Source organism: Amphibalanus amphitrite, unplaced genomic scaffold (assembly GCF_019059575.1).
Source record: "Amphibalanus amphitrite isolate SeventyFive unplaced genomic scaffold, NRLGWU_Aamphi_draft 000991F_arrow, whole genome shotgun sequence".
NCBI classification, from domain to species: domain Eukaryota; kingdom Metazoa; phylum Arthropoda; class Thecostraca; order Balanomorpha; family Balanidae; genus Amphibalanus; species Amphibalanus amphitrite.
This window is the reverse complement of record NW_024882485.1, coordinates 11,456-137,722: the sequence shown is the minus strand read 5'-3', so window position 1 is coordinate 137,722 and position 126,267 is coordinate 11,456. Positions and strand designations below refer to the sequence as shown.

Here is a 126,267-nt window from a genome sequence, read left to right as displayed (position 1 = left end):
GAGTTTGAAACATTTAGCCAAGTGCCTCTTCGTTGTCCCGGTTGAATTCAAATATTTATTCTGGGAAGAAGCAGACGGTGCAAATCTGACGAGGTCTGACGTCAAAAGGCTCATTCTGTTGTTTATGTATTTTAAGTCGCTAAAAATACATACATTTGTGCCTACTGCCACCAATTTTATAACCTATTTTGCTAATGCCCTACAGCTACTCAGCAAGTACAACAGTGCTGACTAGGTGCACCTCGCTCCTCAGATTAAATTGATTAATGTAAAGGTTTGGTAAAGGTTTCCTTTTTCCCGCTCCGTTTTCCAAAATACTATAGCTTGCTCCAACAGTGTGCTGAATGTATTGTATTGACAAAGGCAGACAACTCCACATGGGCGTGGCTATTCTGTGTCTCTAGTCACAGAGAGTTAAAAAGAAAACATACATCAGGGTAAAATGGGAATAAAATTTACCGTCAGAAATCACACACCCACGCACACACCAGGCACTCAATGCACACGTCATACGCAATCACATCACCGACAATAACAGCCTCTCGGAACCCCATCAGAAGTGCGCCTTTACTGCTTTCTTAAAACTGTCCGGGTCGAGATCTAAAAGGGCAGCGGGCAGCTGGTTTAAAAGCGCGGTCGCTTGGTGTGAAAAGGCCCGCTGCCCAGCCGCAGTGCGCGAAACCGGTGGCCGTAGGCGACGGTCATTCCGGGTGGAGCGGTCACCACTGGCCCGCGACCCCGCGTTCGTGGCGAACAGTGAGGCGAGGACGGTCGGTTCACCGCGCACAATCACACCGCGCGCGACAGTCACCGCTGCGACCCGGTACATGTCACTGGCCGATTTGAGGCGCAGGTCATCCCGCGCGCGAGATACGTGATCGTACTTTTTGAGGCCGGTAATAACTCTTGTAGCGAAGTTAACCCGCGCCCCACTGGGGTCTGCGTATAACACGCCCTACTGGGGGGGGGGGGGGGGGGGGGCTATTCATAGCCCCCCCTCCTAACTCCGAAACTACTGGGCCGATCGTCAAAATTCAAACGGCGTCTGATAGTCCCGGAAAAACTGTCGAGCGAAACCTAATTTCATTGACCTCGAGGTCACCGATGACGTCACAGGTCAGGTCAAAGTAAAAATTATTAGCATTTTGGCTTCTTCACGTTTTGGGCTCTGGCCGCCGTCTTACAAGTCAGATCAGGCTCATTTTTGGTTCACACACTCGTGAACAGATGCTCTAGATACTCTGGGGGTACCAAACTTGTACTTTAATTTTCAGGTCAAGGTCAGGTCATCACAGGTCACGAAAATATTATGTCATCCGTCGGTCACGTGACACATGTTTTATGGTCCATTCAGGCCAAACATTTCGAATTTGATGTCGTCTGTGTCATTCGAGGTCATTTTGAGTCAAATTTAGCTTAGGTCAGGTCACTTTCAGGTCAAAAAAGGTCAAATTTTGAAGTTGAAATTTTTCAACAAAAAAGGTGTCTATTGGATGCAGTGTGAGCTCAGAAACACGATGGTGCTATTTATATTGGCGTAAGACGTCGAATTCGTGCTGAAAAATTGATTTGAAAAATTAATAATTGTTAATTTTTTGCAATAATGCGTATAACTTGGTCATTTTTGAAGATATTTGGCTAAAACTTGCTAGAGTTAGTCATAATAATGCGTTCTATCACATATATTCCGGTTTTATCGAAAAGTCAAAACGTTTTTGAAAAAAAATATGTAAAAATATAAATTTTGAATAATATTATATAAAATTTTCGAAATTTTCATAATTTCGAAAATCCGAGATAGCAGTTTGATAGCGCAGTCTATTCTGAGTCCTCTCATGCAAAGAAATTGGATCTAGCTTAAAAACTGAGCTCTTGGGAGCGATTGCCGTGGTTCAATGTTTTGCGTCGAAATCGGCCGAACATGACGTCACTCTGACGTCATTTCCGGCCGACCTATGGTAGGTACGAAGTTCAAATTTTGACACAAGGTGTCAAATTGATGCAGCCGAAGGTACTGAAAGTTTGGCGTCGATACGTCAAACGGTTTGGAAGTTATTGCAGAAAAACGGGAGGGGGGCTATAAATAGCCCCCCCCCCCCCCCAGTGGGGCGCGGGTTAATAATTTTGAGAAGTCTGGCACAGTTATCGGCAGAACAGTTTCCGTAAACAGATATGCAGTATCTCACGCGCGAGATGACCAACCCCTCAACAATAGTTTTCAGTACGTGCTGCGGGAGGAAATGCCTCAGGTGGCGGAGACCGATCAGGAGGCCGGTACAGTGGCGAATGCTGATGACCTGAATAAAAACAACAGTTTATTGTTGGTAATATGTCGAGTATTTATTTCACAAGAACTGGCGATCATCACATAGGCGCGATTCATCTGGTACGGAAATAAATGCTCACCCTGTCGATTATATGCGATATAGACAGATATTGATGTACGACTTGAAACACATCTGTTCATCAAAATGGCATCGGTGCAGACAGTTGACACACATAAATACAACATATATCTCTCTGACAACAGACAACTCACTCACTCAGAGCCAGAATGACACGCTGACACAATATGTCTGACACCTGACACAATCTACTGCAAGAGGCGCGGATGACTGTGATGAGAGATGACATTAAAAAGGAAAAAACATTCGCACACAATAAATTATACCATTCTGAGCACCTCTGTGAGTCATCTGCACTGGAAAGATCCGTGGTCATTCCTCTGACAGATTATCTTTCTTGGAATGTTCAACCTTGCTGCCAGAAAAAGTGATAACTTTTACTAAACGTAATTTTATAGCTGATTTAATTTTATGACGTCATTAGAAACTGGACGGGGCCAGGTAGCTGTTACGCGGAGGAGACCGGCTGGGAGCACCCTGGGGCTGCTGGAAACCGTTTCCGTTACCCGCAGCGGCTCCCTGCTGGTAGCCGTTTCCATTACCGTTTCCACCAGCCTGCTGGTAGCCGTTTCCGTTTCCAGCGGCGGGTCCCTGCTGGAATCCGTTGCCGTTTCCACCCTGCTGGTAGGCGTTGCCGTTGCCGTTTCCAACACCTCCCTGCTGGAAGCCGTTACCATTGCCTCCCTGCTGGTAACCGTTACCATTTCCATTCGCTCCCTGCTGGAATCCATTACCATTGTCTCCCGCGGCCGCCTGTCCATTTCCAGCTCCATCGCCTCCAGTGACGTCATCAAACTGAGCCTCGCCCTCGTACTCAATCTCCACCACATAACCAGAGTCGCCCTCCACGTAGTAAGTCACCGTCTGGATGCGGCTATCGGGCAGCAGGACGCGGTACTGTCCATCCACGCGCCGTCCGTCCGAACGCTCCTCGTGGCTGTAGTCGTTACCACTCTCCGGATCCAGGACGGCCCACTGGAACTCGTACGGCATCGGCTCGCCCTCTCCCAGGCGAGGGTACTGGTCCGAGCCTGATCCCGGAGAGCCGGCAGGGAGAGCGCCGGGCGCGGGGCCGCTGGCAGCGCCCGAGAAACCACCAGCATTGCTGGAGAAACCATTGGCTCCGGTAGCTCCGTTAGCTCCTCCGAAACCAGCACCGGTTCCGACGCCGTTACCTCCAGCGAAGGCGCTCGACACGGCTCCAGGAGAGCCTCCAGCGGCGGCGGAGAAGCCCGAGGGTCCGGCGGCGGCTGAAGAGAAGGCAGAAGAGGGGCCGGGGCCTCCGGCAGCGCCTCCAGCAGCAGCAGAAGACACAGTTGAGAGACCGCCACGAGCGGGGGCAGCGCCGAAAGCAGCAGGGGCAGCAGCGGGCGCCGGAGCTCCGTACTGAGCGTTGGCGCGGTTTCCGTTACCGTTGGCGCGGATTCCATTGGCGCGGTTTCCGTTACCATTGCCGCGAATTCCGTTGCCGCTGGCGCGGTTTCCGTTGCCATTGCCGCGGTTGCCGTTGGCGCGGTTGCCATTGGCGGGAGCACCGTACTGAGCCTGAGGCCGTGCGGCTGCCGCACCGCGCTGAGAGCCGCCGTTCTGAGAGTAGCTGGGGTACGCCTGGTTGCCGTTGCCGTTTCCATTGCCGTTGTCATTTCCGTTGCGGTTGCCGTTTCCGCGGCTGATCTGGGCACGCCGGTTGCCACCGTTTACGCCACGACTGGGCTGGCTGGCACCGTTGTTGTAGCTGGGGTAGTCCTGGCGACCACCGTTTCCATTGCCGTTGCCGTTACCGTTACCATTACCGTTTCCATTTCCATTGCCACGGCTGGCACCATTGTTGTAGCTAGGGTAGTTCTGGCGACCACCGTTCCCATTACCGTTACCATTGCCGTTTCCACCATTTCCGAAACCGTTGCCATTGCCGTTTCCGTTTCCATTGCCAGCCTGAGTACTGTATCCGGGGTAGTCCTGACGTCCACCGTTGCCGTTTCCGTTGGCACCGTTACCATTTCCATTGGCACCGTTTCCGTTTCCGTTGCCAGCCTGGGTGCTGTATCCAGGGTAATCCTGGCGTCCGTTTCCATTGCTCGTCTGGCCGAAGGCACCCTGGCCCTGCAGGCTGCTACCGAACACGGAGGTGGCGCCACCGTCGGGTGGTGAGAGGGCGCCACCGGCACCTGCAGAGATGGCGCTGGCGTCGCCGGTGAAGGTGCTGTAGTCGCCACGACGGACCCGCACGTTACCGGCGGCGCACGCCAGAACGGCGGTGAGGGTAAGAAGCAGCTGTGGGGAGGAGAAGAACGGTATAGATTGCGGGTACAGGGAGCGGTACTGGTGGCGGTACGGGTAGCAGTGTGGCACAGATATGGCACGCGATACCACCGTGCCTGGTAACGACCTCTGGTACAGAAAGACCGGTACTGAATCGGGCATCATATCGCCTATCTTAGCAGAGCTTTACCATGCTTTAACTTTACTTAGAGGGGACCAGCTATAGCCTACTAGGGTTAAGGCCACAGGACATTAGTGACCAGTATGCTACGGTCCAATGACACAAAGTTACGGATGAATTACGAATAAATCAGTGCAAAACAGGCGCCAGGAAATGGGCTATGTCGAGATGAATTATTTTACAATAATTTTTTGAAATTTGACGGGTTCTGTTTGAAATGTCGCTATGAAATGTTCAATCGGAAATATGGATCGACCATGGATCCAAGGTGTCTAGCACTTGGCTCAACAGTCAACCGTGCATAATAATGGTCAATGGAACTCAAGCATTTTTGCAATTTCATCTGTCGCTAGCAATATCGAATTGCTCGGACATTAAAATAAAGTATGGAAATGTGACTGGTCAGATAATGAACCGATGTTATTTTTGCTGGTCTGGGTTCAACTGGTCTTCGGTCTGACGGTCTTTAGGCACTTGGGCTTAAAAAGAGAATTTAGGTCCTACGGTTAAATTGCGAATTTTCGCAACTTGAAGAAAAAATCGGGGACGTTTAGTTACCTACTAAAAATATTTTGAAAGTAAAATTGCATCTAAATTGACTATAGATCAGAAAGTTGATGGATTCGGTTATTTTCTAGAACGAGAGACTCGATATCATCAAAGAACTAGAGAAAGTGTAGCATCAGAACCTATGAGTGACTTTCAGCCATTCCTATTTCTTTCGCCGATCTCCGCACCATCCAAACGTTGTACCCACCTTCATCTCCGCTGCGAGTGGCTGCCTGTATCTGTGACCGCTGCCACAGGGACTGTGCTCCAGTGCTGCTCCCCAGCACTTTTATACAGCGCCCGGCCGCCCCGCCCCCCATGTCAAGGATGCTCCCTTCCACGACGCCAGCCGTCCGCCCTGGGTCGGCTCAGGGGGGGGGGGGGGCTGAGGGGGCTCATCAGAGTAGTCATGAACGGGCAGTCAGGCCGGCGAGAGAGGGGGCTCCGAGAGCTATTGGGGAGAGGGGTGAGCCGAACGGCTCGATTGAGGAAGTGGGTCGTGTTGAGATGACGTGTAGGGCGCTCAGGGATCAGGGTTGCAGAGGAGGCTAGGTCACATGCGTACGCAGGTTGTCGTGATTTGTCTGAGTTCTGACGAATTGGGAGAGCTTCGTGACGATCCAATAATTGTTAAACGTTGTTATGACATGAGAGAGTGGACATAATTGATCGTCAATCGCGCATCGAGGGCTTTCAATCACGACCATTTCCGCAATTTTGCCTAATTGGATAACGTTTAAACGTTACGTTTCATAGCTGCCACAGCGATTGAAATTAACCTTCAATAAAATGCGTAATGCCGACAGTGAAGTATGTGCTTGTCGTTCAGATCAGTCGATAATTCGCACGTAACAGTCCCGCGCCGTGCTGGGGGGGGGGGCGTTTTTACGCCCCCCCCCTCAGGTTTTTCGCGTTTATCTCAAAAACGGCGGCGCGCAGCGCCGCCGTTTTTGGTACACGTGTTCCTACATCATTTCCGCACATGTTGTGAAAATTTCAGACCTAGGCCGTTCAAGGTCAGGTCACCAGGTCACGTCAAGTGACCTTACCTCAGAAAAAGTTCAAAGGCTCGCTATAGCTACACCGACTGAACGATCACTTTGAAACTTTCAGCGATTGATATGAGTAACAGTATGTATAAAATGTATATCTCGGATTTTTGATATCTGTGACCTAAGGTCAGGTCAATTTTGCGACCTCTCCATTATAAGTCAATGGGAGAAAATTGAAATGCGCCTCTTTTGGACGAATATCGTTCAAAACGCTCTCAAACATCGGTTCATAGGTAAACATGACACACTGAATAGGAAAAATGCACCTGTGACCCCTCTGTGTGCCCCTGAGGTCATCTCAGGTCATGAACGGTCGCCAGCAGTTTTTTGGCTATAACTTTTGATAGAGACGTGCTAGAGCGGTGAAAACACGTCAGATGTGTTCAGCTCGACGATACGGATCGACTGATATGCAACATGACCCTTTTCGGTCAGGTCATGACCTTGACCTGAGGTCAAATTTTCAAAATGACCTTTCAAGGTCAACAAATAGTTCATTCGACGCGTCTCGACGAGAGGAACACGATGCTGGCAAAAGTAATGTCATGGCGCTTATGAGTCAAAAGTTATTGACGAAAAAACGTTTTTCGTAAAAACGGCTATTTTTGGAGTTTTTGCCCTCTGGAGGCTAAACCGTTGACCTGAGGTCAAATCTGAGAACATTACTCAGAAAGGTCTGTAAAAGTGCTATCGAATGCGCTTTCCCGCGGCGCTGTAGCTCTATCGGTTCCCGAGATAGCCGTCGGCAGTTTCCAAAATGTTGAAATAGTCAACATTTTACCTTTGGTGACCTCTGGTGACCTGACCTTTGACCTGACCCAAAAAATGACCGAAGTGTTTTCGTCCTTATTTTTGACGCTCTTTCGATTGCCGCTTACCGCGTGTCGCTACGTGGCCCAGGAGCCGAGTTAGACGGGGGGGCGTGAAAACGCCCCCCCCCCCCCCCAGCACTCGGCGGAAAGTTCAGGCCACCAGCACGGCGCGGGTTAAAGGGACAGTATCATCGAAAAAAATCAATCTATGGAGCTGCTTTTTTTACTAGCATTTCTTATTTTTCTGAATCAGAAAAACATAGTTTGAGGACCGAACTCGGTGAAAAATATTTTTTCATGGGCGAGTCATTTTCATGAGCGAACCACCACTACAAGCATGGCCGCCACTTTGGAAGCCTGCGAAATTACTACAGAACTGGCGCAGATAATACATTATTGACGCTACGCTTACGCGGCCGCTCTTCTGATTGAGTTGTCGTTAGGGAAAGGCAGCATTAGGTATTGCCCAGAAGATATCACGTGATACATCACGTGTCACGTGATAAAATAAAATAAAATAAATCACGTGATACATCACGTGATCACGTGTCATACATTGGAGGGAGATTGTGATTCAAGCTGTAGGAATTCCTTTGTTGAGCCGCTAGAATCCGAAGGAAACAGCGGAAATTGCCTACGACTATTTAATGAATTTAACGGTGATGAATAAGTGCGAAAAACGTTTTGGCTTTATGATTCAAAGTGTAGTACACCTTTCGTACTTTGAGCGGCGATAGCGGGATAACGGTGTGGAGCTTCGAGGATCCGTCTTCAGTTCCCGGACCAGAAAGGTGGGGCCTATGCAATGTCAAATTTCATCAAAATGGTGATACTGTCCCTTTAAGCAAGTTTGCGTGAGAACTGAGAACCCACGTATGATCTGGGATCAGTTATGTGATTAGCCCAGGGATGACTGTTTTTTCTTTCTTAATCAATATTCACTTGCAAACTGCTCTTGAATAGACGTGTGCAAGAACGAGTGACGTCATCGGCCACAGTTCATGAGCAAACAGCGAACAGTTCGTGAACGTTCATTTATTGTTCGCGGATACAAATGTTCGCGAATCCCCGCGTTTTTTTACTCATAACCGAGCTAGAGCTTCGCAAAAAAACGAACGTATTTGCCGTTACAAGACGCAGCAACTGGTACCAAAGTTGGGGGTCTCCGGTCAGTCGGTGACCTCTGACGTCAAGTCCATATTTTTATAAATATATTTGTCAGAACTGTCCGTAGAACCGTGCTTTTAGCAACATCATATTAATCATCATCTGGGACGTCGAATTATCTGCTTTGTTTGGAAAAGTCAACTAAGGGTGCTGAACCGAGGTCAACGACAGGTCAAAGCCGCTCAGGTCACGAAGCTATCGAAGAAAAACATATTACATGCAATTCGATTCCGCCGGTCTTTTTTAGTTCATTCTTGGCTTTCCCGGCTCGCTAGCTCAACTCGATCAGGAGTTGTTGATCATTTTCGGTGCCAATATAACAGTTTCTATAATTCCTCGACCTGACCTGACCTGACCAGGTCACGTGGTCTGGTTACGTGACCGACCTGACCTGACCCCAGGTCGCCCTTACGAACAATCCAAAATATAGAAGTTATGGGCACATGCAGAAGATCTTTGCTCCCTGTAACTTTAACCTTCCAGGCATTTTTTGCCCCCCTTTAGTTTTTTCGATATATCTCCAGAACCGCTGCGCCGATCGTCACCAAACTTTCAGTACCTACCCTCCCGGGAGTAGCTAGCGCACATGGTGACCAAAATTTTTCCAAAGGTTATGATAGGTTGGCCGCTAATGACGTCAGAGTGACGTCATTTCTGCCATTTTCGACCCCAAAAGAGGTTTCGCGGAAGGAGCTGTCAGGCCTACAGCTTTAGAGATACAGAAAAATGTTTCGGACATAAAAGGTGTAGAATCAAATGGGCTACAGCCTACAACACTGCTATCTCGGATTTTAGAAATTTTTGGATTTTGACCCCCCAAAATAAAAAAAAAATATTTTTTTTTAAATATAATAGCCAAAAAATACAAAACGTTTTTTTGAATTTCGAAAAAAACGGAATAAATGTGATAGTCCCTACCGCCTTCTATCTACATACCAAATTTGAGATCCATACCTCTTTTTTGGCCAAGTTGTAGCGAAAAAACTGTTCAAAATTGATGACGTCAAATTTTCAAACTCAATTTTTAGCAATTCATAGCGCAAAACAAAGACCACCATTAGACTCCCCGTGACGAGCTGCATCGAATCAATACCCATTTTATGCAAAACTATCAACTTTGAAATTTGACCTTTTTTTTACCTGACCTTGACCTGACCTCCACCAGAAAGTGACCTAAACCGTACCTGATGGTCTTATAACCAACACCATTGAGTTGGAAATGAAAAATTGGCCATGAAACATGCATCGCACAACCTTAGTAAAGTTGGGTTCATGTGGTGACCCTTGGTGACCTGACCTGTGACCTGACCTGGTATGACCAGTGACCTCTAATAGCAACATATGTACTACACAACTGACGCCCTATCGCTGATTTTTGACAAAATGCGTTTTACTCGGTGTTATAGCGCTTTCCCTAGAAGACCCGTGAACGGTGAAACATTTTATCTTTGACCTGACCTGTGACGTCATCGGTGACCCCGAGGTCAATGGAATTTGGTTTCCCACAACAAATTTGACAGGGCTATCGAGTGCCGTTTGAATTTTCCGGAACCGTCCAGCAATTTTGGAGATACGGGGGGAGGGGCATAAAAATGCCCCCCCCCCCCCCCCCCACCGCGCGGAAGGTGGCCGGGAGGCCCACCGCCTGCCAGGTTAAGTTTCCTGTACAAAAAAGCCGGGGGATCGCTAATAGTTTCGAAGCAATTGTCCATCAGATGTCGGTGTAGCTAGGGAAAACATTTATTTATATAATTATGAACAATAAAGGTACTTTTTATCAGACATGTGCATGGATCCGAATGATGGATCTATGATCTCAGTGGATCTCGAAGCAAACTGCAGGCTAGGATCTATGATCCTACCGGATCTGGCGTGAAAAAATCATATCTGGATCTATGATCTCATAGGATCTGACGATATTCCAAGAACATGAATCTATGGTCCGAATGGATCCCACCATGCACAACATTTGAAATCAGGTTTCCAAGTGTTTCAACGTCAATAAGCGCCACAAAACTGTGGGTAATGACGTGCAATCACATAAAATCACTAAAACAGAACGTTTGTGAGTTGCAACGAGTGATTTTCGGGGATTTCTGAGTTGACAAAAAAGTAAATGGGGTCTATGATCTCACTGGATCTCAAGTAAAAATTTAGACTCGGATCTATAATCCCTACGGATCTCTCGATAACTTTGAGATGGATCTATGATCCCTACGGATCCGAGATCCGGATCCGTGGGATCAGATCCCGGATCCATTTTCTCGAACACATGCACATGTCTGCTTTTTATTCAAGTGAAGTCACTTGTCGTGTTAAAATGATGTACACTTTGATAATTTGGGGCTGAAAGGCCTGCAACATATGCGGAAACGCGGAAATGTATATGGGATGACATCCCATTCATCTACAGCCGAGTTCCATTTTATCAAAACTGACAAGTCATGCATACACGCAGTCTATGCGCCACCAAACACCGAATATGTCCTGGATTGGCGCTCCATCTATACCTTCTATCAAAATATTGCATCTACGTGTAAAAGGCAAATAATACCACCAGAGGTCATTCCCTGACCCTGGCTTATTATGTGTATTCTAAGTTTGATAAGCAATCAGGAATTGCAACTGCAAGACTGACACAATCAGAGCATGACATTTTTCACATCATCACAGAAGATGTATTGCTTGATATCATTCACACAATTTTCTTCATACCCACTCCTACCTAAGCGACCGCCACCGTTGTCAGTTCTGTCGTTCCGACGTCTTGTCATTGCAGATTCCTATGATGATTATGATAAATTGCAAGTTGCCGACCTAGATACGCAGTCGGTAAATTACCCGTTATCAGGGGCATCAAAGGTGGTGCCAACATGTCAAACAGAGTGGGAATCGCGGGGTGGTAAGCGATGGCGGCGGTCACACATCACACGCAGACAGCAGCTCGCATGCTTTGGGTCTGCAGTGGCGTGCAATGACCTTTAGAACAGCTGAAAGTGTTTTCGTTTGCGTATTGGATAATTGGTAGCATGAGCATGAGCAACTGCATAACAGTGGACAATGGCAATGCCCTATATTTACATGAAAAAAAACTGTCATTCGCCGTACGGCTTTTGTCCGAATAAGCCAAAGCACCATTGAATTGGACACTTATGTATATCGATACAGGTGGGTTATTGAAAGTTTTGATTGTCAGCTGAAGTCTACATAAGTCATCAGTTATGTTCAGTTTACGGTCTTCATTTGGAACTTATGAAAATGCCGGGGAAACGTGATCTACATAACGCAGACTAAGCTCTTCAGTCCTTTCCCGTGCATAACTTGCGCAGGCCATTCAACCCAAAGGCAAGCTCAATCTCGACCAGATTCTGGTCGTCTAGTCAATTCATCAAAAGTCTGGAATCTTCCTTCAAAATCAACACATCCATCTCCAATTCACGGTGCGCTTCCAAACAAACCCCCGTGTACAACGCATGGTCGGCAGCGGGGACCATCAGGGCGGGGCAGATCCCACTGTCTTATACACAGAGACCCATTGTGAGGGCCGAACAGGTACGTCACGCTTACGTCAAAAGGAAAGACAGACGCAGACGCAACAAAGCTGCTTAATTGCCAGGGAGAAGGTCAGCTGTTGATTGATTGCGTTTGTTGGAGTTGCGTCATATTTCAAAATTTGGTGCAATGAGTGATGTCAGTTTCCGAGTGTAGTAGACAAAAACGACGCATTGCTTGTGAGCAATGCTTTTTAAAGGAATCGTCGAGCGAAAATCGTTCGTATCGTGGGTCATTTTGCATATGTTTTCATGCAAATTTCCGTTTCGATACCTACATACAACCGCCTGTAAAATGCAGGTTTCGTGCGTTCTTTCCTTGCTCTCATCATTCATCGGCATTGTTAACCCGCGCCCCACTGGGGGGGGCTATTTATAGCCCCCCCTCCCGTTTTTCTGCAATAACTTCCAAACTGCCTGACGTATCGACGCCAAAATGTCAGTACCTTCGGCTGCATCAATTTGACACCTTGTGTCAAAATTTGAACTTCGTAGCTAACATAGGTAGGCGGGAAATGACGTCACTCTGACGTCATGTTCGGCCGATTTCGACGCAAAACATTGAACCACGGCAATCGCTCCCAAGGGCTCAGTTTTTAAGCTAGATCCAATTTCTTTGCATGAGAGGACTCAGAATAGACTGCGCTATCAAACTGCTATCTCGGATTTTCGACATTTTGAAAATTTTGAAAATTTTACATAATAAAGTTCAAAATTTACAATTTTACATTTTTTTCAAAAAGTTTTCGACTTTTCGAAAAAACGGAATATATGTCATAGAACGCGTTATTACCAGTATAACGCCTTTTGGGGCGACTAACGGAGCGAGCGAGAGGGTGAGCCTTGCACGTGCGAAATTGCGAGGGGTTACCTCCAGCTGACTTGTGCACGGCACCCTACTAACCGGTCTCTAGCGATGTGCCAAATTTGAGCACAATCGGCCCAGTCGTTCTCGAGATCTGGAATCGGCACCCTGCACGTGCGCACGTGCAAAATGGGTCCCAACTAACTTTTGCACGGCACCCTACTTACCGGCCCCTAACCATGTGCCAAATTTGAGCGCCATCGGTCCAGCCGTTCTCGAGATTTGGAATCGACCCCTGCACGTGCGCACGTGCAGCAGCACCCCAACTCTGGCACATGGATATGCATTGCCTAGTGGGTGCCTACCTACATGCCAACTTTCAGCGCAATCGGCCAAGTAGTTACCGAGATAGTGCAACAATTACAAAAGTGACACCTCTTCGTTTTGCACGTGGCACGTGCATAAGGGGTCACCAACATGCATCGGCAATAGTCCAATACTTGGTAGAAGGAATGAAGCTACCCTACAAAAATTACCGCGTGTAAATCGGTCAAGTGGTTGCTGAGATATAAGCCTCGCAAAAGCGTGACCACAGCCGGCCGGCCGGCCGGCCGGCCGGCCGCTCATACTCAGAAATTTCCGTTAATCTAAGGAAAGACTACGCTCGCTTCGCTCGCTCCGTAATGACTAACTCTAGCAAGTTTTAGCTAAATATCTTCAAAAATGGCCAAGTTATACGCATTATTGCAAAAAATTCACAATTATTAATTTTTCAAATCAATTTTTCACCACGTATTTGACATCGTACGCCAATATAAATAGCACCATCATGTTCCTGAGCTCAAACTGCATCCAATAGACACCTTTTCTGTTGAAAAATTATAACTTCAAAATTTGACCTTTTTTGACCTGAAAGTGACCTGACCTAAGCTAAATTCGACTCAAAATGACCTCGAATGACACAGACGACATCAAATACGAAATCTTTGGCCTAAATGGACCATAAAACATGTGTCACGTGACCGATGCATGATATAATATTTTCGTGACCTGTGATGACCTGACCTTGACCTGAAAATCAAAGTACAAGTTTAATACCCTCAGGGTATCTAGAGCATCTGTTCACGAGTGTGTGAACAAAAAAATGAGCCTGATCTGACTTGTAAGACGGCGGCCAGAGCCCAAAACGTGAACAAGCCAAAATGCTAATAATTTTTGGACGCCATTTAATTGCGTCCCAGAAAAGCTATTTCTGGCACCTAAAAGCTGACTCGCCCCAAAATTGGTCCTCAGCACCTATTTGGTGGATACCAGCACCAATCATGGAAAATGACCTTAATTAGCTGTTTCTGGCACCTATTCATCGGTACGCCTTACTCTTTTTTCTGAATCTGGCACCTAAATGCTGAGCGTAGCACCAATCTAGTAGAAAAATGAGCTACTGGCTGGTAGAATCATGTTGTTCTGGTATAATGACCCCTGGAGTCTAGCCTAAAGGTTGCCAGTGCAGCTACACTCTAAGACAGCCCCGTAGTGATCTCAGCATTGTATATGACGTTTAAGTAAGCAAATAATATTAATTTGTTTGAAAAAACAATGTCATTTAAATATTTAAAAGTATTTATTTGTAATGCTTAAAGGGAAACATTTTTGTGAGTAATTGTCTCGATTTTGACCATTAAAACGGGTATTGTATTTTTTGACGTCATCAAATAGCTCCAAAAAAGAAATGTAATGTTTTCATTCCGTTCAAGGCCGCTGAAGAAACGCGGGATCTTGCGTGGGACATTGTCCGTTGTTTGCCGCGCAGAGTTGTGCCGTGGTTGTGCCTTTTTCATCCGTTTCTTACGTATGGCATATGTGTGCGCATGAAGCTTTGATTTTGTTTTTGGTTATTGTGTGGCCGGTGAGTCAAACGCCCCTGTAGAAACCGGATGCTGCCTTTGATCGAGATGGAGTCAGACGATGATTGCAGAAAGCTAATAATATTGAAAAGAGGGCCGGTTGCGTGGCATGTCTGTTCAGAGTTGACATTTTGCTTTACTCCAGTTTATGACCTGGGAGCCTGGCTGGGAGTGACGGATCCAAACTTTTCACGTTAAAATGGCTGAGGGTGCAATAATCTCTTAGTCTCTACATAGCGGGCTGGTATAGGAGCGTCTTGCTACGCTGCACCATAGCTGGCTAGTGATTCTCTTTTGGCTAGAAATGGCATTAATCATTATCTCCACTGGCGAAAATGGCACTTGACATCACCGAATGCAACGTTCATGTTGTTAGGATACATAAAATCAGGAAGATTACGCGAATTAGGTAGGCAAACGTGGAATAAAATAGGTGCTGGATGTTTTGGTTTTGGTGCTGAATCAGCAAACAGCAAATACGGAGTTCAACTAGACGATCTGGCAACTTTAGGCTGTGTGGAAGCAATTAGGTGCCAGATTCAGATATTAGGGTCGAATAAGCATTTTGGGGCTGATCAGCAATTAGGTGCCAGAAACAGCTTTTTAGGGACCAGAAACAAATATTCCCCATAATTTTTACTTTGACCTGACCTGTGACGTCATCGGTGACCTCGAGGTCAATGAAATTAGGTTTCGCTCGACAGTCTTTCCGGGGCTATCAGACGCCGTTTGAATTTTGACGATCGGCCCAGTAGTTTCGGAGTTAGCCCCCCCCCCCCAGTAGGGCGTGTTATACGCAGACCCCAGTGGGGCGCGGGTTAATAAAGACGATGCTGGTAATAATGGTTCTTGTTCTCAAATATGCTGTCGTTGTGCTTCATTACCAGTAACACCATATATGACATTTAACATTGTCAGCTGCCCATCGGTTATGCACTTGTAAATCGCGTTTAAAAACAACACATCAAACAGCAAATAGTAAAGCGTTAGCCCTGCACTAGCCCTGTTTATCGGTCCACAAATGAGAAGAGTGTTTTCCAGCAGTCACGAAGTACCTAAAGCCTGTACTTTCTAAAAGCTTCTCGTTCTCGGATTTCGTTTGCTTATGCGCCACGGTTGTCACTTAAACGAGTTCAGTGTTTCTATATGTGTGATTAAGTTGTAAATTTCATCAAACGCTGCGGATGAAGGGGGAGGAGTCTGTATTCAAATTTCCTTTCTAAATTCTAAATATCTAAGCGTTTATCCTGTCCTCGGAAATAACTCTTCCATTTTTTCTGTTTTCCGTAAGACGACTCAATAATTTCATAGGGTTGTCAATTCACTCAATAACCCATTCCCTCACAAAATACGCAGTCGTCCCAAATGAGCACGTACCATTCAACAGAGTTACACCATCTCAGAGTATCTCTTCACGTCGAATTTAGCCATCACCTAGATTACCCGTCTCTCTCGCGTCGGGTCTGACTCTGACGTTGATCGCAGCTCTCTGCGGGTGGCCCGACGTCTCCCTGAGGCATTAGTGCGTTACGGATGCTTCTCCAGCCGACAGCTAGGGTCGGGACGGTCCGAGGGTTTCAGACATTTGCCTGTAATTGGATAGGAGAGGTCACCTGACTGAGACCTTTTGTTCATAGCCGTGCGGCGTTAACTCGGTTGCGGTGAGAGGAGAGGAGCTTTGAAGGTGCCTGCCTCAAAACAGTGGCGGGGGAGGGAGGTAGGATGAATGGTTGAGGAAATGTGGAGGAAACCGGCTGACGCAAGGTTCAGATTGTTTAGAAATTATGATCGTCCGAGAATAGCAGCAGATTGTTTGTGGGGACCTTCATGGGGAAGGCGTAGATGTTTACGATGGCAATTTTGGGACATAAATTCAAAACTTCCCAAAACTGATTGCGGAGCGCATTATGTTAACCAATTGTCGTACCTACGTGGATTTACTTGGGCAGAACGTCAATGCCGTGAGTGGGTCTCATAATTCTTCTGCGTGTGAAAAATAAACAATCGGGCTTGTCTAAGAATCATTTAATGGCTGTTGCTTCGCGCGATGGTGGTTCCTTAGTGGAGCAGAGGTGACTGCGTCTTTTGTCTAGGTGCCCATCTTGAGCTCAATGAAGCCTAAGCGTTAAGATGGAGAAAGACAAGATCTTTTGAAATCACAATAAATTAAACAATAGTATAAACAAAGAACTGACTTCGGCCTGGTGCTCGACTTCTTGCAGTCCGTGCGCCATTATAGGTACTTGGTGCCTAAATTGAGGCAATGAAATGAAATCATTCCATGTGTAGGCAGGCATGTGTCTTCGATTTTTTTCCTGTTTCGGTGCTTACTGATTAGAAAATAAAATCTAGGTATCTATGACAGCCTTGAACTCATCTCAGGTTCAATTCTATCTAACTCATCAATAATAAATAAATAACCAAATGCTCACAAATTCATTCAAACACCTACGCTCATCAAGCACCTTATCAGTTTGACCTCAAATAGAATCGTGATTTACCCAAGACCTCGCGTAGAAGCTCTGCCAGCATTGGTGCACACTGCACATTTGACCGCTTCTCTTACACTACCTCTGCCATGAAACGCGTTAGGCTCACCAGCTCATTCCTGGCGATTGAACGGAGCCGGTTCGTGACCTGAAGCTCGCAAATTAACCTTGCGAAGCTCGCTGTTTCGGCTAACAAAGCGCGTTAAACGGGCCGTTGCTCGGCTTATAGCAATCCGTCACGACCGCAGTACGTCGTATGGACGTGAGGCGATCAAACGAGCTCGTCTGAGACCAACGCGATACGTGAGATACTGAGAAATTCTTAATCATTTCACGACAAACTGGTGTGTCGTATTCATATGACCGGCGCGCATTACAGCTGTATTCTTTTGCTTATTTATCCAACATCTCAGGGATAATCTGTCCGCAATACCAAATGCGCGGGACATTTCCAAGCCCCCTCCCCAACCCTTTTGATTTTTGGACTAGGTAACCACCAACGGTGATGGTAAAAATAATTATTTACGTTACATCCACTCGAAATATAAATTATAATTAACCCTCGCCCCGTTGGGGGGGGCCATTTTGCCCCCCCCCCTGTGGTTTTTCCTGAATAGCAAGAAAACGGCGGCGCGCAGCGCCGCCAAATTTTCAGTACCTTCCCGGGCATCAATTTGACACCTTCACACCAAATTTCAAGTCTTAGGTCACCTTAGGTCAGGAGTTATTGAGGTCAAACTGAGGTCATGTTCGAGCAAAAATGAGCAAAAAACATGCAATCTTGAAACGCTCACCAAATCTACAGTTATCAAGCAATTTCAAAGTTCTTTATATGGTCTAGTAGACAAAAAGCGGCGCTACAAAACTGCTATCTCGGATTTTCAAAATTTTTGGTTTTTGACCAAAAAAATTCAAAAAATTGATTTTTTTAGAAAAACTTTGAAAAAATCCAAAATTTTTCTGAATTTCGAAAAAAAAACGGAATATATGTGATAGTCCCAGCGCTCTTCTATATACATACCAAATTTCAGATCGATATCTCGCTTTTTGGCCAAGTTATAGCGAAAAAACTGTTCAAAAATGATGACGTCAAATTTTTGAACTCAATTTTTAGCAATTCTAGACCACGTACGGCAAAACAAAGACCACCATTGAACTCCCCGTGACGAGCTGCATCGATTCAATACCCATTTTATGCAAAAATATTAACTTTGAAATTTGACCTAATTTGACCTGACCTTGACCTGACCTTGACCTGACCTTGACCAAAACGTGATCTAAGCTGGCCCCAAAGGCTGCCTGACCCATATAATCGCATTTGTCATGTAAAATGGACCATAAAACATGTATCACACGACACTTTCATATTGTGACCCCCCCGTGACCTGACCTCTGTGACCTGACCTGGTATCAGTGACCTCAAATAGCAAAATATGTGTTTGAAGAACATTTCCCCATCGATGATTTTCAATGAAATGCATTTTACTCGATTTTACAACTCATTTCTTGAAGTGCCTGTAAACGGTGAAAATTGGACCTTTGACCTGACCTGTGACGTCATCGGTTTGACCTAGGTCAAAAAAATTGGGTCACAAGGTAGTTCCCCGTTGGGGCTATCCAACGCCGTTTACCGCTTGTCGCTATGTTGCGTGGTTCTCGAGATCTTAGGGGGGGCCAAAATGGCCCCCCCCCCCCCCAACCGGGCGCGTTGCTCGGCAGAGCCCAACGGGGCGCGGGTTAAGTGAGGTCGACAGCGTTTTTTATGTCACAGGTATAAAAATAAGATACTTGTAAATGGTCAAGATGTCTGCAAGCACATTTTTTGTGAAAAAAAAAAAAACTTCTACAGCAAGCATAACTTGACACATATTCCGCTCCCATGACATTAATTTATCGATCAGACGTGTCAGGTGCCAGGAGAAGACCCCATACAATCGCCTGCGGCTGACGGATTGTGACGCGGGAGTGGGAAGGGGGTCCTAGAGGGGCCAGAGTGGCAGCAGCTGAGCCTGGTGACGGGAGGTAAATATTGTAAATAATCAGCGGTGCCATGTCGACATCGCTCAGGCTCAGACGCTCTCAGACTGAATGATTGGAGGGGTGATGTGTGGGAGAAGGATGGGCTATAGGACGGGTCGTTTGATGCCGAACAGTGGCGGAGTTAGTATGGGAGTGAGGGGAGGCGCAGAGTTAGTTATGGAAATTGGAGTAGGTACTGAAGTTTGTCATAAATATTCAAAACTCAGTCAAGTGCTCAGTTTACTAACGGATGTTTCCTTTCGAAGTTGAGGTCCGTAAATTATTTCTATTTGATTAAATGCAAGTTTTTAAATAGGTGTTAGTCATTTATATGCGAAAAACATTTCCCATTTCATGGAGCAAGAAGAAAATCACGCAAAAAAGAAGCAACGAAGTGGGAGCCATTATGTACATCCGTTCAAATAGCTACAACGCGTCAGAAGACGCATCCTCCCTCATTTTCCCTGTATCCGCCGCTGGCCAACTTCCTCCCTCCCGTCTCGGGTTAATTGATTAGCATTTCGACAGCTTAATTGAGCGATACACTAGACGTATGGGCGGGTTAAATCATCACATCGACCGACGGATTACCCCACCGAAGACCGGGCGGCACCAGGCTAGGCGTTCCATTTTTTCCTTCCGAGGTCTAATGGATGCGTCGGCGGTTTAGTGATTCAGTACAGAACCAATCGAGGGTCGTTCCGGCGGTAAGAACGATTATGTGTAGTGTTGAGACGGGCGATTTAGACAGACGAAATATGCGATGGCATGTGTGAAATGCGGTCGCAAAATTGCAATTGTCACAGGAGTTTCCCGCGGTGTAAATGGTATGGAGGTGAGTGCTGTGACCATAAGTACGCATTTGTGAACGATTTGTGACGCTGGTTGACGGTGACGTGTGTGTGGAATGGTGTGAGTAACGTCTTGGATGTTAGCATCGTATCATCTGTGACGACATGATGTTTTCGACATGATTGCAACCCCGTAAAACAACAAAGAGCTTTTCACAACGGTGTTAAGACGGCTTTTCATTACACTGTTGGTTTTGTATTGCTTGTTTCGTGTTTGTATTTCTTACGCGAATATGTATTTCAGACTACGGGTTGTGTGAAGTATGACATGGATCAATGGATGGAAGCTAACGCTTGCAATGTCATTTTTTTAAAGATGGTCATTTATATGCCTATACAAGTTTGAAGTTCGTGTATTTGGCATCCAGTATAAGGGACCTCAGTTTGTACTTCACAAAGAAACTGTTGCACCTACACAAATAAATAGCTATTGATTAATATTATCAAATGTCAAAAATTAGACACTACCCAGCGTTGAGATCATTTTGCTGCCTATAGGCCTACTTCCAAGTCACGCTTCGTGTCACTGGATAACTAGGAGAACATTACATAACTAGTGGAATATAACTAGGGGACTAATCTTATTAGACCCAAATTAGTCCGCCTCAGGTTGAAACCTGGAACTTCATCCATTCATCCATTCATAGCTCGTTCACGTTGGGATGTAAGTGGAGTGTAAAGTAGATTATTGACCTAACCTTAGTGAACCTATTTCATAGAACCTCCATAGAAACAGCTTCTAGGTCGGCCGTCTAGTTCAAGCCAAATCCCCCAAGCAGTTGACTTGATTCACTGTTGCACCACATGTCAATGTTTTACATGCAGCGCAGGTGAAGCTTCTGAGCTGCGTTCGCCGGCGGTCAAAAGCTGTGCAATACCTCGACGGGTTGCCCACAGCCTCGGGCAAATTTCTCACGAGAACTGCCGGCTGTCACGAAACACGGTCCATCACGGTTTGATGCAGCTAACGGGCCGTGGAGCGTCCGTGATTGCATGTTACTATGACCACTAATATATCCGAATCAACAGTATCTATTGGCGGAATATAAAGTCAGTTCATCTGCAAATAATTTGACTGACACTATTTTCGGACACATTGGTATGGCGTGTGATGCAATCGGCAAGCGATGCCGGCGTTGTGTTCAATTTGCTGCTGATGATGCGCAATGGCCTCTGATGAGCGCCAATGGAGTTCGACAGCAATCAAATGCAAGTTGTTCGTTATGAAGTGCTGGTACAAATGCGATGATGCGCCATGCTTGCGGCTGGTGGTCTCACGACACGAGGCATCGTGAATGTGCTTCGTCCTTACATGCGATTGTAAAATAAGAGCGGCTGTCTTTTGAAGAAAGAAAATGCGAGTAAGTCAGCCTTCATCGGACAGAAATGAAAGGAAAATGCAATCGAGTCCCCACAAAGCACAGCCGGCGGAAAAAAATAAATGAACACAATAATCACTTTTGTTGAGATTGGCTCTGAGGAATTCAGCGCGCAGCCACCTGACCGTGACACACTGGGGAAAGAAAACAGACCTTTCCATTCTCATCACCTCTTGCCCGAGGCAGTCCCAACTGCATCAGATGCGACACTAACGGAATCGATTGTTAACCGAATCTTCGTCCCGGGGGCAGTCATGACAAGTGGGTCACCATCTCAAATGCGATCAACAGGACCGGCCCCCTCGTCTTCCACTCGACGTCCCACTTGACTGTCAACTTGAGCGCCCTCTTGAACGTCTTCTTGAGCGCGGCTTCGTTCCACTGGAGCCGATTTGACCCATCACGAACGACTCTATTGTGAAGCAGGGCACCCATCGGCCTCGTGTTATTGTTTCACAAGTTGTTTTGTTTCGGGAGACGCGGAGGTCGATGCAGAAGATGCTTTGTTTCTCGCGAGGGCAAGGTTTAGAGTCATGACGCGTCCCGATAGAGAAATGCAGACATAATGAGAAACTGATACAAGCTGTGATGGATGACCCCTGCATTGTATTTCTACACATGCTTATCATACTCTCCTGTCATTTCTGGCCGAGAGGATGAATGGAATGTAGGTGTATGGCACAATCCCAAAACAAATGCTCGTTAAGACCACCCAATACGGAGGAATGCCTTTCGAGGCATGACAAAAATAGCGTCACCTTAAATCAGCTGATTTTTTTCTTTGGATCGTCAATCCCTACCCGAGTCAATTCGCATCAGTTACAGGATTACCGAAATTTAATATACCTACACTTTCATCGTGTGAGGGACAACTTTTTCGCTTTGCCTACCTATGGGTCGCATGTTGAAACCAGCGAACATTTATTAATATTTTTATTCACATTAAAATTAAGCTAACAACTAACTGATTTTGAAATAGCGATTAGCATAACCGCGTGTCGATTCGAACAGTTCAGAGTCAAGGCCTTTTTCACTCTGCACATTCATCGCATACCATGCATCTCGTGGTTAGCGAAATCTCACACCAGCACATACCAGCGAACTGGCGGCGGGGGTGGCAGCGGCGGGGGCGGCTGCGGCGGGGGCGGCTGCGGCGGGGGCGGCAGATGCAGATGCAGATGCAGATGCAGATGAGTCTTCGGGGGAATAGCCTTTGCATCGGCTCCCCCATAGATGCCCTATTTGGTTATAGGGGTACTGGGAAAAGGATGAGGATGGAGGCTGCATGTCTTTCTACATTTGCTCATGTTCCTTCCAGACGCTTTTGACGGATTCTCCATAGACAGTGCAGCTTCTCCTTCCTCTCTTCCGCATCCTCTTCCCGTTCGTCATTGAAGAGAAAGTCTCTCATGATCTCCTGAGTGTCTTCTATGTGAGGTCGTTGTAGGGACTCGATATTACTTCTAACATCCATGAGTCTGTTACATTTCAATAGAAAGTGCTCCATGTCTTCATTCTCCTCTCCACATAGTTGGCATAATGTGTCTTCATCGGTGTGTCGTCTTCTTTCTTGTAGGGGTAGCGAATTCGTTCTAGCTCGAAAGAGAGTGACCGCTGCTGGGGTGTTGTCATAGATAGTCTCTTCTCTTATACGTTGTTTGCTTGCTTTGTATAGCTGTAGGCTTACTTTGCTTCCTATTTCTTCCATCCATTGTTTTGCATCCCATTTGTTTATTTCTTTGTCTATATCCTTTTTGCTTTTATCTTTTAGGGCATGTAATCTTATTTGCAGTGATGACAGGTACTTCTCGGTTGTCTTCGCCCATTTGCTTTCTTTCCTTTCAAGCTCTATTTCCATTACTTTCTTTAGTAGTTCATTTCGTCCTTGCAGTGTCGTTCTTATATATTGAAGGTGACTTTTCATTATTCTTGTCTTCATTAGTGATGAACCGATTTCTCCTCTTAATGTGCAATTTGGTGCATATTTCGGTGCTCCTAGAATCTTCCTGTAGACCCCGTTTTCAATAGTCTGTAGTTGCTTGATTTCTGTTTCTGTAAGTGTCATAACATTGACTCCATATAGGATTGCTGGTAGGGCAATGCTTTTCCAATAGGTTTTCCCAATCATAATCTTATTACAACTTTTACTTATGATGCTATATGTCATATTTGACAGCTTATGGGCTTTCTTGATCATTAGGTTCTTCTGTTCCTTGAATACATCCTTCTTGTTGAGAATCGTCACTCCCAAGTATTTGACTTCTGTTGTAACAGGTATCCCTCCGATTTCTGTAATGTTCTCACTGTTTTCGCAAGTTTCATTTACGATCAATATCTCACTTTTTCTTTTGTTTACTTTCATTCCGTATTCTTCACTTGATGCTACAAGTACCTCAAGCATTAGCTCTGTTTCCTTCTTTGAATGAGACAGCATCAAACCATCATCTGCAAACAGAAGTAAGGGGAGATAGATATTCCTATCATTGTATCCCATTCTTGTGGCCATCAGCTTCCTTGCAATTTCATACGTGATCAGCTTGAACAGCGTGGTGCTACCAGTGCAGCCCTGTCTTATACCACTGGTTACTTTGAGTTTTTCTTCTGTAGCACTACTGAGCCTAATCGTTGTGAAGTCGCCGTGATATATACTTGCTACCGATGAGATGATATCGGGATGGATCTTATATCTTTGCATGACTTTGATCATTGGGCCTCTCTTGACTGAATCAAAGGCTTTTTCAAAATCAATGGCTGTCACATATAGCGGTCTCTTTCTTTTATAACTTTGTTCGACGCAGTAGCTTAGAAGAAAGAGATTGTCCTCAACACGTCCTCCAGCAGTAAAGCCTGCTTGAGTTTCCATTAAGGCTCCGTTCACCAGTAGATGTTCTTCGATTTCGTTTTTGATCATGCTCATATATATCTTATATGATGCGTTGGTCAGTGCTATTGGTCGTAGTTGCCGTGCTGTTGGTTTGCTTGTTTTAGGTATCATCTTTGTATGTGATCCTTTCCATGAATCCGGCTTCGTGTCAGATGTCAGTTCGTTTTGCATACATGTTGTTAGCACTTTAAGGCCTTTGTCGCTTTTGATTAACTCTTTGTACAGCTCGTTCTTCAACCCGTCTGGCCCAGGAGTGGTTTTTGTTTTCGTTTTATTTATTATAGCCCTCACCTGCGCTCCATCAGGCTGAGGATCTTCCATTGGTTCAACGACATTGTTGATGTACATGGCCATGTCCATATGTTCGCATAGATGCCTAGGAAAGCATTTGTTCCGTGCCTGTTCTTTCATTTCCTCAGTATAACTTCGTCTTTCTTCTTCATTCCAATGCTCGTCAATATCGTTATTATGCTGCTGGTATATGCTGGTCCAGTAGCTGATAAGTTTTTCTTTCTCCTCAAGGTGGTCGAGAATTTTGGCATTTTCGTCATATAGACGTACTTCTTCTTTAATACGCTCTTTCTTCCTGAGTTTGTCTATATTTTCCCATAGCGATTTACTTTTGTTTTCACTGCTTCGAATTTCCTTTGTTATCTTTTTTTCTGTCACTGTTATTGCTTCTTTAATCAGGCGCTGTGTCTTCTGTTTTTGCTCTTTGTACTTTTGTTCAAGGGTGACTTTTTTAGCATCATCTATTGCATTTCTTTTCATGCGGTTCAGGTCCTTTCTTTTCTTTATTGCTTCTCTGATAGCTTCCGTAATCCATGGTGGCTCTTTCCTTGAATATTGTCTACTCAATCTCCTTTTGTAGACAGCTACAAGTAGAGTCTCTGCCACCTCTTTCATCATGCTGTTAAGCACTTCAAATTTTTGGACTTCTGTTGTCCTCAGCCTTCTATTCATCTCTTCTCCGAATTTCTGCATGGACTTTTGGTCCGTTTTCATGTAGCTCTCTCTGATTACTTTATCCTTTTTGAAGTTGTTGTCAACATGTGGTAGCATAAAACTAGTTGTAACCACATTATGGTCGGATACATCAGTTATTTCCTTTCCCTCATCCACTTGCATCCCTTGAAAGTATCTATAGCATTCTTTGTTTGAAAGGACATAGTCGATAACACTTTTTTGATCTTGTCTCGACCATGTAAACATACCTTGACATGCTCTGTCCAGATTTAATAGGGTCATGTTAAGGTTATCAATCCAATTCAGTATGATGCGTCCATTTTCATCTTCTTTCTGATATCCCAAGAGGTCAATATGTCCATTGAAGTCTCCAAGTACGATGGCTGCTTCACTTTTTTCCTGAACTCCTTCCAGAATTCCTTCGATTTCCTTTTTCATTTCTTGGTTGCGTATCTTGTCATCCATTGTTTTTATGATTGAAAAGTACACCAGAATCAGGTGAATCTTGAGGCTGTTTGCCTTAATCTTCCCGTACAGGATATCCACATTTTTCGTCTCCATCTTCTCTACCTCAAACCAGGAGTCTTTCCTGTATATCATTAGTAGACCACCCCCTTTTTTGTCTTGCTGATTTCTCATTTTTTCGATCTTTTCTATGCCATCTGGCCACATTAGCTTGTCATGCCTAAGTTGAGTCTCTGTCAAACACAACAGGTTTGCCTTTTGACTGACCATATCTATAATTTCTATCTGCTTAGCTCTGGTTAGCCCTTGGATGTTCAAAAGTTGGATGACAAGTATACTACCTTTAGCAGTCCTTTCTTCAAGTTCACTCTGCTTCTTTTTCTTCCTTACTTCACAGACTTGTTTCCCTTCCGTTCTACCACCTTACCATGGTAGATTACGTGGGTTTCTCTGCCTTTCTTGTTCCATTCTTCCCGTAGTTTTCTTTGTTTTTCCCGTTGTTCTGGGTCGAGGTCTCTCGATATGTATGTGTTTTCGATTCCCTTTCTTTTCAAATCAAATCTTCTTTTGTATAGGACTTCAGCTTCTTCTTTTGTGCCTAGTTTCAGCAGCATGATTCTGGGTTTATTTTGTTTGTTTTCCCGAGATTCCGTTTGGTCTGATCCTCTCGCCGCTGTGTCTGACTTTCTTGGGTGTCTTCTGAGTCTTAGGATACTTTTTATGCTTATGTTTGCTACTCCTAGTGCTTCTGTGATGTTCTTGACCTTCTTCAGGTCATCTTCTCTTTGTTGTTCACTGTTCTCAGATCGACTTTCGGGCACGTTATGGATGAGTATGTTGGTTGCTCTGTCTTCCGTATCCTTTGTTTTCATCACTTTCTTGATATCTTCTACTATCTTGTCAACTTTTGGTATGACATCAAGTCTTGCGCTGAGTGTGCTCACTACCTTTTCTACATGTTTTTCACATGTTTGTTTAGCCGCATCAGCATACGTCTTCTCTGAATCTCTTACTTCTCCGATGCTGCTCACTGCCAGGCTTTCAACCTTGTTGATGATTGTTTCATTTTGTTCATGTAGAGTATTCAGGTTCCTTCCTTGCAGCTCACCTAGCTGTACAAGGACTTGTTCATGATCATCCGCAGTTTTTTTGATGACTCTCATTTGATCTTTGATGGTGTCTGTAAGAGCATCTATTTTTTCCTCCAGTTTCTTCATTTCTTTTTCTTTGTTTTTGTCTAGTCTTATCTTGACCTTGCATTCTTTGCAGATCCATGCTAGCATATCTTGGTGCTCCTGCAGTGCTTCATATGCCTCAGATGTCACCCCCTGACATGTTCCGTGATACCATCTGTGACACAAGTCACATGCAACACCCTCATCATCATCTCCAACCGGTAAACCACATGTCACACCCGGTGCTCCTTTACATGTTTCCTCCTTACTGAGATCTACCGATGACCTGTGTCCTGGCTCGAATGGTTCATATGCACTCAAGTCCAACCTGCCTATCTGTTTTTCTTTTGGAGTCAGACTTTTAGTCTCTACTGATCTTTGCACTTTACCCCTGGGTTCGCCTTTCGGGTGACCTTTGTCGGCTTTGTTCATTTCCCTTTTATTCTTTGGTCTCAGAGTTGTTTGTTTCAGCATAGGGGTTTTCTTTGAGTTTGTTGGCGAGACGCCCATATCAATATTAGAATGAACTCTTACAACTCACACACAGATCTCAACTTAATATAGGTCGGTACAGTGCAAGTGCGGATCATACAGTCATACAGTCAGTGAAAGGCTTGCCTTCACGATCCCAATTCATGCAAGTGCACCAGCATTCAGCAGACAGCACCAAGGCGACAGCACCAGCAAGCACTTTAAGCTTTCATATACAGCCTTGCTTTTACTTCTTGTGTAGGTTCTGCAGCGTGCAACCAGCAACATGCGCCACGGCGGCGGCGGCGGCGGTGCCGACATATTCGCCGCTACCTGTGCACTGTGCAACGTGCATTTCAACCGCGGCCCGTCCGCACCAATTAATCCGTGCACGACCGCCGCTCCGAGGCGTGCAGACTTGGTCGCGGAGGGCACGATTTCGGCAAACTATCCACTCGAGTTGACTGATGCTGCTCAACAGTGACCTCTGCTGACCTCAGCGGGTGACCTCCGCTGGCCCCATCACTGCCCTCGGCTGACCCTACGCCAGCTCGCAGACTGATTCCGACACCTCGCTGGCGATCCGCCAGTGACCTGGGACGATGACCCGACCCCCCCTCCCCCATACCTCACCCACTGACCTGACCTGACCCGCCCTCGGTGTCAAGTTTTCAAATACACCGCCGGCGAGCCCGCCGACCTTGCAGTTTGCGAATGCAGCGAGGAGCGTCGTCTCGCTCGGCTCATTTCGTCCATGAGAGATGGGTAGAGATGGAGTCATTTATTCGCAGTCGAGATAGTACTCCAATCTAATGAGTCATTAGTAAGCAATGAAGGCGCCGTGCACTCACGCCTCTGACTATATAAGCGGGGCGACTGATGGGTCATCTCGGGCGCCGTTATGGACATATCGTGCGTGGCGGTTTGCCGAAAACCGGCAAAATCACTGTCTTGCCCTTGGCCTCGTATGCCCATCGTTTACATACATCTTCCTTCACATGAGAGCCAACCACTGACAACTGCCATCACACATGGACTAGAGTCTTTCCGCCCTGCATCTGGGCTTCAATAGACAATCCTCAAGTGGCCATCAGGGAAGCAATCGTGAGTAATAACACATCTTACTCGTCGGGGTAGCCATAACCGGGCCACGCAGCACGGAAGTGAACTCCAACTCAACCGCTGGGTTCGGTTTCCCATACGGACGTCTAGAGGACGCGCCAGCTGATGACGTGGCCTGAACGGGGTCAGGTGCGTGCCGTCCGCACGTGACCCCGTGACCTCTGATCAGTCAAGGTCAGTATCGTGCACTGGCGGGTCGCCGCTGGCAATTGGAAGATTGGTAGCGTCGACAGTGGTGATGTGGGGGAAGATGGAATCGAGATCGGTCTCAGGGACAGGGTAGATCGACTGCTGCCGCGTTGGACTGGCTGCTTTATTGCAGACGGCACAGCCAATCGGTCTTCCACATGAGCTTGTACTTTGTAGCATAGTTTATGTGGGCGAGAATTGGGTATTTGCACCAGTTTACACCATTTTCACTGTATTTTCTCTCCCGTTCTCTCTGTCTCTGTCTCTGTTTCTCTCTCTCTCTCTCTCTCTCTCTCTCTCTCTCTCTCTCTCTCTCTCTCTCTCTCTCTCTCTCTCTCTCCATCTCTCTCCTTCATTCCTCATTTCTTTCCAAATATGTTTCTCTATCTCCTTTTCAAGCATTCTCTCGCTCTTTCCCGTTCTCTATTTTTTTATACCTACTTTGTTTACTTACCCATTCACATATCTCTTATTGTTTACTCTTCGCGTCAACAATGTGAATTTGACGGTCTACTTTATCTTACCCAGTGTCACTGGCAATCTTGTAGGTAATCTGCTCTTGCTATAACTTACATCTGCATTCTAGCTCCGTTCGTTATAATGTCGTCTGTTATAAAACCCGATATTATCGTTATGTGAAATTTTCGCTCTTTGAGCAAACATCTCATGCACCAGCGCCCCAATAAATTTAACAAACAACCCTATGGTCATTATTCAAATGAGCTGGTTTCGTTACCTGACATCAGCGCCTGTAATCGACTGACCGTGTCGATCACTCCCCATTCACTGACAATAAAGTCAGCTGTGTCATCAGCCGTGGTCTTGCAGCAGAGACCGTGCACTGTCACTGGTGCTGCGGTCCCGCCACGCGCGATTAAATAGCTCTGATACGAATTTGATTGCGGCGTCTCCGCCCGTGTCTCATCACGAATAGGTATCACTCGAGGGGTGGGATGCCATGGGGACATCTGAGGTCTAGTGCTTAATTACGACCGACCTACCTCACATAAGAATCCGCACAAAATTACGACCCCAGACAGCGTAGTATCAAATCACGCCGACGTAGAATTACGTCTGTCCGTCCATGACGCAACATTTGCTGTAGCGCTCCAGGGAAGATTCGTGAACCCTTTGGCAATTAGATGACAAAATGGCCACATAAGTCATATACGGGGCCAGCGCTGCAGGCAGAAGACGCCCAGACCATCCGAAGGTGGGTCGCCCGGTCTTATAATGGGATGGTGGCTGGAGAGACGTAATTTGTCGTTCGTGTTGTGCATATCGGTCTTGTGTGCCGTGTGGAAAGGGAGGGGGAGAGAGAGAGAGAGAGAGAGAGAGAGAGAGAGAGAGAGAGAGAGAGAGAGAGAGAGAGAGAGAGAGAGAGAGAGAGAGAGAGAGAGGAGAGAGAGAGAGAGAGAGAGAGAGAGAGAGAGAGAGAGAGAGAGAGGGAGAGAGAGAGAGAGAGAGAGAGAGAGAGAGAGAGAGGGGGGGGAGAGGGAGAGGGAGAGAGAGGACATAAACAGATAGGCAAGTTTCGTGTAACCTGAATAAACCGCTTAATTCATTGCTCTGGGGGTGACAGGAAACAGGTGACCAAACGGCGCGGATAATTTTATTGGCTACGGAGACCACATATCCAGAGCGTTTTATCCTCAAAAGTGCAGCCTAGTTCATGCTTTCTAATTGCGACTACCGACTGGTGCCGTTGCAGTGGATCATTTAAACGGGTTGTCTTGCTTACGTCATACATGGGTGCAATTCATTAGGAAATCTTGATTTCGAAGAGAAATGAGTACCTAGGTGATGACCGGAAGAAAGGGCGACCTACCTTTTTGTTCACAAACATTTGCATTTTTACCCAGCAGAAAGCTTTGTTATTGGGGCAGTTGACGGATATTGGGTAAAAATGCGATGATGAATGATGAAAAATGTTGACGGAAAAAGCAGTTTGCCAACGGGAAGCTTTTAAATTATCATGTTGCCCTCGAATATCACGTCGCTTAGTAATCATTCCGGGATCCGGCACATGTGCTTATGGTTACATTTGCAAATGTTGGTTAGAACCTACCAATTCTTTTTCTAAGCTAGCCTTAGCACGCCCCATCTAGCACCTCATTTTCACGAGACAAGTAACCTTCCTGAGAAACATTATTGAAATCACGTCTCAACCACGCGATGTGAAAAATGACCCAGAACCATTACCGGTCACGACATCTGCCGCTGATCTCTCCCCAATCTGGCACTGATGATCTCTTCTGCTCTCCGTCCTTCCCTGCCCACCTTTTGGGGTCATCGGTAAGCGTCGCGACCTTGCTCCTATTGTCTGACTGTCCGCCCGCCAGCCGCCGCATCGTTCACTCTCATCTCTGCCCCGAGGCTATGGAACGCTAGACACCGCCCGAGGCGATACAGTCAGCTGGCGAGAACGTACGCTCAGCTGGCGAGAACCACTGCCGGACGCAAATGAGCGCGGAGACGAACAAAAGAGGGCGGGGCGGTGGCTTTCAGTTGAGATGGGCATCGGGTGTGTTTGAGACGGAGCGCCGCGGTCGGCGATGGGTGTAATGGCCGCTAATTGGGAGCGTTTAGCCCGAGAGGGCAGGGTGTGGGTGGTGTTTGGATTGCTGCGGGGCGGCGGGAGGTGTTCAGAGGTCGCCATATTGCTCGGTGCGTGGTGGTGCGCGGTGACCTGCTGAGAGCATGTTGGTCACACTCGGCGGAGATGGAATGGTGTGTGTTGTCAGTGAGGTCGAAGTTGGGGCTGATGTTTAAGTCGAGTAGAATTTACCGAGGCGTGATCGTGAATGTGGTCGAATCAACGTCTGGTTGTAGTATGACTATGAATCGACAAACTTTCAAATTTGCCAGAATATGAAAAAGAATGTAAAGGATACCTACAAACTATTGATCCGAATCCTGAGCTGAGCTAGACATCTGATAACTTATTTTGTTGCGTACTCGGTACTAGTGCGGGGTAGGATTCGTCTTCCTTATAAGCGCAGTTGGCAGTCGATTCATTCTCCGTATTATTTTATCATAACTCCACAATTTTACATCGAAGCACGCCCGCATTTTCCGTATGAGCACTGACCAGGCAGGGCATCATCCATCGGGTCCCTATGCCACCGCATTCCATCTGTAGCCATCCCCCGCTGGTTGTTCCCATCAATGTACCGAGTCGTGAATCGTGATCCACAGACACCGCGCCACATGACGCCTCCTGCGCCACTCCAGGCCACAGTGCGCCACTTCACGTCTCACGCCGCCTCACGCCGCACTGATAAATAGCACCGGGGGTAGCTCGCGATAGCGCGAAGCCTTGCGCCAGTTTCGGCTTAGTTTCCGCTATGGCATCAAGTTCCCCCAAGCGGTGAGATATTTATGAGTAAGACGGTGGGTGGTTTTCGCACGGAAGACACGGTAGAGGGGCTGGGTAAGTGAACACAGGTGGTTTGGGGAGTCAGTGCTGCTCCAGTGATGCTGAGAGTGACGATGAGCTGGATGATTGATGTGAAGACGCTCCGCAGGGGGTACACAAAGCTGCTGCAATGTTGCATTATCGAATGGGAACCAGAGCAACTGATCGTGACCTTGACTGTTTCACCTGATGAGTTTTAGATTAATCATGTGATTTAGAGTGTGAGCCGAGAGGTGTCAAGCATTTCCAAAAGGAAAAGCTTCAGTTTTCACTTTAGATAGGTCAGCTCTGTTGTACGAAGACAGTGTAACCAAACAACAATGTAACCATTTTGCGATATTTTTAACACCGTTCACCGTTGAGCGCTACGGAACACAAAAACTCATTTAGCTGGAATAAGGGGGTAAAAGCACCCCTTGCCACTCGGTGGTCAGACTCCTTCCCGAGCCGACTTGTAACTTCAAACTAGAGTTCCAGCGATTCTGCGCTCGCCAATAGGACGGGAACTGGTATATCACCGACACCACAACACGTCCCAACCACTAACCCCCGCATCAGCTGTGTGAGAAGAGGCCGAACAGCCGCCATTATTATCACGTCGCCACAGAGGCGAACTTCGTCGGGTTCGCAGCCATTCTACTGTCGCTTTCCATTCGAAGCTGAATGGGAACATGGCCTGCGGCGTCAACGGCGCTGTGCTAGAATATCGTCGATGATGAACACCGACACCGTGTTGAAACACAAATGAACTACGCGTTTTGAAATAAAAAGAAAGAAAGAATCTGCGGTGCCTCGTATTCTGTTGCACACCGATGAGCCGTGGATCTTTAAAAGTTTGCTTTGAGTTATAGTCGTTTCTTACATTTACACAATTATCAGATTTTATACGACTCTTTGTCTGTTAAATAAATAAAATGCCGCCTAATTCATAGCACTCTAACGAACATAATAACTGAACGCAGGACAGGGAAATTATTCGATGAATCTGGACCCATAACACACACGACCCTCTGAATCAATCGACTGAGTGATTGCGAGTCTATATATTATCAGCGCACATAACAGACATTACCACGACTGCATAGCTATGGCGTACATACGACGCTTCGCATATACTGTTTGAGCTAGCAGGCCAAACTAAACACCGAAAGCTCACATCTCGTATGGAAGGATCACCAAATAACACGATACAGACTTGACATTATTTGCGCACACAGGATAACATTCACCTTCCAGCGATGCTGTAATGAACAGGGACATCGGCGAAAATAAAAGAGACTGGTTGAGTTTTTGCGTGCCGAACAAATAACACAAAACAGCAGTGAAGGTTTGTATAATGGAACCAAAGAATGCCAAAATGTGCGATCTGTGACAATAGCGATCTTTCATAAATGCAATTAAAATATGGAAGAAAGAGATCATTTGATAACAAAATAACTCAAAACCAGTCATCTACGCAAATATCAGTTTTGATTTGTGTCTTATAAGTTGCTCTTTTCCCTTATAATCGGCTCAGTCTGCCGTTTACAAAGATAGCCAAAGATGTGCCTAACTTTCTCAGAAGTCTGCACAATAAACATCGATGTCTAGGGAGTGCCACCGACACCTATGGAGATACTGATAATAAATATGCCCATATGCTAGGGAATGTGCATTGTTTCATATGTATACAGTGGTGGAGACATAGCGATAAAACTTATAGAGTTTCGACACAATATCAGAAAACACAGATGCACGATTAAGTAACGAGCTCAGTCTGTCATTTTATGCGGCATGTTCAGTTCAAGAAGCCAATGTAACAACGCTTCACAAACACAAACAATCGAACAGAATATCTCCAATTCAGAGTACAATGTTCCAGAGGCGAGAGAGCAGCACTACACACGACTAGAGCGCCACCTGTTTATACAACGGCACAAAGTGTCGCATTCTGGTAAAATAGAGACCTTACGCGAGGTTCGCGAACGTTTGCGGAGGTACGCCGCACGTGCTGATAGACAAAATAGAGACTACACGCGATTTTCGCCGCCCGCCGGATCACTACAAAGGCATGAAGGCTGTGTTCGAATCTACCCGCAGTGTTACATTGATGCGCACAAGACGACTATAGCGACAGGTTGGTGCAGAGAACACGCTCAGATTAGGCCAAGTACGAATGCACCGACAAGTGGCCAGTGGAGGTCTTACACAGTCGCGGCCGATAGACAGGCGAGGATGCAAGTCACAATCGGTACCGAGATCGGCCGTAGCACCGCCCCTAGCGGTCGCTGTTGGGACTCAATAGAACTATTTGGCCACCGGTGGCGCCACTTGCATCTGTTCCTACCACACAAATAACACAACAGGGTGAGCACCATACTCAACTCCATGTGGTCTTACTTTTCCATTTAGCAGCACATATATCTACTGATTGGCAAAAGGTGCGTGTGCGCCCATGGGGATTACAACAAACTACCAAACCGTTGTGTGCGGGGATATTGTTCAATGTTCAAAATGTCACAATTCTCTCCACAAATAGTGCCCTTTTATCATAGCTGCATTTAGATTGGAAGATTCCTCGCCGTAGACAAAAACTAATAAAAAATTGATCCACGAAGCAGCAATACCCAGAAACGTACAAGCAAGTGATGAGAGAGCAAAACACATTTCTAGAACCACTGTGCGAGTAAACGGTTGTCAACAGCTGAGGCTTACATATAGTGATGTCCTACGACAGATAGCATAGGTATGCACGGAAGATCTTGTGTTGCAACGCGTAAAAACTCAGAAACTCTCAACCTCGCTGACATATTGATGCACGCATGCAAGCCCCGATTTTCGACTTCTGAGCAGTGAGACAAATAATTAAGCCTTCAGAAATCACTTCACCGTTCGCAACCGTTTCATAATAAATCGATTCAACAGCAATTTCTGAAGAGGCTGCATTTAGTTCTGAACTCTGAACGCGATGCGATGATAGCCATACAATCAGGAACGGAGGCTGGGCAGTTAATAGAAACTGGACTGGCTTTATCGCCATTATTTCGAGTCATCTGCATAGCGAATTTCTTGAATTATTCATGAGAGAGCCACATGTCTAGAGTCCACACATCTTGAGCGAACGGGACCCGAACCTCATTAGAGCCTTTTCGTTAAACTACAGCGGTAACCAAACGCGGCGATTCAGGCCAGAGAAGACGCCTGCAAGACTCCTTGAGCGATTTTGGCGATGATTGGTCATCGCACCTTTGGAAGCGTAACTGGCCTTGCTTCGGTACAGATCCTCTTTGCATATCCACAAGTGACTTCTTGACAATAACGACAATTAATCGCAGGTCCGGTTTCTTGGATCACATGCCTTTCACGTTATATCAGCGTCACGTGCATCATGCATCTTGCGGTCCTATGCTTTTCCACATTTCTGAATCGTCACGTTGACGTATAATCTCCATCCTGGCTTACAGCATCGTCACCCGTGTCTTTGATCCTGCTATCCTCTGCCGCAGCACATCACTCATCTCCAGCTTGCGCGGCCCAGAGGGCGTGCTGGCCGCGGATCCTAGCCTCTGCACCCCTCGAGCCAGACGGGAGAACCCTACCAGGACAGTATCTCGAGCGGGGCTGGTCAGCGGAGACAGAGCTGACCCGAGCAGAGACAGCCCACCAACTGAGGGTCGATCACTGCTAACCGTGATGCTGGGCACCTCTGTGTTAGCTGATGGACCGGTGGTGCCTGACTTCGACTCAACGGAGATGCTTGATGGTGGTTCTATTTCCGTTGGCTCTCTTGAAGAGCTCGCTGATTCACCGGAGGCGAGACGTGGTAATTGCGAAGATGTGGCTGTTGTGACCACGTCTGGCAGCTGCGAGGATTCGAGTGAAGAGTTTCCCTTCGCAAGATCTTGTTCGGGACCGTTCACTTGGTGAGACGACGTCTTCTCTGGCGTCACTCTCGACTGGTCTGCATTTCCTGCACATTGCGTGCTACCCTGGCCATCTGCATCGTCTTCATGTCTTGTGCTTTTCCTTCCATCCACCTCCACCTCCGGGTAAGTCTGCTCCGTCGCATTTTCACCTGGCTGCCCAACAGCTGGAGGTGAAGTCGGACCTCCCACGGGACAGGCGATGATACCCGCACTGTCGATCAGCATGTCGCCCGACTCTTGCGAGGGCTCTTCAGGCGAGTTTCTCTCCGTCTGAGACTGCTGCTGTGAGTCTGACCACAGTGGGCGAAGACGTGACGGCAGCCACGCGGCAGCAGCGGCCACACTGCTCGCAGCACGAGTGCCGGCCGTGCGGAGCAGACTTCCCGGCTGCGGGGTTTCGTCCAGCCAGCGGAGCGGTGTTCGTCCAGCACGACGAGAGCTTGCAAGAGAGGCGCGGGACTTGCGCCGAGCCAGGCGACCCTCAGATAGGGGAACTTGGTGGCCAGCAGCTTCGCAAGCTCCAACCAGCGCCGCAGCCAGTGCGCGAAGTGTTTCTGCCTGATCTTCCGCAGAGCCCGCCGTCACGGCCACGTTGTTGAAGAAGCGCAGTGGCGTGGCACGCAGCTGGTGAAAGTACCCAGACTCACCGCTGATTTCGTACCACAGACGTAGACAGGGGGTTCGAGGAGAGCGCGACAGGCGGGAAGCCTCGACAGGACCGAGTTCGATGGACTGGAGGTCACATAGCGGAACGCGCTGGTAGGAGACGATGCGGTCTGTGTCGTCATCGTAACATGCCGCGTAGTAGGAGTCCGTGGTCAGGATGAGAATGGTGTCCAGCTCCTGGTCGCCGTCAGTTGCATCGGCGTCTGCGTCGATCAGACCCCAGGTGCCCATCACGACGGAGCCGTCAGGAACCAGCAGACGCTGCGAGTCGTCGAGCAGTTGCCGGACGCGTTCCACCGCCGCCGCCTCATCGGATTCGTCGCCGTCGGCTTCGTCTTCAGGCTCTGGCTCCACCGGCGGGCGGCCCAGGGAAGCCTCGATTGCCGCCTGACGACCCGCGTCGCGGAAGCGGTTCAGGTAGTACCGGTTGGCCGAGTTGACGCCATCGCGCATGAGCCCAGTCCAGCGACGTTCTCCAGTTCTGGTGAAGTCTCCTTTGAGCGCACCGGTTCCTGCGTATTGCCGACTGAGAGCGTCGCCGGTATCTGCCCACATCTGCTGGAAGGTGTTGCGAAGAGATGCTGGCAGCGCACCGGTCCCAGCGACGCCGAGTTTTGACAGTTGCGTTTGCAGCATTGTTCTGGCCAGCGCTGTCTGCACGACGTTCGTTCGGTCGAGACAGTCGATGCAGCTTACGCGGAACACGGCAGATTGTTGACAGAGCGCTCCGCGGCGATCGGCCCATGTGAATCCGGTGGCTGCGAGGTCGTCTGAGACAGCCGCCAAGAGAAGCGCGACGTTTTCGAAACGCAGTCCTCGGCAGTGATCGTGAAAGTCAAATGCTGTGAATGTTAGACGCTCGGAGTCGTATGCAAGCGCCTGGTCCAGATAGGCATCCGCAATCACCTTTTCGCGTCCCGTTTGGTCGACAAGACTGACACAATGTACGGCACCGTAGCGTTCAACCTCAGCGTCCACGTGGCGGCGGAAGGCGGCAGCCGTTTGGACAGGGTCTCGCTCGAGTCTCGGCGGTGGTCGGTACCGGTAACCAGGCTGCGCCCAGAACACGGGGACCGAGCCACGCACCTGGACAAAGCTGAGATGGTGGTCTCCGCTCGAAAGGATCTGTTCAGTCTCGACGTAGTTGGCCACCCAGCCATCCGGATCCACGCCGCGTCGGCGATAGCGCGTGCCGGCCCGATGGCGACTGCGGCGAGAGATGAGGCTTAGGCGAAGATGCGGGGGAAGTACTCCGTCCGGGTCTCCGCACTCGGAGATGTGTACGTAGCCCTGGACGATCGGCTGCACCCAGGCATCTGCTGCGGGCGGAGGCAGCGCAAGCACCGCCGCAGCCGCGGGGGCGTTCCAGAAGAATCGGTCATCCGGTTCCGCTCCCTTCAGCCTCCTCGCCAGGGAGTTTGTCAGATCACCGCCGACGCTGAAGAAGAACGAATCCGAGTCGTTGAAGAGTTTCAGAAGCTCCTCGAGCACCGGACTGAGTGCGGCGGCGGGTCGACGGTTCCGGCCGGGGACGCGCTCCTTTACCTGAGCGCCGGCTGACTGTGCAGCTGCTGCTGTCGCCGCTGCGGCTCGCGTGGTGACGGTCTTCATCAGTCCCCAGGTACGTGCCAGTCCAGCGCCGCGTCCAGCCGCGGCAGCCGTCCCTCCTCCGCCTCCTCCGGTACTGACAGACGCGCCCGGTGTGTGCTTCACACACGCAGTCAGCTGTGTGTCAGGAGTATCAGGCAGCGAAGACGAGCTCAGCGGGAGGAGAGTCACCTTGGTCACCTTCCTCACCATGTGTCCATCAGGCAGCCTGCCCACGGGCACCGACTCCCTCACGAGTAGCAGGTGATACTCGCCACCAACACTCGCCTGGACGCGTCCTACAAACGCCTGGCACACACCCAGACAGACTGGATCATCGGCAGCGGCCAGGTCCCACGCGGATCGCGCCGTGACGCTACCATCCGAGCGTCGCCACCAGAGGCTGTGTTCGCCGCGAACGAGGATGTAGTAATCGGGCGTTTGGACCACCTCGATCGGAGCTGGCACATCGTCTGCAGCTGGGGCGTTTCGTAGGGCGGCGGGGACGCCCTGAGAGGACGTAGGAGGGTCATCAGCGTCAGGAGCCGGGCCTGAGGTGCCAGCTGGTGCAGATGGTACCATGGTCTCCGAAGAAGACTCAACAGTCATGGTGAGGTCTGGGTCGGCGGTTTTGGCCTCCGTGGCAGATGTGCCTTGGCGATACGAGATCTTCGGGTTTCTAAATACACTTTCCAAGCTATGCACTGTAGATACCTACTTCAACGATCACTTATATGCAGGATAAGCAACAAATAGTATAAATATAACCAGGTGGATATTCTATAACATAAACAACAGCGGATATCGCTAAACAATAGTTCCACGACAGAGGAACCTATCAGACGCAACTATATCAGACAACACTTGACCTGACTAAAATAATGCGTTCGCCAAGGTTTTCGGGTAAACGACGGCTTCAAGGAATACAGCGATTTTCATCAGAGATTCACTAAGATTGGTAAGACGCCGATTTGCGTCCCTTTCAATAACCCCTCGATCGATATCTAAGTACGCCTCTACTGTTTCGTGCTTTCCCAACTAGCACCCTACGTGCTGTGAGACATATACCTATATTTCTTCTTCACACACACGTCCTCACTCCTTCGGTTTCACGCGTTAAGTCCCAGTCTCCCTTTCCGTAATCCTCCTGTTCTTGCTTGAGCTACGCACAGTATTCCCCCATTTGCTAGTGTGACAGTTCCTTGCCGTAGCCCTCAGCGGGCAGAAAAAGACCAGAAAGTTCGGTCAGCTGCCGTGCAGGCGACTGAGACTGATATTCACAACACCGAACGCCAGAGAAGACGCCATGTACGTATCACGTGATGGGAGTGAGCACCGGAGTCTCATTTACCGAGAAGTGGGCGGCGAGTCTTGGCACGGACACCGGACGAATCAATCGAGGTCCTCGTCATCGAAAAGATCACCAAAGTCTGCCGGAACCGAGGCCAAGGGAAGAGTTAGAAAGATGAAAGAAGTGTTTCATTGGTGGACAACAAATCCTTCAGATGTACTTGTAACTAAGATAAAAAGAATTTCACATCCATCAGGATTAAGTTTGGACAATTACTCTGACCATAATAAATAATTACGCTTTTTGGGTATTGATAAACGACATGAAACTTATGACAGGTCAACAAGGCAAAGTTCACCGAGAAGTAGGCATCTAGTCTGGCTCATCTGACAATTACTGAACCCAGCGTAAGCACTAATGATCAATTAGGCTGGAGCACATTAAATTCGTCTGGCTATTTTTCCACCCCGAATCAGGTTTGTTAGGCAATAAGTTGTCCTACTACTTGCTTGCGTCTAACGCCAAATCTTTAAACTAATTGACAAATGCCCGCAGTGAGGTGAGGCATCCGCTGAGACAAACATATGTGAGCGCCATCTGTCTCTGGGAACCTGGGGTCTGGAAACAATGCTCTACGAAGTGTCAGGATTCTGGGCCAAGTACTCATCCCTGATAGCATGAACTCGGCACTGACAGAAGCCAGCGTTGGGTGCTCAGTACTCACTGTTGGCAAAGTCGGCATGGACCATGGGCTCATTGCTGGCGACGTCTACCACTCCGGCACGATCGGCCGCCGAGTTCTGAGAAAAACACAGTCACAAAAATGAAATAAACACTAATAATTACAAAACATTGGTTACCAGTGGCTGCCTTATGCTTGGCAATGCAGCGTTGTAAATATATGTCATCAATCATTCAGATCATGGCAAATATATTACACAAATATGTCAAATAAGCACAGCCCATAATTACAGGAAATGGAAGGCAGGTCCAGGTTCAGGTATTGATCTTTTGGCCTGCCGCCGACGGCGATATCAGCCGAATGGAAGGCTCATCATTCAGTGGGCAGCTCCAACCTACCTCATCCATGGACACATCCATCAGCTGGTTCACAGGATTGTCTGGAAACATCTCGTCTGCTGCCAGAGGCTTCATCATGTGGACTTCTTTAGAGGGTTATGTGCACCTGGTAGCTGATCCCCACTCCTCAGTATTGTGGCAATCTCCTGATAAATCTGGAACAGAGAGGGAACATCATGAACATCATGAAAATCTGAAACATTACAATGGTTATTATCATGGACAATAACCTTTAACCAAGACTAAATTTCTTTGAATGTAACTTGTGATTACTCCCTCAACAAATTTACCCCGCGTTCGATGTCTCTCGGACGACGAAGATTCTACGGCGTCCGGCCAATCCCGTACTAGGTCAGCGGGGGCTCGGCTGCGGTTATGGAACGTGATTGGCCGGACGGCGTAGAATCTTCCCCGTCCGAGAGACATCGAACACGGGGTTAAACTCATGGAATCACGTTGCAAACTAAGCACAGGCTTCTTTCATGAAAAGTTAATTCCTTAACTCATGAATCTCCCTGGGGCCTAGCTGCCTGGGCCATTCATAATTTAAAACCACTTTGCCCTAAGAAAGAAACCAAAGAAAACTAACCTTCCAGAGTTCCAGTTCCCTTCATGCCTGACATACCTAAGTGTTAACTAGTGCGGATCTGTAACCATCCCTCATGTGACTTGCCAACTCCAATGCCTGTTCCATGATCTTAGACTACAAAGCATGACACTTCAATTCAGTAAGAGCTCATTTATGCTGAACCCTTCAGCTGGTGTGCAGTGAAGTGCACAGCTGCACAGCAGTGGTGTCAGCAGTCAGCACCCCATGAAATGCTGTGCAGTGTGCCAGCACCTCATTGTTCAGTAAAATATGAATGGAGATAATGATGAGGGGGTCAGTCAGAGTCACCCTTACTGTTACCAGAAAGTAGTAAGTGGTGCACTGACAGATCCAGAAAGGGATTCTGCAGGGGGGGGGGGCATACCCTCAAGTTTCTCCAAATAAAAAGTAATCCTCAGCTTAAGATTCCTGGATGATGCACTGCTGTGCAGATTAACAATCTTTTCCAGATGAAAGTTGCATAGCTTCCTTTTTAATCTAAAAAAATCCATAAATATTTGGTGGCTGGTGCCTCTTGAACCTGCTAGGTAGTCAACTTGTACAGCTTGTTGACTCTATTCCCAGGATTTGTAGTCAGTATTGTAGTCATAAGAGACACAAAGAAAATAATAATTGCAAGTTATTAAGCAAGTTGATGTGTATCTTTGCAAATACTAGGTATATCCAATTCACAGGTCAGGTTCTCAGTGGCTGGGAAACCATGTGAAGTGTGGAAGATATTTAATCCATTTTACTTTTTCCACAATTTTACGACAGATCAAACTGAGGCTTTGACATCCGACGTGTGAGAGGATAGCTTCCGCTGTGTAAATTTCACTTATTTCTGGGCCCTATCTCAGCGCCTGACGCTGTCCGCTGAGCGCGCTGGGAGCTAAGGCCTGCCCCTGATGTCACCCAAATGACGTTGTGTACGTAGGTAGGTACTGTGCGGTCCGTGAGCTTGTGATAAATCACAGTTGGAACAGAGGTACTTAACCCGGCAGTTGCTGGGGTATTTCGCCACCCACCGTTTGCTGGGGGGGGGGGGGGCATTAAACGCCCCCAGCCGATAACTCGACAACCAATAGGCGGCAGGCGCAGCGAAACGCACGAGGCGGCAAACGAAAGAACGCGACGAGACGCTTCAGATGAGTACTTTAAAGTTGAATTTTGAGGTCACAGGTCAGGTCAAGGTCAGGTCAAACACCTGAAATCAGGCTTTCAGTAGCATGGAATTCAGGACTTCGTAATGGGCGCCTATCGTCATAAACTCTGTCAAAACGGTGCACAATCCATCATATAAGGCCTACAAGAGTGTCAGCTCCATGCAGGGGTCAGTCAAGCATAGGTCAGGGTCAAGGTCAGGTCAACCGGGCAGGCACATATCCCCGAAAATAAAAACTGACATTCGCAGCCTGTGACACATGTTTTATGGGTAATTTGGGGCGTAGAACACGATGGTGACATTCATTTTATCATATGTGTACGTGTTTGGCTAAAAAAGTTCAATTTAAGTAATGCATGTATCATGGGCGTGAAGTAGTCATGAGAAATTGCCAAGATTCAGTGCAAGATTTTGGAAAATGCGGAACGATAATCAATAATCGAAGATAGCCATTTGATTGAACATCGTATTGGCAGTCTAATAGTGTTAAAGGCATGTCTGTATGTCTATTCTGTGATTTTATATGATTTTTTTAATATATGCCGTTTATGGTCGAAAACTCAGAAATCATGACGTCACTAAAACCTCGATATCTCAAAAATTTTCCGACCGATTTTTTTGAAACTTTGTCACAATACACTTCAATCAATTCCCTTACAGGTACCCAAAATTTTATGCTACGCACCGTTTTTATGCTATGGCCCGGCGAAAAAAGTGGGGGCGTTTAACGCTCCCCCCCCCCCCAGCAACTCGCGGGTTAAGAACCAAGCACAAAGAGAACAGAGGTTTGAGCATGAATGCTGCTAGCGTGCTGCTGGCGCTGGCAGCGCGGCACTCAAGCGTTCTGCGATGACGGCATAGCTTAGCGTCAGTGAAGTTTGTTGATATGGCTATGGAAACCCAATGAGCTGACGCATGCAGCGTTGACGCAGAGCGCACTGTAGTGCTCTGCCGCGGAACACCCTGGTTGAATAGCAAAATAAAAATTTGTTTTGACGAAAAACAGTTTTGCCGCATAGTCGGAGTCGTGCCGCGCAGCTCAAGCTGTGATTCAACAGATTCATAATCAATTCCCATTGACTTTATTTATTATCGACTCACCAGACTCTATGGAAATCCTGTACCCCTTATATTGTTGCAAGATTGAATAGGTACAGTTCAACTGCAATTGAATATTCCAGAATATCGGAAAACGCAACGCTGGGCTTGCGCTGGGCTTGGCCGAGAACAAAAACGTGAATCCCTGGATGCGTCAGTATCGCCTCAATCGTCTCTCAGTCAGTTTCTCGAGAAATAGAAAATATTTTCCCTAGATTTCAGGAAAAATCTAGAGTTCGCATTTGTTTTAGCGACATTGCGATAAACACCGCGCTCGACATCCGGATCATCAGCATCAGGGATAATTTTCCGGCATCACCGGGATCATTTGGTGTTTTAGGCTGACACCGTGCACAACGGACATGACAACGAGTAAAGGAGCCATTAGTGAAGCAAAAGCAATATAAAAATGTGACTTACTGCAACGATGGTCCCTACAATACCAAATTCTTATCGGTGATCTCGGAAAATTATCCCTCAGGATGTCGAACGCACGCCTAGTAAAGCTCAAGCCAGTTATTCCTCAGCCAGGGCCTTGCCTCAGCCACGGATCACCTAATGTGATCCGTGCCTCAGCCCATAGGTGTAGCAACGTATCTCTTTGGTGAAGGATACCTTTCACCAAAGTTTCAGATTGGTGAAGGATCCTTCACCAATCTTGGACAATGCAAGGGAGGGTCTTCACCTACCTATGCTTAGAACTACTGGATTCGACGGTTGATCAAATGTCTGTTTTTTTTTAACCCGCGCCCGGCTGGGGGTCCTGAGGGGTGTTCACGGGCCCTGTGTGCGGTCGGACCGCACACAGCCTCGAAGCTCCGCCCACTTCGTCCCTACGTCAGCCTTCCGTCACCGCACACAGCGATCGCTGTGGCCGGTCGGGACTGGCCACAGCGGACCGTCCACCGCACGCAGCCGTGACGTCAGAACCGCCTACCCATCCCCTACCCCCACGCCTGCTGGACGTACCGCACACACCGCACGCAGCAGTGTGCGGTGCCCGTGAACACCCCTCTGGATTTCCACGCCCTGCTGGGGGGGGGGGGTGTTTGAACACCCCCCACTTCTAACTCGGCTGCTGGGCCACGTAGCGATACGCGGAAGGCGGTGTTCGAAAGAGCGCCAAAAATAATGACGAAATCACTTCGGTCGCTTTTTTGGTCAGGTCAAAGGTCAGGTCACCAGAGGTCATTGAGTGAAAAATTTCGCCGTTTTCCAGGTCGAATGTCGACAATTTCCAAGAAGCCAACGCATAGCTCGGGAATCAATAGAGCTACAGCGCCACGGAAAAGCGCATTCGATAGCCCTATTAACGCCCTTTCTGAGTAATTCTCTCAGAGTTGACCTAACGTCAACGGTTTTGCCTGCAGGGGGCAAAAACTGCCAAAATAGACGATTTTTCGGGAACAGTTTTTCTGCAATAACTTTTGACTCAAGCCTTGCACGAGCTTTCTTTTACCGACATCGTGTTCCTCTTGTCAAGACGCATCGAATGAACTATAATTTGACATTGAAAGTTCAACTTAAAACTTTGACCTCTGGTCAAGGTCATGATTTGACCGACCGGACATTGTCATGTTGCATATTAGTGAATCTGTATCGTCGAGGTGAACATATATATAAGGCGTTTTCATCGCTCTAGCATGCCTCTTTCAAAAGTTAGTCGCAAAAAAACTGTTAGATACCATTCGTGACCTGAGATGACCTTAGGGGCATAAACAGGGGTCACGGGTGCCGTTTTCATGTTCAGTGTGTCAAAGTTACTTGTAATGTAGTGTTTGAGAGTGTTTAGAATGACTTTCGTCCGAAAAAGACGGTTTTGAATTTTCTCCCATTGACTTATAATGCCTAGAGAGGTCGCAAAATTGACCCGACCTTAGGTCACCGATATGAAAATTCCGAATTTTGTACATACTGTTGCACTTATCAATTGCTGAAAGCTTCAAAGCGATCCGTCACTTGGTGTAGCTATGGCATACACTGAAACATTTTATGATGTGTTTATGAGGTGAGGTCACATGTAGCGACCTGGTGACCTGACCTTGAAGGACCCTGGTCTGAAATTTTCACAAAATGTATAAAATTGATAGATGATAAGGTGCCGCCGTTTTTCAGATATCCACGAAAAACCGCAGGGGGGGGTGTTCAAAAACCTCCCCCCCCCCTCCCAGCAGGGCGCGGGTTAACACACTTTGACCATTTGCCCCAGTAGTCAAAATTCCTTAGCCGAGGCCCTGATTTACATCTTGCTGTCATGGCAGGATGCACAATTCAATTTTAGGCAGGCATTGAAAATTTGACGTTAATGGGATGATAAGGGCGTAAGATATCTGCGAAAAACAAGGGGTTGGCGAAATTCGCCCCCCCCCCCCCCCCGCTTGCACTGTGCATGTTGGTTGGCACGGTCCTGTCCCTTTTCATAAGGTTCAGGTATATAATATCCTTCACCAATATTTTTGGCGCTCCTACACCCATGCCTCAGCCACAAGCAGGGCGACTCAATCCAATGTCTATATTACCCTTGGAACAGGTTACAGGACATAGGCGGCGGAACGGGGAGGGCACCGGGGCACCGTGCCCCCCCTTTGATTTTGGCATTTTAACATTAGCCCTATAGGCGTTGCATGGAAAGAATGGGACCAAAAATCGGCAGTGCCCCCCCCCCCCCTTAATTGAAGGTGTTCCGCCGCTACTGGAACAGGAGAACTAATTGGCTCTAAGTGATCGTCGTCATCAAACTTCCAGAGAAACATAAGCCACGTCGATCCCACTTTATGTTCCCATCACGTAAGAAACAATAAAATAAACAACAACCAGTAACGCATACAACACAACGCACACGTCATCAAAGCCTCTCAAAGTTCCCGAAATCGCGAGTTAGTCCAACTCCAATCATTGGGTGCCGTACAGCCCTGATCAAACTTCAGCCCGAAGCACAGAATGACATTACTTCAATGCAAAGAGCCACGGAGTGGCTCTTTTAGCCCTCAGCCCCACACTCCATCGAATCAAGAACACACAGGCCAGCAATACAAAGTCACCGAATGCCCGCCACCTTACCAAGGCGAAGTACGTGGCCAAACAAACGATAACAGAATCACGACCGGTGCAACAAACACGTTATTTCGTGCACAGAATCGACGCTGTGCACGCCGCACAGCGCACAAACGGGCCAAGTGCCGGATAATAGCGGGCACACAAATATCACCGTGTGGGTAAGTCAACCGGGTGATGCACAGATACATCAAGATCGCACGCCCGTTGTGATCCGTTCCGTAAATGCAAACACATCCACTTAGCTGGTCCGATCGGCGATCAGCATATTCAATTGCGCTTTGCAAATCATTCAATTCAATTGCCGAACGCATAACAACCAACCACAGAATAGAACAACGTAGGTACTAACCAATTCGTCTGTCATCCGTCTGTCATAGACACGCCACTCAGATGTTAGTAGTGCTGTGGTCTTATTTCACCAATGAATATCAGCGGATTGTTGGAATGGAACATCGGTAACCAGGTTTTCTGATTACAACCTACATTCCCGTAAGGATTCTTCTTCTAAATCAGGATCCGTTTGTATTTGGGCATGGGTCTGAATGGAATAATGGAAGTGAACCGTAAGCTGACAAATAAATACGGGACGGCAAGTTCATCGCTAAGATGCCGACCTGGCGATTGAACCTCAGGTTCTCTAGGAAGGTCAGGTAGCAAACCCTACATCATGTTCTATCCTTCACTCTCGTTAGACTGATAACTGGATCACAGGGTCAGGTATAAACTGGTGGCACAGGTTCCAGGCTGAACGGACGTTCATAGTCTATACACAGGTCATGGTCACTAGTGGAGCTCTAACATGAGTTCGCAGTTTACGCCTCGGGTCACTAGTCTTGGCTCAATAAAGACCCAACAGACTTTCTTTGTCTGTAATGGCCACTAGCCTGGTTATTAGAGGCTGAAGATGCACTCTTTGTCTGTTCATCTGGTCACTAATCGGAGTTTACTTTCAGCGTAAGGCCGGTATATCATACACGCGTCGACTCATTCAAGTCTTTACAAAGTCTTTCAACGACGCACATATTCATCATCATTGGAAACAAGCCGCTCAGTATGCAACGTTAGCAGCGTGTTCACCTTCAAGCCGACACTGTCAACGATAGCACTTAGCAGTACCTGACCAATCACAGCGCTCAAACCGTTTGCTGCGGCTGTGAGCTGGCGTTTGCGGTCGGCTGTCGGAATATCATCGAAGATATCTGTGGAAAAAATCGTACACTTTTGTAAATACATAGTAAACATATGCATTATGCACACTGTGCTCCAGACTCGTAAGCGTAGTTTAATATCATAAAACATGATTGCAGTAAGATCGAATGTCATGTCTGCAGTCTGATTGCACACGTATCGTAAGCTTACATACTTGAATAGCGGTTTTCTCATATTTTTCACCAAGTCGTTTACGCCTCGCCTCTACCTCAGCTCATTCGAGTTTACAGTCGTGTCGATTAATAAGTCATTTATGCATCCCTTTCTCAGCTCCCCTAAGCACCAGCTCCCCAAAGCACAAACCCCTCCTCTTCACACTAAAACCATCCCTCTCTTTTTTCTATCCCTATCCAGTCTACGCCACAATCCTCATTCATGTCCCCTTTCACTCACATTTTTCATGACCTGTTCGCGCATGAAGTTGGACGTGACCGATCCGAACGAGGCCTGTAGACCCTGGGCAGCCCCGTACCGACACCGTACGTATCCGTACACGTTGGCACCGTTCAGGGCTATTCCAATAATCGGTAACACCTGTGGAACACAGTCGGGGGCGGTTAGGGGGGGGGGGGGGGTACAGAGTGTGTGTGTGTGTGGGGGGTAGAGATGGGAGAGATAGAGCGTTGTGCCAGGCATAGGAACGTGTTACTAGGTAGGTGCGTTGTCGGTACGTTGTGATTTGTGGCTCGTACAGAGGCTGAATTCGAGATAAGGTTAACTAAAACAGCGCGACGATTACATTTGTTTAGACATTCCCGATGCTACGCTGTTTTCTGCAGTTGTTCTATTTACTTAAATTGCAATTACATGAGTTCCGGTTCCTTTACAGTCGAATGGATAAAGTGGAGAATACAATGGATAAAGCGAAGAATTCCGTGCCAAATACAATACAAATGCTATCGTAAGTTACCCTTGCTTAGAAATGCAAGCACGCATCGTATATCTTAATCTTCGTATTTTATCTCACTCATCAAACATTCAAACATGCGTCTCAACTCTCACAATTTGCACTATTTACTCACCATTTTTACCCGTCACTCACATTTTCACTCGTAACTAACCATTCACACTCATTATTCAGTATTTTCACTCGACACTTACAATTTGAACTCATCACTCAACATCTCCAGTCATTGCTCGCCATTTTCTCACATCCCACTATTCTCACTAATCACTGATGACTTCGTGAGTAGTGACTCACCATTTTCACTCCTTACTCACCATTCTCACACCTCACCCACTCGATGCTCACGTGTAACTCACCATCCAGGCGTATCTCATTTTGAAGAAGGCGATCAGGAACAGCACCACCCAGATGACTGGCGAGGCGTACAGGGCTGACCAGAAGATACGTGACTCGCCGGCGTGGATCCGGTTCTGTGACGGGCCCTGGGTCAGTGTCAGTGTCAGAGTGACACAGTGTCAGAATTAGTGTCAGAGATGACACGAAAGACGTTAGTGTCATGGTTAGTGTCAGAGTGACACAGTGCCAGCATTAGTTAGTGTCAGAGATGACACGAAAGGCGTTAGTGTCAGGGTTAGTGCCAGAGTGACACAGTGTCAGTCAACATGAGTTAGTGTCAGAGGTGACGCAACAGCTGTTAGTGTTAGATGATGATATTTCGTAGGAGGATGACAGGATCAGTGTCAGAGACGACACATTAGACGTCAGTGTCAGAGACGACACAATTATAGGCATCAGTGTCAGAGACGACACATTAGGTGTCAGTGTCAGAGACGACACAATAGGTGTCAGTGTCAGAGACGACACAATAGGTGTCCGCGTCAGAGACGACACAATAGCTTCAGGTGGCAGTGTGCCAGGGTTAGTGTCTAAGGTGACAGTTTCACCGTGGGTCAGAGATGACACATTGTTTCTAGAGTGATATACTATGTTTCTAGATTGTCCTGTCAGTATTATGTGCATTGTGCATGAATGTATATAGTATACAATATACATACACACGCAGCAACACGTCACACCACAATTACGCAACCACGCAAAAAACACGTTTCACAGCCGGTGGTATTGTTACGTAGCATCGCTGGTTTTCATCCACTAGGTTCATCAGTGTGAAGTTAAGATGGATTAACTGGCTAAAACCAGTAAAACGCCTTTTGGGCGAAGAACGAGCGAGCGAGATAGTGAGCCCTGCACGTGCGGAAGGGCGAGAGGGTGCTTCCAACGGGCTTGTGCAAAGCACCCTTCTAACCGGTCGCTAGCGGTGTGCCAAATTTGAACGCAATTGGCCCAGCCGTTCCTGAGATCTGGAAGCGGCATTCTGCACGTGCGCACGTGCAAACGGGGTCCAAAATGACTTTTGCACGGCACCCTACTAACTGGTCCACAACCGTGTACCAAATTTGAGCGCAATCGGCCCAGCCGTTCTCGAGATCTGGAAACGCCCCCTGCACGTGCGCACGTGCAGTAGCACCCTAACCGCAACACATGGGAATGCATTGCCTGGTGGGTGCCTACCTGTATGCCAAGTTTCAGCGAAATCGCCCCAGTAATTACCGAGTTACTGAAATGGGAACAAATTTGGCACCTCTTATTGTTGTATTTTGCACGTGCACGGGGGGTGACCCACATACATCGAGAGTATCCTATTTTGGGTAGAAGGGATGCTGCTACCCTACAAAATATACCGCAAGTCAATCGCCCAAGCGGCTGCTGAGATATGAGCCTCTCAAAATCACTACTTTTGCAAAACAGCTTGAACACCCTTGACTTTTCACGTGGCACGTGCCACGACGGTCACTGAGATGTATCAAAAGTAGTCAATTACGGGGTAGAAGGGATGGGGCTACCCAACAAAAAAGACCGCAGGCCAATCAGTCCAGCGGTTGCTGAGATATAAGCCTCTCAAAAGCGTTACAGGCCGGGCCGGGCCGGGCCGCTCATACTGAGATTTTTCCGTTACATTGAAAAGACTCACTTCGCTCGCTGCGCTCGCTCGCTCGTAATAATAATATTTAGAATTAAAATTAAGCCTTTCAAGTTTGACAGGCGAAGCTTGGTAAATAAAGACCATTTGTTCTGACACCGCGCCAATCAACCTGGGGGATGGATGAGGATGTCAAATAATTCGGTGACTCTCAAATTTAGCAGCCCTTCTCCGGTCAGGCTTGATAGATCCACCGCACCGATGCGAGGTACTTTGCAGACTGACTGTACTTGTTGTGCCTACCTTCCTGCTCTCATAGATCCAGTGACTGACACCCTCGTCATCCACGTAGTTCCACCATCGAAGTCCCACCATCAGTCGACCTGGAGGCACGCAGAACAGGTCACGCTGGGTCAGAGAGGTGATTGCGGTTTAGAATCACCGCGGTCAGCGCACAGTTCGACGAAAAACGCATTACCTGAAAATAAGCCAACGGAATAAGAAGCAGCGTAGGAAAATAGTAAAGAAAATGACGTTTTCCGCTACTTGCAGGAGAGTACTGTCTAAATGGCTGCATTGGAGTGGGAGTGAAGTCGCGAGGATCAAGTCCATGCAAGAGACGAATACATAACATAAGATGTTGCAAAAAGCATAGGCAAAATCGCCTTGAGAGGATCTCACGCTTATTCATAGCACTCTAATACCAACAAAAATCCTAACGTGTCAAGGCTGCAGTGCAACGCTGGAGTCCCATTCCACTTCTGACGAACAAACGTATAAAAAATACCACGAAATGCGCTGGGTCGATTAATATTCCACTACCTACCAATTATGCTCACCTGTGATATTCTTCACTGTCCAAAAGTCTGCCGACAGCAGCATCACGATCATGATGAAGCTGGTGATGAAGCCCATCCCGAAGACTGCACACAGCATGTACGTCAGGATCGCACCAAAGCGGAACAGCAGGTGGAAGAGTGTGACGAACGGATGTCTGCCAGAGAAAGACAGTTGTCAGTTAATTATGCAGCAGAAAGTGGATGCAACACACATCAGTTCCAATTCTGCCAAGCTGGGGACCAAAAGAGATGATGATGAAAGTAAATATCTGTAAAAGAAAACATCTTTTAGCACTACAACTTACTTGAGCTTTCCTTTGTCTTCATTCTCCTCTCCAAAAGCAAGGGTATCATCATCATCTAGTAGAGGTGCCTGAAAAAGACAAATGTCAATTGGTTATTCATTTCACAATATTGCAAAGAGCCAACAGGCCTTGCATGCCACGGGGAGAGAGCACCTTTGACCTGATCTTAACTGGCCATGTCAATGTGGCATTAAATGAAAAAACATTCATTTTGGGATTGCTTTGAATGTGTTTAAGAGACACCCTTTCAATGGCTCAGTGCCACCTGCAATGTTTCATTACCATGATTATGGATGCATACATGTATGTATGAACATGCATTACTATCATGGACAATCCATGCACACATGGCATGGTGATTACCACCCACAAAACATAGATGCATAAACAAAACAAAGTGAAAAGAAAAACAATGCCAAAAACCCAGACTATGAAGCATAGCAATCTGGAGTCTTGTACAAAAACTTATGTTATTGTTGCAGAAGCACTCACTAGCTGGTGAACTGTGCAGTGTGTGTGGTGGAAGAATCAAAACTGGATAGTACCTAGTAAAGTAGGCATCACACTTGGTTTTGCAACTAAGGAGAGGCGTGGTAGGTTAGGCTGCAGACTGTAGGTTCAAGGTTGTAGGTTTTAAGTTGTAGGTAAGGTTAGGTCAGGTTTGGTTTGGGTTGATTTGATTAGAAAGCATCTCTGGGTAAAGCGCCTCTCCTTGGTTGCAAAAAACAAGTGTGACACCTGCTTTACCACCACCCAATTTTCTAGGTTGATACATTGACATGGTTTGAAACATTATAATGATGTGGTTTTCATGGAATGTTGAGCCTAGGGCCCTGTTTCACCGGTGATAGCAGCACGCTACTATCAAATTGCGCGAGCTGACGTAATGTGATGAGGTCACACTAATGACGTTTCGTGTAAGCCGGTAGATCGACAATGGACCAGCTGCTTCCTAGTCTACAATGACGTATCGAAATACGTGGACAATGGAAGTGTTGTAGACCTAATTATGTTCGACTTCGCCAAAGCGTTCGATGTAGTCTCTCACCCCGTCTTACTAGCAAAGCTACACCTCCTTGGCATCCAGCCCAGCCTAATTCGATGGATCGAGGACTTTTTGGTCGGACGAAGCATGACGGTACACATTAAGGGCAGGCTGAGTAACCCTCAGCTCGTCACGAGAGGCATTCCACAGGGCTCTGTCCTTGGTCCCATTCTCTTTCTCGTCTTTGTGAACCACGTTGCCAGTAACCTGACCTGTCAATATAAGATATTTGCAGACGACCTTAAAATCTACATGAAAGTACGTCATGACACCCAGGTCAACTATATGCATGATTCTCGGATTTACCAGAGAGACATCGACATGCTGCAGGGCACCGCGAAGTCTTGGTGTCTCACAATGAACGAAAAGAAATGTGTTGTGCTTCGTTTTCAGAGAAAACTACACACTCTTCCTCCCCCGTGCTACCGCATTGCCGAATCATCTATCCAAGTCGTACACTCCCACGTTGACCTTGGAGTCACGATTGATTCGGACCTCAAGTTTCATGAACATATCGCTGCGACAGTATCTAAAGCTGCCGGTTTAACGCAGAATCTTCTGAAGTCCACTGTTTGCAGGTCCCCTGATTTCATGATGACTCTGTTTAACACCCATGCTCGTCCAATTCTAGAGTACTGTACTTGTGTATGGCATACGGGATTCGTGCGTGACCTGCGCCTCCTAGAGTCTGTTCAGAGGCGATGGACCAAGCGGGTGTCAGGACTGAGGGAACTAGACTACAAATCCCGGCTCCAGGTCCTGAATCAGTACTTGGTTCAGGGCAGCTTGCTTCGCACTGACTTGATCCAGTGCTGGAAGATATTTCATGGTAAATGTGCTGTCGAGCCAACTGACTTGTTCGCGCTTGCTCCCGCCTCTGCGACTCGAGGACACAGATAAAAAGTGCTCCACCCCCGAGCTGAGACACGTGTACGGGCCCGATCGTTCGCGATGCGATGTCTTCAGTCATGGAACGCTCTCCCTGATCGAGTCGTAGCTGAGGCCGACCTTAGAAAGTTCAAAGGCATGTTGTCTACCTGCCTGGGAGATACCCTGTTTGCGTATCAGCCTTAAGCCTATATCTTGTGTTCGCTATGTTTAATTATCAGTTCGTTAGTGGACAATTTCTTAGGCTCGTCGTTCATGCTCTCGCTTTTCCTATTCGTATTATTAGTATTATGTATTGTGCATTACTTCTGTTAGACAATAGGACCATTGACTGTATCTTGTTTGGCACCTGCGGGCTCACCTCCCCGGAATGGCTGTGCACTCCTGTGCACTATGCCTCTGGGCGAGCCCTCTCTTTGCGGGTTCCCTCCCTCATTCCATCCTGAACTTTCCCATATGGCTGCGCTCGGCAAGTAGGGAACCCCAACAGGTGAGTGTAATCCGTGAGCTGCATTTGGAACAGAGTTTCTGTCTCGTTGAATGCGTTTGATAACATTTGTTTGATCGCACAGCTGTGAAGATGTTAGCAGCAATATTTGATGACATCACACAGATTGATGGCGTCATGGTTGTTGATGTTTCCATGGAAACCCAATTTGACACGTGTGCTATCACCGGTGAAACAGGGCCCAGGATGCAAAATGAGGGCCCTGTTTCACCCGTGATAGCAGCACGCTGCTTTTACACGTGTCAAATTGGGTTTCCATGGAAATATCAACAGGCCCATTGCTCCAACACTACCACAAATGTGACGTCAGCTCGCGCAATTTGATAGCAGCGTGGTAGCAGCGTCCCGTGAAACACCGCCGAGGGTTTCACCCATGCAGTCATTAACTTGAACCAATTTGCCCGAGGCACGTTATTTATGGACACAGATGTACACTTCTTGTTCCAAGCTACCAGTTCCAAGCTACTAACATTTCAGTAAAAGATGAGCGGAGCTGTCACGACACAATATGCTTAATATATCATGCATTTATACTCACATTTGATGCCATTTTTTTAAGAATAAGGTATCGTATGACGCACTCTGACTCCTTGTCTTGATTCCTAGTTTCTTGGGCAAAAAGAAAAGTTGGTAAAGGAAATCCAAAACGTTAGAGGAGTTCAACAGCCAAGTCACAGCAAAAACCCCTCGCAATTACAGAGCAAATAAACAATTACATAAATAACCACATCATCATCACATCACACGTTGACGTTTACAATTCAGCAGCTGACTGATAAGAAGGAAATTTTTGCTGACGTAAAAACAGCATTTCCAGCATTTGAACGGCTTTTTTGAGTAATATGTTGTGATAAGGTATTTGTTTCGTTAAATAACAATTTATGTGATGAATTTTACACAAGATAGTAAATTGAATACATATGTTTTCTTTTTTGCGTCATTGATGAAGACCCGGTCGTCGGGCGAGTCGATGAACTCGTTTGTCGGAAATGCGCCGTTTTTGCAAAAAACCGTCTCTGGTAGTTGAAAAGCACAATTATTTTTTGCTTTCTGTGCTGTGCTATGCCTATACGGCATTAGCTGGGTCTAAATATGTGATAAATGGTAAATGTATTTACTCTCCTGCTTTGCCCTTGCTAGCACCTTCAGCTGCGTAGGTAAGTACTTACTTATGAAATAATATTTTCGGAGTTTCTTGAGTGATATATATTGAAAAATTGATAGCAAATATTTCGATACTCGTAGTGGTACCTTTTTCAATGCGAGTGATGCACAGTGCGAGCTTTGTTAAGCACAACAAAATAACACAATTCCCATGCAATCGGTGGAGCTGGGTCCTCCAGTGCAGATAAAATAACCTATACGATACCGCCTTCCTAAGAACTTATACAATATCACTGTCTATCACGGAATTTTAATTAAATATTTAGACAATCAGCGCTAATATAATAAAAAGAGCGTCACTTCAGTTACAGGTAAGTCACACTTACACAAGGTGACCCCCCCCCCTCGCGTGTTCGTTCAGCGTGCCAACCACTATCTTTTTAGCACAATGTCCCATATTGGGCTCAGCTGGACGCCACCGCTGTCGAGATTCATTGACGGGCGCAGCTGTCGGATCTCGATGGCCTCCCTGATTTTACGTTTTTTCCAGTGGCGTTCGATGGCTAGGGTTCTCGCCTCGAACGGGTTCAAGTCACCGCCACAGGTACAAAAGTGTCTGGCCGTCGCTGACGTATCGCAGCGTCCGTGCTTGATATCGGCGGTGTGCTCCTTCAATCTGTCCTGTTTTGGTCGCCCTGACTCTCCGATATAGCTGGAGCCGCACGAGACGCTGCGATACGTCAGCGACGGCCAGACACTTTTGTACCTGTGGCGGTGACTTGAACCCGTTCGAGGCGAGAACCCTAGCCATCGAACGCCACTGGAAAAAAACGTAAAATCAGGGAGGCCATCGAGATCCGACAGCTGCGCCCGTCAATGAATCTCGACAGCGGTGGCGTCCAGCTGAGCCCAATATGGGACATTGTGCTAAAAAGATAGTGGTTGGCACGCTGAACGAACACGCGAGGGGGGGGGGTCACCTTGTGTAAGTGTGACTTACCTGTAACTGAAGTGACGCTCTTTTTATTAAATTAGCGCTGATTGTCTAAATATTTAATCAAAATTCCGGGATAGACAGTGATATTGTATAAGTTCTTAGGAAGGCGGTATCGTATAGGTTATTTTATCTGCACTGGAGGACCCAGCTCCACCGATTGCATGGGAATTGTGTTATTTTGTTGTGCTTAACAAAGCTCGCACTGTGCATCACTCGCATTGAAAAAGGTACCACTACGAGTATCGAAATATTTGCTATCAATTTTTCAATATATATCACTCAAGAAACTCCGAAAATATTATTTCATATTCATTATAACTTGAGGAAAACGTAACATGACTCTTAAGTCATACATTAAGTACCGGGAGTTCCTAATTAAACAGTCGAATTATTTTTGCCTCTAGTGGCGTCAACTAACAAATCACAACAATCAAATTGCACGTGATGATAGCACGTGCAATGCCATTTTATTTCATACCAAAATCAATCACTTTCTATCATGCAGCCGTATAGTACAGACCTTGGTACAGACATAGAAACAAAAATAGTACATTTCTATTTTGAGACAAAGTCAATCGTTGCAACACAACGTAAGCTACGCCGACACTTAAAAAGGACCCAAGTGCCATCAAGAACCGTCATTTTAAGTATAGTTGAGAAGTTTTTGGCAAGAGGTAGTGTGGAGAACGTAAAAAAGGGTAAATGTGGCCGAAAAAGAACCAAGAGGACGCCTCTAAACGCCCAAAAGGCACGAGAAGCCCTCCAGAGGAGCCCACAAAAGTCGCTCAGACGGCTTGGCCAGGAACTGGGCTGTAGCAAAACCACCGCTCACCGTTTGGCCAGAAACGACGTTCAGCTGTTCCCGTATAAGGTCTCCGTTCACCAAGCACTTTCGAAAGTCGACAAACAGTCACGGCTTCTTTACAGCGGCTGGGGTTTGAGAAATTGCGAGCAGGACAATGAGTTCCTTCACCGAATCTGGTTCAGCGACGAGGCCCATATGGATGGCCGCGTGAACTCCCAGAATTTTCGATTCTGGTCGACGGAGCCACCCGATTTGGTCGCGAAAGCCCCTCTGCACAGTGTGAAGTGCACAGCCTGGTGTGCAATGAGCAGCAGTGGCATAATCGGACCTTTCTGGTTTGAGAGCGACGCTGGGGAGTCTGTCACCGTCAACGCTCAGCGCTACCGGCAAGTCCTAGCCAAGTTCTGGACTGCGCTGAACAGGCGGCTGGGTGGAGACAGGCAGCTGATGGACCAACAATGGTTCCAACAAGACGGAGCCTCGGCGCACACGGCCGTTGCGACTCGAGAATGGCTGCGGAACCGGTTCGGCTCGCGGGTTATCTCCCGCAGAGAGGTGCGGACCTGGCCCCCGCACTCTCCGGATCTGACCCCACTTGACTTCTTTCTCTGGGATCACCTGAAGTCACAGGTCTACAAAAGCAACCCCAGAACCACAGATGACCTCAAGAGGGCCGTGTCGTCCGCGGTGCGCCGAGTGCGGCCGGAGATCTGCCGGGCTGCGGTGGAGTCCGCTCGGCGACGCGCAGAGCTGTGTGTGGAGAGAGAGGGGGCTCATCTGGAACACGTCCTCTGTGGCCGCAAATGAAAAGACAGCAAAAAGAAGATGGTATCACGTGAAATGGCATCGACTATTGTGGATGTTAGAAAGTGATTCGTTTCTGTCATGCCTTCCATGCTGATAATATACAGCTTTTAAATACGACTGTTTATTTAGGAACTCCCGGTACTTACTTGCAATGAAATAGTTTCAGAATCATATTTCAATTTCCGTCCAATTTTTTAATTTCCGTGGTTGTTCACGTATTTCACATCCGTTTGTTGTCTTGAACTGTGTTATTGTACGTCAACGTGAGCCTAAGCCTGAGCGAGTCCGCATATCGTTTTTATATGAATGACCTAACTTGTACGGTAGTGCAGCGTAGTGAATAGGCCGTGACATGTAGCATTGGTTTTGATTTCGTTCATGGGGGGGGGGGGGCTTGGGTAGGTAGGTGGGTGCGCTGAAACCCTGTGTAACAATCTACAGGCAAATTTATTTTCCCCACGTAGCTTTGCTTGACGGAGGTGGCATTTGGTGCTCGCTGTTTCAGGTAATAAGAATGGGCGGAAATAGTGAAATGGACGCTGAGGACATCTCGCGGCAAATATCGGAATTTCTATCTACTGCGATCGCCGCCGAAGCTCCTGTAGCGCTGCTGACGTCGGGCGGTACTGCCGTGCCTCTAGAACGCAACACCGTCCGCTTCCTCGACAACTTCAGCACAGGAAAACGTGGCGCAGCGTGCGCCGAGAACCTCCTGGCTAAAAGATATCATGTTCTCCTGCTACATCGTCGCGGCTCCCTGGCGCCGTTTCTCCGTCACATCGACCCAGCTGCGATCCTGGCTGACCTGGAGCCTCCCGCGGAGGAAAGCGGCTCGTGCACACTTGTCGGTGCCTCGGCACGGTCGCTCACGGCACCTGTGCGCGCGTGGAGGGGTTCTCGTGACCGTCTGCTGACCATTCCTTTCACATCAGTAGACGATTATATCTCCCTTCTCGAGCTGGCTTGTAAATCCGTGTGCCCCCTTGGCTCGAGAGCGACGGTGATTCTAGCTGCCGCGGTGTCTGATTTCTACATTCCCAAGGAGGATCTACCCGAGCATAAGCTGCCCTCCGGCTCGGAACCCCTGACGTTGACCTTGCAGCCGGTGCGGAAGGTGGTCGGCGACCTGACCTCACTCTGGTGCCCCGATACATTCACGGTGACCTTCAAGCTGGAGACGGATGCCAGTGTGTTGGAAAAGAAGGCCCGTGCTGCGCTAGCACGGTACGGCCATCAGCTGGTGGTTGCCAACCTTCTGCAAACGAGACGTGACGCCGTTACCATGGTTACCGCCGCAGAGGCGGTCACAGTGACGCGAGTCGGGGAGGAGGAGCTGGAGGTTAGGATTGTGGAGGAGCTAGTCAAAAGGCATGACGAGTTTATGAAGTCGAAGTGATGTGGGGGTCGAATAGGGGGTTGGCAATCGTGTGTGCTTTGCCTTGCCAGCGTGTGAATTCAGATTGTCCATAATTGGTCCATATGGGCTTGTCTTCCTCAGGATGGTTGTCATGTGTGCCATTTTGTTCGAGCACAACCGGTGCCATCAGGTTTGATGTATTGGACCCAATGCAACTTTGTTTGAGAGCTGATGTTAAGAAGTCAATCGGCTGACCCGTCGTTAAGTTCGGGTGGCATTTTATTTAGCCTATGGTTTATCAGCGCTTTGTGGTTAACGGCTTTGAGTTTTGAAGTCGATTTAGCTTGTATGTTGTGATCGCAGTGAGGCAAGCTCGGGTTTGTATCAACCTGTGATCATGTAGATTCGAACGGTGAAACATGTGATTTATAAAATGAGAGCGGTAAGTTATAGTAAGATAATTATTTGTCTAGCATTGCTGTTTTCACTGCCACGATGGGAAATTAAATAAAAATGGTTCCTAATACGGCGAATTTGGTGCAGTAAACTGATACCCCTGGGCCCTCTCCGCATTGTCTTGTTTCCGAACGGTATATTTTTAATCCATATTCTGAATCTATCGCATAATGTCATGAGTCTCAAAGCATGTGTAAATTTCAGTGCAGGCATTGTACGGTGTGAAATAATGCATCGAACAAACGTGTCAAACAAATCGAAGGAACATCGAGTATGGACTGATCGCCAAGCAAAGACCAAGCGCGGGGCTCGCATTGTGCACACTGCACAGTGCCTGTTTGAAGTTCATTGCCTGTTTGAAGCTAGTCGTTCGGAAAAATTGAGCCGTATGAAAGGTAGTGGTGAATGGTGATTACTAGAAAGATGAAGGAGCACACGGTCTGTTAGATGCACGATAAGATGAGCCAAGTATGGGCAAGCACGATAACACAAAACTGACGCAATGATATTTATTGAACTAAAAACTTGCATCGGGAACGGCGTAAAAAATGGATATGCCGAATAAATACAGCATGTGAACTATTAGTTCATGAAATCTGACCAACAAACATTCCAAACAGGCTGACCGACTGAAATGAAGATTGCGTTAAGCGTTGGCTTAAGTTAACTATGTAAAACATTTATATTGAAAGTTTCCGAACTGTATTACACGAGCCGCAACCACCGTATTGTCTTCATCTGCGTGACAAATTCATTACTATGCTTCATCGACACGTAATTGCGAAAACAAACGAATGCATAATATCTACCGAATGCATGATGAGACTCGAAAAAAAGCGAAAAAAATAAGCGCAAAATGGTACCAGTGTTCCGCAAAGATAATCGTCAAGGTCGTGGCGGGACACCTCTCGCGAACATTTAACTAGCATTCTTTCAATATCTACCACACACAGTTATCCGTGGAATACTGATACAGATAGGTACACTTGTTCGAAAGGGCCTCGGAAACATGTTCTCTAGCTTTAGCCAAGGCTTGACTGAACAAATTGTTATGCCGAAACCTAAAGATCACAGCTTATAAAACCACACAGATCGGCAATCACCTGGCATAACCGTATCCAGTCGCTTCAACGCACATGCCATCACATTTAAATACTTTCGGCGCATTCTGCATTCTGCCTCGTTTCATAAAGCGAGTCCGTACCTTACGCCAGTTTTTGGGCTTGTACTGCAAGCGCATGTAAAGCAATAAATTTATTTGCCCTTCTCCCTTCTGTTCTTGCTTGCAAAATAAATAAATTGAACGATTCAAGCTATCGTCATCGCTTCACATGCACTTGCAATACAATACCAAAAACCGGCGTAAGTTACGGACTCGCTTTATGAAACGAGGTCCTGGTGTTAACGGATGGTCATCGTTTACATTGAGAACATAGATATGAATATAACATCATACGCCATCCATAAGTCAATACATTAAACCGAACATGGCTTTGTTGTAAAGCTTGCCTTCGACTAGGTATGTCTAGTAGTTAACATCCCATAAATGTATTCACAGAAACTTAAAAAGGCAACCAGTTTCCTCCTCTGGTGCAATGCATAACAGTCCGCTTATGCGAGATACATTCAGTACCTATATGCTAATGCCTGGCAGGCTCCACTTACCGGTAAATGCATACATACATTTATATGGACTCAAATTTGCCATATTCAGTGACAATTCAGACAATTCGTGTCTACTTACAAAAACAACGGGTCACAACCAAGTGAGATCAAATTTCACACCAAATCGCGTCCCCACATTCACACCGTTAAACGCATAGGGTGATTGCTCTCTACGCCTTCTATAATCTGGCAAACCAAAGAAGGAATGAAAATAAGTAAAGAAATAAATAACATATACAAATAAAAAGAAATAAAGTGCTTGAACCCCTTTGCACCTATTAAAATCATTGTAAATGTATGGTTCGGAGAGAAGTCTGAAAAAAGAAACCGAAAAAATGTTCTCGAATATATTGGAGGCGCATATAAAGGTACGCGCATCAGTGGCGGTTGTGCTTTTAATCCGTTGTTCTAAGGTTTGCCAGACTAAAGTGCAGAGCGGCTCCGATTCTCTCAGGAAATGTGCTGTATATCACTGGACTACGTCTATCGATATTCTGGTTCAACTGTCAAAAAAGTAGTCAAAATTCCTTGCAAAACACTAAGAATCTCCGACTGCTTCCTTGCAGTATTACGCGCACATCAGACAATGCGACTAACAAATAAAATTCGGCTAATAAATAAAAGTCGAAACTAATGAGACCATTAATAATAAGACAATTCATGAGTAATTCATAAATTAAAAAATAAATGATACAAAAGACAACAAAAATAAATATAAATAATAAACAGGTAAACATGAAAATACAATCATCACCAATCACAAATAGTCACATTCGGCCTTCGAACTCCTGGCTCTCAATTGTTCCTCAAAGCCCATCCCGTGGGGCTCACGCCGAGAAGAAGAAGTTGAGTGCCCTGTTGACGTCATAATCGGCCGCCAGTATAACTCGTATGAGTTCTGCGCGCGTGACATCCTCTCCGACGATACTGCGCAGTCGCTGGAGACAGGCCTCCAGCCGGCCGGCCGGCGGCGCGGGAGATTCCTCAGTAGAGCTGGAGGAAGAGCGGGACGTCTGAGGGAGAGATGAGGGAGGAGTTAGAGTGGGGAGTGTGATGGAGAAGGCAGTGCATTGCATAGGGAGAGTAGTAAGAGACGAGAGAGGGGTAAGAGGTGGTGAGAAGTTGACAGGGGAGATAAGGGAGGAGAAAGCAAAACGGTATACGCAAGAAGGGCAAAAAAGACGATCGAAGACAGATAGAAAACACGACATACTGACGACAAAGTCACTAGAGTATAGAGCGAAATTAGATGAATGGCAAGGAAGACGCTAAGATTGAAACAAGACAGAATATAAGAAAACAGGAGTTTAAACGCCGGCAGGACGGGAGAAACGTTCCTGACATGAGAGGCGTTAGAAGTTAGAACACGGGACGGAGGCAAGGCGTTGCCCCACTACCTTATTCTGCCTCCAACTACCATGGGTCATATTACTATTTACTAAGCTTCTTCGGCGTCGTGTGTCACGACTGAAATCAGTTACCTGTCTGAGGTGAATGCCACGGGTCAGATTCACCAGTTCCTCTGTATTTACTTCACCATTTGTCGGTGTTATATAGCGGTGTTGTGACTGACCTGTCTGAGGTGTATGCCGCGAGTCAGGTTCACTAGTTCCTCAGTGTTATCCAGCGGCGAGTCGATCTGAAGGTCGGCCATTCTGCGCCGGCTGACGTCACACATCAGCTGACACCTGACAAAGATAGAAGTGACTTTAAAGTAATGTCACATATCAGCTGAAACCTGAAAATATGGCATCAAAGATGTCATACGATGTCATGTGCGGGCTGCCGGGCGAAACAAATATTGTTGCATCTGCGAATTCAATAACGACGTAACAGTGTCCGGTCCATAAAAATATCGTGCATTCACACATCAGCTACTATAATAACTGATAACTGATTTCTGAACTGATTTATATCTGATTTCAGTCATTAGTGCAGTAATCAATGACTGCAATAACTTCATATGACCTCGCAACTGATCAAACACCAAACTGAAAAACCGCGTTTGTATTACAGACTCACGGTCACACCTCCTCACCCATGCGTTGTTCCAAATCCATTGGCTTTACCGAACTGAAATCACCTGAGCCCCTGACCTCACCCAACATGAGCCCACCGACCTAACCTAACCCACATCCGTCCTAGCCTCATATCAGCCCCTGATCTGACCCCACTTACTAACCTGACCCGACCCAACTGACCAAACCCCACTGACCAATCACTACCCACTGACCTGGGCGGTGCCCAGACGGCCGTCTCCTCGACCTCCGCCTGCAGCGCCGGCCCGAGCTCCAGGAACAGCTCCGACTGTACCACCTCGGGATTGGTGGCCACAAACTCCAGCGCTGAACTCTGCCGGTAAGGTCAGGTCATAGGTCACATGTCAAGTCATAGGACAGGGCAGATCACAGCCAAGGACAGAACAGGTCGCAACCCCAGGTCAGGACAGCGCTCAGACTGGCTAACCTCGCGGTTTGTGGCTATAAACTTCAACGTTGAGCCCGCAGAAAAGGTCATGTGAGGACAAGTATTCCAAGTCAGGGTAGGACAGCCAAAGATTACCACATAAGGAAACGACACTAATAAAGTTTGTCCCTGCCCCTAAAAGCTATTTGAGGGTGTGACCCGTCTCCTAAGTCACCCCACGCCAGGCGATGAGAGACAAAGACCAAAGTTGTACACAAGATACAACTTCAAAAAGTGTCCACCATCAATGCGGTCGTTCATTACCTTCAGTTTCCGGGCGTTATACTGTTCGGCTATACTCAGTAGGCAGCAGACGGAATCCTCGTCAATGTGAGTCTCGAGCAGAGCCTCGCACGAGTGTTTGAGATCATCCAGCTCATATCTGCGACCAATGAAAAGCGGCGTTACAATACGGTGACCAATCAAAGACCCCGGAACGTAGCGGACTCGTCGAGTTCAGCCAATCCAAGATGATGGTAGTGGTAGATTAATTACACTTAATGCGATGATCATATCCTGTCATATTATTCAAATATTATTATGAAATCAGCAGACAGCACAAGACACTATAATCGTTCATGTTCAGATGTCCGGCGTTTCAGCGGCATTAGCAGGATTCAAGGACAGGCAGCTGAACAAAGACTAGTCTGCCTTGTTTTAGTATATGCCGCTATAATCATTACAAGTTAATCCCTAAATATCGTTACTCTGTCTGCAGTATTAACGGATACGTTACTTTAAAACAAGGTTCGAAACAAGGTTATTATCGTCCGAACATGGATAAAAACCTCCCACTGCAAAGCCGTAAAACGATGACACAACATGACATAATAGTTATGTACAAGTATTTCTATTCCCACAGTCATGCATCAAATCCAAGCCCTCCCTTCCCCAATTCTGTCGAGTTTCAGTCCCCTCCATCTTCAGAAGGGTCATCGGGTCCCTCCTGATAAATCTGAGATAAGCACGCCTGGAAGTTATTAAGTCCCCAAAGGTTACCAACTCTCACCAGAATTCAACGCGCCCCTAGAGGTCACTGTTTCCCCTGGATGTCACCGCGTTCCCGAGGTGTTACCTCCCTATCCACAGAGGTAAATGTGCCCCGAGGGGTCATCGTGTCCACAGAGGTCAATCCGTTCACTCAGAGGTTACCGTTGTTCCCCCGGGGTCACAACTCACAACCTCATAACAGCCTCCACTGCCTCCACTAAATTTCCACTGCGTCCCCGAGAGGTCGTCCTAGAGGTCATCCCAAGGTCACCACTACCTTCAGAGGTCACTGCGTGCCCTCAGAGGTCACCATTCCCAGGTCACTGACCGGTCAGCCAGCACCAGAAGCTCCATCAGCTGTTCGGGCGGCCAGTTTTCGGGTGTCACGTGACCGCAGTACACGAACTCCAGCATCGACCGGAAGATGGCGGGAGAGGCGTCACAAATCGACACCTGCCTGTAACAAATATGGCGGGAGAGGCGTTACAGATAGACCCCTGCCATGTTCTACACCCATGCTTAGAACACAAACCAGTTTTTGTGCGTCTCTTTGTGATTTTTGTTGCCTTTAAACGTGCGCATTAATTAACATCATTCGTGCATGGAATTGTGTGTGATAAGTTGATCGGAGTTTGTAAATGATCAGACATGATTGAGTTTTATTCACGATCGATGGCAACACAAGTCAAATTCCTAAAACCAGACGTTTCGGCCACAGGGTGCCTTCGTCAGTGGACACTAGTGATTAATTAAATTAAAAACACATAGTATCAAAAACAATCGGTATAAATCGTTCGAAGTCGACACATCGGGCACAGGTTTCGAAATGCATTCTTTGGTTCAACATTAAAAACCTAAATTGAGAACAGCATTCATCACGCCATTGTTCTTGTCGCGTTCTTTTGATATGCTGAAAATTAAATTATATAATGAATGTACCTACAGGTCACAATGTAAATGTCGGAACGTTTAATTCGCTCGCCTTTTCTCAGAGTCTTTCAAAATTCGCCAATCACCTTTCGTTTAGAAATCGTTTACGTTTTGTTTCCTAGTGCCATCATTGCAGCCGCTTTTGCCCAGGTAAAGAATCCAGGTTTTTCGTTCACTGTATCTTGGAAACAGATGTGAGCTGCTTCCAGAGCTTTTCTCACCGATTTTGACATGCCTTTTTCAATGACATGAGCACTGTTCCAGTTTGGTAAATTTTGACATTTTTCGATATGAAGGACGAGTGCGTTCGATCTATTGTGGTTCCGGACATCGCGTTTGTGTTCTTTCAGTCGTGTGTCGAGTCCTCTTCCAGTTTCTCCTATGTACGATTTGTTGCATGGGCCCGAGCAAGGAATTTTGTATACCTGACACTGTTACTATCTTTCTTTTCAGGCTTCGGCTGAGTCAGATTTTCCACTTTTCTTCCGGAAACTATCGTTACATTCGATCCATTTGATCGAAGTTGTCGTGAAATCGAGTCGGCATGTGTTGAGTTTGGTATCGATATATATCGGCCACGTTTCTTCTCTTCTTGTCTTCGTTTTCGTTTCTCTTCGGCGCTTCTCCTTCTGATTTCTTCCGCTTTCTGTTTCATTCTTAGTAGGAACCCTTTTGGATAGTGAAGCCGGTCGAACGTATCGAAAATGTGCTTCAGTTCGTCTTCTAAGAAGTCTTCGCTACATATTCTAAATGCTCGTAAGAAAAATCCGATAACGATCCCACTTTTCACTCGTTCGTTGTGAGCTGATAAAAAATGGACATAATCTTCTTTGTTTGTAACCTTACGATAAACCGTGAATTTTGCTTTCTGTCCACATCTCATGATAAGGGTGTCTAAGAATGATATTTTTTGCTCGTTTTCTCTTTCGATCGTAAATTGGATCTTTTTGTCGACTTCGTTGAGGACTCGGAGTTTTTCGTCTAGGTCGACATCTTCGGGGACCACCACCAGAACGTCATCAACGTACCGGAGCCAGGTACAGTCTGCCCCCATGATGTTCTTGAATTTTTCTTCCTCGAGAAGTTCCATATAAAAACAAGCAGCCACGGGGCTCAGTGGGGACCCCATTGCGAGTCCGTTGTGTTGTACATATTCTTGTCCATTGAAAGTGAAGATGTTGAATTTCATGCACAGCGAAATTAATTCCAAGTAGTGAGTTCTCGGCAGTGGAAGTGATTGTTCGTCGATTATGCTAACCACCCTCGCTATCGCATCTAAAGCCCCATCTACCGGCACATTGGTAAATAACGATTTTACATCAAAGCTAGCCAACTTCTTTTCACGCATGTCAATGTCCTTCAGCTGCTCCATCATATCTGTTGAATTTCTAAGATGAGACTTGCTCAGGCCCATGCAACAAATCGTACATAGGAGAAACTGGAAGAGGACTCGACACACGACTGAAAGAACACAAACGCGATGTCCGGAACCACAATAGATCGAACGCACTCGTCCTTCATATCGAAAAATGTCAAAATTTACCAAACTGGAACAGTGCTCATGTCATTGAAAAAGGCATGTCAAAATCGGTGAGAAAAGCTCTGGAAGCAGCTCACATCTGTTTCCAAGATACAGTGAACGAAAAACCTGGATTTTTTACCTGGGCAAAAGCGGCTGCAATGATGGCACTAGGAAACAAAACGTAAACGATTTCTAAACGAAAGGTGATTGGCGAATTTTGAAAGACTCTGAGAAAAGGCGAGCGAATTAAACGTTCCGACATTTACATTGTGACCTGTAGGTACATTCATTATATAATTTAATTTTCAGCATATCAAAAGAACGCGACAAGAACAATGGCGTGATGAATGCTGTTCTCAATTTAGGTTTTTAATGTTGAACCAAAGAATGCATTTCGAAACCTGTGCCCGATGTGTCGACTTCGAACGATTTATACCGATTGTTTTTGATACTATGTGTTTTTAATTTAATTAATCACTAGTGTCCACTGACGAAGGCACCCTGTGGCCGAAACGTCTGGTTTTAGGAATTTGATTTGTGTTGCCATCGATCGTGAATAAAACTTGATCGGAGTTAACCTTCGCCCCAGTGGGGGGGGGGGGGCATATGTTACCACCCTGTCGCGTTTTTTGCGTGTGACTAAAAAACCGCGGCGCGTAGCGCCGCGCCGCTTGCGGTAGATTTTGGTACATCAATTTTACACAATGTGTGAAATTTTTGACCCCAGGTCATGTCAGGTCAGGTCACCAGGTCAAGTTAACTGACCAAGCCTAAAAAAGTTTGCAATCATGTCCAGCCTGCAGTGTTTGTCAGAAAGGTTTTAAACTTGGTGGATTGCATGCTGTTATGGGCGCCTACAATTTGTATATCTCGGATTTTTTATATCCGTGACCTAAGGTCAGGTCAGTGGCGTGACCTTTCCATTACAAGTCAATGAAGAAAAATGAAAATGCCTCTAGATCCGTGTGTACGCATCGGAAAAGTCCAAATATTTCAGAATCACAATGATTTAGTCCACTCGTGATGAACAAGGTGTCATTTTTGCTGATAGCCTCTAGACAGGCCATCCGAGGTCACTTGAGGCTACAAACAGTTTTTTGCCAATAACTCGCGATTGGAAAGAGATAGAACGCTGGGGATGGTCTCATTGTGTTTGTCTTGTTGAGACGCATCGACTGATATGCAACATGACCTTTTCCGGTCAGGTCATGACCTTGACCTGAGGTCAAATTTTCAAGTTGACCTTTCAAGGTCAAATTATAGTTCATTCGACGCGTCTCGGCGAGGGGAACACGATTCTGGCCATAGAATTATCGTGGCTTTTTGTAGTCGAAAGTTATTGTCGAAAAACACTTTCCGTAAAAACAGCTATTTTTGGAGTTTTTGCCCTCTGGAGGCTAAACCGTTGACCTGAGGTCAATATTGATAATGACCTTTTCAAAAAAAAAGAGTTCAAAAGCTATCGTTTGCTCTTCCATGCGTTTTTCTAGCTACCATAGTTCCTGAGATAGCGGCATGTTTTCTGAAAAATATAATGACAATTGGCAAATTTTGACCTTTGATGACCTCTGGTGACCCCAATATTGCTCTAAGGTGAAAAATGACCGAAATACATTCAAACGTACGCATTGAGAGCTATCGACTGCTTTTTACCGCGTCTTTCTAGCCCTCTTAGTTTTTGAGTTAGAGATGGGTGGTAACATAGGTAGGTATGCCCCCCCCCCCCCCACTAGGGCGAAGTTGGCTGAGACCGCCACTGGGGCGCGGGTTAAGCCATGGGTGTATGGTTCAGCGTCCTCAACCTTTGCCATGTAGGTAAATGGCACCATAGCCTCGGCTCCCGAGTCTCTAGACATAAATGACATACATGACATTTAGCGCAGCGAGGATCCGTTCGAAGCCTTGCTTGGCTTCAGTAGGGGAGAGTGGGGTAATTTGGCCGCTTTTTTTAGAAAACGATGTAACTAAAAATCGACAACACATTTCTGCATTTTCTCAACGCTGACAGGTGTGGCATACATTTTAATTTCTTGGACAGTAAACTTGAAATGATTGAGTAACTACTTATATTGAAATTGTGGCGTATTACAAAGGTCTGCAAAGCGGCCAAATTGCCCCACTAGCAGGGTTATTTGGCCGGGGGTGTGGGGCAATTTGGCCGGTGTTAGTTTGAGGCCATGATTTTGGTTATAGGCGAGTCAGCTTCACATTCAGCAATGACGCGTGTCCTACGACGCATTTGAAGCATTTTGGAGGTTGACTCAGCCGTCACAGGGGTCAAAAATAGTCAAAATAGCGGCTCTAGATGCGATGACAGTTTTTTACGAATAACTTTTGAAGTAATCAAGTTAGGCCAAAACTAAAAGTACCATCGTAATTCTCTCCTCATTCCGCATCGAAACATGTATGTGTTGACCTCGAAAGGTCAAGGTCAAGGTCAAGGTTGGCTTCAGGTCACGTTACCTCAGGTCGCTTGACCTCAAGGTTACGTGAGTTCAAGGTCATCATGTATATCATTCGATGCGCCTTGACGAGCTGAACACAATGAGACCATTTGCGCGGCTGTATCTTTTTCTGTAAGTTTTTATTAGCAAAAAAAAAGCGTTAGGTAACCTTTGATGACGTCACATGCCCTTACAGCTGTCCAATAGGAAATATGGCATCAAGGTAGTCAAAGTTGGTCATGAATTATGTCCTTTATGGTATAATTGACCATGACAACTCGGCCGTCCCAGCATAGTGACTCTGAGCGCACCGGCCAAGTTGCCCCGCTAGTCCCGGCCAAATAACCCCACGTTGCCATTCTGAAAATTTTTGTCTATAAAGTCGTCATGGCTGTACAGAACTAGATGAAATTGCTCTTGGAACCGCTGAACACCCTCAAAAATGGCGCTATAATGTTGGAATTCGTTTACAGCCCAAATACTACATGTTATACAAATTTTTAACCCGCGCCCCGTAGGGGGGGGGGCCGAAACGGCCCCCCCCCCCCTGTCCTTTTCGGTCGATATCTCCTAAACGGCTGGAGACATCGCCACCAAACTTTCAGGACCCCTCCGGGCATCAATTTTACACATTGTGACCAAAAATTTTTCCAGAGGCTATGATAGGTTGGCCACAAATGACGTCAGAGTGACGTCAGAGTGACGTCATGTTCTGTCATTTTCGACCGAAAAAAGACCTTCGCGAGAAGACCTGTCAGGACTACAGCTTTGAAGATACAGAAAAATGATCTATCAAAACATAAAAGATGTAGAATTGACAGGGCTACAAAACTGCTATCTCAAATTTTTGAAATTTTTGAGTTTTGACCCCCAAAAATCAAAAAAGCATTTTTTTATATATTCGCAAAAAAATCCAAAAAGTTTTTTGAGTTTCGAAAAAACGGAATATATGTGATAGTGCCTACCGTCTTCTATCTACATACCAAATTTCAGATCGATACCTCGTTTTTTGGCCAAGTTATAGCGAAAAAACTGTTCAAAAATGATGACGTCAAATTTTCAAACTCAATTTTTGGCAATTCTAGAACTCGTAGAGCAAAACGAAGACCACCATTAGACTCCCCGTGACGAGCTGCATCGAATCGATACCTATTTTATGCAAAAATATCAACTTTGAAATTTGACCTAATTTGACCTGACCTTGACCTGACCTTCACAAAAACGTGACCTAGGCTGGCCCCAAAGGCTGCCTAACCCACATAATCGCATTTGTCATGTAAAATGGACCATAAAACATGTATCACACGACACATTCATATTGTGACCCCTGGTGACCTGACCTCGCTGTGACCTGACCTGGTATCAGTGACCTCAGATAGCAAAGTATGTGTTTGACGAACAATGTACCATCGATGGTTTTCAATAAATTACCAATTTACTCGCTTTCACAGCACATTTCTTGAATTGCCTGTGAACGGTGAAAATCTGACCTTTGACCTGACCTGTGACGTCATCGGTTTGACCTAGGTCAATGAAATTTGGTCACAAGGTAGTTCCCGGGTGGGGCTATCGAACGCCGTTTGAGTTTTGAAAATCGGCCGGTAACTTTCCGAGATCTTAGGGGGGGCCGAAACGCCCCCCCCCCCCCCTACGGGTGGTAGGGTCCGCCGGTAGCCCTACGGGGCGCGGGTTAAACGGAAGTAAAAGTTACCATTTTCTAACGTAATTCACCTTTTGTTAATTTTGAATAAAACTAAGACGGGGAAAGCTTTGACATCTGTTCTCGAGTTAGTTCTGCCGATGACAAATGAATAGAGACTAAAGTTATTTCGTTCACTTTTATCAGCTTTCGTACAGGTGGGGGCGGCCAATTTACACAACCGGCCAAATTACCCCACTCTCCCCTACTCCTCCAGCTCTTCATATCCCAACAACATTCATTTCACTTCAACAGTTTATGCCCAACATCAATTAAAACGTGAGTAGCAATTATTTACCTATCATCTCTTGCTTTCCCAATCCCTGACGGTTGCAGTTACATCCGTTTTAACCCTCGCCCGTATTGGTGTTTTTCCAGCCGCGAACGTATAAGGGGGGGGGGGTCCGTTGGACCCCCCCTTGCCGTTTCGCCCCTGATCGAGCTAGAGCTTCGCGGAAAAAACGAGCGTGTTGCCCGTGACGAGAGGAAGCCGATGATACCTAATTTTAAGATCCTAGGTCATTGGTTGACCTTGCAGGTCAGGTCAATGACCCAAAAATCGGGAAAATCGGGACCTGTTAGAACGTCGTAAAGTGTGGCTGCTATGGGGTTTTTCAGGGCGCTGATCACGAATATCATGTTAGTTTTGATCACAGATGATGTCTTTATGAATTTAGTCCAGGTCGGGTCAGGTCAGGTCAGGTCAACCAGTAGGGGTCCTGCCGGGTATTCCTAGTAGGTGTCAACCGCCTCTGACAGTTTCGTAACATGTTACGAAGGTACAAAACTACTTCGTAAACGTTCATATGGTTGCTAAATTCGAATTCAGCTCCAAAAACTGGCCTAGAAACATGTAAAACTCGAAAAAGTGAACCGAGGTCACCAAAGGTCAATGACCTGACCTGACCTTCAGGTGACCTTGACACCCACCCTAATGCATGGGGGCAACATCATATCACATGTTTGAACGCTTGAAACCAAGAAAAGTCTGCAAACGCGCGGCTAATGCGAGCCGACATACGCCGAATCGCGATTCCGGCCAAACATGATCTCGAAAAGTAGGTCACAGGTCAAAGGTCATTGGGGTCAGGGTCATGAAATTTTCAGGGTAGGTGTAAAATTGATTAACGCGAGGGTACTGAAAGTTTCGTCGCGATCGGCCGCTTTTTACGCGAGTTATTCGCGAAAAACCATGGGGGGGGGGGTCCGTTCGACCCCCCCCCCCTATACGGGCGAGGGTTAACCCTATTCCTGGCGGGGGGGGGGGCTCAGGAGCCCCCCCCCTGAGGTTTTTTGGTTATTTCTCCCAAACGCGTTGAGCTAGGAAGCTCAAATTTTCTGACTTTTCCTAAAAGGCTTCTACGCAACATGTCTGAAAATTTTGAGTTGATCTGACCTCAGGTCAGGTCACCAGAGGCGGTTTGGTGACCCTACCTCAGAAAAGTTTGCAATCACGCCAGAGCTAGAGTTTTTGACCGATCAATTTCTTCTCTTCAGGCTTTAGTTAGGGTACCAGTATGTGCAATTTGTATATCTCGGAATTTTGATATCGGTGACCTAAGGTCAGGTCAGTTTCGCGACCTCCCCATTATAAGTCAATGGGGGAAAAATCAACTCCCTGTTTTTACCACTAAAACGGGTCGGAATGGCCCCATATACCATACATGACTTCATATACGATCAACCTTCACTACCTTGAGGTCTGTTTTGCTGTTGGGCAGCTGTGAGGTCATGTGACGTCATCAAAGGTCACCAAAGGTTTTTGGCCAATAACTCCGTACAGGAACAAGATACAGACGCGTGGATGGTCTCATTGTGTTCAGCTCGTCAAGACGCATCGAATGATATACATGATGACCTCGAGGTCACGTGACCTGAGGTCAACCTTTGACCTTGACCTTTCGAGGTCAACATATATATCATTCGATGCGGATTGACGAGAGGATCACGATGATGCCCTTAGTTTGTTCCTATCTTGACTAATTCGAAAGTTATTCGAGAAAAACTCTCTCCATATCTAGCGCCGCCATTTTGACTTTTTCGACCCCTGTGACGTCATCTTTGACCTGACCTGAAAATGACCTTAGTAAAAATTGTAGACCTTGTCCATGCGTATCCGATGCCGTTTACCGCTTGTCGCTATCTTGCTTCGTTCTCGAGATCTCAGGGGGGGGGCCCGAATCGGCCCCCCCCCCCCCGCCAGTTTCTTGTCCCGGCGGAGCCCGCCAGGAATAGGGTTAAATGAACACACAGCATCAGATATGTTGTTTTATTTCTAATTCAGTAATGCATGCACAAAATACCAATAACTAGTCGAATGACCCAGACGTGAATAAGCGACACGTGCGCAACAAAAGGCTGAAATAAGTAAACGTCACGACTTGTGTTGGAATGTAAATCGTCGATTTTTCTATATCATTCGCGGCATCACTCTGAGGGCTTAAAGTAGAAAAGACAACACCGATTATGGATGGCAACTTCCCAAAGCCATCAAACGACATATTACTCCACAGTCACGCCAGCGCCTATGGTATCAGGCTTTCTCGGCGCCGGTGCAGACCTCAGTCCCCTAAACCAGAAGTCCTCCGGGCCGCCGCACGCCTTTCTAGTCGGGCAATAACACGGCGGCTGAGGGTAGGGCGGCGGGGCGCACCGGGTCGACGGCAGTGTATAACACTGCTGGCCGCTCGGGCAGCCTCCTTTACAGCCGATCGTCGTACAGCACCCCTGGTTTTTGTCAAAGACACCGCCGACACCACACGGGTTGGAATCCTTCGGAGGCTCACAGGCATATCGCGTGGGGCAGTAGCAGGGAGGCGTAGGGACCGGGGGCGCAGCGCAGGGCGTTGGCAGTTGCATTTTGCACGTGTAGCCCACCGGGCAGCCGTTTATGCATCCAATGGTGGTACAGCAGCCCTGGTTCGGGTCGAACACCCCTGCCAGGCCACAGTCTGGCGGAGGCTCGACTGGCTCACAGGCATAGCGCGTGGGGCAGTAGCACGGGGGCGTAGGGACCGGGGGCGCAGCGCAGGGAGTTGGCAGTTGCAATTTGCACTCGTAGTTCTCGGGACAGCCACCCTTGCATCCGATGGTTGTACAGCAGCCCTGGTTCGGGTCAAACACCCCTGCCAAGCCGCAATCTACTGGAGGCTTCACGGGCATGACAGGTAGGTAGGCTTGCACAATCATCGGCAGAAGCAGTAGCGGAAGCATGACGCCGCAAAGCGTCGCGTTGGGGGCCTTCATGGCAGCTGCGTCTTCAGAGCTTACGCTTCAGATGTTAACCGAGGCAGTGCGGAACAGAAGTCGGACAAAGGCGAGCCTCACGACACGGCGGCGGTATGCAGTGACGTGCCGACACAGAGCAATCACGAAACGCTCCTCTCCCCAGCACCGCCGGCCGGACAATGAAGCTGACAGCCGCCCGTGCAGCCCGGCTCGGCTCTGCTCCACAGTGATGCAAATGGGGTTCACGAGTGGCCATAAATACGAAAAAGGCCCAAAATTCAAGTTCACTTAATCGAATAAATCGTAATATGGTCAGTCAGGCAAATGTTTGGCGTGTCTGAAAAAGTATGATTTTAATGTTTTTGTCAAAACCGGCCTCGTGTATGATTGTCAGAAGTCGAGACATTTTCGATGTCGTAAAATGACTGTCAGGTACTTGAAATTCAAGTGCCGCTAGCGTGCGTGCATGTCATACAAACTGCAAAAATTATACATGAAAATGATCCCCGAAACCTGCTGCTTCTAATGCCACGTCATAAAAAGCCGTATCTATTTTGGTTTGGCGGTGAGCTAACTATTTGTAATCATGTTGCAACCGCAGTTTTTTACCAAAAATATTTGCTTTCAATTCACCTACAGCACTTCACACAGTGTGTGCCCGTTAATGCACCATATCATAGCATTCCCTAATCATTTCTGAGTCGCATAGTGAAAGAATTGAGGCGCTAGCACAGGGCTGACCGGCGCTACAGAAGTTTTCGTCCGGCACGGTCGGGTGCCGCGGCGCAGCGGGCGGCCCGGGCGGCCGCGCCGCCGCGCCGCCCGGACGCCGCGCGGCGGCACCCACCCGCCCACGGCGCGCCCACTGCGGCACCCGACCGCCCGGACAAAAACCTCTGTAGCGCCGGTCAGCCCTGTGCTAGCGCCTTAATTCTTTCACGATGCGACTCAGAAATGATTAGGGAAGGCTATGGTATGGTGGACTAACGGGCACACACTGTGTTAAGTGCTGTAGGTGAAACAAAAGCATTTTTTCTTAGTAAAAAACTGCGATTGCAGCATGATGATAAATAGTCAGATTACCGCCAAAGCAAATAAGATACGGCTTTTTGTGACCCGGCATTAGAAGCAGAAGGCTTTGGGGATCATTCCCATGCATAATTTTTTCAATTTGTACGAAATGAACGCAAACCAGCGGCGTTTGAACTTGCGAGTGTCTGACCGTCATTTTACGACCTAGAAAATGTCACGACTTCTGACGATTATACACGAGGCCGGTTTTGACAAAAACATGAAAACCATGTGATTTCAGATGCCCCAAACATTTGTCTACTCGGCCATATCGCAATTAACTCGATTTGGTAAACTTGACTTTTGGGTATTTATGGCCACTCGTGAACCCCATTTGCATCACTGTGTGCTCGGAGCGGCGCAGCAGTACTGGTCAGGTAATGGTTGGCAGAGGGGAGGGACGGGGAGAGGGGCAGAGGTAGAGCGGGCGGACAGGTTTACCCGGGCCGTGGAGAGGGGTGGGCGTGCAGGACACACCAAAGGTCACGAACAAAGGATAACGTTTGACAGCACGTGTAACGCACGCTGTCACGGTGACATTACGTGACGCAGGCACGCTCACACTTTGACATAAGCAGCACTGTCACATAAGCAGCGCTGTCACACTTTCAGCGCCGTCACAAAACCACACAGAAATCGGATGCAATAGCCAATAACAGAAATAAACCACGAAATTGAAAAGACACCTAACAGTTGCAATTCGCCGTGAGGCAGGATCGATATAGCTCAAACAGTTTTGGGAAATTTTTCTTAAAAATTACACAGGAGACGTCAAATTGATGGGGAAGAAGGTATGCCAAGTTTCAAGTTGATAGCGTAAGCGGTTCATGAGCTATTCAAGAAAAAAAACTGAGGGGGAGGTCGGATCCGACCCCCCCCCCCCCCCCGGGGCGGTCGCGGGAGAGCCGTACTCGCGAGAGCCGTACTCGTGCGACCGAGAATGGACTATTGAGTCTGCCTCGTGTAAGAACCGAACTCACCCGCCGTGGTTTCCTTTTTCGTGCTAGCAAGGAATGGAATGGTGTTTAGGTGTGCTTGTACTTTTGCTATGTGGTTTGAACTAGATATTCTATATTTTTATTTCGCATTGTATATGACGTGGAAGCCACGAAACCCATTGTATGGAGGTTCCGCATAAACGTCTGTCTGCCTATCTGTCTGCCTGTCTGTCTGAGAAACGGCTATAAATTCTTCTACCTCCACTAAGACCCGTGCAGCCGTGGTCAGCGCGAAGGGAGTCGGCGGGGCGCTGTGACCGCCGCGCCAGGGAGCACAGGCTCTGTGCGGCACCGGCGGTGGAACGACCCCGACCGCCTCCTGTCGTATGGGTGTATGTGCGTCCATGTGTGCGTTCACGTGCGCGTGTATGTGATCGAATGTTGATAAAACGTGACTGACTGAAAAAAGCTATACATGAGAAAATTTAAGGTCCTTCCCCATTTATTAGACGGAAAACTGAGAGACAAAAATTTATAGCATAACATGACAAAACATAAAAATGCTCACCACCACCAAACGACGCCACTTCGAAACCGAATGTCTTGCCCCTACAAACGAAACGCAGAAATAAACGTTGCAAGAACTTAAAAACAGCATATATAAACCTAGAAAGGGCACTGACCCGTGACGTCATCTCGACGGTGTGCAAATTTCAACCCCCTATGACATACTGTCTGCCCTGTAGGCGAGTCAAATTGAACCCACTACACATCGTGGCGGACAAACAGACAAACAAACAGACGGATCCTGTTCAAATAGTAAGATACTGATATTAACAGTTTTCTTGTTAGATCGAAGGGCGTCTTACCCCAACCCGGCGTCTTACCCCACTCTCCCCTGCTAACGTGCTGACGTACATCGACTGACGTGCTTTACAGCCGATGGTGGTACAGCACCCCTGGCTCTCGTCAAAGACACTACCGACACCATACTACTTAGAATCATCAAGCGGCTCACAGGCATAGCGCTGAGGGCAGTAGCACGGAATGTAGAAATCCGGGGGCGGAGCGCACGGGGTCAGCGGTTGCAGATTGCACGCGTAGCCCTCTGGACAGCCGTTTATGCATCCGATGGTGGTACAGCATCCCTGGTTCGGGTCGAACACCCCTTCTTGACCACAGTCCGGCGGCGGTTCGACAGGTTCGCACGCCATACGTCCCGGACAGTGGCAGGGAATCGGCGGCTCCGGCGGGGGTGCGCATGGAGTCGGAGGTTGGAGCTTACACTCCTGCCCAGACGGACAAGGGCTTCGGCATCCCTCAACGGTACAGCATTGCTGGCTGGGGTCGTATACGCCTCCGAACCCACAGGAAGATTCGTTGGCTTGCGCGAACAGCGGAAGAAGCAATAGCGTGAGTATGACGCCCCGAAGCGGCGCAGTATGTGTCTCCATGGCAAGTGAGTCTTCCAGCTTCAGCGTGGATATCTAGCGAAGCAGTGCAGAGCTGATGTCGCACAAAGGCCCCACGGCACGACGGCGGTATATAGTAACGTGCCGACAGAGAGGAAGCACGGTATGGTCTTCCCTCCAGCACTCCCGGCCGGGTAATGAAACTGACGCCCGGCAGCCTGCGCGGCAACGGTTCGGTTCGCTGCGGTATGGCGGTGCTGGTCAGCTAATGACTGGTAGAGGAAGGCACGGGGGAGGGAGGCAGGAAGTAGAGGGCAGGGTGGACAGGTTTACCCCGGCCGTGGAGAGGGAATGTGACGTGCAGGACACACCAAAGGTCACGAACAAAGGAAAGGGTTTGTCAGCACATGAAATACTGGCTGTCACGCTGCTATTATGTGACGCAGGCACACTCACACTTTGACATACGCAGCACTTTCAGCGCGGTCACAAAACCAAAGAAATCGTATACAATAACAGATTTAACGCATGAAGTCGAAAAGATACCTAACAATTGTTAGCCGCCCTTAGGCTAAAGCTAATCAATATCTAATGCCAAATGTACATACAAGTAAACACCAAGGTCCACTACGCTTCGTGCAGCCAAGAATGCGATTTTTCATCAAATAATGGACCGCATATACAAGCAAGCGTCTCACACAGGCTATCTGGCCTTGTACTCCCCACATGAAAAAGTGCAAATAAAACAGCATGAAGACAATAGCCATCGGTTGCGTTGTTCATTCCATTGTTTGTTAATAACACATCAGTCATATTTGCAACATAAAGGAAACATTATACAATATGCAGCGTTAAAGGCGAAGCGGGGAGGGAAATTGGCAGATTTATTCATTTCATTTATGCCGCATCATTGTTTTTAATAGCGAATGCCTCCCTCTTTGGATTCACCGGTACATGCGTAAAATGCGGTACGTAAAATGCGGTACGTAAAATGCGGTACGTAAAATGCGGTACGTAAAATGCGCGGATTACCTTCGTCGAAAACCCACAGATCACATCAGATACGAATCTGAAACAGGTCCTATGTCCTAGAACAACTACGCAGCGCAAACACGGGCGGGTTTTCCGAGCGGGATGATGCAGACCATAGCCCGGGGCGGGGCACCCATCGCTTCCCTAGCGAGCCGGCACTGGGGCGAGCTAATGTTGAAGGTCGGAGACAGGAAGGACATACGCAGGTAGCTAGCTACTCGTAGAAACGATGCATTGAACAAGATTGAGCGGGTAGGGGAGCCAGTCATGTGCGAACGCTGAACGCTGACGTTTGTTCAAAAACAAAAACAGTAACATAATCGAACAACACTAAATAAATACTTGGGATATAAGCATCAGTAGCATTACGGCGTCATAAGTTCAACGATAAAACTTCCGTACCGGTCAGGCAACGATCAGTGCGTCGAACATATGCCATTGACAAAGAACTTGCGGTTAATATGTAGTGACTGCAATAGAAAACGTGTAACTACTGTCATTGTCGAGCTCACTGCTCGGACCATTTTTTTCGTTTTATCTTTCTGCGGAATTTGTTACGTGCACGAGACCGTGTTCACCGCTAATGAAAAAATGTCCCGCTTGTGCGATGCTGATATCTACGTTGTGGTTCACAAACAATGAATGATGCTACGTCAATGGCCATATGGTACTGTATTTTAATGAACACACAATGCAAAAATCGCGATTAGTGGCGTATGTTGTCGTGACATGATGGCAATGACAACGGCGTTTGACCTCGAATGGATAGTGGATACTATAGGTAATAAGCATAACAAAATAAAAATGACGGCATAATTTCCTCAATTACCGAGATAATACGAGCATAGTTAATACGTAAGAGAAACCGACTTCATATGAACGCAATTCAAACTGTTTGAGGATTACCAAATGACAGATGTGAGTTGTGACATGTAAGTGTATGCATGGCCTAAACTTTTGAATTCATTTTAAAAGGGATTAAAACGCAAGAAATTACCCAACGTTTCGCATTTATTGCTTAGTCATGGCTGTTAGAGTACGATTGTACGAAGTAGAGTACGTTAGAGTACGAAAATTAGTTTGTAAAACGCATTTATCTGTCCATGTGTTCTCGGTAAATAATAGCAAAGGTGACAACAGATAATACAGCTGAAATCGGGTCAACAAGAAATAACCTACACTGCACATCACATATAAACATCACACACACTTCAACCTTTATCCGATCCTTACTCCATTATTTAGAGCTTCAAAAAAAAAAATATCAAGAGAAACATGCATCGGTTTGATCGTGAAACGTAGCTTGACAACCGTTGCGGCAGCAATAGCTTTTTGTTCACGGTTAGTTTCGTGGATTAGAGTGAGCCCATAGGCCACAACAATACATGACAAGCTAGCACACAAATTCAGAGCCAGCGATGAAAACACGACAAGGCTGTTGTTTTGGACGACACTGAGCTCCGAACCAGTACAGTCAGAGATAATCATAGAAATTATGAAATTTGGCAAGTGATGCAAGTCGTAGATGTCGTATGGTATGTCGTAGATGACATGACGTGGGCTGTGTTTTATAGAGTGGAGAATTGTTTGTGAGGGCATTGTGTAATGTGTTAGGTATATCATCACATGAACAGAAATATTAAAAAAAAAAACTGGAGCAAACTGGATGTGCCTTTGAAAACACAGGTGCTGAAAAGGCACTATCGAAACCGGTAAGATATTATCCGAGGACAGTAGCGGATGTTTTGAAAAAATGTCTGGCCGACCCATTTGGAAAAAAGAGAAACAAGAATGTCTTTATCTTAGCACACAGGTGCCGGATCTCATGTCCTTTCATGAGATCCGGTCTAGGCAACCTCACTCCTGGATGCCTTTAAGTTTAAGCAACGCACAAAGTTGCATTACGGTAAAAAATCAGAGACTAAAACCTGGGTGCAGCGCTGGCATATTACATGTGAATCATGTGAAGTTTACGGGTTGCTGCTTGGGTTACTGCAACCTCTTTCAAGACTGAGCATCGGTAGAAATAAAATAGCAGGTCCCGCAGATATGCTCAGCGATCTACAGGACATCATCCCAAAGTAAAATGCAGCAAACAGCTGAGCAATCAGCTGAGCCTTCAGTTCCGCTAAACAATAATCAAAACATCGTCCACCCAGAACCAAAACAGTGCCTCAAACGTGACTTACCTGTCGATGCTCTCCTTCATCCCCGAAGTGAGGACCCTTCGCAGCCAGGACGACCGTGCTGCCACCACCGGGCCGTGTGCCAACAGAACTGTCTCCTGCTGCCCAGAGATGGCAGCACCGTGGCCGCCCAGCAGCGACGGCACCACTGCCGGACAGAACGGGAAAAGTTGTAAATGAAAGGAGGAAGCTATCCGAACTATCGGTCAACCGTTACATTTTTTTCATCCTCAGGAGCCAGGACAGTAAGATCCTCTTTCACGCCTCAAATCCCTGTTGTGGCTGGACGATCACGCTCATACAAAGTGAGAATCCAGTCAGGGACATGCTTAGCCTCACGTGCAAAGGGGTCCCTCCGTTCCGTCGCTTCTATCCCCAGGATTCTGACATCCTTCTCCTCCACGCCGCACCCCCCCCCCCCCTCCGGACTATCCTATCATCCCTCCGGCTCTGAAATGGTCTCATTGCACAGAAAGGGCCTAAAAATCCAAACATTATGCATACCACAATAATCCAAAACTGACCTAAAAATATCCCCTTATAGTCATCATAAGCAAGACAATTTTTTTCAGCAGTTCATCTTCCCAGTATCGCTCCATGCCAGAATCCAAACGATCACCCATCAACGGCAAGAGCCCCCTCCCCTCAACAATGCAGGTGGCTTCCCCTTGAACCCTGAGTGACCTCTCCTCAACAATTCCAATGGACTGACCGGGGTCCCCGCGGACTGTGAACTGCAGATCGGTGTCTCGTCCCGACTCAAACAGCTGGTGACAGCGGCGGGCGAGTCCACTGTCGCGACTGAGGGGAGGCCGCGTCAGCGCAGACACCAGGGACAACTGCCGAAAGAAGAGAGCAACATCAGTGGTGAAGCATGACAAGCAGTGTTTGTATGTTCAGTCTGTCAATCTGGACATGGGCGATCTCACCTATGGGATCCATTCCCATCCCTTTCTCTTTCCCCTGGTCCCTTCTCCCTAGAGACTATGATTGTTCCTTCATCACTTGGCTTATTTGCTTTAGAAGTCAACTCCAGCTCGCCAACAGGGTTCTGTCCAAAACAGTTGAGGAACATTACAAGGAAAAAAATTAAAGGGAAGACTGAAGTAAGAATCAGCAATAGCTCATGTCCCTAAGAAGGATTTTGGCTATTCATTTGCTGCAATTGCTTACCGAATCTGATTCATTCGAGGCTGGAGATGAGGAGCGATTGCTCTTCCACGGATCTTCCGCCCCCAGTCTTCCTATTCCTCCATTTCCAGACATCTGATTGGTCCTCCCACCACTTCCCACGCTCTGATTGGTCGTCTCGCCGCCGCCTGTCTCCCGATTGGTCGCCGCGCTGTCTCCAGCGCTGCGATTGGCTACTCCGCTGTCTCCGGCGCTGTGATTGGCCGCCGCGCTGTCTCCCGGCTCCTGATTGGCTCCCAGCGTGTCTTCCAGCAGTCCGAGTCGGGCGAGGGTGGCGTCCAGTTGCTCTCCTCCCACCAGGAGCCGGATGTGGTCGACCAGGGGTCGGACCACTTCCGAGTGCTGCCGCAGCAGCTCCATTATGTGGTGCTGGAACGGACGGTTGGCAGGGTTAGACAGCTTCATTATGTGACGGTACCTAGAGCACAAGAAACAGCGGTACAATAAAGGTTTCGGTAAAAAGAGAAAATACAAGACGCACGGCGAACCACGATTGTTTTGATATCCTACCATCTTTAAAAAGTTATTTCTATAATATGGATCTAAGATTTGAAATACCAGAGGTGTCAACGTCCGTCGCGTCAAGTGTATCGCTCATGGACGCTAATGCATCGACTAAGTCCTGGACCATACATGATTGCACTCACGCAAAGATTTTCGCGATCACACAAAGAACAAAAATAAGGTAAACGACACGCCTGATCACTCTAGTGCTTACAAGGGCACCATTCAGCCTCCCTAGTCTCCTCTTCCTGGTTCTTTGCACTGTCTTAGGATTATGTCGACTTTTGCCCTCCCCTTAACACTTGCCTGCCTTTCCCAACTCCTCATACAATCCCACCCTCCTCCCAAATCCCCCTCACGTACCACGCGGCTGGCAGTAGCGATGAAGTAGAACTTGAACTCTCGCCAGGTGACATGTTGTCCGGCCAGTTCTGCCGCCTCGTCCAGAGCGGCACACGCCATCAGTGCGGGGAGCTCGTCCAGAAGCCGCTCCGTACTGCGGGCCACCAGCCGCGCGCCACCCGCCTCGCCCACGGCGGAGAGGTACTCACTGCCGGCGGAGCGGGTTCGAGTCTTAGCGGTGGCAGATTTTGTTTTAGAAGGAGGATGATTACAAACAACAGCTTTTAATGTGCTTGTTGTTCTTATATTCACTATTCGGGTCGATAGGTAAGCCCCAAACATCAACAAAAGAAACCCCATAGTGCTGTGATACATTTTCAAAAGTCGAATAATCATATAAAAGATTTAACTGCGGCGGAGGACATAATCTTAAACGTAAAAACGGAAGAGCTGTTGTCTCTCCTCGCCCATGCAGCTTTATGTCTGCGAAAATCCGTACATTTTACGTAAAATATTGATCTGTTACCGTTTCTGCAGTATGTAGATGTTGGCCCGAGTCAGTCTTTCCAGAAGAGTCTGCAGACACAGCATAGTTCGACTCCGAAGCACCTGTGAAATAAAGCAAATTTCATGTGATAAACCTGACGTAGCGTTGCAGGCAGAAAATACGATGGCAGGCCCGCACTATTTAAAAATTAACACCCGTAAGTGCAAAACAAGCTTACGAAGCACTGCACAAAGCCAAGCGGAACAAAACTACAACAGCAATCGCCGTATCGAATCGACTTCACTTACCCTCAACAACCGATACAAAACTGAACAAAGTATTTCTGACTCCAGTATCCTAATAAAATATCCAGAATAACCATATTTTAACAACCTTCGTCAAACAAAGTAGAAGACCCGTCCATGACCCGTCTCCACACCCCTTACCCGATAACTTTTCTACCACCTTCACTTCCCCGCTACCCCCTCCGTTCCCATCTCCTTAATTTCCTTACATAGGTGAGTGAGCCATCCCGTCGAGCGGCAGTCGGTCCATCGGGTGCCGTCATCGCGCCCAGAGCCGCTTCCAGGAATGTTTTACTCTCCTCCAGTAGGGTTGATATGGTCACCGCAAGCCACTCCAGCTGGGGGGGGGGGAGGGGGGGTGGAGGACGGAGGTACATATCGTCAGTGCCTGGTCCATGATTTGACAATGCGCTGTAAATCGATTGTAGGGCGATGTAGCTTCAAATATATATGAAAGAATGAATGTCGAATGAATGAATGAATGAATGAATGAATGAATGAATGCAGTACCGACGCTCCCATCCTTCGAGGATTAATATACCATTGTCCTCAACTCAGTAGCGTCTCCTACCCTGACCAAATAGCCCTCGGCAGTGTGGTTCAAGGATTAATGGTCCATCCCACCTCGACACGGACCATTGATACTCAACTCCACCCCCTCCTAATAAATGCTCCTTAGCTCATCCAGGGAGCGGCTCTCCTGACCAATGTTCCTTAGCTCATACAGGGAGCGAGCCACTAAGTTGGAGCGCTGCGCCTGATCAACCACCCCAACCCCAGACCAATGGTTGCACCTCTGGTCCTGCCCTCTGGTCCCTCTCCCAACAGTCCAAGGGACCACTGGTCCCTCTTACCTCTGAGACGGACCGGGCGGCGAGGTCGGAGCGCTGGGTCTGACTGGCTGAGGAGAGTAACGTTCGCAGACCGTGTAACATTCTGAAAAGGGAACAGACGGGAGAAGATATCTATGAATATCAGGAAGTCAAAGACTCAAAATAGTTGCCCGCATCCAGTAGGATGACATGTTGACTGTGGATAGCTACTTATGATTTGCGTTATATGTTACGAAGTAGGTAGAATGAAGGATAATTAATGATTCCATCAATGTTATTGCTGACATTGCCAGGATGCTTGCCTAATCAGACGCACAAATAAAAAATAGCTACAAATATCGCAGCAGCATGTCACAAACGCTTTGACCAAACATACTACATTTCGATAAATACGTATGCGTGTGCTATACCGGCATTAAAAATGCGGTGTGAGTTGTGAGAAGCGCTCACCGTTGCAGCTCGGTGAGAAACTGGGGCAGCCGAGACTGGGCGTATCGAATTATCTCACGACGCTCCTCCGAACCCAGAGGCATCTCGTGGTGGCCGTACAAATCAAACGTCAGCGCCAGTTTGCTGAGACCTGTGGAATATAGAGCCATCTCGTGGTAACGAGAATGACAAGCTAATGAACTTAGACGAGCGACAAGAGATAATAAGCATGGGAAGTTATAATTATCAAAATAAAACTTAAAGTTGTCAGAAATTTGCAGCAGGAAGCATATGAACCCACCCCAAGGTAATTGTGCAATATTTCCCAAAATCATATATTTATCTATACTGTATAGTTCTGTATGATAAAACCTTTATATCCGCCTCCACTGTACATTGTTTCCCTAAATTTCCGTCGCGGGTTGCGACAAAACCTTCAGCACCCTCCCGTTCATGGTTGTGGATTTCCGCCGGGATGGGGGTGCCCAAGCTCTCTAAATTTCCCGCCGGCTCGGCCGGCTTGGGTTTGCAGCCGCAACAGACAGCGCGGGTCAGGGTCACCGCGGTAGTTTTGCTGCGCCCGGGCACCCCAGCTCAGCGGAAGTCCACACCCATGCTCCCGTTAATCAATCTTAAACCAACCCTGAAAATGTCATGACCCTGATTAAACAAATCGCATTTCATCTTACGTTGTGGGTTGTACACGACCACCATACCCGTCTCTTCCAACATTCATCATACCCTCACACACCCATCCACCCCGTCGTACGCACCCAGCGCCATCTGCTGCAGACAGAGTCTGGCCAGAGCCGACAGCTGGCTGGGACAGGCCAGCACGGACTCGGCTCCCTGGCGGGGCCGACCAACCGCCTCCGAGAGGGCCCCGTTCACCGCGCGGCAGCACGAGAGCATGTCGGCCACCAGACGGCGCAGGTCTGTGGAGGGAGAGAAAGCCGGACTTCACCAGCAGTCAGTCACACATAGGTGAAGGTGTCGGGAACGGAGAGTGACAAAAGACTCAGACGGAGCGAGCAGCGGGACAGCATTTCAGTCACCAGACGGCGCAGAAATAGGGACGGATGGGTAGCAGTGTGAAACTGACAGAACGTCCATGTAGCAGGAGAGCTCGTGACAGTGCAGAGAGCAAGGATGAGGGGCATAATAAAACTCCAACGATGCACGGGGGTAAACTAATATCTTAAACTCAGCTTTCCGTCGATTGCAATCATTTAGAGAAAAGAAGCTCAAAGTAAAAATCTAGAAAACATTTCGAGTGTTCATGCAATGATAGCTGTTATATATTAGCTAAAATCGTATGTCATTGACTTGACTTATCGAAGCAGCATATTTTCATAATTTTGTTTAGCCGTAACGTGGCCACTTAATTTCTCTAACCCGAATCCCGCTCCCACCTACCATCTCTCAGCGTCACATTGGTCAGGTACCGGCCGCACAGCTCTGCCAGAGGCTCTAGCTCCGGAAGCTGACGCAGCTCTCTTCGTAGCTCCGTGGCCACCGTCGGCGCCAGGCCCTCGGGTAGAGACTCCGTGTAGAGATAGTGCAGAACCGCCCGCACGGCCGGCGCCGGCAGATGGCGCAGCGGATCGGCAAGCCAGTCTATAGATGGCGCTAGTAGGCGCAGAATCTGACTGTGCGCAGCAAACTGCCGGTGGAAACATCCCGTTGAATAAGATTAGTGAAGACCCGCGCAATTCAATTAAGTCGCATCTGACAGTTGACACATCTTTGATGAGCTCAAATATGAGTTGGTTACAACAATGCCTGCAAATGTGTAAAAACACGCTCTGGAAACCCTACAAAGCAATACGAAGTTGTGAATCTACCAGCATCCAATCGAAAACGACAAATCGCTGTCCTTCTATAAAAGCAGAAGCGAAAATTCAGCTGAACAATAAGATATTGTGCAAAATGATGTCCTTCAAGATAAAAACACCTGAGACATCTCGATTACAGCCAGCTCAATGGTGGCTAGAACGATAAAATCAACAACAATTCTTAAACCATCGAAGCAAGTCAGCATCTGCCGTTCAGGCGAGAGCCAAGGATTAAAAAGTGCCCCTTCACACAAGACACAACCCGTATTCCAATCTCACCGTGCTGCCATCTGCCGCCGTGACGGCGACATCCGAGTACACGGAGCAGCCGATGAGTGGCGCCAGTGAGAACGGATGATCGGGCGGCGGCTGGCGGCAGGGCACGCGCTGACACTGCAGGATGCACCAGGCCTCGCAGGTCAAAACCATCAGGTCCTGGGGCGTCGGGTGGTCCACCTGTCGATAATAGGGCGGGGTGAGTGAGATCATGGCTCATTGAGCATGACCGTGTGGTACAGTGGCGTGGTGGCGGCCCTCGTGGCTGCCTTAAGGCCCTCCAGAGCTACTGAAATGGGTCGCGGGACCCCCACGGTCAGAGGGAACTACAAGAACAGCAGATCATTGATCGCCATTGGGATGGATGAAAATAAGTACTGAAGAAACGCCAGCGTTTGCAAATGTTTTCTTTCAGCCTCTCTTAAGTCTACTTGATGTTAGCTTGTGCGGATCCTTCATGTTTGGCTACCATGTTCCTGCCGTGTGCTACGCAGATGATTTGATGCTGCTCTCTACCAATGCGGGAAACCTAAGTAAACTTTTGGAAATAGTTGATCAATTCGCAGGGTTTTGGAGGCTTGAATTCGTTCATGTAGATCCGATAAAAACCAAAAGTCACTGTATTGTATTTGGTGCTGAACTTTTGTCTGCGCTCCCCGTCTGGCACCTATCTGGTCAGCAGCTTGCTGTACGAGCAGTGACCGAACATCTAGGTGTCACATTGTCAGCGGATCTAGCCGGGTCACTTCATGTACAGCACCGTGTAAGTCGGGCTCGTGGAGCATTCTACGGACTGACTCCTGCTGGAATGCTCAGTGACTGCCTGTCGCCTTCAGATAAAGTCTTTCTTTGGAAAACTGTGGTCATCCCTGCCCTAACTTTCGGATGTCAAACAGTCCCCCTTCGCTCGTGTGATGTTGACGATCTGGATGGCCTGCAATCTCGGTGCATAAAAGCTGCCCTCGGATTATCTAAATACGCTCATCATTCTGCTTTGCTTGTAGCTTTAGGTATCCCGAGAATACATGAACGGCTCAGACGAGCGGTGCTGCTAGCCTTATCGGGTATATTCCGAAGCCACCAACACCGACTGAAACACATTATGCTACGAGAGCTGGCTGTTTTAGCTACCGAGCCTAGACAATTGCACGGAACATTTCTGGACCTGGCATACAAACTGTTAAACTGTTCTTTTCAAAACGTGCTTGATGCTGTGAGGGGTCATGTGGACCATAGCTTCATAGGCAGCGCGATCGACAGCGACGGTGTAGTAGATTCGCTCAGATTCCTTTTAAATTCCAGCCAGACAGTGATGTCCCGTCGTCTCGTGAGGCTTCTGTGCTCATAGGGTTTTTTTTCACAAATGTGTTGACTTGTTAATGTGCTTTGCAATTGCGTTTTAGTGTTGTGTTCATCGTCCTACATGCAGTATCTGTACTACTGGTGTGTTTATTGGAAAGTGAAATGTGCATGTGTATTGTCTGAAAAAGACGCATAATAAATTGATGATGATGAATATGATGAATAGAGACAGTAAGTAGCACACTGCCTGCACCGCAAGGAATAAAGAGACAGAGTTGATTGAGCATATGTCGTTGTTGTATGTCGTTGAGCATACTGAGCCCTCAATCGTTGATATTATGTGTGTGTGTATCATTATCATTGTCGCGTTTCATTCAACCATGGATATGTGCCTCATGGCATGAAATAAATTAACCCGCGCGGGGCTGGGGGGGTAAATTTTACCCCCCCCCCTCGCGAATTTTTGCAATATCTCAAAAACGGCGGCGCGCAGCGCCGCCAAACTTTCAGTACCTTTTCTTACATCAATTTGACACGTTCCCTGAAAATTTGAGCGAAATCCGTCGGAAAATTTTTTGAGAAATTGACGTTTTAGTGACGTCATGTTCGCCATTTTCGCCTCAAAAACGGCAAAATTTCAAACGCCGCTAACATCTTCATTTTTAAAGGAATCAAGACGTAACAAAAAAAGGTTATACGTAATTCTACTTTGTTTATCAAATGGCTATCTCGGTTTTTTGAAAATTTTGGATTTTGGCCCAAATTTTTTTCAAAAAACTGACTTTTTTGGGAAAATGATTATTAAATCCAAAATTTTGGGTGTATCGAAAAAAAACGGAATATATGTCAGAGAAGTGGTCTATATGCACCTACATACCAATTTTCAGAAGAATCGGTTCAAAAATGTGGGAGTTATTCAAAATTTTATGACGTCACGACACACAAAAATTTGGAAAAATGACTTTTTTGGAAGTTCTAGACCTCGTACGGAAACAAAAATAGCACCATTCGATTCGCCGTGAAAAACTGCATCAGATAGACACCTTTTTAGGCCTTAACAACCAACTTCAGAATTTGACCTCACTTGACCTGACCTTGACCTGACCTCGACCTGAAATTCATCCAGAGGTGGTCCATATCACTTATTGAGTGTGCCTATTGAATTCTATGAGTAAAATGACCCATAAAACATGCGTCGCACATGCCCTTTTCTATATTTTGTTTTTTGGTGACCTGACCTGACCTGACCTTGACCTTGTCCTCTGAATGATATTATATGCAACGAATATTGTCTTGGTAGCCTAAGAACACGTTTTGGGCAATCAGTCTCAGTCCATGACTCCATTCTTCGGCAACTACGGTGCAAGGCCGATACTGTAGAAACTTGCAATTTGTACCCTTGACCTGACCTTGACCTTGACCTCAAACTTTAAATTAAGTACATGTTTTTAGTTGTTCGTGATGAGAGCTTTCGATTGGCGTTTGAATTTTCCAAATCGGACCATTAGTTCGGGAGATAACAGGGGGGGGGGGTAAAATTTACCCCCCCCCCCCCCCCCCAGCCCCGCGCGTTCGGCTGGAGACCCCAGCCCCGCGCGGGTTAAGTGAAATGAAATGAAATATGACCGCATAATGTGTTTCTTACCTTAGAGACCACGAGAAGACCCAAACTGACCCCACAGACCAGGAACATCCATTGACCACACAGACCAAACTATCATCCTCAGCTGAGTTCGTACCAAAGCAATGCCCTCAATCGGCCATAACGACCATAACCTTCAACTACCCACACCATCTCGACGTCCAACTGACCTTGAAGACGACGACGTGTCCCTGGACGGCTGCCAGCATCAGCGAGCGTCTGTCGTTGTTGTACGAGTGGTCGGTGACGAGGTCGTACACCTCACACCGGAACAGGGCGCAGTCCGACTCACTGCCTGAGGCGGGACAACAGCAGGGGCGGGTCACTTTGGGGGCTTGTTTATCGTTTCAAAGGTCGCCAAAGGCTAGGTTGAAGGTCAGAGAATTACTGATGGATGGTTGCAAGCTGACTGAAAAGTGTTTGTCTGAAGACATTGGATGTGGATAACAGTTGGGGCAGTCTCACTTGGTAGAAAGCGTAAAAATGACCAATTGAGGTGGCATGCCCAAAAATCCCAATAAAAAAGAGGAAAATGGAAGTAAATGCAGAAGTTTGGGCTGCCCTCAATCATTCACTAGTAGGTAGTCAGGAGATATAGAAAATTAAGTTGTTTAACATTGGTTCACTGACACAGCTGCAGACCACAAACCAGTCACAATTACTGTTACGTGATGCACGTAATATGGCAGTGTTTTAGTGTGTGGTTACTTGCCTGTCACAGATGCGCCAAAAGTGTAACGTTTGGTTCCCGCTCGAATCTTTGTTTTTCTCTCGATCTCCCCGCTATGCTGAATGCTCTGAGATAATAGAATTCGCTGTTGAAGTCCACGCCTCTTTCTCGGTACTGAGAGCCCGAGAACGATACATGGTGGCAGCTGTGAGACCTTAGTAGCGTATGTGGTTCTTTAAACACTGTCTTGAATGTGTTTTGAGATAATCTTTCCACCTGGAGAAACGCACAAGGTACTCTCAAGATTTTCAAGATTTTGAGGCAATCTCGGCGCACACCAAGCAGTAGGTACAAGCCAAGACAACATGTCTAATGAAGGAAATAACCACACTGTGGCCATTCCTGGCATCCGACCACCCCAGCCATTCTCAGTGGGGGGAAATGCTGCTGAAAATTGGAAGCTGTTCTCTCAAAGATGGTCATCGTACACCATTCTTTCTGGCTTTGAGAATCTCGAAAGAAGAGTACAGGTTGCACTCCTCCTCAACCTGCTGGCTGACGACGCCCTCAAAGTGTACAATGGGTTTCAGTTTGACACCCCTGAAGAGGAGCGTACTGCAGCAGAGATCATGGAGAAGATGGAAAAGTTCTGCGTCGGGGAAGTGAACCAAACCTATGAGAGGTTTATCTTCAACAGTAGAAAGCAAGCAGAAGGTGAGCCAGTAGATGCTTTTATATCTGATCTGAGAGACCTGGTAAAGACTTGTGGGTTCTGCAATGACTGTCTGCCTGCAATGATCATGGACAGAATCGTCCTGGGTGTTAACGACTCAAAGGTTCAGACTGAACTGCTGAAGTGTCGTGATCTCACTCTAGAGCAGTGTATAGACATCTGCAAAGCTTCAGAGAGTGCTTTGGCCCAAAACCGAGCCATGCGGCCAAATGAGCAGATTCACAAAGTGACTACTGAAAAAAGGAAAGGTATCAACCAGAAGAAGAAACAGATGAGGCATCCAGGAGACGTGAGGACCTGCAAGTTCTGTGGCGAAAGTCACAAAATGAAGAAGGAACTTTGCCCAGCATATGGAAAAACATGTAAGAAATGTGGCCTCAAAAACCACTCTGCCTCACAATGCTTCACTCCGCAGCACAGACAGAGAGTGCATCATGTCCAAGACGATGAAGAGCCTGAGTGGGTCAACGTCCTGGCAGTATCGGATCAGAAGAAGGAAGTGAAGTGTGCCATGCTACTGGATGATGAAGAAGTACACTTCCAGGTGGACACTGGATCCAGTGTCAACCTGCTGCCTAAAAGGTATGCCACAGAGCTGACACCAACAAACAAGATAATCCGCACCTGGAACCAGGGCGACTTCAAACCTGAAGGTACGTGCCGCAGGACGGTGAGGAACCCCCGAAATGGCCGTCTGTACTCAGTAGAGTTCCTAGTGTATGAAGGAAACCTGACTCCCCTGCTAGGACTCCGAGCTAGTCAGCAGATGAAACTGATCAATGTCCAGACAGATAACTTTGTAGAAGTACACAACCTCAATGTGGAAGACAACTACAAAGATGTCATGGATGGAGGACTGGGGAAGCTGGAAGGCGAGCACCATCTCAAGGTCAGTGAGGAGGCAAAGCCTGTGATAATGCCCACGAGGCGGGTCCCCATCTCGGTGCGGCCCAAGCTGAAAGAAGAACTGGACCTGATGGAGAAGCAGGAAGTGCTGGCGAAGGTCGAAGAACCAACCCCATGGGTAAGCCAGATGGCAATCACTCACAAGAAGGATGGGAGCCTAAGAGTCTGCATTGACCCACAGGAGCTGAACAAAGCCCTGCAGCGAGAACACACGACGCTGCCGATCCTAGACGACACACTCCACGAGTTGGGCCAGTCTCGAGTCTTCACAAAGATGGACCTGAAGTCAGGATATTGGCATGTGTGCCTGGACAAGGAGTCCAGCATGCTGACCACGTTCCAGACCTGCTACGGCAGGTACAGATGGCTCCGCCTACCCTTCGGTCTCTCTGTGTCTGCCGAAATCTTCCAAAAGAAGCTCCAACAGGCTCTGGAAGGACTTGAAGGTGTACTGTGCGTAGCAGATGACGTCATCATCCACGGACGCAACATGAAGGAGCACGACGACAGGCTGAGCAAGTTCCTGGAGAGGTGTCGAGAGAAGAAAATCAAGCTCAACAAGGAGAAGAGCAAGCTCCGAGAGAAGTCCATGGTGTTCATGGGGCACCTGATCTCCGAAGAAGGCCTCCAGTCAGATCCGGAAAAGGTGAAGGCCATCACTACCTATCCTGTCCCAGAAAACGTCACAGAGCTCCGGAGATTCCTGGGGATGACAAACTACCTGGCTCGTTACCTGCCTCATGTGACCGAGGTGATCCACCCCCTCCAGAACCTGTTGAGGAAGGACGTGCCGTGGACCTGGAGCGAGAACCAAAAGAAGGCGTTCCAGGACGTGAAGAAAATGATTGAGGCTGACGTCAAGCTGGCATTCTACGACCCCCAGAAGGATCTCGTCCTGGAGAACGACGCGTCCGAGTACGGGCTAGGAGCCGTTATGATGCAAGATGGCAGACCAGTGGCGTTCGCTAGTCGCTCTCTGACTCCTGCTGAGCGGAACTACGCCCAGATCGAGAAGGAGATGCTGGCAGTGAAGTACGGCCTGGAGAAGTTCCACCACTTCACCTACGGTCGCCACGTCACTGTGGTCACCGACCACAAGCCACTGGACAGCATCAAGAAAAAGCCGCTATCCAAGGCCCCAAGAAGACTGCAGAACATGCTACTGAACACTCAGAAGTACAACTACTCCCTAGTGTTCAAGCCGGGATCTACGATCCCTGCGGCCGACGCTATGTCTCGCGCGCCACCGCCAGAAATGCACGAAGGAGAGGACGCAGAAGTGCACGCTGTGTATGCAGCGCCCTTCAGGCGAGAGCGTTTGGACGACATCCGAAAGGCAACCGAGCAGGACCAAACTCTACAAGAGCTAACGAAAACCATCGGAGCTGGATGGCCGTCTGAGAAAACATGTCTTCTGGATAGTGTAAAGCCATTCTACAACTATCGAGACGAGCTGTCAGTGCACGACGGTATCGTTGTAAGAGGAGACAGGGTGATCATCCCGAAGACGATGAGGAAGGAAATGCTCCTCAAGCTCCATGCGGGTCACTCTGGCATAAACTCCTGCCTGAGAAGAGCACGAGATCTGATCTTCTGGCCAGGCATGTCAAGTGACATCCGGGAGTACCTCGCGTCATGCGACACCTGCGCCGAAACTCCCATGAAGCAGGGGCCTGAGCCTGTGTACGCCCACGAAGTGCCTGACCGACCATGGGAAAAGGTCGGGACTGACCTCTTCACTATTGAAGGCCGTGACTACCTCGTCACTGTAGACTACTTCAGTCACTTTGTCGAGGTAGACTACCTGAAAGAAACAACCTCACAGGCGGTGGTCACCAAACTGAAGGCACAGTTTGCTCGTCATGGCATACCAGATGTGCTGGTAAGCGACAACGGCCCGCAATTCTCCAGTTATCACTTCGCGCAGTTCGCCAAGGCCTGGCAATTCGAACACCAGACGTCAAGTCCGGGCAACAGTAAAGGGAATGGAGCTGCTGAAGCCGCTGTCAAGACAGTCAAGCGAATGATGAAGAGGAGCAGAGCCGCAGGAGAGGACCCGTACCTGGGTCTCCTGAACCTCAGGAATACCCCACAAGAAGGGATGGATACGAGCCCGGCACAGCGTCTGATGAGCCGACGGACAAGGACAGGAGTGCCAACGTCTAAAGCACTTCTCCAGCCCAAGCAGAATATCAACCAGAAACAGCGACTGGAAGCCAGGAAAGCTGCCGCAAACGACAGGCACACCGGCAGGCGAGAACTGCGACCCCTACAAGTGGGGGAACCGGTCCGAATGCAGCCAATCGACGGCAGAAACTCGTGGAAGAAGGCCGTCGTGACTAGCATGCTCAAGCCGAGGAGCTATGAAGTAGAAAGTGAAGACGGTGTCATCTACCGTCGAAACCGTCAGTTCCTACGAGCTACGCAGCCGACGACGCCACAGCAGCGCCACACGACAGCCCAGGCAGCAACAAGGAACGGGGCGGAACATCAGCCTACTCCGACCCGAGCCACCACGAGCGAGCAACCGGCCGCGCATTCCGAGCCAGTTGGAGAGAGCGCTGTCGCCTCCAACTGCACCAGGTCTGGGCGACGTGTCCGTCCTCCTCTCAAGCTGAACCTGTAGTGGTTCAAACTTAAAGGAGAGGGATGTTACGTGATGCACGTAATATGGCAGTGTTTTAGTGTGTGGTTACTTGCCTGTCACAGATGCGCCAAAAGTGTAACGTTTGGTTCCCGCTCGAATCTTTGTTTTTCTCTCGATCTCCCCGCTATGCTGAATGCTCTGAGATAATAGAATTCGCTGTTGAAGTCCACGCCTCTTTCTCGGTACTGAGAGCCCGAGAACGATACAATTACCTTCTGGCAGGATCCATGTGACATCCCCGCTCTCATCCAGCTTCATCTCTGTTCCCTCCAGGACTGACTGGCAGCCGGAGCCACACAGCGAGATCACCTCCACAATCTGGCAACACAGTATAAACAAGTTAGTGCTGAACAGGGAATGATCAGGGCAATCAAGATGATCCCTGCATTAAACAGTGTGGTTGACAATATTGCACCAGGATTTACTGAAATTTCACTTTTAAGTTAGGTACATAACTGGTATCGTTATCAGCTTTTTGACAACCTGAGTTTGATGCAAAAAAATCAGCAGTTTGACATGCACTGAGCCTGTAAATCAAAAGGCCTCCAAAAATGCTGACATAACAATTGAGCTGCACTGTAGTTTTCTAAGAATCCAAACTCCATGCTGCAGTTTTTTATACACCACCAATCAAGATATAACTTCACAATTCCTTTAAGCACTTATAGCTAACAGTCAAGAATAGATAACACTGTTAACTTGACATACCTTCCATGCTCCAACATAAGGGTCATTTGCAACTGCCATGGCTGTCTTTCTGAACTCTGAAGAACTTGAAATCAAAAGAGCACCAATTTAGAACACTGCAGCTGGATTTGCAGACCCAGATCCACGATCATAGAAATGATACTGTGGGCCCATAGAGCTCTCAGACCTCAGTAGCAATCATGCTGTCGTGCCTGTTTGAGCTCTCTGAAATCAAATGAGGGTCAGTTCAGTAGGTAAGTCATACATGTTTTGACTGAACCTGTTGGTGAATAAACTGAACGAAACAGAACAGAAGAGGTGAAACTACTTAGAAGAAGATAGACACTTATAATATTTTCAGTTTTGATCCAAGCAGAGGAAAGAAAACTAAAAGTAGGGAAAGCAATAGCATGGATACAACAGGAGCAATGCAAACACTGTCCATAATGCATTGGAAGTTTGTATGGGGCATGGAAGTACCGATCAGTTTGTTAAATTTCGTAGTGAAACATTCTTCTCCTTTCGGCAAACAAATGCCTCTGTTTGCCTCAATTGCAATCCCAGTGCTCTTCTTTGTCATCAGCTTATACTTTATAGTGACCTTCCCACCTTAACATTAGTTTTTAGGCGAGATTGCCAAATTGGGGTCCCTCAGTCCCTGGCCTGCTATTTACGGTTTGGGCATTCACAACATCAAGAAATGCTTAAATTGAGACATTGAATTTCAAAATTGCAGTTTTCAGATTCCAAGGGGCTAATGCATTTGAATGCCCCTTATAATTTGTGACATAAGTGCAAGTCTAGCGATTTTTTAACATAACACTAGAAGAAAACAGTTGCTGTGGTGCATGTGGCGGCACCTACCTATATACTGCTTTGCGCGCAAAATCTGCCATGCTTTTATGATACCAAACTATTGCGTCCAAATGACGCCATAGGAACAGCATAAGCCCCCAATGCCAATACCAAACAAAAATAAAAGTCTAATATCTCAAAACCAGTGAATGTTTTTGTTGAAATTTGCTAATGATCAATCATTTTTGCTCTTTCTGAGCCATTGTACATCACTTGTATGCCTATTCATTAACTTTTTTGAAGGAGGGAGGGTCCCTACTCCCTTTAGATCTTAAGTTGATACATCAGGAATAAAACAACAAAGATCGAGGGACTAAAATGCAATCAGCAGATCTGAAAAACATGGAATATTCGTTTATCTCGGAAAACAAATGCAATAATTACCGGAGAAACAGTCGCACGACTTCCTTTCCCATTTCTTTTTCGACGAGGACACACATCCTCCCAGGCAATGAAATGATTTCTGCTAAATTTTGTTTTATTATTTTGATCATCACCTGCTGAAGGAAGAAGTCAACCAAACAAGTCAGACCAATAACAGCAATTGCTGCTCGCAACGAAACATTTATAAAAATTAGAACAGGCATATCCTGCGCATCTGTTTCAAAATTAGCCCAAATGGCTTAAGAGAAGCAACTACTATACCAAATGACGTAACATTACATATCATGGCAATGTGTTTAACCGTATAGATTTGAAGGAAATGTGAATTCAAAGGTAGATATTCTGCCTAATGCCTTTTGAATTTTTATTTCATGTTCAACTGATAACCTAGCTTGAATTTTAAACCAATATCTCATCATCTCATCATCAACTAATACCCCAGCTTGATCAGCAGATACGCCAACTACTGCAATATCTGCACCGGCGCGGCACCACCAGCACGGGCTCGGGCAGGCTACCAGTAAAGTAACCTTGCCGGCACTCGTGTGACTGGGTCGACGACTACAGAGGCTACACAGGACCACAGGACAACTACAAAGGACCAGCTGGCTGGAATCTAGTTCATAAGAGCTGTCGGAGTAGTTTGGATATTACACTTTTCTTTGGATTGGATTGGACATCTGTCGGGTCCAAAAAGGCGCCGTCTTGGTCTGGGACGCTGCGGGGACATACTTCCAAAAAAAAAAAGTTTCTCCAAACTCCAAAACCCATCAAATTTCGACTTCTTACGCACTGCTGTGCAGTTTAACACTTGCAGTGAAAGGGCCGAATTCCACCCCCCGCCCCTTCTCCTGTTTTTCGCAAGTGTGAAATAAGCAAGTCACGCCGTTATCATTTCATTAACGTTAAATTCTCATTGCCTGCCTAAAGTTGAATTGCGGATCTCGCCGTGAAAGCAATAAGTAGATCGGCCCACAACGTTTTTAGAAACAGGTGTGTGAAGTCAAAAATCCCGCCGGAGCGGCGGCGGCGCGACGGCCGGCGCCGGCCGATTCTCGCCGCCGCACTTTGCCCCGCCGGACGGTTCCGTCTTTGCGGGCACTGCGCTTCTTACCGCTGCTTACGATACGATCGATTCGCGTCAAGATCTCTGTGAAGACTCAGAAATGTACAGGTAATCTTAGATTATTGTGAAAGAAACAAGAAAATAAGCCGGAAACATTTTGAGTTACGAGTGTGTAAACACTAAATTGTGGCTAAAACGCTTCAGCTGCGTCGGCTGTTAGTCGCCTCAACCGGGAGACATTTTTCTTATCAGGTACCTACCTATAGCTCTATTTGCTAGTATTATGACTGGCTTACGACTGGATGTAGAGATTCTTAACCCGCGCCTGGCCGGGGGGGGGGGGTGTTTGAACACCCCCCCCTGCGGTTTTTCGCAGATATCTCAAAAACGGCGGCGCGGAGCGCCGCCGTTTTTGGCACACCTGTTCGTGCATCTTTTCCGCACATGTGAAAATTTCAGACCCAGGTCACCTTAGGTCAGGTCACCAGGTCACGCCAAGTGACCTCACCTCAGCAAAAATAAGAATGCTCGTCATAGCTACACCGATTGATCGATTGCCTTGAAACTTTCAGCGATTGATTAGAGCAACATTATGTATCAAATGTTTATCTCGGAATTTTGATATCGGTGACCTAAGGTCAGGTCAATTTTGCGACCTCTCCATTATAAGTCAATGGGAGAAAATTGAAAAACGTCTGTTTTGCACGAACGCTATTCTAGACACTCTCAAACATCGAGATGTAGGCAAAATGGACACATTGAACCGGAAAATGGCAACTGTGACCCCTCGTTATGTCCCCGAGGTCATCTCAGGTCACGAACAGAATCTAACAGTTTTTCGCTAATAACTTCTGATAGAGACGTGCTAGAGCGCTGAAAACGCCTTAGATGTGTTCGGCTCGACGTTGCGGATCGACTGATATGCAACATGACCTTTTCCGGTCAGGTCATGACCTTGACCTGAGGTCAAATTTTCAAGTTGACGTTTCAAGAACAACTTATAGTTCATTCGACGCGTCTCGACGAGAGGAACACGATGGTGGCAAAATTAATGTCGTGGCTCTTTTGAGTTAAAAGTTATTGCCGAAAAAAACGTTTTTCGTAAAAACGGCTATTTTTGGAGTTTTTGCCCTCTGGAGGCTAAACCGTTGACCTGAGGTCAGATCTGAGAACATTACTCAGAAAGTTCTGTTAACCCGCGCCCCAGTGGCGGTCTCAGCCAACTTCGCCCTAGTGAGGGGGGGGGGGCATATGTTACCACCCACCTCTAACTCAAAAACTAAGAGGGCTAGAAAGACGCGGTAAAAAGCAGTCGATAGCTCTCAATGCGTACGTTTGAAAGTATTTCGGTCATTTTTCACCTTAGAGCAATATTGGGGTCACCAGAGGTCATCAAAGGTCAAAATTTGCCCATTGTCATTATATTTTTCAGAAAACATGCCGCTATCTCAGGAACTATGGTAGCTAGAATAACGCAGGGAAGAGCAATCGATAGCTTTTGAACTCTTCTTTTGAAAAGGTCATAATCAATATTGACCTCAGGTCAACGGTTTGGCCTCCAGAGGGCAAAAAGTCCAAAAATAGCTCTTTTTACGAAAAGTGTTTTTCGACAATAACTTTCGACTACAAAAAGCCACGACATTTCTATTGCCAGAATCGTGTTCCTCTCGCCGAGACGCGTCGAATGAACTATAATTTGACCTTGAAAGGTCAAGTTGAAAATTTGACCTCAGGTCAAGGTCATGACCTTACCGGAAAAGGTCATGTTGCATATCAGTCGATGCGTCTCAACAAGGCAAACACAATGAGACCATCCCCAGCGTTCTATCTCTTTCCAATCGCGAGTTATTGGCAAAAAACTGTTTGTAGCCTTAAGTGACCTCGGATGACCTGTCTAGAGGCTATCAGCAAAAATGACACCTTGGTCATCACGAGTGGACTAAATCATTGTGATTCTGAAATATTTGGACTGTTCCGATGCGTACACACGGATCTAGAGGCATTTTCATTTTTCTCCATTGACTTGTAATGGAAAGGTTTCGCCACTGACCTGACCTTAGGTCACGGATATAAAAAATCCGAGATATACAAATTGTAGGGGCCCATAACGCATGCAATCCACCAAGTTTGAAATCTTTCTGACAAACACTACAGGCTGGACATGATTGCAAACTTTTTTTTAGGCTTGGTCAGTTAACTTGACCTGGTGACCTGACCTGACATGACCTGGGGTCAAAAATTTCACACACTGTCCAAAATTGATGTACGAAAAGCTACCCCAAGCGGCGCGGCGCTACGCGCCGCGGTTTTTTATTCACACGCAAAAAACGCGACAGGGTGGTAACATATGCCCCCCCCCCCACTGGGGCGAAGGTTAAAGGGCTATCGAATGCGCATTTCCGCGGCGCTGTAGCTCTATCGGTTCCCGAGATAGCCGTTGGCAGTTTCCAAAATGTTGAAATAGTGGACATTTGACCTTTGGTGACCTCTGGTGACCTGACCTTTGACCTGACCCAAAAAATGACCGAAGTGTTTTCGTCCTTATTTTGGACGTTCTTTCGATTGCCGCTTACAGCGTGTCGCTACGTGGCAGAGGAGCCGAGTTAGAAGGGGGGTGTTCAGACACCCCCCCCCCGGCCCGGCGCGGAATTTCAGAGCACCGGCCCGGCGCGGGTTAATATGAACTCAAAAATGTATATGATGTCGTATGATGAAACAACAAAGAAAATCGAACGGTTACGTTATGTGGCAACTTTTTTAGGTTTCACACAAACACCAAATGTACCCTGATCTGGAAAATTTTTACCACTTTTGACCTCCTTTGACCTTGAAGATATTAACCTAGCTTCATGAAATTACCACACAATAGAGTTTCCCACCGCCTTCACCCACCCTTCAAATTTCGTCTTTTTGGCTTCCATAGGAGCTGAGATCGTAGGTGGAGCCCGGGAGGGGCGACATTCGCCACCCCCCCCCGCCCCTCCACTGTGGGCGTAGTGCTCGGAACCTTTCCACTGCGCCTGTTAAAACAAACTTTTCTTCATATAAGTTGCGTTGCTTAGTTTTCGTCTTATTCTTGAAAAAGACAAATTTTCGTCGATTTCAGGCGCTGAGGGGGGGAGGGAGGGGCGGGGCATTTGCTCCAAGCCCCCTCCCCTGGCTTCACCAATGAATTAGAATGCATCCAAGGGTCGGGGTGAGCCCAGTTCATATTGCACTGTGCAATAAGCATTGGGTTTGACTGTCGAACACGAATGCCGAGATACGAATACGAATGGTAGGTATAAGGTGCGCCCTACGTGTTCGTATACAGAGAGTTTCTAAGCGTTACTTATAAAGCAAAGTAATAATTCCTGAAATGTCTGGTTAGGAGCAATCAGTATGCAATCCCCACTAATAATGAGATAAATCGAAGTAATATCCTGCAAGTAGCATCATTTTGATGGACCTTCGTGAGGCTTTCCGGCTTTCCGCTGGCAGTTATCAGCTCGGAGTCGGCTTACACTAGCAGTCGTCTGAACACTACATAAAAAATGCGGCAGAAATGCCGCGATATCGCAGGTGCGCCGCGCACGAATGGATTTCGTGCCGGCTATCGCCACAATGAATTTATTTGCATGACTGCACTGCGCTCAGCTTCAGACACTGCGGTTTGCGTTCGTGCTGTCGGCATTGCCTTCCTACTAACTGGAACAGACGGCCGCCTTATACAAAAGGACTTTGACACGTGCACTGATTTCGCTATTCATGCTTGGTCCGTAGAACTCGATAGGTTGACAAACAAAAGAAATCACCTACTGTTAAACGGCCTATGCGTTCCGGTAGGTACTCTATAGCAGGGGCGGATCCAGGAATTTTCGGGAGGGGGGGCGGCAAGTCGAAATAGGGGCGACCTGGCAATCCGGGGGCGCTCCATACAAAGGGGGCGCCAAACCGTCAAAATCGGGAGCTAAAAGCCCGCGCCGTGCTAGGGGGCGTTACCGCGCTCCCCCTCAGGTTTTTCGCAAATATCTGAAAAACGGCTGCGCGCAGCTCCGCCATTTTCAGCATACCTTATCATGCATCTTTTTTGCACATGTTGTAAAAATGTCTGACGCGGGTGATGGAAGGTCAGGTCACCAGGTTATGCCAAGTGACCTAGCCTAAGAAAAAGTTCAAATGCTTACCATTGCTATACCGACTGAACGATTGCTTTGAACCTTTCAGCGATTGATGAAAGCAACACTATTCATGAAATGTATATCTCGGAATTTCGATATCTGTGACCTAAGGTCAGGTCAGTAGTGCGACGTCTCCATTAGGTAGGTAGGTATAATTAAGTCTTTGGGAGAAAACTGAAAGGCATCTCTTTTGGACGAGCGCCATTCTAGACAATATCAAGCATTGGGATACATATAAAATTAACACACTGAATAAGAATAAGAATGCCTGTCCCGTAGCTCAGTTGGTAGAGCATTGGACTCCCGGTGGTGAGAGCCCGGGTTCGAGACGCTCCGGCGCTCGATATTTGAGACTCCTGACGGGGATGGTCTGCGGTTGGTGGGAGCAGCCGCAGTCAGTTGAAGTCAGTTGAGTGGGACAGGCCGTGTCCGGCTTTGAAGGGCACGTTAAACTTTGGCATCCAAATTCTCCCGTTACCCGGAATTGCGCGATCGGACGGTAGGGGTCGGGGTCTACGCAACAAGCTCTGCTTAGCGTGGGCTCCGGCTCTGTCAATCCGTCCATTCAAACATTCGAACTAAATTTATAAAAAAAAGAACATTGCACCTAGTGTGACCACTCATTATGTCCCAGAGGTCATCCCATGTCATGAAAGGTCCGCAGCAGTTTTTTTTTTAACAACTTTTGATAGATTCAAGCTAGAGCGATAAAAACACCTCAGCTGTGTTCAGCTCGACGATACGCATCGACTGCTATGCAGCATGACCTTTCCCGGTCAGGTCATGACCTTGACCTGAGGTCAAATTCTCAAAATTACCTTTCATAAGGTCAACCTTTAGTTTGTTCGACGTGTCTCGACGACAGAAACGCAATGCTGGCAAACGTAATGTCGAGACTCTCTTGAGTCAAAAGTTATTGCAGGAAAACATTGTTCGTAAAAAGGCTATTTTTAGAGTCTTTTGCCCTCTGAAGGCTAAACCGTTGACCTGAGGTGAAATCTGAGCGCAGCTTGCAGAAACACCTTTAAAAGGGCTATCGAATGCGCTTTTCTGCGGCGCTATAGCTCTATTGGTTTCCGAGTTATGTGCCGCTGCTTCGAAAACGGAAAAATGTTGAAACAGGTAACATTTTACCTTTGATGACCTCTGGTGACCTGACATTCCACCTGACCTAAAAAATGACCGTTTTGTTTTCGTCCTGTTTTTTTTTTTTGACGATCTTTCGAATGCCGCTTATCGCGTGTCACTACGCGGCCCAGGAGCCGAGTTAGACGAGGGAGTGTGCCCCCCCCCTCCCCAGCAGGACACGGAAAACTCAGACCACCAGCACGGTACGGGTTAAAAGTCGTAGATGGGCACCGCTATCCTAGCAAAAGATATTAGCAAAAAGGCATGGCCTCCATTTACTGGTGCAGTCCTTCTTCTCCCGGTCCTTTTTCTGGAAGCGTCTCAATTATGCTGGTATGCCTCACTTCCCGGGGGCGCCCAACCTCTGCTTGGATCGCCTAATCCATTATGGAGAGACCCACTTTGCTTAAGTCGCCTCATTTCTTCCTTCTAAGAACGACCAATTTGCTGTACGCGGCCCACTTATCTGGGACGCCCATCTTCTGCTAGAAGTGCCCCTCTTCTTCCTGATGCGTCCCACTTCTACTACGATTGCACCTTTTCTGTTAGGGCGCCCCTTTGCTGCTGAGGAGTCTTTTTTCTACTGTGAATAGGGCGGCCCTCTCCTGTTGGGCGACCCCAAATTCTGCTGGAGGCGCCCCACTTCTGCCCAACTTTTGGTGGGGTGCCCCTCTCTTGCAGGGGGCACTTCTCTTTTGCTGGAGACGCCACTCTTGTGGGGGCGCACTTCCACTGCGGGGAACGTCTCTCTTCTGCCAGAGGCACCCCTTTTCTTCTTATGGGGCTCCTATTTTTTTTTTCTGGGGCGAGGCGACCCTCTGCTGCTCGGAACGGGGCACACCTCTCCTTTTACTGGGGCACCGCCCCTCTGCTGGGGTTGCCCTTCCGCTGTCGTCATGGGGGCGCCCCTCTTGGTAGAATATACTCCCTTTCTTTTTGTAATGGGGCGCCCCTCTTCTACCGGGGGCGCCCATCTGCTGCTGGGGCGTCTGTCTTCTGCCGGATATTGTCAATGGGGCGCCCATATCCTGTTTGGCGGGCCCAACCTCTGCTGGAGGCTCCCTATTTCTGATTAACTTTTGCTGTGGCGCCTCTTTTGCTGGGGCGCCCCTCTTCTGCTTGGGGCGCCCGTCTCCTGCTGGAGACCCCTCTCTTCTGCTGGGGCGCCCCTCTTCTGCCAATGGCACCCATTTTCTTATTATGGGGCTCCTTTTTTGCTGGGGCGCCCAGCTGCTGTCAGGGCGCCCCTCTTCTCGGAATGGGGGCGCCTCTCTTCTTTTGCTGGGGCGCCGCTCCTCTTCAGGGGGACACGTCTCCTGCTAAGGGTGCCCTTCCGCTGCCAGGGGCGCCCCTCTTGAACATAAGGTATTTTATATTATTGTAACGAGACGCCCTCTTCTGCTGGGGGCGCCCATCTGCTGCTGGGGCGACTCTCATCTGCTGGGAATAGGCAATTGGGCGTCACTCTCCTGCTTGGTGAGCCCAACTTCTGCTGGAGGCGCCCTATTTCTGCTGAACCTTTGCTGTGTTGCCGCTCTTCTGCTCGGGGCGCCCTCTCTGCCGCGGGATATGGGCGCCTTTTTCGGATGGCGGGGGGGGGGGCGGCCGCCCCCGTCGCCCCCCCCCCTGGATCCGCGCCTGCTCTATAGCATATTTCCCTTGCTTCCTGTAACAGTCGAGCGATTGTCAGAAAACTATGTTAGTCTGGTGCTGTTTTGTGTACATGCTTGTCATGAGTCATGAGTTTCTGTTTCAAATGAATATGATATCACTTTTGCGTAAGTCGGGATAATTTTTCTACAACAAATTTAATAAACATCACAAAAACAAATTGAATGCTTTTCACGATACCATATTTCATAAAGTTCGCTTAAGAGCAGATTAATTCGGGAGTGGGTCGGGCCTTGATCAACTTTGAGGGTGCAATTCAAAGTAAGCAAGTTGCGAATCAGCAACTTACAAGATATTTTCCAGCCCCATCCTTTCCTGTAGTGACGTTAAAGCCAAATACACGGGGAAAAGCAGAGGTCACTGTCCCGAAGATCATCATCGGCGTTGCATCTGAAGAGGCGGCAGGGTTCAAGACGTACGCGGCGACATCGCTAAGCTTAGCGTAGGTAGCTATCCTGCCGCTCAGCACCCATAAAAGGCAGCTATGATGTATAATCTGCTGTAGCGTTTTCGACATCCTCCGGAATCACCTAGTAGGCACGCTCACGAGCACATGTAGGAACTTACGCCTCCATGCTTCTCCGTCGCATGCCTTTTACGTCATTTAGATCTTATTATCCTGCTACTTTGTAATCCTGCTTATCCGCTTACGTCGTTCCAATGTGATTATACCGTTGCATTTTTTGCCCTTCAGCACTTGTCTCACAGACCGGCAAAGCCGGTTTGGCTGCTGCTAGTCGGGTATAATGCAGTTTTATACGGACGCTCGGCAGCAGTCCAAACGGGAAATATGACGCGGCTTAAGCACGGTTTACACCGCTCATTGCCACGGTTAAGTCACGGTCAACCTTCCGCAGCGCGAGTCATCTTTTCTAGAAAGATGAAGTCCCTTCAGGAACAAATCGACATTAACTCATTCCAATGAACCTTGTTTATTTATAAGTACAACACGAATGGTATGTTAATTGTTGACTATATCGTTCACAATTTTAAACATAACATGAATCCACAGGGGCAGCGTGTCCGACGCACCAAAAGCGGCCACTGCCGTACAATAAAACTCTTACACGTGTGTCCTATAAAAGGTCTGATGACGCGAGCCATAAGACAATGGAGTTTGTTTTTGTGTCCTGCTCTGTTCCGTTCTGAGTACCTACAACACACGTGCATGCCGTACTCGCATTCGGAAGCGTCTAAACATTTTTATAGTGGCTAAATGATTGCCAGTGCGTGCTTAGGAATAAAAAATGATGTATTCGAATTCAAAATAAGCGTATACCGGACCGCCTGCCCATCGGCAATGGTTTTTATATTGGTTATATGCCTATTTCGTTTAGTTTTGCTCCTGTTAATTAAAATGCTTGAGCTCAGTGGGCGCTGCTGTTTAGAAAAAAAGTGGTACCGGAGCTATTACCTATAGCATAACTTGGTAAAGGTGCCTTAACCCTCGCCCGTATAGGGGGGGGGGGGTCGAACGGACCCCCCATGGTTTTTCGCGAATAACTCGCGTAAAAAGCGGCCGATCGCGACGAAACTTTCAGTACCCTCGCGTTCATCAATTTCACACCTACCCTGAAAATTTCATGACCCTGACCCAAATGACCTTTGACCTGTGACCTACTTTTCGGGACCATGTTTGACTGGAATTGCGATTCGGCGTATGTCGGCTCGCATTAGCCGCGCGTTTGCAGTCTTTTCGTGGTTTCAAGCGTTCAAACATGTGTTATGATGTTGCCCCCATGCATTAGGGTGGGTGTCAAGGTCACCTGAAGGTCAGGTCAGGTCATTGACCTTTGATGACCTCGTTTCACTTTTTCGAGTTTTACATGTTTCTAGGCCAGTTTTTGGAGCTGAATTCGAATTTAGCAACCATATGAACATTTACGAAGTAGTTTTGGTGCCTTCGTAACATGTTACGAAGCTGTCAGAGGCGGTTGCCACCTACTACGAATACCCTTACTGGTTGACCTGACCTGACCTGACCCGACCTGGCCTAAATACATGAAGACATCATCTGTGATCAAAACTAACATGATATTCGTGATCAGCACCCCGAAAAACCCCATAGCAGCCACAGTTTACGACGTTCTAACGGGTCCCGATTTTCCCGCCTTTGGGGTCATTGACCTGACCTGCAAGGTCACCCAATGACCTAGGACCTTAAAATTGGGTATCATCGGCTTCCTCTCGCCACGGGCAACACGCTCGTTTTTTCCGCGAAGCTCTAGCTCGATCAGGGGCGAAACGGCAATTTGGTACACCTTATCATACATCAATTCTACACATGTTGTGAAAATTTCAGACCAATGTCATTCAAGGTCAGGTCACCAGGTCACTTGAAGTGACCTCACCTCATAAAAAGTTTCAATGTCTGTCATAGCTACACCGAATGACCGATCGCTTTGAAACTTTCAGCGATTGCTAAGCCCAATAGCATGTACAAAATGTATATCTCAGAATTTTGATATCGATGACCTAAGGTCAGGTCAATTTTGCGACCTCCCCATTATAAGTCAATGGGAGAAAATTGAAATGCGCCTCTTCGTTAGGCGGCACGGGCGGACATCGATAACAGCGCCTCTATCGGTCACTAGGGAAAGCTGGGCTGTAGGCGCCGATATACCGGCTGAGTTGTCACACGTTGAAGAGTTTTATAGCCATCCGTCCTGTGAAAAAGTTGAACTTTTGCCTTTAATATTTCTACAGGCAATTTTAGAAGTGTCTTCACATGGATTACAAAACCGTTTAGATTATTGTATTCACTTCAAGCCTTCCCTATTGTTCTTGATGATGCGGGAACTATTTCTAATTAGTGTTTCTAGCTTAGTAAAAGAACATACTGTACAAACGATGAAAAAAGCATAAATGGAAGATTTTAAATGCAATTTTCTCTAACAATTAACCCTAGAACGCCTAGGGGGGGTTGTATCAACCCCCCCCCCTGAGGTTTTTTCGAAGTGCACGCTAAACGGCTTGTCGTAGCGGGCTGAAATTTTCAATACCCTCTGGGGCAACCTTTGCGCATCTTTTGCCGAAAAAAATTGATCGGGTCATGTCAGGTCACGGAGTTATGACGTCATAAGAGGTACAGCCTCCGGCCGACAGTTACCAAACGTGTGCGCCGAATCCCTAGGTTTTCTGCCGGTGATACCCACATTGTTTGATGGATCATGATGAAACTTCCCATGCATGTTGGGGCAAGCATTGGCTATCGTGTGGTGCAAGAAAATTGACCGGGTCAGGTCAGGTCACGGAGCTATGACGTCACAAGAGGAACAGCGTCCGGTACTATTTTTGAAAAGCGCCCGAACCACTATTTTGCTAATTCTTGTCATCTCAATGGGAATATGCAGCAATATTAGCTTCTATAGGGAGCAAATGGACCTCCCAAATCCAAAAATACAATCAGATTTCAAAAATTTAAATTTTGATTTTTCGAATTTCTGCCGCCGACTGTGACCTTGCCGACTTCCGGCGCTCCCAACGCGCCATTTTTAGAGCTAGGGAAACAAAATACATACCAAACGATAGAGAATTGATCAAGGAACACGATAGTGAAGGTTTCAAGTCGATATCTCCCACCGTTTTGCCGCAATCGCCGCGGAAAGTTGAAAAAGTTTGATTTTTTCGGAAAATTTGACCTTTGACCGGTCATAAGTAGGTCAAATGTTGACCTAGGACCAAAAAATATACCACCAATCGCGAGATCTCGTTGAGAGCAATCCGTTGGTTTTTTCCGCTAACATGGTGTGTCAAAAGTGGAAATAGCCGGTGCGCCGTCTGGCAACCCGGCAGCCCGCCGCCATAGGGAAATTCATGCTTTTTGTCGCTTTTTTCGGTCCCTATGAGTCACTTGATCTAATAAGAGCTTAACTAGGAACGAGGCGGGTCACTTGGACGTATTCGGGAGCCGAATACGGTGTTTTGGAGCCAATACCTGGGAAACCCTACCCGCCCAATGCGAGTTTTTAAGAGTCTGCATACCCAAATTAACGTTGAGCGCGGCCGTTTTCGGTCGGTTTTCCCCGACTTTGTGGCGAAATCGCCTTATTTATTCAACCAGGGTGGGCTAATTCGCTTAACTAGGAATGAGGCGTTGAAGAGAATTATTCAAGGAATAGAGCTGTGCAAAAATATTTTTTGTATTGTTAAAACTGTATCCGCCCTCGAACGATAAATATTGTTGACCGATCAGAAACACATCACCTGGAATGCGTTTGGACTTGGCTGGATCTAATATTAGCGAGTATCTGCTAATGCAGTTTCTTGGCTTACATAGTACGCACACAAGCATACATACTTCCTGACCTTGGTTATTCCTCACTTGAATGAAAATTTTGCTATAATAACTATTCCAAGCAGTTAACAGGTTTTAGTGCAGTGCCAATTCGGAACCGTTCACGCCGCCAGTCTCCCAGGCGGCGCGTAACGGCTGCCGCCGGCCGCCGCGCCGCCGCTCTGGCAGGGTGTTTGACTTCATATCTCTGTTGCTAGAAAAGTTGTGGACCGATTTACTTGATTCTTGCATGAAAAGATCCGCCATTCAATTCTTAGCAGATAACGAAAATTTGACGTCAATTGCACGATCCGCTGCCCATATTGTGGTACTGCCATCTATTGACAAGGCTGGCGAACTAAAGCCGGGCGGCTATTTCCACTTTTGACACACCATGAGCTCTACGACCTTCCGTTTCGAAACGCCAGGGGGGGGGGGGTCGTAACAACCCCCCCCCCCTGGTCGTTCGTGTTATGAGAAATGGCCTGGTCGTGCGATGGTTAATGGTAAATTCTCTACATATCAAGGAAAAGGTGCATGCTATTTGATAATTTAAAGTTCTTGGGGCCAGTTGTTTTCTTCTTTTCTTACGTCGCCCCAATGGCCGCGAATACACTTGTGATAACGCCTATCGTTTGGACAAAAGACATTATAAACACTCCCAAACACCGAATTACAAGTGGTTTAGACACACTGAACATGAAAATGGTGTCCGTGACCCTTGTTTATGCCCTGAGGTCATCTTAGGTCACAAATGGTATCTAACAGTTTTTTGCAAATAACTTTTGATAGAGACATGCTAGAGCGATGAAAACGCCTACATGTGTACAGCTTGACGATACGGATCGACTGATATGCAACATGACCCTTTCCGGTCAGGTCATGACCTTGACCTGAGGTCAAATTTTCAAGTTGACCTTTCAAGGTCAACTTATAGTTCATTCGATGCGTCTTGACGAGAGGAACACAATGCCGGTAAAAGTAAGCTCGTTCAAGGCTTGGTTCAAAAGTTCTTGAAGAAAAACTGTTTCCGAAAAAATCGGCTATTTTTGCAGTTTTTGCCCCCTGCAGGCAAAACCGTTGACGTTAGGTCAAATCTGAGAGAATTATTCAGAAAGGGTTTTAATAGGGCTATCGAATGCGCTTTTCCGCGGCGCTGTAGCTCTATTGGTTCTCGAGTTATGCGTTGGCTTCTTGGAAATTTTCGACATTCGACCTGGAAATCGGCGAAATTTTGCCTTCAATGACCTCTGGTCACCTGACCTTTGACCTGACCAAAAAATTGACCGAAGTGATTTCGTCATTATTTTTGACGCTCTTTCGAACGCCGCCTTCTGCGTATCGCTACGTAGCCCAGGAGCCGAGTTACAAGGGTGGGGTGTTCAAACACCCCCCCCCCCCCAGCAGGGCGTGGAAATCCAGGACCCCCAGCCGGGCGCGGGTTAAAGTGGAGTTGTTCACCTGTATTTAGACCCCAAAACACGCCGTAAGCGGCGTTCGAAAGAGCGGGAAAAGTAATGAAGAAATTACCTTAATCCCTTCTTAGGCTACGTCAGAGGTCAGGTCACCAGAGTTCATTGAAGGTAAAATTTCGCCAATTTCCAGGTAAAACTTCGAAAGCTTTCGACAAATCGGCACAAAGCTCATAGAACTGATAACTACAACACCGTGGCGCATTCGATATCTCTTTTCGCGCTGTTTCTGGATAATGTCCTCAGATTTCACAAAAAAAGTTAACGGTTCAGTCTGTATGGGGCAAAAACTGCCAAAATAGACGTATTTGGGCGGGAACAATTTTTCTGCAATAACTTTTGACTCAAAACTTGCACGCGCTTACTTTTACCAGCATCGTGTTCTTTCCGTTGAGACACATCAAATGAACTATAATTTAACCTTGAAAGGTCAACATGAAACTTTGACCTCAGGTTATGGCCATGATCCGACCGCAAAAGGTCGTGTTTCATATAAGTCGATTCATATCGTCGAGCTGAATATATCTAAGGCGTTTTGATTGCTCTAAATACGCCTCTATCAAAAGTTATCCCTCGCCGGCCGAGGGGGGGGGCGCCCCCATAGGTTTTTTTTTCGCGATAGCTCCGAACACACTGGGGATAGAGAGCTGAAACTTGACATACCTGACCTTTGTTTCAAGCCGGATCTTTTGACACCAACCGCATTTTTTAGTCAGGTCAGGTCACTGACCTAGGACGTCCTAAGTGAACCTCTGCACGGTCTTCAGATGTCGCCACTTCGCAACGCCCTCACTGCCAGGGGAGATGTCACAGGGAAATGAAACTTGCAGGATCAAGTATCCATTTTAAGTCTCACAACTTGTTTATCTCGGAGTTTTCCTAAAGGTCATATGAAATCAGGTCATTTTCGTGACCTCACCATTATAAGTCAATGGGGAAAAATGAAAACTGCTATTATGGCGCCGGGAACGATCTCCAACTATCTCAAGCACACAAAATCATGATTTGATGCACTCCTTGCAAGGTTAGATGCGTCACTTTTTCAATGTTGACCTTGCGTCATTTATGACGTCATCAAGGTCATATTAGTTTTTCGTCAATAACTCCCGATCAAATTGAGCTAGCGAGTCGGGAAAGCCACCAATGGACTCAGGAAGAATCGAATGATATGCAACACGACCTCTTTCGACCAACTTCGTGACCTGGGGGTGCTGACCTGACCGTGACCTGAGGTCAACACCCTAAGCTGACCTGACCCAAACAAAAAGTATAGCATTCGACGCGCCTGAGCGAGGCGAACACGATGCTGCCAAAATCGCGGCTCTGCGACCGTTTTGTGCGAAGTTATTCACCAAAAACTGACCCGTACCTTGGGGCACTTGACCTGATCTCAGAGGTCACCGGTTGACCTAGGACTAGGACCTTAAAATCGGGTACCAATCTCTGCGTCTCGTAACGGCGCACACGCCCGTTTTTTTTTTTTTTTCGCGACGCGCTAGCTCCAAGCCTCCACAGGGGCGAAACGGCGAGGGGGGTCGTACCCGCCCCCCCCCTTCGGCCGGCGCGTATGTAGAAAACCAATAGATCCGGCGAGGGTTATTACCGAAACACTGTTAGATAGCATCCGTGACCTGGGATGACCTCAGGAACATAAGGAAGGATCACGGATGTCATTTTCTTGTTCCTTGTGTCAAGTTTGCATGTAATGTGATTTTGGTGTTTGGAGTGTTTAGAATGGCGTTCGTCCAAAAGAAGCGCCTTTCAATACGATCCCATTTACTTAAAATGAAGAGGACGCGAACTTCACCTGGCCTTAGGTCACCGATATCAAAATGCCGAGGTACAAATTTTGTACATACTGTTGCTGTTATCAATGCTGAAAGTTTCAAGCGATCTGTCTCTCGGATTAGTGATGGCAGGCATTTGACTTTTTCTGAGGTGAGGTCACTTGACGTGACCTGGTGACCTGACCTTGAGAGACCTTGGTCTGAAATTTTCATATGTGCAGACAAGATATATAATAACAGCTAAGGTGTGTCAATGTTTTCATTACTGTAGGGTTCTGCCTAAGCCCATAAATGGTTCATTTTGTATGTTCATTTTGTATATCTGCGGGCTCTCCACATCATATTTCGCATCTCTGTCTACAGTAAATGTTGTGCCGCATTCTTCCTGCGCATTGACACGTTACCATCTCCGGATCTGTGAGACAAGAAACCACAGCTTCGTCATAGTGGTCAGCACATGTGCATTTTTCTCTTGAATAAGCCGGATAAATTGATGGAATCCCGCGAGATTCGCCGGCTTTTGTTGGTGGCGTATTTACCAAACAATCGCAAGTTCTTACTCGCGTAGTTTCCCGGAGTATTGTGGCGTATTTGAGTTCATGACACGTGGCTTTATGCTGAGAGTGATTACGCAGTTGACTGGTTTTCCGCTCGTTAAAATGACGCGGGAGGCCGAGGGTATGACTGATACTTACGGTTGGGGGGGGGGGGGTTGTCGATGTAAACAAAATGTGCTTAAATGCGTTGTTTGTTCGCAGATTCCAGCGTCGGATAAATGATGATAATAGGCAGCGACCGAGCCTGTCAACACCTGCAAATAACATTATTTTTCTTGGATACATCCCAAGCTTGGTAAATCCAAAGCCATTATACTCATTAGATGTCCCTTCTCACCAAAGATTAATTACCTCCATCGAAGACAGGCCACGCTGTAATACCCACCGCTTTTCACCGGGTCTACATCATATTCCACGAGGCACGAGACATGCCTACCATAAGCGGTAAAAGCCCTTGCACATTTCCCTGCACACCCAACGTTACCTGCTAATCAAACTCTGCAAGATTCGATCATTCACAGGTAGCTGGGGATGGGAGGGGTAGCTATGTCGCGCTAGTAGTGCACAGTGGTCCACAAGTTGCCCACCTGCAGCCCCCGGAGGTACGCCAGGGTTGCATAACAGTTCTCCAAACCAGTTGACTTGGATACCATAGGAAATTCCAGGATCATTTGGAACACACGCCACGCGACTTTTTTGCTGTCAAGATCGTGTCGATACTGTCCTTATAGAGCGGTCAATTTGGTGGAAGGGCATTGGCCGGGCACGCGCCGCACTTTTTGTCTTGTTTTCCATAACAATAAAGTGGAAAGTCCAGCCCTGATGGCCTACTTCTGAAGATGTTCTACGTGACTTAATGGAAAACTGCGGTGGAAGTCATGCCATTTCAACCTAATTAACCCGCGCCGGGTCGCGTCTCAAACGGCGGCGCTCCGCGCCGCCGTTTTGAGATATCTGCGAAAAACCGCAGGGGGGGGGGGGGTGTTCAAACACCCAGCGGCCGATCGCGACGAAACTTTTAGTACCCTCGCATTAATCAATTTTACACCTACCCTGAAAAAAATCATGACCCTAACCCAAATGACCTTTGACCTGTGACCTCTTTTCCGAGACCATGTTTGGCCGGAATCGTGATTCGGCGTATGTCGGCTCGCATAGCCGCGCGTTTGCAAGCTTCTCGTGGTTTCAAACGTTCAAACATGTGATTTGATATTGCTCCCATGCATTAAGGTGGGTGTCAAGATCACCTGAAGGTCAGGTCAGGTCATTGGCCTTTGGTGACCTCGGTCCACTTTTTCGAGTTTTACATATTTCTAGGCTAGTTTTTGGACCTGAATTCGAATTTAGCAAACATTTGAACATTTACGAAGTAGTTTTGGTGCCTTCATAACATGTTACGAAGCTGTCAGAGGCGGATGACAGGTACTAAGAATACCCGTCACGACCCCTACCGGTTGACCTGGCCTGACCTGACCTGACCCGACCTGGTCTAAATGCTTAAAGACATCATCTCTGATCAAGACTAACACGATATTCGTGATCAGCACCCCGGAAAACCCCTTAGCAGCCACACTTTACGATTTTCTAACAGGTCCCGATTTTCCCGATTTTCGGGTCATTGACCTGACCTGGAAGGTCACCCGATGACCTAGGACCTTAAAATTGGATATCATCGGCTTCCTCTCGTGACGGGCAACACGCTCGTTTTTTCCGCGAAGGTCTAGCTCGATCAGGGGCCAAACGCGAGGGGGGTCATACCAACCCCCCCCCCCCGTGCCGTCGAAGGACGCAAAATAGTCTGTGCCGGCGAGGGTTAACCCTCGCCGGTATTGGTGTTTTTGCAGCCGCGAACGTATAAGGGGGGAGGTCCTAGGTCATTGGTTGACTTTGCAGGTCAGGTCAATGACCCAAAAGTCGGGAAAATCGGGACTTGTTAGAACGTCGTAAAGTGTGGCTGCTATGGGGGTTTTCGGGGTGCTGATCACGACTATCATGTTAGTTTTGATCACAGATGTTGTCTTCATGCATTTAGTCCACGTCGGGTCAGGTCAGGTCAGGTCAACCAGAAGGGGTCATACCGGGTATTCCTAGTAGGTGTCAACCGCCTCTGACAGCTTCGTAACATGTTACGAAGGCACCAAAACTACTTTGTAAATGTTCATATGGTTGCTAAATTCGAATTCAGCTCCCAAAACTGGTCTAGAAACATGTAAAACTCGAAAAAGTGAACCGAGGTCATCAAAGGTCAATGACCTGACCTGACCTTCAGGTGACCTTGACACCCACCCTAATGCATGGGGGCAACACCATATCACATGTTTGAGCGCTTGAAACCACGAAAAGACTGCAAACGCGCCGCTAATGCGAGCCGACATACGCCGATCGCGATTCTGGCCAAACATGGTCTCGAAAAGTAGGTCACAGGTCAAAGGTCATTTGGGTCAGGGTCATTAAATTTTCAGGGTAGGTGTGCAATTAAATAACGCGAGGGTACTGAAAGTTTCGTTGCGATCGGCCGCTTTTTACGCGAGTTATTCGCGAAAAACTATGGGGGGGGTCCGTTCGATCCCCCCCCCCCCTATACGGGCGAGGGTTAACAATATTGTGATTGTCTAACTGACTAACAGTAATGCCCTTGCATATATCGAAGCAAAATCGCCATGTTTCCGTCTATGATGCATTATAATTTGCTTTATTTACGATATGTCTATTTCTTAGAAGATCACCTATAGTATACCTAATTCAGTATGCTCATTGTCCCTGTGTTTGTACTGCACTTTGCACTGCACTTTGTCAGGTTCAATGACCTCATTACTAAAAACGGACAACGGTCCCACTCCCTCACTACTGCCTGGTTCAGCACCGGCTGTCTTTGTCTTCGTGCAAACCGCTGGAAAATAGTCTGCTGCTGCCCACTGTGCTACCCTAGGCTCCAGTTTCTTACATGGCATGTTCGTTTCGATAAGGATTAATCGCACTTCAGGAAGACGTACAAATGCATGACTGGTATCTGATAAGTAGAGCTAATCAACCTTGAAACGTGATTGTGGCACTTCAAATGGGTTTAGACGGCTCCACGCTGCCTTTATTTGGATTGTGCTGCAGATCTTGCGTTATTACGGAGGAAAAAAAATGCCAGCTGTTTTCCGCTTCAAGTACTTGGAGCTTAAACGCTATTTTTTCTTGCATGTACGGCATGCTTCCATTCGAATGCTTAACCCTCGCCCTGGCAGGGCATTTTTCATAACACGGCCTGGCAGGGGGGGGGGGGTCGATGCGACCCCCCTCGCGATTGGCTCCTATGGCACCTAGAAGCATCAAATTTGGCAGGTAGGTGGGCCCCTGGAGTTCTCGCTCCTGTGCAAATTTGGTTGCTCTAGGTCAACATTAAGGGGGGTTTTGGGGGGTATAAATGTAAAAACTTCGCTAAAAACAGGTCAAACGTTTTTCGCTTAAAACTTTTGATCTAATACAGATACAGCAACAATAAAAGCACCAGTGAACTCAGCACGTCAAGGCGCGTCGAATGATATACTTTTTAGCTTGCTTAAGTGTACTTAAAGTTTTTCTTAATTATTAAGAAAACTTTAATTAATTAATTAAGTTCAAGTTAAACAAATTGCATCATATCGCATAGCATTCGATTTGGCTGATCACCAGGAACACAATGACACCAATGTTTTTAGCTCTAGCGTCATTATGTCCCAAGTTATTGGCAAAAACGTCATTTGACCTCAGTTGACCTCATTTGACCTGACCCATGGATAAGTACACCACACAAAGAAGCACCAAGTGACCTGCTGTTAAGTGCTGTGGTTGCAAAGCACAGTAGTAATGGAACGAAGCGGATATCTCCAGTATTTTCCGAATTTAGTATTTTCCCATAGGCTTAACATTACGACGTAATGACCTCTAACTGACCTCAGGTCAGTGACCTCAAAAAACCGAACTATATGTTATATAACTCGGTGAACTAGGCACAACCTGAAAGTTTAAAGGAAATCAGTGCAAAACTGTGAGTTGGACAGGTGTAAAAAGAAAATTGAAATTTGACCATAACCTTGTACCGGTTTTCTGACCTGGTGACCTGACCCAAGGTCACCCGGACCTGAAATTTTCAGGTCATATGGAAAAAGGTTGCCTCATAGGCTGTGTCAAATTTGGTGGCGCTGCCGCCGTTTTTACGCTATCTTCGAAAACCACAGGGGGTGGTCGCATCGACCCCCCCCCCCCCCTGCCAGGGCGAGGGTTAAGGCTGTTTCAGTCCGATGCCACTTATCAAGTCTTATGCATCATCATCTGACGAAAGATCTTTTAAAATTGAACAGAAAACGTGCCTTGACCATGTTTCGCTGAAGCTGTGCGTCAAGTCTTCGTATGTCACATGTAATAATGCGATCTAAATGCAATGATTTTTGAAAAATAAACTTCTGGACATAACTACATCTCTATTCAAATAACACCTACACCATTGTATACTCATTGCTTGCTAATGACAAGTATACTTCTCAAAACTACACACACATAAATGCAACAATACCACATAACTAATCAATACACCCACATGCAATACAATTATTATCAAATAACGTATGTAGGTAACTGTTGAAAAGTTAGTTCTTCAAGGCATGCCCATGAATCACCATGTTTAGGTATGAAAACACCTGAGCGGATTGTTTCATTGGAGCATGCCATTTTGCAAGCCTTACAAGGATAGCCTGAATGAATTTACGCCGACCGCATAGCGTTAATCTGCCATGGATTTCCGACGCGTGATGATATAATTGCCCTACTAGTGTGGCCAGTTAAGCCATTTTATGGTTTCTACTTGGAAGTTCGCTCTTGTTAGTGCGGTAAAAACAAAGTCCGAAATGTTGTCTTATCTGTTTTTCACTTGCTAAGTGGCACGCGATTTCATGGAAATATTTATAACATGAATGATTTTCTACAATTTTGCTACCAACAGTGGGGTAAAGATGTGATTGGCTTATGTCCTTCAGTATACGGACCTAGACAATGATGGAGCATACGGGCTGGCAGCCTTCATAACACTGAGTGACAGCTCATGTTTACTACTCATATATCTTATCGGAACCTCCATCTAATAATGTAGTGTGCAGTGTGCACTTTGTTCTTTCCGACTCACTGAAAATGTATTACGAAACACGAAGAAGCAACATTCTGCATATAGGCATCCGCTTGCAAGTTGTAAAAAGAGATTGCAACGACATGCTCATTTCCATATATCTACATATACCGGACATGATTGCCGTGACAGCTCTTTTTTTCCTGACTGACATTCAGTGATTATGTCACGATTGCAGAATATGGTGTCGTTACCATCTTGATTAATGCTAACAAAAATTGCGGTTTTCCTTAGCGACCAACGCGAAATGAGCGTCGAGAATGACAATATTTAACGTAGAAACTTCATGCTTCTTCTTTTGAAGCATTACAGTGAGATGAAACCAACTCAGGCCAATGATGTATCAACGCGCAGCGCAAATATCTTCTGAGAAAATCCCGATGAAATCAGACTTAGTTAGTGACGTTGTTAAAAAAGGTTTTATACCACCTAGGAAGATAAAAAACAAGCTACCATGTCGCATGTAACACAAAACTATTTATCGCGCTCCTCGTAATTCCGTTTTTTTTTTTTTAGAAAAATCCTAATAAGATGGCGACATTTCAGTGAGGATATTGCATGTTGTTGTTTTCCTTTGTAGGTAACACAGATCCAATACCGGGGAGTCCCGGCATAAGCCCGTGCTTCGCCTTCGCGGCTGCAAGTTTATCTCCCAGGGTTTTCCGAGCACATTGTGTTATAAGGAACAACAAGCTGTAGGATAAGGAACAACACCGGCTTCAAAACAAGAGGCTTACCGTTTGCAGCAGTGTGATCAGAGATACACCGAAATGACAGCCATCCCACATGACAACATTCAACATAATTCCGATTATTTCTGGCTACAGGAGCTCTTATCAATTAAAGCTGCTTATGTATTGGTTGGACTAAACGAGAATATGTCGCGTTGCTGGAAAATCTAACTGAAGGTGATAAGCATTAATAAGCATCATTGAAATGTAAGCTGGGATTCGGCCATCGGCCTCGCACTTATAGGGGGGGCGTCGAACGCCCCCTCGGTTTTTCGCCAATACCTCGCGTAAAAAGCGACCGATCGCAATGAAACTTTCATTACCCTCGACTCATTTAATTTTACACATACCCTGAAAGTCTCATGACCCTGACCCAAATGACCTGTGAGCTGTAACTTTGGAAACCATGTTTTGGCCGGAATGGCGATTCGGGGTAGGCATGTTATAGGCTCGCATTAGCTGCGCGTTTTGCAGTCTTTTTGTGGTCATTGACCTGAAAGGGGCCGAAAGGCAAGGGGGGGTCCAACAGACCCCCCTACACGTTCGGGGCTAGCAAAACACACATACGGGCGAGGGTTAACACACAAATACAAATACTTTGGCTGTGAATCTCAAATGGATTAATATATATTAGTCAGTGGCACATCTGTTTTGCTGCATTATTCGATTGCATCGCCATGAACAGACCATGGGCACAAAAAAAAAACATTTCGTATTATAACTCACGCGCTTTTTTACTCACGCACATTAGATGGTACTTTGTATAAGGCTGAGGATTAGGTTTTGCATTTTGGAGCTTGCGTGACGTCGCTTGAGGTCATCAGCTCAGGAGTCACCAGTTGACCTGAGACCTTCGATAAAAATAATTGTGTCTTACAACAGCGGGAAAGCTAATTATTACGGAGCGAGTGACTGCGAGCGGAACCTTTCGTAGATTAACGGAAATTTCTGAGTATGAGCGGACGCTTTTGCGAGGCTTATATCTCAGCTAAACTTGACCGATTTACACGCGGTATTTTTTTTTTTTTTTGTAGGGTAGCTTCATTCCTTTTACCAAGTATTGGACTATTTCCGATAGATGTGGGTGACCATTTATGCATAGGCGGCGGAACGTGGAGGGCACCGGGGCACCGTGCCCCCCTTTGATTTTGGCATTTTAACCCTAGAACGCCTAGGGGGGGGGGGGTTGTATCAACCCCCCCCTGAGGTTTTTTCGAAGTGCACGCTAAACGGCTTGTCGTAGCGGGCTGAAATTTTCAATACCCTCTGGGGCAACCTTTGCGCATCTTTTGCCGAAAAAAAATTGATCGGGTCATGTCAGGTCACGGAGTTATGACGTCATAAGAGGTACAGCCTCCGGCCGACAGTTACCAAACGTGTGCGCCGAATCCCTAGGTTTTCTGCCGGTGATACCCACATTGTTTGATGGATCATGATGAAACTTCCCATGCATGTTGGGGCAAGCATTGGCTATCGTGTGGTGCAAGAAAATTGACCGGGCCAGGTCAGGTCACGGAGCTATGACGTCACAAGAGGAACAGCGTCCGGTACTATTTTTGAAAAGCGCCCGAACCACTATTTTGCTAATTCTTGTCACCTCAATGGGAATATGCAGCAATATTAGCTTCTATAGGGAGCAAATGGACCTCCCAAATCCAAAAATACAATCAGATTTAAAAAATTTAAATTTTGATTTTTCGAATTTCTGCCGCCGACTGTGACCTTGCCGACTTCCGGCGCTCCCAACGCGCCATTTTTAGAGCTAGGGAAACGAAATACATACCAAACGATAGAGAATTGATCAAGGAACACGATAGTGAAGGTTTCAAGTCGATATCTCCCACCGTTTTGCCGCAATCGTTGCGCAAAGTTGAAAAAGTTTGATTTTTTCGGAAAATTTGACCTTTGACCGGTCATAAGTAGGTCAAATGTTGACCTAGGACCAAAAAATATACCACCAATCGCGAGATCTCGTTGAGAGCAATCCGTTGGTTTTTTCCGCTAATCTCTACGACCTTCCGTTTCGAAACGCCAGGGGGGGGTCGTAACAACCCCCCCCCCTGGTCGTTCGTGTTATGAGAAATGGCCTGGTCGTGCGAGGGTTAACATTAGCCCTATGTTGAGTATCCATGACAAGTTGGATGATGATGTAAATAATAAACCAAATTATTACAAATGCATTCAAATATATTCAAAAAGACACACAAAGCTTTCGGTTCATGGAACCCTGATCACTGTACAAATTAGTACAACAATCGCTGTAACCGTCTAATTTTTTTTTAGACGGTTACAGCGATTGTTATACTCATTTGCACAGTGATCAGGGTTCCATGAACCGAAAGCTTTGTGTGTCTTTTTGAATATATTTGAATGCATTTGTAATAATTTGGTTTATTATTTACATCATCATTAGCCCTATGGGCGTTGCATGGAAAGAATGGGACCAAAAGCCGGCAGTGCCCTCCCTTAATTGAAGGTGTTCCGCCGCTACTGCCCTTATGCACGCGCCACGTGCAAAACGAAGAGGTGTCTGTTTTGTGATACAGTGGAATCCGCTTAATAAATCTACCTTGGATACAAGGTGTTTTGGATTTATTAAGCGGTGGTTTTATTAATCGGTGTCAGCTATTTTCATTAAAAACATGTATCGCAGCTGCACGTTCCATTCCCCTGCACTAAAAGCGTACAGGCTAGCGTTCTTCATTGTCTTACTTTAACCCGGCAGGCGGTGGGCCTACCAGCCACCTTCCGCGCGGTGGGGGGGGGGGCACTTTTTGCCCCCCCGTATCTCCGAAACTACTGGACGGATCCCGAAAATTCAAACGGCGTTCGATAGCCCTATCAAATTTGTCGAAGGAAACCAAATTTCATTGACCTTGGGGTCACCGATGACGTCACAGGTCAGGTCAAAGATAAAATGTTTCACCGTTCACGGGGCTTCTAGGGAAAGCGCTATAACACCGAGTAAAACGCATTTTGTCGAAAATCAGCGATGAGGCGTCAGTTGTCTAGTACATATGTTGCTATTAGAGGTCACTGGTCATACCAGGTCAGGTCACAGGTCAGGTCACCAAAGGTCACCAAGGGTCACCAGTCACCACATGAGCCCAACTTTACTAAGGTTATGCGATGCATGTTTTATGGCCAGTTTTTCATTTCCAACTCAATGGTGTTGGTTATAAGACCATCAGGTACGGTTTAGGTCACTTTCTGGTGGAGGTCAGGTCAAGGTCAGGTCAAAAAAGGTCAAATTTCAAAGTTGATATTTTTGCATAAAATGGGTATCGATTCGATGCAGCTCGTCACGGGGAGTCTAATGGTGGTCTTTGTTTTGCGCTACGAGGTCTAGAATTGCTAAAAATTGAGTTTGAAAATTTGACGTCGTCAATTTTGAAGTTTTTTCGCTATAACTTGGCCAAAAAAAAAGAGGTATCGATCTCAAATTTGGTATGTAGATAGAAGGCGGTAGGGGCTATCACATATATTCCGGTTTTTTTCGAAATTCAAAAAACTTTTTGGATTTGGGGCAAAAAATGCCCCCCCCCCCCACCGCCTGGAAGGTTAACTTATTCCAATGAAAGTGACTACGGGCTCCACCGCACCGGTGGGGTCACGGGGGCCGGACCCCCAATATTTTGACTTTCGTAATGTAGCCTTATGCATAAAGGCGCGCGTTTTAGAATTGGAAATCCCCCCCCCCCCCCTCCCACCTGCGACCGTAGTGGAGCCCCTGAAAGTGACCAGCGCACACTGCAAAGCTGTCACAGCGATTAAGTCGGCATGCCCATCCACGATCACTCCCCGTCATGCCTGCTATGCTAGCGAAACAGTTGAGGGTGCCTGCTTTGCCGGGAACATTTCTCTGAGGTGCTTGGTGATGGCGCTCTTGATACCCCTGAACTCCCTTCTGTCGTACAAAGTCCAACTGTCCAACTCTCGCTCGCTCCGTTAGTCGCCCCAAAAGGCGTTATACTGGTTTCACAAAGCTCTAACTCCATTATAGGCCGATCACACTGGCGGTCCCAGGGGGGGGGGGGCCACGGGGGCCATGGCCCCCCCCCTTTGGTGCTGAAAGGTGGGGCCATACTATCTTTTGGCCCCACCTTTCAGATCGAACAAAAGTCCTAGAAAAGCTTTTTGTATGTTTCATTTTCTTTCTCGCGCCATCAAAGGACGTAAATTTCACTCATGAGTGGGCTCAGTTTCGTATTCTGTCAATTTGGCGGTCAGCGTCGCTGGCACCGGTTCACGAGTATGGCCGCATCTTATATGGAATATCAGCGTGGGTTTACTTGAGACTCTCGTAGGCCCAGCAATGGCTGGCATGAGACCCTCTTCCCAGTGGCGGGTGGGCCCTGCCAAATGAGCGTGGCTCTACGACACTAAAGAAAGACCTCATGGGTTGGTGCTGTGCACCTCAGAAGCCCGGTGGTGACGCCGTATGCCGGCTTGGTTTCTTAAGGATTAGCGTGGGATCTCCGGGGCCTGCATAGAGTTTGCATTAGCTGGTATGTAATTTCAGAGGCCTGTATGTAATATTGTAATGTGTACACAGTAGCGGTCGCGGGGGGCATCAGGGCCATGCCCCCCCCGGCACATAAAGGGGGCCATCATATCATTTGCCCCCCCCCTCAAGCAACCGATGGGCCCCCCATAGGTGTATGGGACCCTGGCCCTGATTCGATCGTCACGAGGCTAAAAAAAAAACACGCCCAGCTATTAATATAGCTCCCACACCGGTCTTTGAGCGTCCAACACTGACCTCTGAGGGAACTTCAGTGGCGGTCAAGCGCCCACGTTGACCGCTAAGAGCCCACATCGACCTCTGAGGCCCCACATCTGACCTATGAGGACCCCTTACCGGCCTCAGGGGCCCCAACCGGCGCCTGAGGGTCTCACACCGGTCTCTAGTGGCCTTATTGCTGTCTCTGGTGTCCCAAGACGAACATTTAGGTGCCAATGAGGGCCCCGCATTGGCTGCTGAAGACCCGATGCTGGCCTCTAAGGGCCTGCATTGGCCTCTGAGGAGGGCTCATCTTGGCCTTTGAGGGCCCTCTGATGGCCTCTGGGTTCTAACGACGGCTCATTCCGGTCTTTTAGGGCCCCACGCTGACCTCTGAGGGCCCCATGTTGGCCTGTAATGAGTAGGACCCACATAAGCCTTTGAGAGCCCAACTCGGACTCTGATGGTCTCAAACTACTGGCCTTTGCAGTTTGCAGGCCCTGTACTTGTCTCTGAGGGCCCTAAACTGGCCTCTAAGTGAAAACATACATGGGTGGGCTTCTGAAGATCACAGGGCTCACGCAGACTCCTGCACAGCCGTACGTTGGTCCTGATCGAGATTACTTTACGTCCTGATGGTCCCGCGCAGATTCCCTCATATTTCGACGTCGGGACCCCATGAGCCGGTGTGGGTCCTGGGGCTGGCAGAGAGTGATGAAGTCCTTAGGGCGCAGGGCCAGTCTTTTTAGCAGTAGGACTATAAGGCAGGTTGAGTGAGCCCCAATAGAGCCGTTGCGAGGCCCCGCGCGAGTCGTGCGCGGCCCTCAGATGCCAATTTTGAAAACCAGGAACCTGTGGGGCCGGGGGTCTCCAGAGGTCGGTGTACCTATTCTCTCCCGCCGCCAAACAACTATATATGGGTAAATGTCATAGTCTGAAAATGCTCTCTGGGTTTCACATGCTTGTTCAAAGCAAGAGGTATCCGTACTTTTCCGAATTGTTTTATTGTGGTAAGGTCATGAATCCGCGTGCCCGACCTTCCAGTATATGCTACACCGATCCGTCGCCATGGTGCAGTGGCCCGACCGATGGAAACACCGTGGGACGGGAAATGGAACTGGTGCTTTTGCCTTAAATTGAGCGAGACTGAAGAGTCATGTCTTAAAGGGACCCTCCCACCTTAACATTAGATTTGAGTTGAGATAGCCAAAATGGGGTCCCTGGCTCACAATTACCGGTTTCGGCACTCACAACATCGAGAAATGCCTTAAATCGGAAATATTGAATTTCAAAATTGCAGCATTTTGATTCAGAGGGGCTAATGCTTAGGAATACCCCTCTGAATGTGTGACGTCAGCGCAAATATCTAACGATTTTTAAATGTTTGACTAAAACGTTTTGTAGCACGCGGTGGTATATGCTATTTGCGCGCAACATCTGCCGCAAACGCCGCACTTCTAAAATAAAGTCGCTAGAAACAGCGGAGATCCCAAAAAAGTAAACAAAAGTAAAAGTCTAATATCTTGAAAACCGGTGAATATTTTTCGGTGAAATTTGGTAGATATTCGTTTTCGCTCTTTCTGAACCGAGCGACATCACTTTCATGCCAATTCATAAACTTTTTTGAAGGTGGGAGGGTCCCTTTAATAGTTAATACCCAGGTAAACGCTTATTTGAAATTGTTTTAACGGACTTTCACTGGGTAGTGGGTAAAAGTTATTATTGGTCCCGGTACTCCGACTTGTATTGAAAAGTCTTCGATGGGGCACACATAGGTTTAAAACAGACAAAAATCAGGTAGCCATTTTTCGCAACACATCAATCAAATTTCTAAATATTCAGCACGTGATGCACAACTTGCCTATTCTCATATGTAAAACACAGCCAATAGGTACACTTCCTCTTCCAAAGAAAAACTACTGTTTTAGAGCACTGTCCCATATAGGGCTAAGCGAGAATTTACCCACGCCCTGGTTTAAAGACGGATTGCACACTCGAATTTCGATCGCTTCTCTAACCACACGGCGACCCCATGTCGGCTCCACAGCTGCAGTGCTGGCCTGCCTCGGGTCGAACTGCCGCCCACACTGTAGCCAGTGTTCGGCCAAGGGGGAACTGTCGGACGTCGGTCCTGCAATGCCTTAGATCTGCGGCGTGCTCCTTGAGCCGTACGTTCT

The 126,267-nt window shown here is 47.3% G+C and overlaps 6 protein-coding genes across 7 annotated transcripts; 1 reads left to right on the top strand and 5 right to left on the bottom strand.

Annotated features, from left to right (window-relative positions):
• Nucleotides 1–2,314: 2,314 nt before the first annotated feature.
• LOC122368945 (glycine-rich cell wall structural protein 1.8-like) lies at nt 2,315–5,745 on the bottom strand. The gene is made up of 2 exons (XM_043343279.1): nt 5,606–5,745; nt 2,315–4,679 (listed from the first exon to the last, which is right to left on the bottom strand). The coding sequence occupies exons 1-2, from the start codon at nt 5,609–5,611 to the stop codon at nt 2,826–2,828; spliced, it is 1,860 nt and encodes a 619-aa protein (XP_043199214.1). The 5' UTR covers nt 5,612–5,745; the 3' UTR covers nt 2,315–2,825.
• Nucleotides 5,746–25,030: 19,285 nt separating this feature from the next.
• LOC122368937 lies at nt 25,031–27,545 on the bottom strand. Its single transcript, XM_043343263.1, has one exon. The coding sequence runs from the start codon at nt 27,424–27,426 to the stop codon at nt 26,128–26,130; it is 1,299 nt and encodes a 432-aa protein (XP_043199198.1). The 5' UTR covers nt 27,427–27,545; the 3' UTR covers nt 25,031–26,127.
• Nucleotides 27,546–33,144: 5,599 nt separating this feature from the next.
• Nucleotides 33,145–43,641, bottom strand: LOC122368935 (phosphatidylinositide phosphatase SAC2-like). The gene is made up of 4 exons (XM_043343261.1): nt 43,501–43,641; nt 40,646–40,800; nt 40,290–40,365; nt 33,145–39,704 (listed from the first exon to the last, which is right to left on the bottom strand). The coding sequence occupies exon 4, from the start codon at nt 38,881–38,883 to the stop codon at nt 35,554–35,556; it is 3,330 nt and encodes a 1,109-aa protein (XP_043199196.1). The 5' UTR covers nt 38,884–39,704; nt 40,290–40,365; nt 40,646–40,800; nt 43,501–43,641; the 3' UTR covers nt 33,145–35,553.
• Nucleotides 43,642–46,254: 2,613 nt separating this feature from the next.
• On the bottom strand, nt 46,255–55,010 carry LOC122368934 (uncharacterized Golgi apparatus membrane protein-like protein CG5021). Of its 2 annotated transcripts, none has more exons than XM_043343259.1 (7): nt 54,775–55,010; nt 51,796–51,863; nt 51,491–51,645; nt 50,955–51,034; nt 49,027–49,152; nt 48,157–48,297; nt 46,255–47,753 (listed from the first exon to the last, which is right to left on the bottom strand). In XM_043343259.1, the coding sequence occupies exons 1-7, from the start codon at nt 54,784–54,786 to the stop codon at nt 47,688–47,690; spliced, it is 648 nt and encodes a 215-aa protein (XP_043199194.1). In that variant the 5' UTR covers nt 54,787–55,010; the 3' UTR covers nt 46,255–47,687. The 2 variants fall into 2 exon arrangements, with proteins under 2 accessions (XP_043199194.1, XP_043199195.1); XM_043343260.1 differs by having other exon boundaries at nt 49,027–49,140.
• A 171-nt stretch (nt 55,011–55,181) lies between these two features.
• Nucleotides 55,182–59,830, top strand: LOC122368933 (phosphopantothenate--cysteine ligase-like). The gene is made up of 2 exons (XM_043343257.1): nt 55,182–55,393; nt 58,455–59,830. Exon 2 carries the CDS (start codon nt 58,464–58,466, stop codon nt 59,343–59,345), a length of 882 nt encoding a protein of 293 aa, XP_043199192.1. The 5' UTR covers nt 55,182–55,393; nt 58,455–58,463; the 3' UTR covers nt 59,346–59,830.
• A 791-nt stretch (nt 59,831–60,621) lies between these two features.
• Nucleotides 60,622–97,485, bottom strand: LOC122368936. The gene is made up of 20 exons (XM_043343262.1): nt 97,374–97,485; nt 96,156–96,359; nt 95,660–95,765; nt 90,662–90,786; nt 87,551–87,727; nt 86,853–87,099; nt 86,210–86,371; nt 85,458–85,587; nt 85,029–85,110; nt 84,384–84,512; nt 83,909–83,991; nt 83,404–83,590; nt 82,519–82,905; nt 82,058–82,184; nt 81,349–81,493; nt 65,212–65,340; nt 64,158–64,275; nt 63,661–63,779; nt 63,001–63,115; nt 60,622–62,440 (listed from the first exon to the last, which is right to left on the bottom strand). The coding sequence occupies exons 2-20, from the start codon at nt 96,192–96,194 to the stop codon at nt 62,255–62,257; spliced, it is 2,793 nt and encodes a 930-aa protein (XP_043199197.1). The 5' UTR covers nt 96,195–96,359; nt 97,374–97,485; the 3' UTR covers nt 60,622–62,254.
• Nucleotides 97,486–126,267: the final 28,782 nt, after the last annotated feature.

Excerpts from the sequence above, each read along its gene's own strand:
- LOC122368937 (XM_043343263.1), bottom strand. The coding sequence starts at position 27,426 with ATGGGCGTCTCGCCAACAAACTCAAAGAAAACCCCTATGCTGAAACAA.
- LOC122368934 (XM_043343259.1), bottom strand. Across the intron at positions 49,153-50,954 it reads GGATCTATGAGAGCAGGAAG|GGCCCGTCACAGAACCGGAT; the intron begins GTAGGCACAACA and ends ACACTGACCCAG. Across the intron at positions 47,754-48,156 it reads GCGAACAGGTCATGAAAAAT|ATATCTTCGATGATATTCCG; the intron begins GTGAGTGAAAGG and ends TTTTTTCCACAG.
- LOC122368933 (XM_043343257.1), top strand. The coding sequence starts at position 58,464 with ATGGGCGGAAATAGTGAAATGGACGCTGAGGACATCTCGCGGCAAATA.
- LOC122368936 (XM_043343262.1), bottom strand. The coding sequence starts at position 96,194 with ATGGCAGTTGCAAATGACCCTTATGTTGGAGCATGGAAG. Across the intron at positions 87,100-87,550 it reads CGGCGGCAGATGGCAGCACG|TTTGCTGCGCACAGTCAGAT; the intron begins GTGAGATTGGAA and ends TTCCACCGGCAG. Across the intron at positions 82,185-82,518 it reads CCTCGAATGAATCAGATTCG|TTGTCCCTGGTGTCTGCGCT; the intron begins GTAAGCAATTGC and ends TTCTTTCGGCAG.
- LOC122368935 (XM_043343261.1), bottom strand. The coding sequence starts at position 38,883 with ATGACTGTTGAGTCTTCTTCGGAGACCATGGTACCATCTGCACCAGCT.